General features: G+C 47.2%; 1 protein-coding gene and 1 pseudogene across 5 annotated transcripts; one reads left to right on the top strand and one right to left on the bottom strand.

Moving 5' to 3' along the window:
• Window positions 1-6608: 6608 nt before the first annotated feature.
• Window positions 6609-67014, bottom strand: LOC105492837 (N-myc downstream regulated 1). 5 transcript variants are annotated; one of them, XM_011760104.3, is made up of 16 exons: window positions 66873-67014; window positions 53359-53439; window positions 49331-49366; window positions 33724-33829; window positions 31263-31383; window positions 28406-28468; window positions 27605-27665; window positions 25668-25754; window positions 23478-23534; window positions 19821-19924; window positions 18122-18178; window positions 17289-17340; window positions 16024-16071; window positions 13783-13818; window positions 11439-11490; window positions 6609-8554 (listed from the first exon to the last, which is right to left on the bottom strand). In XM_011760104.3, the coding sequence occupies exons 2-16, from the start codon at window positions 53419-53421 to the stop codon at window positions 8313-8315; spliced, it is 1185 nt and encodes a 394-aa protein (XP_011758406.1). In that variant the 5' UTR covers window positions 53422-53439; window positions 66873-67014; the 3' UTR covers window positions 6609-8312. The 5 variants fall into 5 exon arrangements, with proteins under 5 accessions (XP_011758406.1, XP_070923905.1, XP_070923906.1 ...); XM_071067804.1 differs by lacking the exon at window positions 66873-67014 and adding an exon at window positions 66764-66783; XM_071067805.1 differs by lacking the exon at window positions 66873-67014 and adding an exon at window positions 66263-66282.
• A 20284-nt stretch (window positions 67015-87298) lies between these two features.
• On the top strand, window positions 87299-93247 carry LOC112428651 (large ribosomal subunit protein eL32-like; annotated as a pseudogene).
• Window positions 93248-122742: the final 29495 nt, after the last annotated feature.

The following is a 122742-nucleotide window of genomic DNA, read 5'->3' as shown; positions in this document are numbered from 1 at the left end:
ATATCCTTTTTTCCTTACTAGGCCCATCTGAGCCTCAGTTTCTCCAGCTGTGAGATGTAGAAAATGATTGTACCTACCCCTCAGTGGGATGCATATTTCATACAAAATTGTAAAATAGAGCTTAGAATACTAAGCACTTAATAAACTTAGAACATTAAGCACTTACTAAACACATCTATTATCAGCTGAGTTTCTTCATAAACTGGGGGTAATCAGCAAGGCTGCAGTAAGAATTAATGTCAATGTGTGTGTATATTTAATTTATTTAGTCCTTATTTAAAATAGCAAATGTAAAGAAAACTATCTATACTCCGTTATAGTGTCACTATCTATACTCAGTTGAATGCTCTTTTACCTCAGCCATAGACTGCTGAGCCCCTTAATTTTTTGCTTTTTATGTTTTCATGTTGTGCTGTCACTTGATTTAAAACCCAGCTTCTCTAAAGCAGGAAGGGTGTGTTACACTTCTCTGTGACTCCCAAGCCCGACACAGCACACAGCATATCTGAGCTGTATGGACCGATGTGCAGATGGCTGGGGCAGATGAAGTGAATGCCTCTTTTGATACCTCTTGGCCAAATCCCTCTCATCCATTTGCCCCCACAACACATGAAGAGAGTATAAAAAGTCAAGGGGAGGCTCCATTCCAATAAAAATATAATCATCACACGAATTCTTTCTAGGAACACTTCTATCCTGAAACATATCAGTTTCAAAATTGGAACTTAGATCATGGTGTCCTGTGGGTGCCTCAGATTGAGATGAATGTATAGATGTTAGGGCAATTTTTTAGGATATCAGGTGGCTGAATTGGGGGGAAAATGGGATTTAGGGGAAATGGCCAGAGCATTTTATTATGAAGCATTTTCTTTTCAAAAGCATATTGCAGAGATGCCAGTGTTCTCCATCACCCCTACTGACAAAATCGGAATGCGAAGGCATCCTCTGTATTCAGAGAACCAAATTCTAGTTGAATCTGGGTTCTTTCTAAATGTAGGAATGAGCAAAAATGACTTCTGAGGAGACAAACAAGCTGTCACGAAGCCCGTGCACTGTTTCATGTATTTTATTCTGTAACGAATGTCTCCAGATCTCCAGCCTAAACCTCACTGCTCTTGTTTTTCACTCAACCCTAACAATGTAGATTTCTTAGTCCATTCCATAAAATGGGAGAGGAAGCTGCCCAAAGCAGGCTTATTGATAGCAGAGGCCAGCCCGGCAGCAGAGGAAGAGGTGGAAAAATTAAAAGCCAGATGAAAGATATAAAAGCAGGTCATCTAAGTCCGAGTGGGACTATCTAATAATGGAAGGACAAACAGCCGCCACAGTCAGTAACAACCTTACGGGCATCCACAGTCTTAGTTAGTCCCAGGAATTTACTGATGTTCCACAATCCCAAGACATCAATAAGTGGGGGCATGAGTCACGTGCTCAGTGAACAGTTTTAAAAGACAACAAGACAACAAGGGATTTAATCCATTTTAGAAATGGCTGGGCAAGCGATTTAATCTCTCTGAGCCTTGGTTTTCTCATCTATATGAAGCAAGGAAAACTCCTCACAAATAAATAATAAAAAGGTGAAATAATCTATAAAGCACACTAAATATTATTAAAGGAAGTATGCATCTGTTAATTTAACAAAAGTCTCCTGTTATGTGCTTTGCTCTATGCTGGTCCTGTCGATACAGAAGAAATCTCACCAGCCTGGCCAACATGGCGAAACCCCGTCTCTACTGAAAATACAAAAAATTAGCCAGGCATGGTGGTGCACCTGTAGTCCCAGGTACTTGGGAGGCTAAGGTAGGAGAATCACTTGAACCCGGGAAGTGGAGGTTGCTGGGAGCCCAGATCACACCACTACACTCTAGCCTGGGTGACAGAGCAGGAGTCCATCTGAAAAAAAAAAAAAAGAAGAAGAAGAAAAAGAAAAAAAAACAATCCCTAGTTTGCGGGAGGAAGGACACCCACAGTGACATGTGTTACAAATGCTAGATGTCCCATCTCTGCATGGTGGTGCCTGCCTCCTGGCGAGGGCTGGGCATTCAGCAGACACTTCTCAAAGCAGGGATGAGAAAGGGCATGTTCTGCCACAGTGAGCTTTGCTGTCAATGGGCTTAATCATGCAACAGATATGCCCAATTCATCGCCACAACGACATCAGTTACTCAGACGCCCGCTGCATGCATGTGGGGGGAAGGGCGCAGGAGCAATGTGAGCCCAGTCACAGTTAATTAGACAGGGAGTGGCACCTGAGTAGAGCTGGACCAATGAGATTCTTCCCCTTAAGAGACAGAAAGACCTGATTAGTTTTGGATTCAAGAGCCAAAAGGTCAGGTAGCCCCTGGGTTAGGGCCACCATTTTATGCTTCAGAGTTACAGAAAAATCTGATCTTAGAAAGGAGACGGCTAACTCCTCCCCAATCCTGTCTCCCACCCCACAGGGCCAAGCCTCACCTTCTGCTCTTGGATTCCATATGGGACACTGGCGAAGGGTTTCCACGTAGCCTAAGAGGCCCAATATAAATACGTAAGCCGATGGATTTAGGCCAGATCTAGGGGTCAACCCAATGACTTTCTTAGGGAAACTGAAAAGGGCCAAGGACAGACCCTACACATGCTAATCTCAGCACACACTTGGCCTCCCAGGGGCTGCTGAAACCCAAGAATCGGAAGATTTGAAACCAAAATAAGCAGCTAGGAGACCAGAATCAGATCCCCAGCTGGCCAAACAGACTTTGGGTATGTATCTCTAAATAGCACGGATACATGTAAACACCTGCAACAGTTTCTTCCTCGCAGAAGCCAGACCACAGCAGGTCTCTGTGCCACACTGACTCCTCAAAGCTGGCACAACCCCCCTGCTGGGATGCTTCCTCACCATCCTCGCCCTTTCCTCCACCACCCACTTTATCTTAGTTCCCGTCTCACACAGGACACAAAGTAGGAAAGGCACTTCTTATGTTTGTTGAATAATCATGAGCCAACACGCTCCTTCCTCCCCTGACTTTAAACAGGGCTTCTTAACCTGGGGTCCCTGGGCCCTCCAAGAATCTATGTATAGAATCCAGAGGGTCCTGTTCCCAGATGGTGGAAAAAATGCATCTTTGTTGTTCCTAACCACTAATTGCAACTTAGCATTTCCTTCTATCTAAATGTAGGCGACAAACCCTAATAGTATCAGCAGCTGTAATCCAGATAATCCTCTTATTTCAATTGCAGCAGATAGCTCAAAGTACAGGACTTTGAAATTGCAGCGATGTTGAGGTCTGCTTCCATATTACTGCTGAAGAAGTGCATGTGATTAGGTCACACAATAGTCACATTTGGATAATTATACTTCTCTACAAGTGGCTTTTTTAGTCTTACGTATTTTATTTTATTTTATGCATTTAAAACTCTTCAGAGGAGGAGTCTGAAGTCTTCTCTAACTTATCAGTGGGACCATCCGTGGCACAAAGAAGCCCAAGGACCCTGCCTTCCCCTCAGCCCCTGCTGGGACAGGATGCAGTTGTAAAAACTATCACTCCAGGCTCACCTCCTGCCACGTACAGCTCACAAGGTCATCTGCCCAGGTCTACACTGCACGTTCCTCACAAAGACACATACCAGGCTGGATGCAGTGGCTCACTCCTGTAATCCCAGCACTTTGGAGGCTGAGGCAGGTGGATCACCTGAGATCAGGAGTTCAAGACCTGCCTGACCAACATGGTGAAATCTCGTCTCTACTAAAAGTACAAAAAATTAGCTGGGTGTAGTGGCACATGCTTGTAACCCCAGTTACTCCAGAGGCTGAGGCAGGAGAATCGCTTGAACCCAGGAGGTGGAGGTTGCAGTGAGCTGAGATCATGCCATTGCACTCCAGCCTGGATGACAAAGGCAAAACTCCATCTAAAAAAAAAAAAAAAAAAAAAAAAAAAAAAAGGACACATACCATCCACCCTCAGTGCTGGTGCCCAAACTGGCCCCTCTGCTGGGAATGCCCTCTCGCTCTTCTGTGCTGAGGTGATGTCCCCACCTTCTTCCAAGTCTAGATCCTAAACAGCAGGGCTGTGAACTATGGCACATCCACCTGTTGCACGATGGTGCAGACTTCGAAAGTGTTTACAGCTAAACATTTTACAAAGCCTAAGAAATTCTTCAAGGGAAGTGAAGAAAAACCAACATAGAGAACAGCATGAGAGCTGTTCTCAGTGGGGGCCTGTCCTTGAGTGGGGGCTGCACTTAGTGACTTGCTTCTGTGAAAGGAAAATCCTGGGGTCCCCAAAATCACTCAGCTAAAGGGGAAAGTCAAGTTGGAAATTGCTCAGGGCAAACCTGCCTCCCATTCTATTCAAAGTCATCCCTCTGCTCCCTGAGACAGATGCATGTTCTGATTGCCTCCTTCAGAAAGGCTTATCAGAAGCTCAAAAGAATACAACTATCCTGTGTCCAGGTGTTCTCATTGTTCAATTCCCACCTATGAGTGAGAACATGCGGTGTGCACATGTGCCCTAGAACTTAAAGTATAATACATACATACATACATACATAAAAAGAATACAACCGTCTGTCTCTCACCTACCTGTGACCTGGAATTCCTCTCCCTGCTTCTAGTTGTCCCTGCTTCTGGATGGAACCTTTGTATGGTTCCTACATGTATGGATTGATGTCTCGTGTCTCCCTAAAATGTATAAAACCAAACCGCGCCCCGACCACCTAGGTCACAGGTCGTCAGGACCTCCTGAAGCTGGGTCACAGGTGCACGTCCTCAGCTTTGGCAAAATAAACTTGCTAAATTAACGGAGAACTGTCTCAAATTCTGGGGGTTCGCGCTTCCAAGGAATGAATATGGAGAAGTAGAAAGGGTAACTTGACGATGGAGAAATCTGGCAAACACTACCCCAGCTAGGCCATCACCATTAATCCCATCGGCAATAAACGACAGTGATAGTGTGTGGCCTGGATATGATGTGAGAAGCAGGACAAACCACCTCTATGGGCTTCCCCGAAAAACCCACAGCCCCCAGTTGTACCATGAGAAGAACTACGTACAAACCTCAGTGGAGAGACCTGCAATAGAATGCCTGACTAGTGCTTCTCAACACTGTCAAGGAAAAAGGAAAATCTGGCCAGTCGAGGTGGCTCACACCTGTAACCCTAGCACTTTGGGAGGCCGAGGCAGGTGGATTGCCTGAGCTCAGAAGTTGTGAGACCAGCCTGGTCAACACGGTGAAAACCCATCTCTACGAAAATACAAAAAAATTAGCTGGGCATGGCAGCCTGTGCCCGTAATCCCAGTTACTTGGGAGGCTGAGGTAGGAGAATTGCTTGAACCTGGGAGGCGGAGTTGCAGTGAGCTGAGATCGCGCCACTGCACTCTGGTCTGGGCGACAGAGTGAAACTGTCTCAAGCAAAAAAAATAAAGGAAAATCTGAGAAACTGTTATAAGCCAGAGGAAGCTGAGCATGACAACAAAATGTAATGGGGTGTCCTGGATGGGATCCTGGACAGAGAGAGGACATTAGGGGAACCCCCGTGAATTCTCAATATGGTTCAGGGCTTAGTTAACAGCAACGTCCAACTCATCTCCTGGTTGTGACAAGTATGCAGTAACATCAGGTATTAATGACAGGGGTCACCGAGTACAGGCTATATGGCAACTCGCTGTATTCTTTGCAACTGTCTGTACATTTTAAACTAATCTTAAATAGTTAAAATAAGAGGTTATACTAAAATCTTTTAACTTTTTTTAAATGTAGAATAGAAAGCAAGCATTACAATGGTTGTCATTGGGCATGAGAAAAGGAATGGTCTTTCCACATCCTTTTGTAATCCAAACAAAACGTAGCCTGGGTACGGTGACTCACACCTGTAATCCCAGCACTCTGGGAGGCCTAGGTGGACGGATTCCTTGAGGTCAGGAGTTCAAGACCGGCCTGGCCACGGCAAAATCTCATCTCTACCAAAAAGAAAAAATAAAAATAAAAATAAATTATCTGGGCATGGTGGCGCATGCCTGTAATCCCAGCTACTCAGGAGGCTGAGGCAGCAGAACTGCTTGAACCTGGGAGGTGGAGGTTGCAGTGAACCAAGATCGCGCCACTTCACTTGAGTCTGGGTGACAAAGTGAGGCTATTGTCTCAAAAAATAAAAATAAATGTTAAAAATAGAAAAGCTGTTTTCCTCAAATTATAGGTTGAAAAGTTTTATCCTCTTATCACTGTGCTGTCTAAGCTATTGGTCACTTGAGGTGCGGCTGGTCTGAAAGGGCAGTGAGTGTGAAAGACACACTAGAGTTCCCAGAATGAAAAAGGAATGCAAAATACCTGCTCAATAGTTTTTATAGAAGTGGTAATATTTCAGACATCTTGAGATAAATGTATTATTAAAATTAATTTCATCCACTTCTTTCCACTTTTGAAAATGAGGCCACCAGGAAATTAGAAGTAACATATCGGCTGACTTAAATTTCTGCTGGACGTGCTGCTTTGAAGCAAAGAATTCCAGAGATGAGGGGCTGGGGCCCCCTAGGTGTCAAGGATGGACAACCCCCCAGTGAAACAGCCATCCCTGCACTGTAATGTTTCACACACACAATCTCTCAGGGACAGAAAAAAGACACAAGCCGCTGCAAAGTTACAAATTTATTGGTCTGGAAATAAATACAAATATCTCATTAAGAAACTCCTCTGGAAAGACTTGTGCACAATAGTTTCCCATCTGTACTCAGCCTCTCTTGCCCCGATCCCCGACTTTTCTGCGCAAGGCCAGGGAAGGCCTCCAAGGTGATGGGCGGCAGGTAACGAGTCATTGCCTCTCATGCCACCTGGAAGGCCGGACTACTCCCTTCTCCCAACCGCGGGGTCCCAGAAATCCTCGGGCCCCAGCGGCTGACTTACAATGTTCAATTCACTCTGACCAAACTTCCTATGAGAAAATCCACTGTGAGCCAAAATGAAAAGTACAAGGCAGTAGTACAGGAGCCTGGCAGCCGCGCTGGCTGCCCAGAAACGTCAGTGGTGCTGCCCCATTCGGCGAAAGGTTAGGGAGCAGGAAAAGAGGAAGCAGAGGAGGGAAGGAAAGTCCCATGGAATGCATATTCCAGAATCCTTACATTTTCTCAGCCACCGCTCCCCACATGAGTTCCCACCCCCACCCCCACAAGAGTAAAGAGTTCTGAGGATCCAAGAACGTGACTCGGTCAGGTAGGTTCAGCTACTGAGTTCACGTTCTAGCCCAGCTGTCGAAGATTGAAAACTGGATGTAACCCAATCACACAAAATTCCTGGAACCAAGCTGGGATCCACAGAAATCACAACTGCACTGGATCCCAACACAACCACAAGGAATCCCTTACATTGAGTAACCCCAATTCCGCCCCCACCCCAGTGCTTCTACCCCGGCCCCTGAAAGGACACTCATCACAGCCAGGGCAGCTGTGGAATGTTTCCCTCCATTCCAAGGAATGCAAAACAAATCTAAATGATCTTCTCCCTGAACAAGAATCATCACTCGCTCACGTACCAGGGGTGGGAAGTTGGGCTGTGGAGAAGAGGCAGAAAGCAGAACTAAAGCCTTCAAAAACCATGATGTGCAACGTTTGCTGAAACATTTTTGTCTGTAAAGCCAGGAGATTTTGTTGCCTGCTTTTGCTGCACATTAAGAGGATGTTAGAAAAATCAAGCTTGTTTGCTTCTGCATTCAAAGCTTTCTAGATGCACCAACTTTAAAAATCTGTTTCTTCAAGTTAACTACATAGATTGGTTGTTCCAAATGCCTCTAGCCTCAACATAAATCCCACCTTTTCCCCCTTCCTGTTTTGCCTGTTTAAAAGAGGTCCCTGCACGTCACTGTTACCCCCCTCCCGAAATGAGAAAAGGATTTTGTTTCCGGAAACTGGATCAGTTTCTCCTCAGTTAAAGAGGAAACGGGAAGTGGGCGGCTGGCCTTCTGACCAGGCACCTGTTTGAACCAGGATGCTCAGGGCAGCCTAGGCTTGGCTTTTGTGAAGTGTGCGCTGCTACGTGTCTTGTTTTTGGCAGTTTGGTGTCTCTGAGGGAGGGGAGGAGAGTGGCAACTCACCACTGGTTAATAGAAGAGGATGCGAATGCAGAGATGCTTGCTTCCTTCCTTTGGTCCACTGCCACCCCGCCTTTGGAGAGGGCACCCACGTAATAGACCCCATTTGTCTCCACCAGAGCTCACTCTTACAAAATAAGCTTTGGATTAATACCGAGTTAGGCGCAGTGTGGCAGGCAGGGGGCGTAAAGGGGCTGGGGAGGAGGGGGCCGCTACAGAGATCAGAGTCCGGGGGTGGCGGCTGGGCAGGCCGCCTAGCAGGAGACCTCCATGGACTTGGGCGCAGCGTTGTTACCGGCAGCACCCGAGTTGGGGGTGATGTCCAGGTGGGCCCCCTCGCTGGTGTGGGAGCGGCTGCGGGTGCCCTCGCTGGTGTGGGAGCGGCTGCGGGTGCCCTCGCTGGTATGGGAGCGGCTGCGGGTGCCATCCAGAGAAGTGACGCTGGAACCAGAGGCTGTGCGGGACCGCATCAGGCGGGTCATGCTAGCCGAGGGCACTAGGGGGAACAAGAAACAGCCAGTTAGAGGGCAGGAGACTGCCAGGTGAGGAGCCAGGCATGCCCATCCACCAGCCACATGCCCTTCTACATGCCAACCCCAGAGAAGCCTTGATCCCTGCAGCCATCCAGCTGCTGGGCCCCCATCCTCTCCATGTCCACTCACAGAGACAGACGGCGAGGCCCAGATGAGGGGAAGAACTGCTGCACTCACACCATGAGTGACTTGAACCCAGATCTGGGTCTGCACCCCAATTCTGCCACCTCTTAAAAGCTGTGTAATTTTGAGAGTATCCCCCTGAGCCTCCCTGTTCCCATCGGTAAAGGGATGTTAATACCAACCCCTGGGATCAGCACCTGTGTGTACGCCCATGACCCCATGCTGTCCATGATCACTGCAGCAGGGAGGACACCTGGGGTCAGCCGGGCTCAGCCCTGCACATCACAGGTGGGGAAAGGGAGAGGGGCCACACGGCAAGTTCCTGGCAGGGCTATTCGTTGTCATCTCTCTTTCCCAAAGAAGCCTGTCAGCCCAGGTGCTAACAAGGGCGCTGTCTATTCTTTGGGATCTTCTCCAAGACCATTCTTGCGCATGGCACGTGCTGATGGGGTGAAATGAGGAAGAACAATCCTGGCCACCTGTACTGGATGGGACAGTGTCCTGCAAGATTCACACCCACCTGAAACTTCAGAAAGGAACCTTATTTGGAAATAGGGTCTTTGCATCTGTAATTAGTTAAGGATCTCGAGATGAAACCACCCTGGGTTGACAGGGAACCCTAAACCCAATGACCGTAATGCCCTTATAGAAACAGCACACAGGGACACGCAGGGGAGAAGTCCACACAAAGACAGAGGCCGAGATTGGAGCGATGCAGCCACAAGCCACGTAAAGCCGAGGATTGCTGGGGCCATCAGCAGCCAGGAAGAGCCAGGGAAGGTTCTTCCACAGTGTTGTTGGAGGGAGCAAGGCCCTGCCCACAGCTTGATTTCGGACTTTAGGTCTCCTGAACTTTGAGAGAATGGATAGAATGGATTTCTACTGTTTTCAGCCACCCAGTTTGTGATTTGTTAGAGCAGCTTTACGAAACTACTATCCCGCCCACCTGAAGCATCATGGCTAGGAGGCCACAAGCAGTCACAGCCATCAGCAACAGGGGCAGCTGATCCACACCAAGCATGCAGGGCTTATGTTATCTCCCTGATAGGCACAGGCAGGGGCTTTTGATGGCAGGCACTCCCAAAGAGAATTAATCGCTGCTGAACTATCTTAAAGAGCTAGTTTTGAATTCAGAAAGAATTGGGGTCAATGCCACATCCGCAGCTCACATACTTCTCTGAGCCCCTACTTCTCACCCACAAATCTGGGATTTCTACTGAGGAGGATGAGAAGAATACAGTAAGCACTGATGTCAGGTGTGCAAAGGGTTCATTAAGCCAGCCCCCTGCAGTGTGCAGGAGGCCAGTGGCCAGTTCCTTTCCTTCTCTTTGGCTGACGCCTTTGAGACCATAGCTCTTCCTGTTTTATTCCCCCCAAGACCTGCAGGAGGCTTTGGGTTTCTGGAAATAGATGCTGATTTGGGGAGAAAGATGAGGTCTAGCGTTCACTTCCTTTCTCTCCAGAACACACTCTCAAAGCAGAAATCCAAACCCTGGCGGGGCCAAGACAAACAGGAGTCACAATTCACACTGTGCAGGGTAAAGCAGGGCTGCCCCACGGCTCTCTCCATGGCTATCTCCAGTGACAGCCTTTGCCTGCAACTTCCGTCGGGGAAAGCAGGCTAGAAAGGCAGGAGCCCCACTGGCAGATAGCTTCTGTTGGAAGAGGGCACCTAGGGATGTGGATCCCGCCTGAGCCTGAGGCATGGAAATCAAACCTGCCAGCCCTGCCTTGCTAGAGCTAATCATGGCTGAGGCCAATGCTAGGACCGCAGTCAGCTTACCAAGCATACTCTTACTATCTACATGGGCAAACAGTTTAAGGAAAGGATAAAAGGGATCAGAAGTTCAATACCTTCCTAGTAAGGAAGGACACACAAATTATAGTTCCAAAACAGTAGGGTCAGAAGAGCCACTAGTCATGTCAGGGCCGGACTATGGCTGACAAGCCCACAGCACCGACTGGCTGCTGTTCAGCTGAGTTACAACTCGCCAGGGTCTGTCCTAGTCCTGGGACAGCACTTCTGGAAAAACAGGCTGTATGTGCCTAACAAACTATAACTGCAAAGTAAGAATTAGCGAGTCCCTGAATGATGCTTCCAATGTATCCTCCACTTCCCAAAGCTCATGACTTGAATGTGGCATGCTCCACCTTGAATATAAGCAACTTTGTTAGCCACTTCTACAGAGCTTTGCGGTCTTCAAAGAACTTCCACAGATCCGCCTTCTACCCCCTGCTTAGATCCCCAAAGCCTCAGCTTCATCATTGATAAGATGGGCTAAGAATATGTCAAAGGAGTACTGTGATAGTTCAATGAGATAAAATCATGTGTTAGTAATCTTTCATCACTGACACCGTCTTCATCATCACTATAGGTGATGGTCTCTTAAAACTTGTGATCAAAATTTTAAAGACTGTTATTGTTTCACTGTTTGTCACTGTCTTGGTGCTTAAAGGGACAGACCTCATCCTAAACCTCCCAAAGCCCCTGGTGTGAAGCAACTTCTGTTCAACAAAGGAGGAAAAATGAGCCTCGCTGGTATAAATGAGAGGCTAGACCTTCCAGGCTGCCACGCGCCCTCCACACACCTAAATGTTTCTCCCCAGAAAGCCGAAGCTGGCCAGGGGGACACAGAATTGCTCATCCAAGCCTGGCTCAGGACAGAGCACTTCCAATTCCGACACGTGCCCTGACCCACTGCACACGAGGAATGCCATACTCACTGTATCCCATGCCCTGCACGAAGTACTTGAAGGCCTCAGCGAGCTTGGCTGGCTGCAAGAGACAAGGAGAGAAAATGCAGTCAGTTGCTGGGGACCCGATCACCCAAGGCCACGGGGTGTGTGCCTGTGGTTGCCTTCATTTGAGAGCTTGGCTCCAGACAAAAGCCATCACATGTTGACAGGACAAAACACAAAACTAAAAGGAAAACTATGGGATAATGATGGGACATTCACCCCACAGCTGTGGAACTTGGACAAGTTACATGATCTGTCTGAGCCAGTTTCTTCACCTCTAATACAGGGCAGAGTATCGCAGCTATTCCCATGTGTCTCCAGGGAGATTACATTCCACAAAGGAACGTGTCTAACCCAGCATGTGGAACACAACAGCATCGCCATCGTGAGCCACTCCCCGTGCAAGGGGCTTTGCTGCATTTGATCATTTACTCCTGATAACCCTTTATGAGGTCAGTGCTACCTTAGATACATTTCATAGCTGAACAGGTTTGGAGAGGTAAATCCACTCAGGGTCCCACAAGAAGTAAGTGGTGGGTCCCGTAGATTAACCCAGGGCTCTCCAAACTCAAAACACTCGTTCTTGAGGCAAGTCACTATCAACCTCAATAGCAGGCTGGCTGAAAGAAGGGATGATGGATAGATGGACGGGTGGAAAGGAAAGGATGGATGGGATGATGAAACGATGGTGAGGGGAGGGGAGGGGATAGGAGAGGAGGGAAGGGAAGGGAGGAAGGAAGGAAGGAAGGATAGATGGATTAAAAAAAGAATTGGTGGGCAGAAGGAAGGAAAAAAAGATAAATATGAACAAAAGAAGGACAAATAAAAGGAAGAAAGGATATGGAGAAGAATGAACGGATGATGGCTGGATGGTTCACCGGATGGGTAGACAAACCAATTAATTAACAACTCACTGGGTTACTTTAAGTGAACTGCGTATGGCACACTGAGACCACATCCAGTTCTACCAGTTCTCTCAGTTCATTTAATGTAAACTAGGAGGCGAATGCTCAAGTATCACGGGCATACATGCAAGGCATATCTGTTCTTCAGTTAATTCCAACTGTTCTATCCAGTGCCCTGGCTCCTACTCTCCTGAGGCAGTGAGAGGGCACTGGTAGAGGCTGGGCTGACCCCCTCCCTGCTCTCCACCAACTCCTGCCAGGACTCCACAAAGAGCCAAGTGACATTTAAAAGAGAGGCTACGCTCAAATTGCCCTCTGGAATTTGTGTGACAGCGGAAGAAAGAGACAAGAGAAGCAGGTCAGGGCTGCAGGGAACAGGGACGCCTGTGTTCAAGATGATGAAGAGAACCAAGAACACAGGCTTGGGAATGAGAATTCCTGGGCCCAGTTTTAGCTCCAGTAATCACAGGCAATCCCTCTCAACTTTTGGCCTCAGTTTCCTCTTCTGTGACACTGGAATAAAATGCTTGCTCTTCCCACCTCTGAGGACTATTGCAAGGACCTAATTTAATCGAGGATGGGAAAACGCTGTGTAAACATACACCCAACCCGCAAGGGCACAAGGACGACAGGAATTGCTCCTCCCTGCGCTGGTGTCCCCGAAGCCTGTGCTAGTTGAACTCTGAAGCTCTGAAAATTCTTTTAATTATGACCAGGGTTACATCTGTTCTCATTTTACGTAGAGAAAGGGAAAAAGGAGGAAGAAAGGAGGCAGGGCAGGTTTTGGACCAAAAAGATGACAGAAAACTCTACTTCATTTTAAGATAGAACACAAAACTATCAGGATATAAAATTATAAGACAACAGATTAGAAGTTTACTTGTCAGGTTCGTGAGATTCTTTATAGGAGAGGAAATTGAAGGGATCGGTTACGCAGCAAACACACTACGTTGATCAATGTGTTTATCTGTACATGTGCACACACATTTACACATGCACACAGACGTGTACACATGCACACCCACAAACACACATGCGCACACACACACACACACACACACACGCACAATTTGGCTTCATCTCCTCCATGTCCCTCTGCTCTGGGCTGGAGCTTCTCGGGGCCCTTCACTCCAGCAGAAGCCCGTGGTCTTTGGGGCAGACACACCTAGATTCTGATCCATGATGACTAAGGTGTGTCTACTTGGCAAATCCCCCAACCTCTGTGAACCGCAGTATCAGCCACTCCACAGGGGTTGGCTCCTAGGGGATCAGAGTCCTCCTATATAGCACCTTTTCCCAACAGTCCACAAACTGTCATCCGATGTCACAGCAAGCCAATGAGGGAACAGGTGTCACAGAGGCACATGCACTCCACCCAGGGGGAGGCGACAGCTGGGTAATGCAAAAGCCAAGGTGGCACTCACCTGGGAGATCTGTGGGAGACCGCCACAGTCCGCCATCTAGGAGACAGGGAAGCTGGTTAGTGCCAAACACCACAGCCAAGGCCATCTGCACTAAGTTTGTTCTGAAAGGATGCCCATCTGCCCGCTGCCCTGCCCTGCCTTGTCCTGCCTTACAAAGGAGGAACAGGGTGGACTGTGGGTAGGGAGCATTCCAGCCCCACCAAGCAAGGTTGCTGGTGTCCCCGTGGCAACTATCACTTGCAGCTTACTATATGCCAGGCACTACACTAGGCCCTATAGATAATTTCACTCCATTCCCCAAGAACCATGGAAGGTACAGCTGTCCCATTTTACAGGCAGAAACTGGGCCAGAAAGAGCTTAAGGAACTCGCAAGGTTCCAGGCCAGGATCTGTCTGACTCAAAAGGGTTTGATAAAAAAAGGCCCTTTTTATATATTCCCTTTGTTCCCTCAAAAGGAAGTGGTTGAATTTGGGTCTTCGGGCCGGATTCAGCTCCTGACTGGTACCCTTCCTAAATGCTGGATGTTCAAAGTCCCTGTGAAATCACTGAACCTCAAGAGGCCACTGCAGCCTGTGAGAGCGTGCAGCCAGACTGGACGTGAGCAGAGCTGACGGCAAGGGAGCAGGGGGAGGCTGTGGGGAGGGTGGCCTGGGGTGAAATGGGGCTGGAGGAGTTCGTGGGAGTGGTGAGGCTTTGGGCATCCTACAGCCCAGGGCGCCTCAAGTCTGGACACCCAACACTAGCCACAAAGCGACATGCCCTGGGGCAGCCCTCAGCTCACCCAGCACGCAGGGACAGGATGCCCAAACGTTCCCTCCAGGCGGGGCACTCAGCGCATTAGGCTGGTGCTGTGGAAGTCTCCAGAATCAGGCCTGAGTGAGTTCTGTTTCTGGATCTACCATCAAATCGGCCACCGGACCTCAGTCAGGCCACCCACCCTTTGCTGTAGGTTGTGGTTGAATTGTATCCCCCAGATAGACATATCTAAGTCCTAACCCCAGTACCTATCCATGTGGCCATACTTGGAAATAGGGTATTTGCAGGTACAATCAAGTTAAGATGAGGTCACATTGGTTTAGAGTGGACCCTAGATCTAATGGCTGAGGTTATTAAAAGAAGAAGGAAGTTTGGACACAGACGCAGTGATACAATAGGGAGTGCTGAGTGAGGACGGAGGCAGAGACTAGAGCAATGCATCTACCAGCTAAGGTGCACCACGTGTGGCCAGCTGCCACCAGAAGCTGGAAGAGGCAGGCAGCATCCTCCCCCAGCGCGGAGGGAGCACGGCCTTGCCCACACCCTGATTTCAGACTTTCAGCTTCCAAAACTAAAAGGGAATAAGTATCTGTTGCTTTAAGCCACCCATTTTGCGATACTTGTGACAGCCGCCCTCAAAGTACGGCATTATGCAAGCTTGACGCCCAGCAGCTTCTAATCTTGCAATTTCCTTCTGAGGGAATCTTGAAAGAAAATCTATGTAAAGAGCCCAATACAGGAAAACAGCCTCCCACTCAATAAGTATCGGACACCCCCCACATGCCTTTCAAAGGCATTCTACTTCTATGGGGGAAGTTGAGGGCACGGTGACCTACAGATGCCACTTCCTTGTCCTTCCCCCAGTGCAAGGGAGCCACTTCATCTCCACCCAGGTCCCTCCTAGACACCTGCCCCTGCAGGGGTGCACTTGGGCTGAGAGACCCCTCTGAAAGGTTCCCACTCTTGTGCTGCAACTCCGGGCGAGGCTGCCACAAACAGCCGGTGGTTTGCATTGTGCAATCAGTCATAACTGGCAAGGGACTGGTGGAGGTTGCTACAGACCCTCAAATCCAGCTGCGAGCGAGCTAGCACACCATGTGCTCAGATGAACTTGCTGGAGAAAGTCCTGATCTTCCCCAGCCGTGGGAGACGTCTCCTCCTATTGTGACAAGCAGAGCCCCTCTTGGAGGACTGTCCCGGCCCCAGCCTATGGAGGGCCCCTGCCAAGTCATCCCTGGTCTCTCTATCCCCAAAACCCTCAGACCAGCAGCCTGTTGATTCCTGCAGTCCCACAGAAAGATCCCTCATCTTTGCAGCCTCAGATCGCCAGTCGGCACCCAACATGTTCATAAACAGATAGATTAAATCATTCACTCTATGGTTTCTGATCGTGTGCCTTGCCTTTTTCAAGCCTAACTCAATATTGCAGAAAACGTGAGTTTCTAAGAAATAACAAACACAAACCCCCGTTGTTTTGCCTGTACCTTGAGGAGAGTGGTCTTTGTGGGGTCCAATTTCGAGTTGCACTCCACCTGCACAAGAGGGAGGAAATCTGTTCATTCTTTACGTGAAGCCAAAGTCAAAACATCGCCCCCTTCCCTGCCACTCTGCCGCCGTCACCAGAAACTCCAGCATTTCTGCTGGCAAAGAAGAAAGTATGTGGGGTTTGGGATTCAGCAGATGTGGCTTTCAATCCAAGCCTTGCCATTACCAGCTGAGACAACTTGGATAAGTTATTTAACTTCTTTGGGCCTCAGTTTTCTCATCAATAAAATGGAGATAATATCTTTTTTCAAAGGGTTGTTATGAAGATTAGCTGAAATGTAAACAGTACTGCAGAAATATCTGCTAAATAAATATCCTTGTTTAACCAGCAGCTGCCAGAGATTCTACAGTTTTAACACTCCCAGATCTAACAACTATTCTTCATGTAAAACCACGCTGACCAAGCTGGTTTCTCTCTTCATTTTGTCAGTGACCCTCTCGAAAGGGGCATTCAGAATTGGGAAGAATATACACATGTAACCCATGATGTTCAAAATGCCTAAAGTAAAACTATCACCTCCCTTGATCTGAACAGTGTATCTCTATTGATGTATCCCATGATTATCTCCAGTTGGTCAGCCCGTAAGAAATTCATGGTTCGTTAAGGCATGCCAAGTATTTACTACATGAACATTTGCAAGTGTCACTCTGAAGATCTCTGCACAAGGTCTGGCAGTACTGCAGGACTCTGATCCATAGCCCCTAAGTCTTCCATCTCCCCAGCTGTGGGGTTGTCTGAAAGGTAGAGTCCTCTCTTTGCTGCCACAAAGTTTCAGGTGGGAGTTAAGGGGTGAAAGGAGTCAGGAAGCTTTGCTAAGCCCTGCCTCCCAGTGCCTCTCACCTGCCAGCTCATCAGGCACCAATCAGTTTGGAAAGATCCATCTGCTTCCCAAATAAGAGGCGAGTCTCCTGGCCAGGAAGCCAAGTGGCAAACATGCCCATATAAACAAGCCAATGGGACACAGATCAGAGGGTGAGGGGACCTGGGAGAGGAGACACTGCCAGGCAACTAGGGCTGGCAGCCACCAGGGAAACAGACTAGTGGCTGGGCCCTCTGCCCAAAGGGCCAACATGGCATTTCAGAGAAACATCACCTGCCCTGATGGGGCAGAGGAGAGAAGGGGCAGGCAGGGCCACTTCAACAAAGTCAACCAGACTTTGCCTGTTGAATTAAACACAGAAACCAGCTGTGATTTCTACATACCACGGCATCCACCGCAGGCGAGCTGTCCCCAACCACCAACAGAGCAGGGCACCTGGGGTCAGGGACAGAGCGGAGAATTAGCACAAGGTTCCTTTAAAGACTGTCCCACTCCCAGGCCTGTCAGGCCGGCGCCTACATTCTAAAACAATGTCATTTTGGTTTCCCCAACACCCTTTGCTCTTTTACTTCATTCTCCTTTGATCTTAGGATAAAATTGGTTACCAGTCCTTCACAACTTAGTATGAATTTCAGCCAGGGAACTTCTGTGCCCCAGTGCTTTTATTTTAAAGCATCTTCTCAAGTATGGATGAGCAGGACTTAGCTGGTATCAAGACCAAAACGAGAACAGCATGAAGGACAAAGGCAATGACGTGCCAGGTTCCCAAGTGTCACAGAACGCGGCACACTCAGCCACAAAAAGACACCATCATTACTGGTGGAAACCCAGTTAGTTCTGCCCACAACTGTCTTTTCCTCCTAGACATACAGAGCACTGTAAGACTGGGTCCTGTGCTATCCACCCCTAGGCTTCATGGAACAAAGCCTCACAGTTATTGATGTAGTAGGTGCTTAATAAATGTTGTCCCAAGCACAATCAACAATCTTTCTCCAAGATCAAAGGCCTATGTCGTGGAGACACCCTAGAAACTGATGCCACCAGCACAGGGAGAAGTCCAGGTCAGACTGTGTAACACCCAGTCTCTGGGTGGAATATACCCAGGTCTCACTGACACAACGTCCTGCCACACTCAGAAAGAAGGCCCTGCCAGCAAGGCCACCTTTACAGGCAGCAGCCCCGACTGCAAGTGCTGGGCGAGAGAAAAGCCACTCACTGCAGGGTGACTGTGTGGGTTCCCGGCATTGGTCGCTCAATCTCCAGGTCACGCCGGCTGCAGGAAACAAATGCATCATTAGCATGAGCGCTCTTCCCCTGGAGAAAGCTCCCACTCCCATCCAGCCAAGCCCAGGAGGTCCTGCCAGCGGCCATTCTGGCAAACCATCCACATCCCCAACTTGTGAGAGGCCCTGTGGCTTTCAGCACTCCACACCCTCTTGGTGTCCACAGACCTGGTTAGAGGGACAGCAGGACCCATGCAATTCAAGCAGAGTCCCCCTCATTTTGTCACAAATATTTGTGTGGCTTTTTTTTTCCAGGAGTAGATGTCAGGTCTTCCACCACAGAGGACCCCTGCCTTCCCTGTTCCCCTAGTCAGAGCCCCCACCTGACAGAGGGGCCACCTCCCAAATGTTCTCGCAGCCTCTTAAGTCCCAGCCTCACCAACTCTGAGTCCTCTATAAAGCACCCAAATGATCTCTTTAAAACTCAGGCCTCATCTTTCCATTCCCTGTCTCAAACCCTGGGGTGGTTTCCCACTGCACTAGTGTGAGACCCAGTGCGGGCCCGGCCCAGTGCCGACCACCCTCCCTGCACGCACTCACCCACCCTTTCTGCTATCTTGCAGCTCCCAACATGAGAAGCTCTTTCCCAGCTCACAGCCTGGAGTTAGACAAGCAGGATCCAAATCATGCTCTGCCACTTTCTAGCTGTGTGGCCTTGGGGAGAACACAGGACCTCTCTGCGCCTTTGCTTCCTCAACAGGAAATGACAATACTACCAGGACCTTCAGAGTGGGATTTTGAGAGGGGTCCGTTCATTACTGTGCTATCTGTGCAGGCAAGTTAAAAGTGTGGAGTCTGCAGGTTGTGCTGGTCTCCTGTGTCTCCAGCACCCAGACGAATGCCTGCCTCACTCCAGTTCTGAGGAAGTGTTTGCTAAGTGAACGCACAGCCTGGCTTCTGTTTCTTCAGTCACACAGTGAGATGAGGGCAGGATTGTAAAAGGAGGCAAATACTAAGCTCTGTTACAAATGTTCATGTCAAGAAGTCACGTTACTAACATTTGAGCAGAGATAAACACTATGAGGCTTATTTCTAGCTCCTGTTTTGGGAGCGTGGCAGAGCCAGCTCAGCAGGTTGAGTGAGCTCTCTGGAAGATTACAGAGTCTCTGGCTGACACCACTGGCCCTGAGCTCTCTCCTCCCCTAGCTGAGCTCCAGATAAGCACCTAGTGCTGGTGGAGGGGACCATGCCTTAGGCAAAGGCCGTGTTCAGGTCCTCCTTATCCTTGGAATGACAAACTCCCAGAAGCCTGCCTGGATTATTCCCAGCCTCCAAGAGTGCTTTGCTGCTCTCTCACTTAGCTCTTCTTACATTTGGCCTTTTGTGGACGTCAGCAGTGGGCACACACATTTACGTTCAACCCTCTGAGTGTGCGACTGCATCCCTCTCACGTCTGCACCCCCAGTGGTCTGGCATGTTTGTTCAGATCCCTGCAAGATGAGCTGAACTCCAGGAACCAGCTTACAGGCCAGGTGTCCTCCTGGGGACACCTGTCCTATGAATCTATTTGCTCAAACTCAGAGCCTACCTCTTCCACTCATTTTATACCCTCCCTCTCACCTGCCCCATATTTCGGAACTACAGAAGACACCTCATAAATAGCAATGATGTGGCTGAACAACATCCCGATACCTGTTGTAGGCGTTGATGAACAGGTGCAGGTTGCCAGGGTTCATGTCATTCACGATGTGCTGGCGGTAGGTGTGGACCACCTCCACGTTACTGTGCATTTCTTCCTGCATTTAGAGAGGTGAGAAGATGGTCCTCATTGCACTGTGGCCCTGGGCTGGTCACTACTCTCTCGTTCTCCAGGTTATTTGGATACAAAATAAAGATAATAATGCCTAATCCACAAGACAGCAACGGACCAAAAAAAAAAAAAAAAAAACCGTTTGGGAAAGCAGCACACCCACCAGGGTGCAGACAGTGCTTTCACTATCCGCTGGGAGCAGGAAAGACACCCCATCCTGGAAGGGCCACACCCCACCCTTCCAAACCCATTAATTAGGAAGTTTCAATCTGAAGTCAGACACCCTGGATCTAGAACTTAGCTTCATCACTGCCCTGTTCGTGGGCAAATCTTTTAACCTTTCTGAGCCTCACGTCTCTCTATAAAAATAAAGGGAAGAGAGAGTGTTGCCTACACTTCCCTAGGTTATAGGACTTAATGGAGGTTGTGTTCTCACCTCTACCAACAGTAACAATTGGATGCAAATGTTAGTAATTATTTTCCAATAGAAAGAGTTGAAAAGAAGTTTTTCATGCTCCAAAAGCAAAACCAACTCATGCAACAGGAAGTTGCTGAAAAGAAGGGCAACTGCAACTCCCACCATGGCCAACCAGAGCCTTGGGGAAGTCGGCCTCAGCCTCCCGTCTCTGGGTGCTTTTTGAATGTCATTTGTGACCAACAACTTGTTTGCTCTGTTTCTCATTTGTACGAGGGCAGACACTGGAGGTTTCACACAGGCGTCTGATGTGACCAGTGGCAACCCGATGAGAAGTTGGAGTTGGGGGTCAAAGAAAGCCAGTGTCAAGCTTGAGCTGCGTCCAACAGCCCAGGATCATTTAGAGAGCAAGGAGGTCAACTGGCCACTAAGAGCAAACTCTGGAAAAGATAGTCAGGAATGATGCTGGGATTTCAGATCAAAACCAACTGTAGTGATCTAGGGGCACCCTTAGACATTATGGCCAGACCAACCAGTCTCCAAATAACTTGGGGTACAATCAGATCAGATGCTCAACGCTATGTGTGACATCCCTTCTCCAGTGAAACAGAAACAGTGGCTGTGAATTTTTCCACAATTCCTATCAGTTTCAGATTACACACTCAGGACAGGGAAAATGTATCACACGCAGTGTGGAATGAATCGTAAAAGGGGAAAGAGGACTCTGGTGGGCTAAGCCGTGGCCCTCAGAAGATATGTCCATGTCAAATCTCTTGAACTTGGGAATGCAAACTTGCTGGGAAAATTTTTTGCAGGTATAATTAATTAAGGATCTTGATATGAGATCATCCTGGATTACATGAGCTGGGATGAAGTCCATTGGAAAGTATCCTTAAAAGAGAAAGGAGAGGGAGAATTGAAATAGACACAGAGAAGACCATGTGAAGACAGAGGCACAGAGCGGCCTGAGCAGCCACTAGCCAAGGAATGCTGACAACGACCTGGAGCAGTAAGAAGCCAGGACGAATTTCCCCTAGAGCCTGTGGCAGAGGGGCGGCCCTGACAGCACTTGATGCCAGAGTTCTAGACTCAGAGCTGTGAGAGAATACACTTTTGTTTTTCGTGTGTGTGTGTGTGTGTGTGTTTTGAGACAGAGTCTCCCTCTGTCTCACCCAGGCTGGAGTGCAATGGTGCAATCTCAGCTCACTGCAGCCTCTGCCTCCCAGGTTCAAGTGATTCTCCTATCTCAGCCTCCCGAGTAGCTGAGATTACAGGTGCCCACTACACCCTGTTAATTTTGTATTTTTAGTAGAGACAGGGTTTCACCATGTTGGCCAGGCTCATCTCGAACTCCTGACCTCAGGTGATCCACTCGCCTCGGCCTCCCAAAATGCTGGGATTATAGACGTGAGCCACCGCACTCAGCCCACTTTCATTGTTCTAAGCCATCCTGTTTGTGGTAATTTGTTACAGAAGCCACAGGAAACCAACACAACGGGCAAACCCAGCAGTTGTACCCGCCAACTCCAGAGTGCGGCCTCTGTTCCCCTCAAACACTCGCCAACTCCAGAGTGGGGACCTGTTTCCCCAGGACTCATGAGAGTGTCAGATGGTCACACGTTAGCTCAGAAGCAGCCACTGGTATATAAGCAAATCAGGTCACTGCAATTTCAGGCAACCAAGGGGTTTTCCAGACCCGGGGCTTGAAACCAAGCCCATGGCATACGCTTCCCGAGGACAGCTGGCCCCAGCTAGAGACACAAAACCAATGTCTGGGGCCAGGTAGGCTGGGCTGATAAGATGACAACCGCTCACTTCTAGCACGCTGCGAGGGGCTTGGCTCACTCCCCCTCAGTGGCATGACTCTGCAGAAGAGCAGCTCATCTAAGAGCCAGGCAGCAGCACAGGCAGCCGCCATCCTGCTGTGGTTGCCAGAATGAAGCCAGATTCATAGACACAAACACTGGCCCCACCTCTCCCCGGCAGAGACCCTACACAAGTCACTCAACCTCTCTGGTCTGTTTCCTCTTCCATAAACTGGGAATGAGAACAGAATTCATCACACAGGTCACAGAGCACCTGGGTGGAATCCTAGTCCTATAGCTAATACTTGTGAGGCTCTTAGGACTGAGTCCAGCACACAGCTAACTCCACGGACACGTTTGCTATAGACCAGATTTAGAACAGCCCAGAACTGGAAACAACCCAAAGGTCTATCAGCAGGTGAATGGAAAAACAAACTGTTGCACATACATAAAAGGGAGTATACTTCTCAGCACTAAAAAGGAATACACTGTTTTTTAAGAGACTGGGTCTCTCTGTCGCCTAGGCAGAATACAGGGGGCAATCATAGCTCACTGCTCACTGTAACCTCAAACTCCTGGGCTCAAGCGCTCCTCCTGTCTCAGCCTCCCAAGCAGCTAGGACTATAGGCATGCACCACCATGTCTGGCCAATTTTTAATTTTTTTGTAGAGACAAGGTGTCGCTATGTTGCCCAGGCTGGTCTTGAACTCCTGTGCTCAAGCAATCCTCCTGCCATGGCCTCCCAAAGTGCTGGGATGACAGGAATGAGCACTGCACCCAGACTAGGAATAAACTATTGATCCACTCGTTAACATGGACAAATCTCAAAATGGTTACGCTGAGTGAAAGAAGCCAGACCAAAAAAAAAGAGTACATACTACATAATGCCATTTATATAAAAATCTAGGAATTGCAAAGCAATCTATAAGGGCCAATGCAGAACCAAGTTGCCTGAGGAGGAGGGAGAAGAGGATTATCAATGGGCACAAGGAAACTCTTGGGGTGATGGAGACGTTATTCTGAGGACAGTGATGGTTTTACAAATGTATATACATGTCAAATTTAGCAAATTCTGCCCTTTAAATATGTGCAGTTAATGTACTTCAATCAGCCGTGTTTAAAAGACACATATAAAAAGAGAGAGAATGAATGACTTGTTGCTTATGAATGAATAATGTCACATTATCTCACGAGCACCAGCTCGGCGGCCCCCAGTCGATTGTGTCTTGTTCTCTCCACCCCCACATGGGGCCCGGTGCTGAGCACCACACAACACATTGCTCAGCAGGAACAGTAGAATGCCAGACCACACAACTCACCTTCCCAAAGAGGTGGGACACCACCATGTCTGGCAGGGCTTGGGTCCATCCGGAGATCTAGGGAGGAGTAAAGTGGGTGGATTAGAAACCAGGAGCTAACAGTAGTGAACAAAGTCAGCAAAACCCCACTTCCCCGGGGGGACAGTGGCATTGCCAGACTCCCCTCTGCATGCAGGCCTCAAGGACATCCCCGTGATAAAAACTCAGTTCCTGTCTCCAGTTCCCTCCTGGACCTGACCCCCCACATGCAGAGCCTGGGACTATATCCAATTCCTTATTTTCAGAGGCCCATGCACAAGAAATCCACAGCAAATGAGCGCTGAATAAAGATCCAGCTACTGCTAGCTTACCCTGCTCAAAACATTCACCAAGTCTTCAGCATAGAGGGCCATCCATTCACCTCTTCCAAAAACACACTGAACTCCCCCGTCTACACCCCCGGATATGCTTGGCTCCCAACTGTCCCTCTCTCTCATCTCCAAGCCAGTTTCCCCTTTCTAAGTATACTGACATTACCAAAGACACTGACAATCTTCTTTTTCCTACCTCTCCCCAGTGACTAGGTTTGCAGCAGGAGCTCTATAAATGGTAGGATACAGCAGGAGCTCCATAAATGTGTGCTGACCAAAGCATTGAGCAAAAATAAGCAGCAGAGAAGCTCTAGACCTAAGGGTCTTTGGCTGGCCCTTGCCTGCCACAGCCCAGCTGTGTGGCACTGGGCAGTGTGCATACCTCTGGGTCTCAGACTTCTAATCTGGAAATGGGAGTGCCAGGAACTTCAAGGCCACAAAGTCAAGGTGAGGAGTGCAAGAAGTAACTGCACATATCACAGTGTCTAATACCAATGCCTGGTACTCAGAAGGCTGGGGTTGAAAAGGAAGGGAATACTACAGCTATTAAAGCCCTGCAGACCTTCCCCAGGCTTCACATTAGCCAGTGGTCGACATCGCCAGACCTTCGAGTCTGGCTCAGAACAGGGATCATGAAGCACGGCGGGTGGACTGGAATGTCACTTCCTTTGCTGGAAAATCAAATGAAAAACAGAAGCGTGTTCCACTCCCGAATGTCATATAGGCAGGAGGGAAGGGCTCCTGCATTCTGGAGGAATGTTCAAAGAACAAACACAAAATCACAGTGGCTAGGACAGGGCGGGGGATGGAGCAAGAGGCACGGCCCCTTCAAACCCTCAGTCCCTGGCAGCCTCCCAAAATTTGGCAAAACTGCACTTGCAAAATGAAAAGCTGAGATCACCTCAGCTTTATCCTATTTCAACTGGAATGACCTGCCTATCTCCTCGGCAAACACTGAGGCCTTTACAGGGCAAAAAACCAAAAATAAACACCACAATGACAATTTTTAAAAGATAAACAAGGAACCTTAGGACACCAGCCAGGGCAGAGCTTCCCAAGACAGCACAGGCCCCTTTTCCTCCAGGCAGCCCAACCTGCTGGCCAGGCCTGCCTGTCTCCCACCCCGGACAGGAGCCCCAGGGGCAAGGATGGTCAGATCCACGAACCACGAAGTCAAAGCAAGCTGCATCCAGTCCCCATTCTACTGTCTAGCTTTATGTGGCCCTGGACAATCCCCTTAGCCACACCGAGTCCTCACTTCTGAAACGGTGATAAAAATTCTCACCTCCTAGAGTTACTATGAAGATTAACTGCGGTAATGCACACATAGCAATGTAGAATGAAACTAGCACATGGTAAACTCTCAATCTACGTTAGCTAATTATTATCGTAAAATTTTGTGGCACACTAAATATACATTTATTTTTCTTTAATAATATGTGAATGAATTCCTAAGATTAGAGGCTTTTGTCTTGTTCATCTCAAGAAGTTTTGTTCTTCAAGATGCTCAGCATCTTGACCAAAGCCTGGCACAAGTTAGGTACCCAGCTAATACTCATTAACCCAAGCAATGCTTATCCAAGCTGGCTCAGGGACCTGCATCCCAGTGCTTTCCCTGGCTTAGACAGCTTGGTGGTATTTAAGTCTTCTGAATGGCAAACGGCTGAGGTCATGTGTACTGTTCTAAGCAAAGCAGAGGGAACTGGAGTGGGCAGTAGAGGGTAGCGGAGGAGTGGGTAAAGAGAGAGCTCGTAGCTCCAGGGCTCCCCCAGCCAGAGGCTGTGTGCACCTGTCCCTCTGCCTGCAGGGACTCCGCCTGCCTGACAGGCCCCCACCTCACCTTGGAGGCGGCCCAGTCCATCCAGCCTTCCGCACAAGGGTTCACGTTGATAAGAACGAGGCCCTCCACCATCTCAGGGTTGTTTAGCTGCGATTCAAGACACAAAGTGAGACAGACATCCCAGCAATCTGAAACACTAGGAACTTTCCAAGGCAAACCGAAGCTTGAGAGAAGTGCCCAGAAAAAGGCAGTGTGGGCAGCAGAGCAGGCTGCTGCTCCCTGGCCCCACCCCATGCAAAACTGAGGTTCCAGCACAGCAGACACGGGATCGGGTCCTAGAGAGAGTGGGAAGGAGAAAGAGGAAGTGCAAAAGAAGTAGGAAGCCCACTGCGTTGCAGACCTGCCTTGGGCAAGTCACTTCAACCCATGGAGGCTCAGCTTCCCCACCTGTCAAATGCGTGTAATACACCATCAACCTCATCAATCAAACAGGGTACACAAATGCTCTCTAGCTGTGGCAGTAACAACTGTATTACTTCCAGAATATATAAACACACACACACACACACACACACACACACACACACACACACACACACACAGAGTTATGCATCGCTGAATAACAGGGATACTTTTGAGAAAATTCATCATTAGGAGATTTTGTCATCATGTGAAGATCTCAGAGTGTACTTACACACACTAGATGGTATAGTCTACAACTCACCAAGGCTGTACAGTACAGCCCATTGCTCCTAGGTTTGCTGTACAAACCTGTATGGCAAGTGACGCTACCGAATACTGCAGGGAATTGCATCATGATGCTAAATATTGATGTATCTAAGCAAATCTAAACATACAAATGGTACAGTAAAAATGGATCATTATAATCCTATGGACCCACTGTCAAATATGCAGTCTGTCATTGACCGAAATGTCATTATGTGACGCAGATACATATAGATATAGATATGTACACCTGGGGTTCAGTTGAGACATTTTTTAATTTGCTGAGAGTCTATATGGCCAGACCATTTTGTATTCATGTCAGCATTTCTTTCTTTTTTTTTTTTTTGTAAAATGGATGTTGTAGAATCATGTCAGTATTCCTAACCTCTAGCAAAGCCCAGCAAATCATAGGCAGTCAAAATACCTATGGATGAACAAAATGAGTATTGCTGCATTCTTACATAATTGCTTGGTGAGGATACAAAGGAACAGTGGCTTCTGACCTGAGCCCAGAGAAATAACAACGACAACTGTCATGAAAACTTCCTGTGTCTGATTCCAGTTTAGAATCAGTTACGAACCAGGAGTACCCTGACTGCAAAAACCTGTACAGCTGTTAAAAAGCAGTGTCGGCCGGGCGCGGTGGCTCAAGCCTGTAATCCCAGCACTTTGGGAGGCCGAGACGGGCGGATCACGAGGTCAGGAGATCGAGACCATCCTGGCTAACACGGTGAAACCCCGTCTCTACTAAAAAATACAAAAAACTAGCCGGGCGAGGTGGCGGGCCCCTGTAGTCCCAGCTACTCGGGAGGCTGAGGCAGGAGAATGGCGTGAACCCGGGAGGCGGAGCTTGCAGTGAGCTGAGATCCGGCCACTGCACTCCAGCCTGGGCGGCAGAGCGAGACTCCGTCTCAAAAAAAAAAAAAAAAAAAAAAAGCAGTGTCATAGCAGAGTACTCAGTGAGCACGGAGCGTCCTCACTAGATGGCTAAGCAGACAGAGTCAATGACAAAAGAATGTGTCCAGTACCACTCAAGAGTGGAGGAAGAGAAAAGGTTGAGTATATACATATATATACACACACACACACACATATGTGTATATATATGAGTACTCACGTGTCTCACACACACACACACACACACACACAACTGTGGAGCATACGGGTCATTTCTTTTTCCCTTTTGGGTTTCCAATGCTTTTTCCAAATGTCTTCCTTCATCTTAAAATGTTATTTAAAATGCGATTTTCAAAAAATGCCAAAGCACTCACAGCAAATCGAGTTAGGATGTAGGCGCCTGCTCCTGTTCCCATGCCAATAATGCTTTTCAGCCTGGAAACAGAAATACAAATGCATGTCACACAAGGAGAGAGTGACAGGAGCCCCCAAGGACCCACTTAGCACTTCCTGAGGGTGACCGCCTGGCTAGGCAATGCGGGAGCATGCTGCCGTGACTGCCTGCACAGCCCTGAGGTTACCGTGCTTTAGGACTGGACAGAGACCGCGCCCTTGGAGAGCCACGCCCCTTATCCTCACTTCCCTCCTGGCCGCCACCCAGGCTCTGAGAGACCGTCTGACATTTCGGGAAAGCCCGTTACGGCATCATTTCTTCCCACTCTTAAGCTTTATTTTGGATTCTAAAACTTGGAATGAAAACAAATTGAGCAAGAACCATGAAGTTATCATTATTTGAAGGGCTCAAGACAGAGATGAACACTGGAAAAATGAGGGTGTGGAGAGAAAAGCTAAGGTCTCAGGCGACTCCATTCCAGAACATTCCATGGGAAAGAGAAGGGAATGGAAGAACAGGAGGCAAGAGCAAATGGGTGGGGCGGCTGCCATCACACAACATAACATTCATGCAAGAGGAAAACTGAAGTTACAGGAGGCAGACTAGAGCTCAGAGACTGTGTGAAGAACAGTGTTCACAGAGTGACAAGCTAATTTCTTGCCTCATCTTTAAACTGCAAACTTAATTTTAGTGGTCAGTCCAGATCAAAGCCAAGGGGCAGGAAGATGCTAGAAGCCAGGCTTCTCTGCAAATGGAGGAGGAGCTGATCCCTCGCTCTTACCCAAACTGTTGAAGGACTCCAGGAAGCATTTCAGCCAGCTGATCCATGGAGGGGTACATGTACCTGGGGATGACACAGAGAGGCCATTAGTGAGCGCCCAGAGAGAAACGGGTAATGGAAACAGGGACACGCTTGAAGGGCGGGGCCATGCAACAGACTGCCCCATGCACATAGACGCCCCAGTCTAGTCCCTTCCCATCCTCCTTCCAAGACCCTTGCAGCACACCCTAACTATCAATTGCTTCCTATGCGCCAGGTCCCATGGATGCATTCTGGGGCATTATTAGCTCATTCAGTTCTCACAATAACTCTAGAAGGCTGCTAGGATTTTCCCCCCAGCAAGATTATAAATATCACTGAGGCTGAGAGATGAGCCACTTGGCCTCACGAGAACAGTAGATGGTTAGCCAGAAACATGTCCTCACTGGGTTTGTCTGGTTTTGGGTCTAGAGTGTTGCAGAAACTGACTAGAAGGCATTTCACAATTCCAACCTCAGGGAGAAGGAATTAGATCAGGCATGAATGAGTTCCATCCGCAAAGGAGTGACTGATGCTCACACATGCCGGGCTCTTGGTGAGGCAATGGCAGGGGCCTGTGAGCAAAGCAGAGGCAAACCAGGACAGGAGCCAGCCCTCAAGTCAACAGAAACAGGGGGGTGTGACTCATAACAAAGGCTATCGAAAGAGAACTGCCGTGATCAGGTGATCAGGGAGGGCTTCTTAGAAGAAGTGACGCTGAAAGGGTCATGGGAACCTGATGAGTAAAGCGTGTGGGCAGGGAAGCAGCGTGTTCAGATGCCCTGGGAAGAGCCAGGAAGAGCCCGTATGGTGTGGCTCCACATCAACAGAACCACTGAGTTAGAAGCCGTAGGGCAGAAGAGGGGCAAAGACACGAAGCTCCTCTGAAATGGCCACACCTCAATTTGGAGCCAGCAGCTCCTAAGGTGTGACACTGGAGAAGCCACTTAATTGCAGATCCCTGTTTCTTCCCTGTTGCCCAGGGCTGGTGTGAGGCAAGGAAGCAGCAGAATTCTACTCCCAAGGTCCCTCCTGTATAGATGGTGGAAGCCAGAGCCAGGAGGAGCCCAGCCAGGGATCCCCCACCCTGCTCTGCTGTCTCAGCTTCAGGATATAGGGGGCTCACCCTTAAAGGGCCTGGGAGACTCCCTCTCACCCCTCCCAAGCCCCACACTCTCCTCTGCCCTACTCCAGGAGGAAGAAACAAGTCAGGCCCCACTCTGACAGTGGGTCCCATGAGATGCACACAAAAACCACCTAGGAAACTAGGGGGAAAACACCCTGTAATATCTAGACCAACTGAATAAAAATTCCTGGGGGTGGGGCTCAGGCCTCAGAATATTTGTAAAACTTCTCCAGGGGGAACTAAGAGTCTCTGCTTTCCCCCCAAGTCTTTCACACAATTGGTCCAACTAAAGATAGATTTACTGACATACCTCTGGCTTTATCTGCTGGTTAACAATTAACCATGTCCCACTGTTTTAATACACTTTTAATTTTTGGTCCTGGTCCCATATGGTTGACTGTACCTTCTCTTCCTCTCTGATAAAGGTTAATTATTAAGGATAATTCTGAACACTAATAAAAAAGGATTTCTATTTATAAATGCCAAGAAGGCCCCTTCTGGAAGACTTTAAACCCAAGAACCCGCTCCTGCCCTGGTTTAATCAGAGCGTCAGGTGCGGGGACAAGAGGGATTATCTCTGAGGTCTGCCTCCCCAACGTGATGCTGATTGGGGGATCCAACAAGCTTGACCATAATTGCACAAGGGGAAATTGAAAGGCCATGCCCATACAGATCACGGGCTGACAAGGGCCAGGCAGTGTAAACACTCTCAACTAAGGCAGCCTGATGTTCCAAAGAGGATACACGTCTCAGTAGATAGGACCAAAGCCAACTCCCCGGTTCTCAGCTGTGCAACCTTTTTCTCTTTTTTGGAGACAGAGTCTTGCTCTGTCACCCAGGCTGGAGTGCAGTGATACGATCTTGGCTCACTGCAACCTCTGCCTCCCAGGTTCAAGGGATTCTCTGGCGTCAGCCTCCCGAGTGGTGGGGATTATAGTCACGTGCCAACACGCCTGGCTAATATTTGTATTTTTAGTGGAGACAGGGTTTCACCATGTTGGCCAGGCTGGTCTCGAACTCCTGACCTCAGGTGGTTCGCCCACCTCGGCCTCCCAAAGTGCTGGGATTACAGGCGTGAACCACCGTGCCCAGCCTCAGCTGTGCAACCCTGAGCAAGGCAGTTAATGCCTCCATGCCTCAATATGTTCATCTGGAAAATGCAGCTAACAATACCAACCACACAGAGCTAGCTGTAAGGATTAACCCCAATGTTAAACACGAATGATGAAGCCTAGCCCACAGGAAGTGATCCATCAACGTTACTTCTCTCCCTCTCTTTTTCTCCACAACCTTCTAGGTTTTTCACCACACTATTTGGTCATGTCAAGTCCTCCTCCACTTCAGTCCTGTCCAGGCTGAGCACACCTATGGTAACGCCAGCCTTGCAGGAAGGCTGGGGCAATGGGGAGGTAGCATCTGATGAGTATCCTGTTTCAGTTTAGGAAAAGTCAGATGAAAAAGTCCTAGAGACAGATGGTGGTGATGGCTGCACAACAATGTCTGAATGTCCTTAATGCCACTGAACTATATACTTAAAAGTGGTTAAAGTACTAACTTTTATGTTATGTATCTTCCCACAATTTAAAAAGTGGTTAAGACGATACATTTTATATTTTACCACAACTAAAAAGTATTTAAAAGAGCAAAGCAGCTGAACCCCTCCCCGACACCCAGTTTCCATGCTGTAGAGCTCATAGGGCAAGAGGCTCTCACCCTGCGGGGAAGGAGGCTGCGCCGTCCTGCTGGCCAGGGGCGTCCACGTGGCAGACGGCGAAGTGCTGGGTGATCTCCTGCATGTCCTCGTAGTTGAAGAGGGGATTGTAGCAGGTTTTGTCTGAAGAATAGCAGAGAGGGAGAGACGAGAAAGAACTAAGAGGAGAAAAAAAATTAGGTGTCTCGGTGGCAAAGCTCATTCATTTTGTTTCACTCCTATTCAGAAGAAGGAAGTGAACTTGGAAGAACACAGATGTTCGCTTTTTTGTTTTTTGGTTTTGTCCCCATGCCCACTTTCTTCCGGTGATAAAAAGCAAGAGTAAGTCATGGGGCAAAGGAGTGGGAGCTGGCAGATGAATCTTGCAGTTGGTGCTGGAAGGGGCTCCCAGGATGGCTCCTGCAGCTCCTCCAGTCCGTCAGGGTCAGGATGGCCCTGGCGTGAGATGGGTTTGCCCCCCGATCCTCTCTTTCCATCTGGGCCCACTATACCCTCCTATCTGGGGTACTGGCCCAGGACACACATAATTTTCAAACAAGGAGGAGCATGGGAGGTGAGATGTGCCTCCTCCTTTCATGTGGCCCGGATGAGTCTCCTCACTGCTGAAGAGAGTTGGGCTGCTCACCCTACCTCCTGTCCCTTTTCCTTCTGGGCACTCAGCTAGGCAGTACTTCCCAGGCTCCCTTGCAATGAGAAGCAGCCATGTGATCTGTTTCTGGCCAATAGCCTGTGACTGTCACCATTTCCTCACCATACCTGCCACCGAGATCCTCTAAGATCCTCTAAGCTTCTCTCTTCTCCCATCTACCTGCCAGAAGCACAGTTTCCAGCAGAAGGCTCTGCAGCCCCAGGGGATGGCAAACCCCCAAGCTAGAAGGAGCCTGGGTCCTTGAATTGCCAAATAGAACATGTCCCACTCAACACCCACTAAACTGTTACGTGAGGGAGAAATAAAACATACATTGTGTTAAGCCACAGAGGGCTTGGCATCTTTTGTTACAGTGGTAAGCCTATGATAGACCAACAATGAGCCTCTCTACATTGGGAGAGGCTGCCATATGCAATTCCAGTTCCTTGTCAGAGTCAATCAAATAAGATAGTGTAACTCAAAATACCTAGCACGGACCTGGTACAAAATGGATGTAAGGGAAACAGACAGGGGAAGAAGTGAGATAAAAGAAGGTGAGAATGAAGTAAAAAGTGGTTTTCAGTGGATTTCCGTGAAATCATCCCCAGCCTCAAGGTATTGATAAGCTTTATAGAAACTAATGAAAATCAGGCAGTCCATCATCAAAAATCAAGCAAGCTTGCAATACTCAAGTTCACAAAAATTACAGGACCAGTGAAACCTATGTGTCTTCTGATTCCTCACGGAAGAATTCACCTCTACTCCATGAAATTTCAGCATTTAGTAGATTCCATTCCATTTGCGTCTATGAAAAACGGGGAACCCACCTCTAAAAACCCTCCTGGTAATCTTGGAATTCACAGTCTAAACATTCATGGCGGTGTTACTCACACAGCCAAAAAGTGAAAATGCCCCAAATACCCATCAACTAAAGAATAGATGGCCGGGCCCAGTGACTCATGCCTATAATCCCAGCACTTTGGGAGGCGGAGGTGGGTGGATCACCTGAGGTCAGGAGTTCGAGGCCAGCCTGGCCAATATGGTGAAATCCCGCCTCTACTAAAAAAACAAAAATTAGCCAGGCGTGGTGGTGGGTGCCTGTAATCCCAGCTACTCGAGAGGCTGAGGCACAAGAATCGCTTGAACTCAGGAGGTGGATTACAGTGAACCAAGATCGCACCACTGCACTCCAGCCTGGGCAACAGCGCGAGACTCTGTCTCAAAAAAAAAAAAAAAAAAAAAAAAAGAAAGAATAAAGTGTGGTAAATTCATACAATGGAATATTATTATTCAATAAAGGAATAAAGGCAGTACAAATACTAATGCATGGCCTGGATAAACCTTGAAAGCATTATGAAAGAAGCCAGTTACAAAAAAATTACATGTTATTTGATTCGATGTATACAAAATTTCAGAACAGGCAAATTCACAGAAAAGGAAAGTCAATGAAGGGTCAGTCATCTGGGGGTGGGGTGACAGATAAAAGTACAGGATTTTTTGGAAGGATGAAAATGTTCCAAAACTGTGCTGATGGTTGCCCAGTTCTGTGAAAAGACTAAAAACCATATGTGTGCATTAATATAGAAGTCACTGTCACAGACAGCAAAGAACTCCCCGTGTTCCCAGCGCCTCTGGGCACACAGACAACTCCATGCCCACATGCAGCGCATTTCTGGCTTTTCCAGGCTGTGGCAAGAGTTCTTCCCAGAACAGCTCCAGGAAGTCCCAGGCAAAAAGAAACCACCGGCTCCCGGCCACCAGCCCTTCTCGGCTGCCTTTTTCCGCCACTCTCTTGGGAACCGGCTGACAGGGAACCAGAGCTCCTCAGAACTTACGGTTCATGCCGATGTCATGGTAGGTGAGGATGACAGGCCGGTTTCCCTTGGGAGTCCCACACAGCGTGACGTGAACGGAGCCATGTAAAGTCTCGATGTCCTGCTCCTGAGGAGACACAGCAGACAGTGGGCTGGTCATGTGGGGTTCGCGGCATCCGTGTGCCTGAAGACACCCAGCCTGTTTCCAACTGTGTTTTGAGGAAGCTCACTTCTCATCTGGCCATAAGATCCCTGGCTTCGGGCAGCAGCTCTCTCTGGCGAGAAGCCACTCCCAGGACCAGGGCTAGGAGGGGACTCCCAGGAAGCAGGGGACAGAGGCCTGGCTCAGACTGTGCTGTTAAATGCACAAAATGCCGGGGACAGGGCCTGCCTGTGACCATCTCTGCACCAGACTGTTTGCTCCGTCCGGAAAACAGGCCACCAAGCCTGCGCTTCCTTCCTTCCTTGCCCCCAGGCCCCACTGACCCCACAGGTTACTGTACCTGTAACTAACATCTGGTGGCTTGGGGTTACCCAGAATTCACTCCCCACTTCCAAGAACAGCCCCCAATTTCCTTCAGGAGCCCACCTAACCCTCACCCTCAGTCCTAAGAGTTCTGTTGACACTGACCCCCCTCCCCACGTTTCACAAGTCAAGGCCAGTTCATGCACTCCACCTCCCAGTTGCAAGGACTGGATCAGGTAAGAACACATAGGTTGGCTCAGGCCAACTAAAGCCAACTGCACTTATTTCTAGTAATTGGGGAACTGGACTGGACTTGATGGAGTAAGGCTGAGAGGGCTGGATCTGCAGCAGCTACATTGTCACCATGAGGCAAGGGCCTGCCTGAAAGTATGGCCAGCCCAGGGACAGAAAAGAGTGAAAGAAGGTTTGGGGATGGCATCCACCACCTGGGATTTTCAGTTACATGGGCCACCAACTTCCAATCCCATGTAAGCCATGTTGAGGTGACCAAAAAATTCTGAATGATACCACGCCCACTCTCCCTCCTGCCCTTCTTTCTCATTGGGCCAGGTGGTTCTTCTGGTCAAGGCCAACTCTCCAGCTTGGCCAGCGACCCCCAGCCAGCTTACTCCCAGTCATCCCCGTGCCTCTCTGCACCAAACCTTCCTAACAGTTGAAGACCTGCTCATCTTTCTTCCTCTGGAAAACCAAATAAAAAGGCACCCTGCCTTGGTTCCAAGCACCCCAGTTCACTCACGGACCAACCTTTCACCTGCCATGTTCATCTGAACTCCTGCAGAGGGTGGTCGTGAGTCTTTCTCAATTGTCACTTCCACTCGCCCTTCACCCCATGCCTACCCTGGGCTTCCGCCCTCCTCAAGGTCACCCAAAAGGTCCCGAGGACCCCGGTCACTCGTCTCCCTTGAGTGATGTCCACGTCTGCGAGCAGTGACCTCCCCTTTGAAGTGCCCCGCTCAGGGCTCTGCTCCCACAGGGCCGTTGGGAAGCAGGGAGGCAAGGCCATCAGGCTGCTGAGACCATCCAAGTGCCAAGGCAGTGCTGAGCCATGTCCCTCCACGTCCTCACCCTCACAGGAGCCCTGCCAGGGCCAAGTGACCCAGCTGGCTGAGGAAGTAAAGTCAGTGTCCCAGAGTCACATGGGCAGGCAGCACAGAGGCGGGTCCCCCAGACAATCAACCTCCGCGGGGCCTCAGGCTTCTCAGCACTTGGCCCGCCCGCGAGTGGCGCACACTCAGGCCTCACGAGGCCACTCAGCCCAGCACGCTGCATTGATTTTCCAAAGAGTAAATGAGGCAGTGAAGTGGAACACAGAACACTCCAGATGCTGCTGAACCTGCTTCCAGAAGCTGGCGGAAATGTGACCTATACAGGTCACTGCCGTGTGGCGGCAGAGGAGAGTCAATGTTCACAAACTCACGCTTGAGAAGAGGCGATGGGACAGATCACCACTCAGGTGCCCTGTGGGGGCAAGTCACCTCCTCCCCAGCTTGAATCTTTAAAACAGGAACAGCCTGGCCCTTCCTCCCTCCTAGGGGTGCTGAAAGTCCAGAGAATGCCGGCTGCTCCATCCGCGAGTGACCCGCTGTGACTCGCGGATGGCAGCCACCCACACGCCATCCACACCAGCGGGTGATCAGATTCCACCTCTGCTACTTCTTCACCCCTGATACTTAAGGCAGTTTGATTTCATCTGAGAAACATTCATTAGGCACCTATTGTATGCCAGGTCCCCTATGTCCCTGCAGGGATGAGTGGGTGACAACTCACAAGCTAGTAGGGGCAGTGGAGACGGTCCCAGGGGGCTGCAGGTCCTCTGGGTCCTCTGAGAAAAGCGGAGAAAGAGGATTTAACCCACTAGGGTGTTGCTGGGAATGGGACCAGGAAAGCCTCCTGAATCCCGTAAGATCAACGATTCTCAACCTGAGGAACAGGTTCAAAAATAAAGAAAAACGGCATCCAATTCCCAGGCTCCCCCGGAGGGTATGGAAGCTCCGTACTGAGTTTCCAACAAGAAATCACCACCTCCCCATCCCCAGTAGAGGAGTGCAGGGGTTCCCAACACTCACTTGGAGAACCCCGAAGCCAGCCAGCCCCAGGCCACCATCGTGCTTCTGCAGAAAGGAGACAAGCACTCCAGCTCACTCACGGACCAATCTCTCACCTGCCATGTTCATCTAAACTCCTGCAGAGGGTGGTCCTGACTCTTTCTCAATGGCCACTTCCACTCACCTGCCCTGGGTTTCCGCCCTCCTCAAGGTTACCTAGAAGTTCCTTGTTCCTGAATGGCCAGAGATGCGGCAGTGGTTACCAGGGGAGGGTGGTGACGTATAAAGAATGTACTGTACGGAGCTAGGCCCAGCCCCCTGGGAGCACCTGGGCCCGCCCAGCACGGGGTCATCCTGGCACCTGCATTAGCCCCCAACACCGTAAGTCCCCTGGCACAAAGAGCTCAGCCCCATCTCCCTTCCCCACTCTCTGCCCCTCAGGGCCCAACGCTTCTTTCCTGCACATAACAGGCACTGGAAAAATCCATAGATGAGGGAGCAGTGGCCCAGCTTCCAGTGGGGGCCAGAGATCATCTGCTGGGCCCAGCCTGGCCCTGGAGCCACTATGCGAACAAAGGTCTATTTGTTTGTGGGGGCACATTCTTCATTGTCTCCCCAGCTGGCCCACATGGCTCCCTCTAAAAGACAGGCCAGGGCAGGCGGTGTTCCCACCACCACGGACATCAGAGTTCAAATCCAAGTCCTACCACTCCCCAACCTCTGAGCCTCCAGGTCCTCACCCCTGAGCTGGGAGAGCCGCCTGCACCACAGGCTCCATAGCGGGAGAGGAGTCACCTGCACAGAGCCCAGAGCACAGCACTAGGCGGGAAGGGGACTCCCGGTACGGGCAGCAGAGGGTGCTAATGTGGTGGCAGGTATGGGACACGCCACCCCAGCTGGCATCAAAAATGTCCCTGGCAGCCCCGGGGTTGCAGGTGCGTAGCAGATTTCTGACTCATCTCTTTGAAGGTCTTAAAATATACAGCCATGGAACCAGAACTAAATTGGAGGATCTATCCTTCCAAGTCCAAGAAGGAAAGGCTACCTGGGTCTCATTTGCTGCTCTGTCCACAGACCTCTGCACAGCTGCCTGCTCTCAGTGGGCACCCAGTATCTGATGGGTAAGAGATCTGATCCTGGCACATAATGGTGAATCACTAGGAAGGAACTTTATCTTCTAAGGGCATTGATCCATGCTGGGCTCTTCCCCACTCTGCTCCTGGATTGGCCATGAGATGCTCAGCTCCCTCCTGATAAGACCCCCAGGGTTGGTGAGAGCCTAACAGGGCACCAATGCTTCACTCCAGCTCATGAGGAGTGTCAGGACCCTGGCTGCTGCCTCAACACTGCCCCAAACCTCAGCCTGAGCAGGACTCAAAAAAGACGCTTTCGACATTGCTTGCCTTGGTGGGAAGGACAAAGACCCCGTCTGAGAAAGTGGAAGTGAAGTGGTGGAAGTCACGCAGGGGCAGGGCTGCCTCCCAGGCACAGGTGAGCAGAGGTGAGGGAGAACATTTGCTAAGCGCCTACGAAGACTAAGGCAGGGTATCAGACCTCCATGCCACCGGGAGGCCTATCAATCCCATTTTACAGGTAAAGAAGTTGAGGGGACTCTCCCAAGGTCATAGGCTTGTGGTGGTAGAATCGGGATTTGAACTCTCTCCACTGGGCCCTTGCTCCTTTGTGCCAGGGTCTGCTGGCCCCCATCGGTCCTCCACTCAGTTCCTGGACCCCCGGCACACACAGAAGGAGGAGAAAAAAAGCAAGTGTTGTACCTGTACCCAAGTCCCATCCCCTAAGTCACACACATACACACACACACACACCCCCACACACCCCCAACAAACACACCCACCAACAAACGCACGTGCACGCACGCGGTTCTAAGCCAGTCAGAAAGACTGTCTGAGATTGAATGGGAGAATTACAACGCTCACAAACACAGGCCTTTGTCCTATTCAGTCCCAAAGGAATGTTCTGTCCTTCTGTCCCTGCCGGGATAAATCACTCAGTGTTCTGGAGAGAGGAACCCGTCCCGTGTCTTCCACGTTTTCCCAAAGAGAAAGCACAAGGAACCCAGAACATCAGAACTGCAAGGTGCACTGTTCATCCTCTTGCCTGAGAGAGCAAAGGGCCTGTCTCGGGGCTCATCAGGGATCCCCCAACTTCTGGCTGGGACAAGGCTGGCAACACAAACACAACTCCTCCACCATCCAGAGCCCCACACCCAGCTCTTCCACAGCTCAGGACCAGGCCACAGAAGACCCTGCTCACAGGGCCTGATTCAGACAAGACGACGAAAAGGCAAAAACCTGGCTGCACACACTTGCCTCTCACCTGCTCTGGAAGAGTCTAGAAAGCTGCTCTCTCAAATCTAGAGGTGATGGCAGGGATGGGGGCAGTAATAAACTGCCACTGCATCTTACCCCATGCCCGCTCTGAGTTTCTCACACGTGTTTTCTCATTAAATACATGCAACAACCACTGCAGAGATGAGAAAGCTGAGGCTGAGAGAGATTAAGGACTTCATCCAAGGCCACACAGCTGGAATAGTGGGGCAGGATCTGAACCAAGCTTGGATTAGGATGTCTGCATCCAAAGCCTGTACTCTTTATCATCCTGTTTCACATTCTGTGCCGGGCAGAAGAGGGGAAGGACACCTTTCTCTGCCATGTGCACTGTGACTCCCTAAAGGGTGATGCAGCGAGTCAGATTCCCCACACTTATTTGACTGCAGAACACTTGTACCTCCCCAGCGTCTCCAAGGACTGGCCATCCCTGCAGCACAGGCTGTTACACTACCAAACAGAATCAAGAAATAATATCTGCTGCTCCCATCCTCCTAAAACAGGCACCTGCCCCCAAACCGCAGGCATGTGTGTCTTTGTGAGGAAGTGTGCCAGCATTGGAAACACCTCAGCACAGACATCAGACATCACCTCCTTCCTGCTACCCACCATACACACGCCATGCAAACCCTGTTCTCTTCTTTGCAGCACAACCACAATTACAAATATACATGTAACAGCTGCCTCCCCAGCCAGACCGCCAATTCCCAGAGGGAAAGGCTGGCTCTCCAACAGACAGAGTCTGGCCCGGAGGGTGCACTTAGAGATTTACAGTCTACACTGCCTGTATGCTGGCAAGTAGCAAACATGGCACCTACCACTATGGTCTACACCGCCTGTAAGCTGTCAAGTGGGGAAATAGGACCTAACACTATGCCTTGAAGATTTCATCTCTTTGGCTGTCAGTCCTGGCTTGGGAGCTTTAAAACTATGGCAGACTCTGTTGGTTGGCATCCCAAACATCTGTTGTTCCCTTCTTTTTGAGGATAGAATTCCAACTGCTGTACTAAGAAGCCAAGTGCCTGATAAAGTGGTCCCCTTCCTTACTCAACTCCCTTGAAACCAAGGACGGTCAGGAGGTTCAGTTCTGGCCAATGAGATGCCAGCAGAAATTCCTGCAGCTTCAAGGAGTTTTTTAAAAAGGATCAAACTTGACCTTTTGATTCTTGTCCTTTCACCCTCCTGCCTGCATTCTACTTGGGACATGGATGAGATGCTCGGGGGTTTGGTGGCCATCCTACCAATCTAAGGACCAAAGCTGCATGCTCAGGTGACAGCAGGAAGTTGTTAAGGACTAACTCCAGCAGGGCTGGGTGACATTCATAGCCCCGGGTGTTAAGTTTTTTAGGCTGGTGAGAATAGCAAACATTTCCTTGTTACAGCACTGTTTTTTGAGCAATGTTATATATCCTAATGTTATAACCACCACATGCCCTTGGCCAAGTTATCAGCCTTCTCTGACAATCCCTGCCATCAGTTGTAAGCTGAGGTCAATGACAAGGCCTCCTGTTCCACTGAGATACTCCCAAGACTAAAACCATGGGACGGACCTGATCGTGTTTTGCAAACTGCGGCGTTTCCCTCCACGTCAGCTGTTATGGACAACCGCTCCAGAGTGATTAGCGTGAAGCTGCCAGGGCCAGCCCCGCTGGCTTAAGTCAACTCTCTGGATGATCCGGAGGGGCTCTGGAGGCCAGCTGTGACTGTCTCCCCACTGCCCCCGGTAATCCCCTCCTTCCCAGCAGGCCCTGGCCAGATGCCGACCGTGCTGGGCTCTAAGAGGACGACCGCGTACCCAGGCTCTAAGTCAGTTGGTGGGCTGGGCGACCCCTCCCTCAGTCTGACAAGCCTTGGGGTCCAAGCATGGCCTGACCAGTCAGGGTACCCTCTGGAAGAGCAGGCCAGGAAGCTGACTGTGGCTTATCAGCATAAAGTCAAGGCCCACGGCAGCAAGAAAGGCAAATCATGGGAACAGAGGCTCAAGTGAAAATGTCAGGGGCCTGCCCCCTCCCCACCATCTTTTCATAAAATGATACACTCCTCCCTCTATATTTTCCTGGTTCATCTCCTGTGCCCATGGAGGAGGAGGGGCAGCCACAGCAGTGCCATTCATCTCATCTCAATGATCCATTCCATTAAGTAACAAACACAGGCCAGGTGTGATGGCTCACGCCTGTAACTTTGAGTTTGAGACCAGCGTCTGCAACACAGTGAGACCTCCTTTCTACAAAAAATAAAATTAGCCAGGCATGGTGGCTCATGCCTATACTCCCAGCTACTAGGGAGGCTGAAGTGGGAGGATCACTTGAGCACGGGAGGTCACAGTTGCCGTGAGCCGAGATTGCACTACTACACTCCAGCCTGGACAACAAAGGGAGACTCTGTCTTTAAAAAAAAAAAAAAAAAAAAAAGAGTAAAGAACACATAAAGTACCAGAGATAACTGAGGGAAGTGTGTGTAGCCAGGAGGAACACGATAAAAAGACAGCCACCCACTTACTAAGCAAGTTCAATAAAGCCAGCTTTGTCTCCTGTGCTATATCATGACAGTCATTGAACAGATAGTCTCCGGGGCCGAAGTATAGGTGCCCAGCAAGATAACAGAGTTAAGATTCAAGATAGATAGGTCCTTGGGCTTCCAAAGCCATGACTCCCCTGCAAGTCACACACAATGGAAGACCTTCCAGAGGTCAAGCTGGGCCTGTCACTTCTCACTTCATTCCCCAGGCTTCTTTCATGTTGACATAAGGTCAAGAGAATTAAACAAAGTTACACGGAGTCAGGGAACAGGCTGCTATGGGCAGAGGGTGTCAGCCTGGGAACGCATGCAACTGGAACCCACACTGAAGACCTCAGTTCTCCAAGGAAACAAGAATTAGGAAGAGCGTCTTTGTTTGGATTAGGGTGAAGAGATGGAGCAGACCCCGTCATCCATGGAGCAGGGGAGGGTGACAAAGACCTGTGAGCTGAGCTGGCTGCTGTGTGCGTTCAGTATCTGCAGTGCACTCAGGGACAGCAATGCTCCCCACTGTTTCACAGATTAGGAAACTAAGCCCCAGGGAGGTCAAGCAAGTGGCCAAGGACACGCGAGTAGCAAATGACAGGGCTGGGTCTGCACTCGCTTCTGCTCACTGCACCCTTTCTGGGACGCCAAGAGATGAGTGAGGTCAGCCTGGCAGAGCCTAGCCTGGACAAACCTCAGAGGCCCTGGTATGAGCCCTACCTCTCCTGTTCTATTGGAGGGTGCTCCTAGGAAACCCACAGCAGAACTGCAGAAGCAGCACACTGTGTTTATTTTCCAAAGCCTCATTTTGCGCTGATCCAGATGAGTGTTCCTGCCATCTGTCACTCGAAGGGTTTGCTCTAAGTCCCAAGGGCTTTCCTAGGAAGTAGGGCTGGGGGAGGGCGAGGTTGGGAAATGGCGAGTTGAGGATTTCCAGGCTTCTGTCTGAGTTCTGCCCACCTTCAGTCACGGGGCATGAAAACAAGAAGCAACTGTGTGGAAAGAGAGAAATTAGCAAAAGGTCACCATTTCCATTTTCCCTGTGAGCTGGTCTGCTTCCAAAAAGAGGAGGGAAAACAGCCCCTGTGAATGGGATCGTACATCCCCAAGACCAGCTCAGCTCTGCCGAACAGGAGGCCCTGCAGCAGAACGGGAGCCAGACCTCCGGAGCCCCCGCCCAGCCCTGGTACTGCCCCAGCCCCTCCACCACTCCACACCGAGGCCCCGCGGGTAACATCAGCTCACTTCTCAGGGAGCCCTGGTGAGCACACAAACACAGATTCCCATGGAAACCAAATCAAATCTAACCGTCTGAATAACTCCAGATCCAGGTGGAGGGAATTAGAAGCAGCAAATCCAACAGAAAAAGCAATTTGAAGCCACAGAAAGTCACCCGGCCCACGAGATACAATTTATGGGTGATGAAGTCAACGCTGCTGTCCCTTCCTCAAAACTCGTTAAATTCACTTTGGCTCCAGACGTGCGGACTGAATCCGCTTTTGCCATCTATCTCATCGTGGCGTGACACTGAGCAAATCCCTTCAGATTTTCTGGGTCTTGTATCTTCAATATAAAACGAGGATGGCAAGGATACCTCCCTCAACACGGTTTCATGAGGATCACATGAGCAGATGCAGAAAAAGAGCCCAGCATGGTTTCTGACATACAGCAGAGCTCAAGAGAGGCCCGCCAGTACAACTTCCATGACTATAGCATTTTTCGGAAGCAGATGGATCTAAATCTAGGAGTATCTCAACAGTACCCTCTGGCAAGTTCCCTAACATCTTCAAATGGGTCTCTCATCTGCAAAAGAGGCCAATACCCCTCACCTTGGCAGGGAAGCCCTGAGACAATGAGTACGCAAATATTCATTCTTCCTCCTCTTCTCTCCCTCAGGTGGCCTTCCACAAATCTCCCCGTCTGGAGCAGAAGTCTTAGACTCTAGAATTATAGCCAAAGAAAAGAAGCTGGAACCCAAAACACTCCCACCCTCCCTACTCCTCAAATTTGCAAACACAATTGCCTAAAACCTGATGCCGGAGGCCTCTCAGCAGAGCCAGATCAGACCTTGTCCTTCCTGCAACCCCGACACCTAGGCCAGCAGCCCGCCCACCCCGTGCTCTGAGGGTTCCAGAATCTTCCCAGGAACGGGAGCCAGGCGGGGGCCTGACAGCGCTGGCAGAACCTCATACGCAAATCACCAATCACTTTGCCCGAACATCACCCAGGACAAAACACAGAGATCACCTAAAGGTGATGCCAGTGACGGAGAGATAAGGCCTGATGCCATCTGCTCTGGCAGGCGAGCTGTCTCCTGAGACAGGCCACCCAGCAGCTCAACACAGACTCCACCAGCAGCTCCTCAGTGCCAAGCTCTGGGCTCAGTGTGTGTGTTTTGATTCATTTCAAAAACAAACAAACAAAAAGCCTAAATTATTGACTACATTGGGAAAGGAAGTAGGAATCTGCCTTAGTCAAAGTGCGGAAGCAGTAATTCTTTTTCAAGGAATAACATCGACTGCTTTCAGATACACAAAACAAAGCCACTCAAGACTCCTTAGACTGAGCCAAGGGGAAGCTATGCCCGGGGGAAGAACTGCCCAGGAGGGAGCCCTATTTTAACAAGCAGGTAAGAAACCAACTAAATGAATAGATAAAATCCATTTGCCATTAAGGCACATCAACTCTTGAGTCCTACAACAAATCTTCCTCAGTAGGCCAAACATAAGCCCAATGAAGTGTTGTTTAGATTATCTGCTTGGCTAGATCTTTTGACAAGCAGACGTGGCAAAGGTGAACCAGAATCTAGTCCAAAATGGCTTGATTAGCCTTTGCAGGAACAGGGCTGTACTCAAGCAACACGGTTGAGAGAACTGTCTGCATCAGACAGCCCTGGGCTCAATGTGGCCCACTTCACAGCTGCCGCCCCTGGGAAAGTCTCAGTTTCCTTATCTGTAAAGGATGATGGTACAGGTCCCCAAAGGTTCAGCAAGAGAGCGTGGGAGGCCTTCAGTGCTGGCCTGGCTCATCAGAGGACACCGAAGTGCATGGCGGGCAGGTGCTGTCCTGTCACTTTGCTGGAGCTCCTGTGTGAATCTGAGGTCAGAGCATGCTGGCCAGTCCCCGGGCTGATAAGCCCTGTAGGTCCCCTTGACCAAAGCTCTGTCCTTCTCAGTTCCTAGCCCTGTAACCCATCGTGCCCCAGAGAGCTTCCGTCGTCATACTGCACCGCATCTTCTGAAGGAAATTCTACAGCAACCCGACACCCAAGATTTTGGAGACTGCTGAAAATCTGGGGGATGCTTTCATCAATCTCATGAGTCCCTAACACCTTCAAATCTAAGAAGCCAAATCTAAATGAATACGGTTTTATACAAAGATTTTCTTTTGGTAACAACCTTGAAAAAGTGTCATTCAACACTCAGATTTCAGCTCAAATATTGTGACTTACTGGGAACACTGAGTCTGTTAACAGCTTACAGGAATAACACATTTTTGCCCTTGGAAATTTCAGAATCCAGATCAGAAAGGCCTTTGCTCCGCCTGGAATGATCTATCCCCAGTCTTCTCTTTGTCACGTGACTGGCTCCATCTATCTTTTAGGTTCAGAGCAATGTCATGACTTAAAAAAGCCTCAACCTAAGACAGCACCCCAGCCATGCCCTCTCCCATCACCTGGCTCCGTATCACCCTTCACTATTCTCTTCAAAGCACCTACAGAAGCTGGAATTCTCACATATGCTTGTTTGTATGTTTGTTTGCCTCTTTCTTCTAAGGAATCTGGATTGGTTTCAAATATGCGCCCTGGAAGCACATAGCTTGAGGTCCCCTTTCCAGCTCTGCGATCTCAGGCAAGTTCCCTAACCTCTCTGTGCTTCAGGTCCTCTCTCTCCATAGGATGGGAACAGGATCGCTGTAAGCACCCATGGGGCACATTTGGCATGCTGCCAGGCACGCATTCTGTGCTCAGCTGTACTGAGCTATTATTCCAGAATGTAGGTTCCTGAAAACACGGGTCACTGCCTGTCATGCTCATCACTGCATCCCCAGCACCTAAACTAAGGCCAGGCACAAAGTGGGCATTTGTTAAAGAAACAAAGGAAGGCACAACAGGGAAAAACGCCCCAACCTCATAGGACAGCTCGGGGGATTAACTCAGAGGGCTCAGCCCAGGCTGGTGCAGGATGCTGGGAGACCTCCTCCTGACCTCTGCTCTGTCCTTCCAAAGGCTTCTCTGTGTGGTCCCCACTTTAATGATGTCCTAAGGGGCAGCTCCTTAACGGACCCCAGCCTGAGCCACATAGGTTGACCTTCCCTGAGAGTAGGGGCGAGAGCTCCTATTCTCTGTTCTCTCAGTTGCCTGTGTCCTGAGATGGGAGAATGCAAAAGTGTTTTTGCAGACTTTCCAGAGAAACACAAATGTGAGGAATTATCTTCACAGGGAACAGATAAACTATGCTTTCTAGGTTTCTCAGAATTGACAACCAAGATTTTAAAATCCAAAATAACCATATGATCCAGTGATAGGGTTTGGCTGTGTCCCCACCCAAATCTTATCCTGAATCGTAGCTCCCATAATCCCCACATGTCGTGGGAGGCAACCAATGGGAGGTAATTGAATCATGGGGGCAGGTTTTGCCTGTGCTGTTCTCGTGATAGTGAACGAGTCTCAAGAGATCTCATGGTTTTATAAAGGGCAGTTCCCCTGCACAAATGCTCTTGCCTGCCACCATGTAAGGCACGCCTTTGCTCCTCCTTCACCTTCCACCATGAATGCGAGGCCTCCCCAGTCATGTGAAACCTCTTTTTCTCTGTAAATTACCCAGTTTCTGATATGTCCTTATATCAGCTTGAGAACGGACTAAAACCTCCAGCAATTCCACTTATGGGTATATGCCCCCCAAAACTGAAAGCAGGATCTCAAAGAGATATCTGTACGTGCATGTTCACAGCAGGCTATTATTCACAATAGCCCAAAGTGCCCAAAGTGTCCACCAACGGACAAATGGATAAGCAAAATGTGGGTCATACATACAATAGAATATGATTCAGCCTTAAAAAGGAAGGAAATGCTCACACCTGCTACAACAGGGATGAACCGTGAGGACATGATGCTAACCTATATCAGCTAGACACTGGCAAAGAACAAATCAATGCAAACGAATACAGTTTTCTAATAATAATATAGTATATGATTGCACTTATATGAGGTACTTAGAATAATCAAAATCACAGAGACAGAAGATTGAAGGGTGACTGCCTGAAGCTAGAATGAGGAGTTGTTTAATGGGACAGAGTTTCAGCTCTGCAAGTTTTAAAGTTCTGGGGGTGTGGTGGCTCAAGCCTGTAATTCCAGCACTTTGGGAGGCTGAGGCAGGCAGATCACATGAGGTCCGGAGTTCGAGAACAGACTGGCCAACATGGAAAAACCCATCTCTACTAAAAATACAAAAATTAGCCCAGTGTGGTGGCGGCCACCTGTAATCCCAGCCACTCAGAAGACTGAGGCATGAGAATTGCTTGAACCCAGGAGGCAAAGGTTGCAGTGAGCCAAGATGGCACCACTACACTCTAGTCTGGATGACAGAGCAAGACTCTGTGTAAACAAAAAGAAAAATACATAAAGTTCTGAAGATGGATGATAGTGACAGTTGCACAGTAATATGAACATACTTAATATTACTGAACTGTACATTTAAAAGTAGTTAAGACGGTAAATTGGACGTTATGTGTATTTTTCCATAACAACAAAAATAATTAGGGAAAACACCCCATGATAGTTAGTGGATAGGGTATGTGATGCTTGGCCCAGCACTGATGCGGGAAGCACCACAACACTAGCCCTTGTTAGTGTCCTCTCTCCAATGCCACTTAACAAGGCTGAAGCGCTGTCTCCATTTCACAGATGGGGAAATGGAGGTGAAGCAACTTGTGCTAGGTCAATCACCAGGAAAGGGCATCCATGGGGCTTGCGGTTCACTCTTCCTGGCTCTGGAATGGGGCTTTCACCTGAGGAGGATGGACAATCACATCCCCACTGCAGGAAGATACAACCTCAGTGCCAGCAAGCCGCTGCCCTGGGGAACACAAGGAGCTGACATTTCAGCCACGGGGAAGGTTGGCAAGGGCAGCTTCGATCAGGCTGAGGGAGGCTGATGTGGCCCGGCCCATCCCTGAATGAGCAGATGTCCCCTGGGACTAACTTCCAGCAGTTCTCAGCTCAGAGAACCAAACAACCAAGGCCATGGTGCTGGTGCTGCAGCCACCGCATCTGTTGCAGCTCTGACTGCCCTGGGCGCATTTTTCCCCATTCTCAAGAGGGTGAAAAAGAGGATCCGCTACCATAACTCTTAGCTGCCCCACCATGCCACCCTGAAGGAGTGACTTCTCCTTTTCTCCGTCCCTCAGGTTCCCTAGCTGTAAAATGAAGGCTTGGACTTGATAAACCTCAAGACAGTGCATTCACCTCCCACCCTCCTGGAACACCTTCGCATGCCCAGCGTCCTGCAACACAGAGAGGAACGGGATGGAGCTCCGGCCAGGGCGTGGGAGAAGCCTGGACCTCAGCACACGAGTGGCGCAGGAAGAACATGGGCTTCCTTCCTGGTCAGGCAGACCTGAGTGTGGCTCCCGGTCCCTCCACTCTGGTCTCAGTCTACCCATCTGAAAAATAAGGCTAATGGTGCCTCTCATGTTACCATGAGATATTGAGGCATTACATGAGATATTAGCTGGGAAGCTCTCAGCACAGTGCCTGGCGGGTAGGAAGCCCTCACCAACATCACTAAAACCTACACAAGCAGCAAGGGAAGCTCTCAGGGCTGGAAGAGGCGAGGCCCAGAGTCTGGCACCACTTCCCCAATCACTGCTGAGTGACCTCAGGCAAGTCAGCTCCCAATGCTGTCTCTCTTCTTCTTCTTCTTCTATTTTTTTTTTTTTTTTTTTGAGATGGAGTTTCACTCTTGTTCCCCAGGCTGGAGTGCAGTGGCGCAATCTCGGCTCACTGCAACCTCTGCCTCCCAGGTTCAAGGGATTCTCCTGCCTCAGCCTCCCAAGTAGCTGGGATTATAGGCACTTACCACCACGCCTGGCTAATTTTTGTATTTTTAGTAGAGACAGGGTTTCTCCATGTTGGCCAGGCTGGCCTCGAGCTCCTGACCTCAGGTGATCTGCCTGCTTTGGCCTCCCAAAGTGCTGGGATTACAGGTGTGAGCCACTGTACCTGGCCCTTTCTTCTTCTTCAACACTGAGGTCAGGGTGGATCTCCAGGAACAGCCTGACACAACCAGGATGAGGAGAAAATACACACCTTGGGGGCAGTATCGAAAGCCTGGATGATCTACTAGCCAACGCTTCCAGCCCCCTCCCCTCCTTTCCGTTCCTTCCAAAGACAGTGCAAGATTCCTCACCTCGGGATGGATGGGGGCGCATTCATGAAATAAGAGATTCAAGAGGAAAAGTGGAGTTGTTTTGAGGTACGGAGGTAGAACAGAGGAGTGAGATGCAGAGCACAGAATGGGTCCCAAACTGGGGACACCTGTGCAACACACAGGTAGATGTTCAGGTGAGCACATCTCAGCCGCCTTTGGCTGGTCCAGGAGCGCGCCTGTCCTTCTTCAGGGAGACCACGAGCTCGCCAAATGCTCAGGCTTTCTGCCCCGCCCTCTAGAGCCCAGCACAGCACCGGACCCACCCGAGCTTGGGGCTAACGAGTCTAGGACTTAAGAGTTCCTCAAGTTCTGACCCAGCCCTCAGCTGAGAGAGCCCAGTCTGTTCTCCTGAGAGCCTGTTCTTGGACACAGCTGAGCTGCACCCCCTGGCACGCCCTGCAATCCTGAGTGGGGATGGAGATGCTTCAGTTCTGGGCCAGTAAACCACAGAGAAGGCTGGTTTCAGTTTCCCAAGCAGAGCCAAGAACATCGAGCTTTTGCTTCTGTTCCCTCCCCTCACAGGGTCCCAAGCCAGCCCGGCGTCACACCATTCTCCCCACACACGTCCCACCGTTCTGGCCAACTCTTTGGGGCTGAAACAGGAGGGGAAGTGACTGGTTTCTACTTCTCTGGCCAGCACTCAAGTCAGCTTCTGTCTGGGAGCAGCAGCTGAGGGTGAGGACCTAGCTGAGACCACGGCCTTCTCCCCCCTTGCCCACAACGTTTGCGGAATGATCTACTTAAACCAATGGAAAGAAAGAGGAAAAAGAGAAGATGGGATGAGGAAGGGGAAGGAAAGCCACATCCTCTACTTGCCTGGACATCAAACTCTTGTAGGAGGCTGGTGATGGTCTGTGGAAAGATAAAAAAGATTGTCAATTTCATCTGTGTCCTCTGTAAGAGAAACAATGTTGGGACGTATGGGCCTTTCTACGCCCTGAATCTGTTAACTCTGCTCCCTCCTTTGTGGGGTCTCCCTAATTCCTCACAAAGGCAGGCTTTCCTTTCCCTTTTTTTTTTTTTTTTTGCTTTTTGAGACTGAGTCTCGCTCTGTCGCCCAGGCTGGAGTGCAGTGGTGCGATCTCGGCTCACTGCAAGCTCCGCCTGCCGTGTTCACGCCATTCTCCTGCCTCAGCCTCCCGAATAGCTGGAACTACAGGCGCCCGCCACCACACCTAGCTTTTTTTTTTTTTTTTTTGTATTTTTAATACAGACGGGGTTTCACCATGTTAGCCAGGATGGTCTCGACCTCCTGACCTCATGATCCACCTGCCTCCGCCTCCCAAAGTGCTGGGATTACAGGCATGAGCCACTGCGCCCAGCCCAGACTTTCCTTTTCATCGCAAAATAGAAGTCCAGCAGAAAAGCAGACACATTAACTGGATTCCTTTCTGACAACAGCCTTGACAGATAAAAATCTGAAGGTCTAAGCTGATGACAAGCTTGAGAGATACAGAAATTTGATATCTGACTATTAATTGGTCTCCCTGACTCCACCCGTGTGCTATACTTTTAAAACTCAAACCTGACCACATCATGGTCCTCCTTACATTTTTTCTATGGCTGCTGTCATCTGGACCTGGATCAAATTTCAATCTCTTGTGAGTAGAAACAGGCAGTGGAGACCTCTAAGCATTTCCCTCAACCTAAAAATTCTGAGTTTCAGGCTGGGTGCGGTGGCTCATACCTGTAATCTCAGCACTTTGGGAGGCCGAGGCGGGCGGATCACCTGAGGTCGGGAGCTCGAGACCAGCTTGACCAACATGGAGAAATCCTATCTCTACTAAAAATACAAAATTAGCCAGGCATGGTGGCACATGTCTGTAATCCCAGCTACTTGGGAGAATGAGGCAGGAGGATTCCTTGAACCCAGGAGGCAGAGGTTGCAGTGAGCCTAGATCACACCATTGCACTCTAGCCTGGGCAACAAGAGCGAAACTCCATCTCTCAAAAAAAAAAAAAAAAAAAATCTGAGTTTCAGCCCAAATTCTATCTTTTACCAGAGTTGTCCATGGCAGGACAGGCCCAGGAAGACAGAGAAAAGTCCCATGTCCCCTCTGGCCTGGTGAAAGTGTGACTCGGAGGACCAACTGGAGTCTTGGTTGGCCAACGTTCCTAACAGATGTTGCTGGCATGTTTTCCTCCTCCTGACACAGAGACGGAGTCCCAACACTGTGAAAACTGAGCCCCAGCCTCACCGATCACAAACCTCCAGAAAAGAAGACAGCTCAGCAGAGGAAAATGCAAAAGTGATGAGGGGAACAGGATGATGGAATGGAGCCCCCACTAGACGGCACGGATTGGAAGACTAGATGACAACACAGGCCCTTATGCTGGGGATTCAAATAGCTCCACATTCCCTGGGCTGTGGGCAAGAACATCAGGGACTCTGGGTAAATTCAAGTGGAAGCAAACGTGGCTGGCACCTATACCATTGCCCTGTGTGTTATATGTGCACGTGTGTGTGTACTGGTGGGAAAGAATGGAGAAAGCCATTCTGTACAACAAGCACCAAACTTCAAAATGTCAGCAGAGTGCAGTGGCAATCCGGATTGTGGACAGACACAAGGAAGAACTTCCCAATAGTTCAGTCTAACTCTAAACACTTTGCTGAGTCAATCTAAGGAAGCGAAAGGAATTTATTTCCATCTAAACCTTGAAAGAAAGGGTAAATATTCACTGAGAGATGCACTGGCATGTAACCCTGAGTGGATAAGCTCTTAGAGACATGTTTCATACATAAAATGTTGTAAGGATTCCAGTAGGCTGCCTGAAATAAATAAAAAATATTGTTTTAAATGCATTCACCCTTGGACCCAACGATGCCACTTCTGAGAACTTTTTTCTAGGGCTGTATCTGCACATGTATGGAATGAGACACATGAAAGATACAAGGGTGCGAATTTCCTGCAGCGCTGTTTGTAATAGCAAAAGGCTGGAAAGACATAGGTGTTCACATACTGGGCACTGGGCAAATACACGAGGTAGAATACTGTTTACCTAAAAAGAGAAAAGCAAGTGGATTGTGGACTGATGTTGAAAAGAGCTCCCAGAAATGTTAAGTGAATAAAGGAAAGTGTGGGATACTATTTTCACAGGGCTTTTTTAAAAGGTAGAAATAAGAATACGGTGATACGTATTTGTTCTACCCAGAAGTTTTTGTTTGATTGTTTCAGAAGACTATGTCACAGACCCAGAGTTAAGAGGACATGGATTTAGAACCTGCATAGTATACAGTAGCGGTTGGCACACTGCAATCTGCCTCACCAAATGTTTTAAATTTTTACTGGAACACAGCAAGTACATTCACTAACATACTGTCTATGGCTGCTTTCTTGCTATAATGGCAAAGTTGACTGGTTGCAACAGAGATCATGTGGCCTTCAGTGTCTAAGATATTTACTATCTGACCCTTTGCAGAAAAGATTTGCAGACCCCTAGGGTGGAATGATAAGCAAGTATTCTGTAGCTTCCCCAGGCTTGGTTCCGAATTCTAGTTGTACCAGCTATCTGAATGAACTTGGCCAATCCCCTTCCTGTCTAGGATCAGTTTTTTGTGTTGTTTTTTTTTTTAATCAGCAAAAGGTGAAAAGAGATAGTTGCCTCACACATTTTTAAAGAAAAGTCTATGAAATTATGAACCTAAAACAAATCAGTCACATGTAGAGTCATAAGGAAATTAAATGAACAGTCTTTTCACTAACGTCAGCTGGCCTGGGTTTGATACCATGTCCCACACTTTGTAACTATGCAAAGCAGACAAATTAACCTCCCTAAGACTCAACTTCCTCCTCTACAAAATGAGTACAATCACAGAACCTGGGACCTGCATGAACCAAAGCTGAAATACGGTTGGCAGAGAAGCAGGCATGCAGGATGTGGTTAGTGAATGGTAATTATCATTTTTAAAAGCATTTAGTTGGCTTTAGACTAACTTCACTTTTGGACCAAAGCTTCCACATTTTTAAAAAGACATATCATCAGAGGTAGTTATGAGGCTCAGTGAGAATTGGGATGTGAACATGTTTTGAAGCTATAATGTCAACTGTGCAAATGTAAAGGTTCATTCATCATCAGAACAATCAGCCCAGGATGGGCCCTGCCAGCCCAGCCTATAGGACAGGGGCCTCTGTTTCCAACAGGAAGGGCTCTGTTGACAGAAGAGGTTTGCCCAAAAAAATAATAGCAAGTGAAAAAGCGACTACGCATTGCCCATCTCCTCTATTGCAAAGTTCTAACTGCTCCCTATGAATTAGGTCACTCCATCCTCACTTGGCCCCAAGAGGTAAGTCCTAATGTCACCATTTTACAGATGAAGAACTAGAACATGAAGAGACTGAGAGGTTTGCAAGTAGACACCAAGCTGCAAAGTGTCACAGCTGGGATTTAAGCCCAGACGGTGTGGCCCCAGGGTATGCAGCTTTAATCAGAGCTGAGGCAGGCAGTCCTCATGGGCAACTGGGCCCCATGTTGCATGTTCTATAACCCCAGAATGTTAGAGACGGGAAAGCTGAGAGAACCTCTGGTTCGATGTCCTCACATTACAAATGACAGCAGAAAGGCCCAGAGAAGTGGGCAAGGGGCCCAGCCCCCAATCCTATGGGACTTGAACCAGAGCCTCTCACAACTGTGCATTTCAAGGAAGCAGTGGACACATGTGTTATGTGTGTATGCATGTGTGTGTATGCTGTGTACATGTGTGTGCAGCATGTTTGTATGTTGCATACATGTGTATTTCTGCAGTGTTTGCATGCCCATAAGTGCGAGTCTGAGCTCCGGTGTGCCTGTGTGTGTCTATGTGCACATGTGCCTGTGATGGGGTAGCCAGGAAGATCTCCACTCACCTCTCCTTTCTCCACCAAAGGCTTCACCTCAGCGAGGTCTACGTCCTGCATCTCCCGAGACATGTCCCTGCTGTCACCTGCCTGCAAAGAGACAAAGGCCAAAAGGTCAACACTTCCTGCAGAGAGGTTTCCTGAAGGAAGCAAATCCAAGACCAATGGCGAGAAGGCCAGGCCTGTGCTCGGCCCAGCGGCTTCACCTCTCTTGTGATGCACTGCAGGGGATGAGGAGGCCCCTTGTACACACGGCCCATGGACCCAACTCAGTCTTTCCAACTGGGCCTAGGGCAGTGGATTTCCTGGGAGAGGATACTGAGGCTCACAGACACTACCCTCCCAAAGAAATGGATGGATCAGGCTCACAAACAGGTCCCCATACCAAGTTCAGGCCCACCCACCATACCCAGGACACAGCTCACTGCATTCTAGACGGGGACCTGCATTGCTCATCCCAAAGTCAGGCAGCCCAAGTGACAATGAAACGGGAACACAAGCTCATACCATGCTTACCATGTACAGGCATAGTACAAGCTTCAGCCTCACAGTTAGCCCTAACAGAAGGCTGGTGACGCAGACGCAGAGACACACAGGCACACGCGTGCGCGCGCGCACACACACACACACACCCCCCACGGTGCAGGACTCTCAGCTACCTGCTAAAAGGGAAGAGGGCAGAGGAAAACCTTAATCCAAGGAGTTTGGCAGGCACTTGAACACACAGTACAATTTTGTAAGAAAAAGGACCTCCAAGGCAAAAAGCACTTCCTGGACCAAAGCAAGGAATGGGCCAGATGAGCACAGTTACCTGTGCTCTAACACAGGGCAGGTGCAGAACTGTGGGCTGCAAAACCAGACTGAAGCAGAGCCCAGGAACACTCAGAATGCTGCCATTGACTCCCTGGGGTGCATGGCTCGGGCAGGTGGTGATATCTATTAATCATACTTCCAAGAGCTGAATCTAGAAACCAGAAGTATAAGCATGTATTCCTATAGATCAGTAGTCAAGTTAGAAAAATTAAATGCCCACCAATCCCTGGGGTGAAGCATAAAAAATGCAGAATAAGGTCAAGTATTACAGACAGCATTAGAGGACTGGGGGTGAAGGAGTAAGTGACAAGGGGGAAGAGCCCAGGCCACCCACCCGGTTCACAGATCCGGACTTTCTGAATGGAAAAGGCCATGAGAACCAGCCTGACCAAAGCCCTCACACTGCCAGCTTCAGAGTGGGAACCTGGGCCCCGCACTGCCCAAGGCCCCTTGGATGCAATGGTAGAGAGAATGCAAGTCTCTGAAATTCCTGCCGAGGGCTCCTCTGAAGACCCAGGAATTCCCAAGAACCCGGTGAAACACCTCTTAGAGGTCAGCCGGCAAGTGTGGGCCACCCTGAATCCACCCCGGATCCATCCCTTGTGCCAACACATGGCATTCCATGGGCGGATCCCGCTCTCCACTGGGGTGCTCTGGTCTGGGGCCCCAGCATGATTTTCCCCAGTAGATAACCAGCCCCACAAGAATGCCTTTATACAGACTTTGGAGTCTATGCTCCAGAACATTCTGAAAACAAAGTCGGTTTTATATTTGTGAGCATTCCTGGGCAGCTGCCAGCTTGGAGGCAGGAGGCATGAAAGGCCCGGGTCTGTTAGCCTTGCTAATTCAGCAGGTTCGTGGTCCCAAGACCCTGGCCTGTGGGACACCTCGCCTACACAGCCTAGGGAGGCTTCCAGAAGCCCAGGGCCCTGCCAACGCCATCCCTCATTCTGAGACTGAAAGGACTTCTCATGTCACAGGAGCTTCTTAGCATACCCTGCTCAGCAAAGCACGCCAGGGTGAAGTCAGGGGGCTCTCACTGTCCCCCCAAGTGGGTTCAAGCAGTCCTATCTGTGAGCTTCATCAAGCAGGTAGCTTGTTCTTTTCTCTATCTCTAGCTCCCAGCATGAGAGACTCTCCTAGGCACAGTCAGGCTGCAACTCCCTCTCTCAATAAATGAGCAATGCAGCTCAACAGCCATGCTTTCAGTAAAATTCACTTTTAAATTGTCGCTAAACCCCAAGAGTGCAATGTCTGGAAAACAAATTCTACATTTAAAAGGACTCAACAAGCCGGGCGCGGTGGCTCAAGCCTGTAATCCCAGCACTTTGGGAGGCCGAGGCGGGTGGATCATGAGGTCAGGAGATCGAGACTATCCTGGCTAACATGGTGAAACCCCGTCTCTACTAAAAATACAAAAAAACTAGCCGGGCGTGGTGGCAGGCGCCTGTAGTCTCAGCTACTTGGGAGGCTGAGGCGGGAGAATGGCGTGAACCCGGGAGGCGGAGCTTGCAGTGAGCCGAGATCACGCCACTGCACTCCAGCCTGGGAGACACAGCGAGACTCCGTCTCAAAAAAAAAAATAAAATAAATAAATAAATAAATAAAAGGACTCAACAAACGCTGTGGTTCAGCCCAGTTTTGTCAGTTCTCTTTGGCTTCCAGAAACCATGATCACACTAGGATATGGTGTCAGCCTCCACCAGCTCTCTCCTTCTGCAGAACACACAAGAGAGAAATGTCCACCTTCCCCGTTTCCTCTATCTGGTGAAACCTATTCACGCTACCCGGCACCTTTTTCCTTCCTACAGCTTAGCTTCCCAGACCACAAGAGGCAATGGGTTGAAAAATCACTGTGTCTCCTAGAAATATCAAGTTCTTGAGCATCTGCTTTTTTGAGCTGGTGGGGCCTTCTCTGACCCAACCCCCTCAGTGCTAAAGGCCTTTGGGAAGTCTAGAGATAAAACTGTCGAGGATGATCACAGGACGTATCTAAACTAGGGGGGCTTTTATCTCCCAGGGGACATTTGGCAATGTCTGGTGACATTATTTATTGTCCCCCAAATGATTCCATTGATTTTGAACCATTTAGGAAGTGTCCTAGACTCTGAAGTCTGCGAGGAGACTGGATAAAGCTTTGCAGTAGTCTGGGGGGACTGTGGGAGCTGCAGACCTGAAGGCAGCCTGCATGTTGGCCGTGCCCTGCAATACCAAGGCCACATGAACCAAGGACTGCAGAAGGTGCTTTCTGCGGGGTGGCCCAGCCAGCTGCTGGCAGTCCACCATCAGGGCAGGAGGAGAGCGGCTCCCTCACCTCAGTTCTCCCAAACTGGGCCCGTCAAGCAGCCCTTACCTTGTCCCTGAAGCCTCAACCAAAAAACTTCTCAAACTTTATTTGCAGGAGCTTTTGTCCAAAGGAAATCATGTAAGGAAGTTCAACATTTAAAAATGTTAAAAAATAAATATTTAAATACTTAAAAAGCCAAGGTGCTTCGGCTGAAGCCAGGAAAACGGGCCTGAACCCCACTCCACCTGGGACTTGGCTCTCTACAATCTGCCCCCACCGGTCCCCATGCCACCAGGCTGGCCCTCAAACAATATCTGAGTTCTGGGAAGCAGGTTGGAAAACTCAGGATTTATTCAGAGGTTTCTTCCTACACTAGGTTCTATGTGCCCAACACGGAGCTCAGAACAAAACTAACACCAGCTCTGGTGATGAGATCGGCTATGGGACCCAGGTGGGGATCATGAGCTAACAGACCCAGCTCCCACCCCCACGGAGCTCACAGTCCTGAGGGGACAGGCGCTCCCTTGGGCTCACTCATCAGGCTGCGTCTGGGCTGTGTCCACTGTCCTGTCTGTCCCCCTGGAGGGCAGAGTGGACGCTGTCTGGACAGCATCCAGGACAGTATCTGTGCCTCCTGGACAGAGATCCTCAGCTCAGTACTGCTGACATTTGGGCCCCGCAAGCAGCCTCTGCCTTAGGGGCTGCCCTGAGCATGGGAAGAGGCTCAGCAGCATCCCTGGCCTCTGCCCACCACATGCCCACAGCATACACCCCAAGCTGTGACCAGCAAAAGAATCTGCAAACGTTGCTAAATGTCCCCTGGTGCGACATCCACCTTCCTTTGGAACAGTTGATTTTAGTAATTCCTAGTAGGTAACAGTATCCAGAAAATGTCAGTTGGATGCATTCTTATTTAATCTAGTGCGCGCGCACACACACACACACACACACACACACACTCAAACGCACTCACACATCCTCTCACCCTGACACACTTGCAAACTTTCCTTCTCACACTCATTCTCACACTCACACACTTATACTCACACATACATTCTCACACACTCTTTCTCACACACTCACACATTCTCACACACTGAGACACTCTCACTTTCATGGGTTCTCACATTCACAGTCATTTATACTCACGCGCACACACACGCACACGCGCACCCCCCACCACCTTCATTCACGGAGGAGGAGGCTGGGCCCAAGCGGCTGCCGCTGTCCTGAGCTCACCCCGCTGGCTGCAGCACAGGGGCTGGAGGGGAGCCAGATCCGATGTTCACAGCCTTCCTTCACTCCGCTCTCCCCAAAACACTTGTTCTGGGATTCAAAGTCACCACCTGAGAATCACGGAAGGACCCAGTTCTGGCAGAAGACGCTGACTTCTGGTGTCTGTGATCTCCTTCTACCAGCAGGAAATGGCAGGTGATACGTGACCTGGTTTGGGGGCTCGGGCTGGTGCCTCCACTCCTGCTCCCTCCCGCCGGGCACCTGAGGCCCTCATGGCTTAGCAGGTGTGGCAGGTGGAGCCTGTCTCTGGGCTTGAGGTCCTTGCTGGACTCCAGTCCCTACCCCTTCCCTCTGCCTCGTGCAAAGTCCTAATCACAGAACATTGGGGCCCACTAGAAAGCATCCAAGTGGTCCTCTAACAGGCGGGGTAGCAGGGCAGGGCCACATGCAGCACAGCGGGGGACCCAGGGCTGACTCCTAGCCCACCTGCCCTGCCTTTGGAGTGGCTTAGGACTGACAAACCGTGTCTCCATCTCCAAGGCCATCTTTGCTCCCTAAGAAGCACAGAGGACACTCCTCCAGCAGGTCTCCTTCAGCTAAAACCCAGCTTAGCGCCAAAAACAGGGCTCCAGGTCACAGCACCAGCTGCCAGCCTGACTTGTATCTCCACTTCTTCCTTTCCCATCCACCTGCTTGGGAGGAATTCCGAGAAGACCAGAGAAGTGAAAGGTAGCCAGGAGCTGGGGGAAGGCTTGCCGGTCAGATGCTGGTGTTATCATTTATTAGCTCTGTGATCCTGCATAATTTATCGAATCTCTTTTTAAAAATGTATTCTTCTTTTTGTCTTTTAGAGAGACAGGGTCTTGCTATGTTGCCCAGACTGGTCTCGAACTCCTGGGTTCAAGTGATCCTCCTACTTCGGCCTCCTGAGTAGCTGAGATTACAGGCATATGCCACCATGCCTGGCTATCTAACCTCTTTGCCTCAGTTTGCTTGTCTGTCCGTGGGTATGCTAACTCCTGCTCCCAAGGATCAGCAGTGCGGCTTAAATTCAAGAGTGGCGGGGAGAACCTGGCAAACAGCTGCTTAATTCATCAGCATACTTTCCTCTCAGGGCTGCCTTGGAGATGCCAGGACATCTGTGAGGACGCGACCTGGGTTTCAGTCCTAGAGTCCCAGTGAGGAGAGGGACACATGGAAAATGTTCAGCAAATTGCCACCAAGGTTGCTGATTATCAGGCCCAGTGCACCACCACTAGGGCCCTCCTCTCCACCAGCACTGTCTGTCAATGAGTAACGAGGGCCCAAGAGGGGCCACACAAATACCTTTCCGGTCCAGCAGACCCAGGAGAGTCAGTGGAGAGCTGGATCACAGGTTCCAGGCAAAGTCAAGGCTAGGATCTGCCTGAGGAACAAAAGAACATGACCCGTGACCCTGGGGCCTGGGGGGGCAGTGGGCACAGGCCTCTTGGGTAATCTGAAGCCACTTAAGAACTGTTCAATCGGCCGGGCGCGGTGGCTCAAGCCTGTAATCCCAGCACTTTGGGAGGCCGAGACGGGCGGATCACGAGGTCAGGAGATCGAGACCATCCTGGCTAACACGGTGAAACCCCATCTCTACTAAAAAATACAAAAAACTAGCCGGGCGAAGTGGCGGGCGCCTGTAGTCCCAGCTACTTGGGAGGCTGAGACAGGAGAATGGCGTAAACCTGGGAGGCGGAGCTTGCAGTGAGCTGAGAGATCCGGCCACTGCACTCCAGCCAGGGCGACAGAGCAAGACTCCATCTCAAAAAAAAAAAAAAAAAAAAAAAGAACTGTTCAATAGCTCCTGGGGGACTGAGGGGACACACAGAACCTGTGATTCCCAAAAACCTGAGTGGGGCAGCAGGAACGTTGGCCTAGGAATCAGGGCATGGGGACCCTGCCACCTTCCTATTCCATGACTCTGAGCAAGTCACTTCCTCTCTGGGCCTTGGTTTCTCCATCTGTAAAGTAGGCACAGTGTATGTCTATGGAGATCACGCTGTCCACAACAAACTTATAGGCAAACGGAAACCCAGGCAGGAAGGTGCTTCACAAAGACAAAAGGGCCACGGGGTCTTACCAAGGCCCTGCTGGGCTCAGTTCTGGCCAGATTAGCCCTGCACCTTGGACCAAGGCCCCCACTTCTGCCGGCCTCAGACTCCTGTCTGTTAAGACTAGAGCCTTGCCCCAGCTCTGCCACCCATCTGCACACCCTCTTGAGCAAACTCTCCTGGGCCCCCAGAACTCCCACAGGGTGGGGCTGAAGGGGTATCCAGCAGAGAAACATCCATGATCTGTTCTAGAAGTTCCAGGTTCCACCCGCCACGAAGAGCAGCCTCAGGAAGGCAACAACATCACCCTACACAGACACACCACAAAAACAGCACCAGGAACAGTATCTGCAGCACTAACTGGGTTCTAAACCCTGTACTTCCTTTAAGCCTCACAGAAACCCTAGGAGGGAGGTGCCAGCATGTCACCATTTAACAGATGAGGAAACTGAGGCACCAAGAGGTTAAGATCTGTGCCCCAAGCCAGCAAGCATCAAGCTGGCACAGGTTAAAGCAACCTTAAAGGGAACGCTGAAATGACCTCAACATTGTCCTAAATATATCCATAGTCCTTACCACCACCCATGGCCCAGATGCAACGTTGTAAGGTGGGCTGCCTGTGACCGTGAGGCTGTCAGCGTGTGGAGGTCAGCTGGGACAGTCACATGCCTCTCCTCCACTCTGCAGCCGCCACTGAGCCACCATGAGTAGGTTTGAGCTTTTGGCAAAACCAGCGTCTTGAACTTTTCTCCCTTCACAACACCCAGAAGGTTCTGTTTTCTGCTCCCCCATAGCACCTTCCTAAGTGGCCAACTCAATGCTTTGCAAAGCGTTCACTCAGCACACTGTTTCACTTGCTCCTCAAGACGGTTCCCCCAGGAGAGCTTGGGTATTATACCCAGTTCCCAGACGGGTAACCTGAGGCTCAAAAACAAACACAAAGGCCCACTTGACTTCCAAAGGCCACATGTCTAGATTCCTCCCTGCGGAGGGAAAGGTGAAAAACGCACTGGTTTGCTGTGGGTGCAGGTGTGGCGCTCGCTCTCCTCGGGGGAGGGCAGACAACAGTCCCCTGGAGGCCTTCAGTGAAGCAGATAAAGGGAGGACAGGCGGGAATTGTTGACAAGTGTAGCATCGATTGTCACCAACAGCAACTGGCCCAGATTCCACCCTCCATAGCATGCCTGGTTTCAAGGCCACGTGAAAGCCAGTGTTCTCTCCAGCACATTGGGCTCTTTACAGAACAGATTTTAAAAGCAGGGGAAAAAATCAATGTGTGCTATGACTGTTTGCTATAGCAGCTTCCCTAGAAAATTGCCCAGAACGGCACCATTTCTGCCTGAACCTCAAGGAAAACCACCTTAGACAGACCCTGGATGGCCCTGCCTTACTGTGAATACATTCCTTTGTCATTTCTCTGCCAAAACAGATTTTGAAGTCAAGCTACACGGGCAGTTCACGGGCTCTCTTGGTGTTTTCTGGACCTTTTGAAACTCAAGGCCCTGGGGAGGGTGAGGAAGTTGGCAGTCTTCAAGCACTGTCTTTCTTATCTAATCAACTCAGCAAACAATATGGGTGGATTCACCGGACCTTCAAGAAAGTTCCCTAGTTTAGAGGTTAGGGAAATGTATCAGAGCAATCAAAATCAAGGAAACAGTGCAAATGGCACACAGAGAACAAAACCACACTAGGAACTCCTCGAGGGCCCCTGTGCTTTGCAGTGGACCCTGAAACCCAGGATGCATCAGTGATGTTTGATATTCAAGGAATGAATAAGGGATCACTAAGAAGGTGAACCCCACTGCCTCCCTCTCAAGCAAGCCAAAGCTGCATTCACTCCCTGGGTGTGGGTCCAGAGGGGCTGGAGGCGACACTGAACTTGTGTGTGTTCAGCTTGAGCACAGCACCAGGGAGATCCGCCAGAGTGTCCCAAACACAACAGCAGGAAGAGGGAGGTGTCAGGAATCTCGTCAGGGCCCACCTCTTTTCTGCAATACAACCGAGATCTTCCTGGAGATTCTCAGTGGAGTTTTGGCAGTTCGAGTAATTTGTTTGGCAGAGAGAAGATGACCGTCTGAGGGGATGAGGTGAATAACTGGAAGTCCAAAGGAGGACACTGGTCTCCTTAGAGGATTACTCTGTGAAATCTGCGAGACAGGCATGAGCTGCGCTGGATGGTCTGAGATAATTTGTGGACATCACACAAACGGAGCCAGTGTTAGCAGAGGACGAGGAAATGGATCCCTCATACAGAACCCTTTGTCCCGAGATGGGATGCTGGCCACGCTAACAGAATCCTTTTCCAGAATGGTCTTGCAGTTTCCACCCTCCGGAATGGTCCTCCGATCTCGTCTACGCAAGGTGGTCCAAGTTACTTCCTTAATCAAAGGAGGTGTCCTTTCACCACCACTAACACAATACCTACTAAGGACAGGCTCTCAGGTTTCATGGGGAACATGAGCAGGTCCCAGGAGGGACCCAACCCAGCCTCCCCTCCAGTAGGGGACAGCCAAGGAGGCCTTTCTGGAGAAAGGAGGAGAGTCCCACAATTAAAAAGGAGGAGGGAGAGGTGGTAAGCATTCCCAGCTGAGAGAGGCCACAGACCCAACTCTAAAATGGCCCTCTCACATCCACGTTTGAAGAGGGCTACTCAGAACCTTCTTAGGTTCCATGGGGGTGGGGCTGAGGGTGAAGACAGGAGAACAGGATGGAGAGCTGGGCCCCCACCCACCTCTCTTTAAACAGAACTCTATCCATAGTTAAAATGTATAGCTGCAGAAAGGCCCCCGCGGATTTACAGAAAGGAAAGATTAAACTGCTGGGGAGGGCACTCAAGGCCCCCAGACTGTTAAGGAGCCTCACTTTCTACCATCTCAGTTCAGGAACACCGGCTGAACTCAAAAGGTCAGAGATGAAGCCCAGGCAGGCAGGGGGTAGGCAGGTCTGTAAACAATGTTAGGTAGGAAAGTCAAAGATCTGGGTCAAAAAGGGACCTGTTATGGCCCCAATTGTGTAATCCATTCCCATTCTGTAGTGCTGGGGCTGATACCCCACCCGAGGGGGCCCAGGTTTCTTTTCACATGGCCCCCACCCCAAGAACTTGGCTCCACGTTGGCACCTACTCATGGCCCTCTACTTCTGCAACCGCCTTCCTGTGGGGCCTCAGTGTCCCCAGCCCTTCTGCGCACCTGCCTGGGCCAAGTTCTCAGCCAAGACCGCTATCTAGCCTGCCTCTGCCTCCAAGTTGAAAGATAAAAAGCCAAGCGGACACGCAGGCCTTCCACCACACAGCCATCAAGAGAGGCAGGAAGAGCAGCCTGGGGTGGATCCAGGAAATCAAACTCATTCTCAAAACGTGGGCCCAGAGGGTGTGGGCAGCCTCCAAGGGCAATGTTGGAGTGTGGAAAAGGCTCAGGAGGCTCACCTTGGCCAGAACCCCACTCACTGGACTCTGGACACAAGAGTCACCAGCCTGAGCCTCAATGTTCTGACCTGAGAGGTGGAAAGAATGTCTTCTACCTCAGTTAGATGATGTGATGCATTGAACCTCCAAGGCACTGTAGCAAAGAAGAGCCATTTACTGAGCACTAATTCCCAGGCACTGCAGACACAGGGTGGCCTGAAGGTACAGTGGCATGCATGGCCACACCTTCCTTTCTTCTCTCCCCTGTCGTTCCAGAGCAGAAGTACTCAACTCTGGCTGACTGCAGGATACCCCACTCCCAACCCAGCCAAGGGAGCTTTGAAACAATAGGGTATCCCCTGATGGAGACAGAATCACAGGAGACTGGGCATGGAAATGTGCATTTCAGAAGAGGTTCTCACGACACTATTATGCAACCTACATAAGCTTAGCAAAAAGCAAAACCTAGGTCAAGCATTTGCATGCACTTTCACAGCCTTGGGTAGGTTTAGGACAAAGGGCCCCAGACTCTGCTTGCCAAGAAGATGCCTTGAGAATGTCTTCTGTGGGTGTTCCTAACAACAAACACCTACACACTGTTTTCCACATGCTGGGTGCTGTTCTCAGTTTACACAGATTAATAGTTACACATCCTGATGACACCATGTCTGTTACTCTCATTTTACAGAAAAGCAAACTGAGGCATGGAGCTCCTGATTGCCCTTTCATTCGATCCCGATTTCTTCAGGCGCCCCAACATGTTGCCATGGAAAAAAAACAAAGGCTCTGAAGTCCAACTGCCCGGGTTCAAACTCTGGCTCTCCCACCTGAGCCATATGGCTACAGGCAAATCCTGAAACTCTCCTGGCCTCAGTTGCCTCATCCACTCAGTGGAGCAATACGGTCCAGGCAGCGTTCTTGTGAGGATGAAGGCCGATGAAGGGAGACAGTGGCTGTTCTGGAGGGAGAGGGACGCCGTGTCCCTCCCTGGCCTTCCTTCCAGGCTGAGTCAAACCTGAACTCTGCTTGAGTCTTAGATGCTGAGTCATCACGCTTTCTCTCCCAGGACAGGGCCTTTGAGTCACGTCTGGAATGGGATTCTCTGGGGTTGGGTCCCAAGGAAGAACTGCAGCTTTGGGCCATCAGAAAAACACAGTGCCATCTTTCTTTCAGGGCCATGTGAAGGCAAGTTCAGGCCAGTGGGTTTCAATGTACCCCGGGGGGAGGGCCCTCAGCTCAGCTGAAATCTGTCTTCTGTCATGGGGGGGCAGCCCCCATTCAAAGGCCAACTCAGGGGGCTGCAGCCTCTACGCCCCTGCCCTTCAGGCTGGCTTTGCTAATCTCTCAAAAATACCTGATTTACACTTTTAAAAAAATCATCCCACTCTGCCCCTTTGGCCTCAAAAATTTCCTCGCCAGAAACTCAGTGAAGATGCAATTTCCTTTTGCCCCTCCATAGCAGGCAGGCAAAATCCTGTCAGGAACCCTTTCCACTGCCTTCAGTCCCACTCAGGAGCCTCCCACAAAGCTGAGCTCCAGCTCAGCTCGGCCTGGGCACATCCCTCCCCATCCCTGTGCCTCATTTTCCATCTGTAAAATGGGAAGAAGTTGGACTAGGTCCTGTGTGAGTTTTTTTACTCCATTCCAAATGATCAAACCTTGTTGCTCCAAAACAACTTCTTCAGGAGAAGAGACTCAAACAGACACTCCAGGGTCCCTCAAAAGCCAAACCCAACACCTCCACCCATGCACAGTCTATTACCTTGCCTGAAACTCAACCTGCTGGTTCACAGAGAATGGGGCAGAAGACCCAGAGCCATCCACTTCATCCCATGTGCATATTTCAACTCCTCCCACCTGCCAGGCACTGGGCCAGGGGCCAGCTTACAGGGCGAGGCAGGCAAATCCTTCCCCTTGCCCAGATACAGCTTACATTCTCGTGGGAGACACGGTCCCGCAAAGCTAAGAAGTCACGGGTCAGGAGAACACCCTGTTTTCCATCCACACGGAAACCCTCTCTCTCCCTTACACCTTCCTCCATCCCCCACTTTGTGCCACCCCAGCCTGGGGCTGGCTCTGCCGCCACACACACCACACAGAACCGGTCTGTGTCTCCAGCTGTGTGTCTTCCCCACCAAAAAGCAGCCCTTCCAAGACGGGCGCTGGGGTTTGCCCCCACTGCACCTCGCTTATTTCAATCACATTTGTGAAACTCAATAAGGACGCCAGAATTTCTAAACAGGAAGAGTCTAGACTGAAAAATTCACCTTGAAACTGCATTTCTGCAGCAAGCACAGGGGGTTTGTATTTAGATATGTTCATTTGATGCAGCTTAGGAGAAGGTCCCGTGCAGCTGATGGCTATTATAAGGATGTCTACCGCCCTCCTGCCTGGCCACTGGCTGACCTCTGAATCTTAGATATTTCCCAGTAGCTTAAAGAAACCAAGCAAACTGAAGTGTCCCCAGCGTCCGTGAGGAAGGGTTGTTCTTGGGTGGGCATAAGATAACCAAGGGCCCTGCCTCCCCCACCCGCTGCCAGGCATCTCCCACTTCCAAGCCACAAAGGCGTGCTGTTCAGGACCCCCAGGGACAGCAGGGACAACAGGCGGGGAGGTATGGGGGAGGGGTGGGAGTAAGGAACCGACCCACTAAATTCCAGCTCCAGCTACTAATTTGACAGAGGCGTGACAGCGTGTTTCCCCCAGAACCAGCCGCATTCCCCACGCCCAGCCCGAATCTCCTCCCGAGGCTGAATCAGAGACCGCGGCGGATCCCCCAAGAACGTCGGAGTAATTCCAGCTGTTCTCCCCCCCTGGAGAGCAGGAGCGGCCAGCACCGGAGGCAGGGGAGGGGAGGAAAGCGGGGAGGGTGGGCGGAGGCGAAAATGACGCCACTCCTAGCTCCAGCCAGCTCAGGGGCCGCCAAATGTCCGCGAGACCCCTCTCGCCCAGGCCACTTCTCCCACGCCGCCGCTGCTCCAATCGCGGGTTCCTCCGGGGGCGCACCCTGCCCAGCGGCGCTCGCAGACACTTGCTCCCACTCGCGTGCTGCACTGTGACACACCCTGGACCCTCCCCCCAACACACGTTTACACTCACACGCACACCGCCCTGTGTGTGCTACGGGACTGAAGCGCCACCAGCCTCTCGGATCCACGCCCGTTCCCGACCCAGTCTGTGAGCCAGACACACCCACGCCCCCTTCTCCAGCCTCCTCGCCAGCGCCGCTCACCTCTACCATCCCCATCCACACACTCGCGCTCAATCTCTCCGTTCCCAAACACACACACCCACACCCACACACACACTCCCCTAGTCCCTTCTGCACCCACGTCCAGCGCGCACCCCTGCCAACGGCGCCAGCTGGGATTCGGAGAGGAGGCCAGGAAACGCTATCCTGGCGTTTTCGGACCGTCTCATCACCCCTTCCGGACCTCCAAAACCCCATATCCGCAGCTAGCGGGGAGATGAATGGGAATCTGTCTTTTTTTCCTCCCTTTCCGTAATTGAACACCCCCAACTTCAGCGGTGTCTGCACCCACAGCCCCTTCGCGCCCGCGCCCCTGGGCGGCCGCACACTTGCAGCTCCGAGGCGCTTACTCCTGGGGTCCGAGGGGCTACAAAGGGCGGTCCCGGCGCTCGAGCGGCACCGCACGGGCGGCCTCTTTCTGCTCCGCGTCGCGCCCGGGAGAAGAGGGCGCGGGCTTACCTAACGCGAGGGAGAAAAGAAAGGACGGTGCTGAGGCTGGCGGTGCAGCGCCCCGCGGAAGCCGAGGGCGGAAGGTGAGCTGGCGAGCTTGAGCGCGAGCGGTGAGCCAGACGAGGTTTGTTTACGTCCCGGCGGAGGGCGACTTTATAGGCACCGCGGCCCCGCCCCCGCGCCTCGCCCCTCCCAGACCCTCGCGGTCCCCGCACGCAGCCGGGACACACCCCTTCCCCGCTCCCTCCTCCCGGGCGCGTAGGGCTGGGCTGGGGCAGCGGCGCGGCGGGCGCCCACTGGAGCCGCCGCCTGTTGCGCAAGCCTTCGTAGGGGCGCGGCCGGGAGGGGCCTCGGGGCCCGGGTTGTGGGTCGGCTCTGCAGTCCCCTCCGAGTCCGGGTCCTCGGCCTGTGCAGCGGGTGCGTATGCCCTGCCCGGAGGAGCTGTTTGTGTGCTTGTGCGTGTTCATGTGCGCGCTCGTGCGTGTGCATGTGGACTTCCTTGTGTCTCCGTGTGGGCGGAGGCCCCCCAGCTCTGCCTCAGAGTTTCTTCTGAGTCTCGTAGCGCCGCGCCCTGAGCGACTCCCTTCACTTCCTCCGGGTCTCACCCGCTCGGCTCCCCAGCCGGATTCAGCTGCCTGCCCAGCAGCTGCCTTCCCTTTCGCCAGATAGGTTCCCTCCCATTCTCACCCTTCCTTGTCGCGAAAGCTCTCGCTGAAATCCTCGCTGCGGTTTAATCCCGTCCATCTTGCCCACCGCCGCCCAGCACCCAGCGCCTCCCCTTCCCCTCATCTTCCCAGTTCTAAGCACACTCACTGTACCTTGCCCACTAGGCTCTTCTCTCCTGCCCCACAAACCCAGATGGGAGGGTTCTCACCCCTTCCTATTCTGATTTCCTGAACTTTCAAGACACACCCTTTCCAACCTTAGCACTGTCCTGCTCTGCTGCTCTGTTTGTAACTATTGCCTGCATGTTCTCATCTGGCCAAAGAAACCAGCAATTCTCAACCCCTACTGCACATGAGACGCCCCAGAGGAGCCGCCAAAATTAATCAATAAATAGATGATAAAAAGAGAGATGGACGCCAGAAAGGTTTAATCAGAATCTCAGGGGGTGCAAACCACCTGGGCATTTGGGGTTTTTACAAAGCTACCCAGGTGGCTCCTGACGTGCAGCCAGGTTGAGAAGCACTGCATGGAGGAACATGATTTTATGAATAAAGGAAGCCTGACTCATACCTGGCACCGTCATTGTCCTCAGGCTACCTGCCCAGCGTTGAATTTGCCACTGAGCCCAGGACCAGACCCAGGGCAAGCTCGGGTGACCCTCCCTGCCCCTCCACAGACACATACGCGCGTGCGCACACACACTTCCTGCTGAATTGTAAACCTCTTTTCTATGCCAACCCATGCTGTCTCCAAGGCAGGGGCCATGGCTCTCCTCTGCATCCCACATGCCTCCCTAGGCCCTTAAACTGATTTATTATGTCATTCCACAAGGAACAGAATTGAGCTGCTCTTATGAGCTGGGTCCTGTGCTCCGCCACTGGGAAAGGACTGAAAAGGCAAAGACATTTTCTACAGGTGCATAGCATATACAGCCCCAAGATGCAGTTTCTCCATCCATACAGCGTGGTTGAGCTGAGCTCATTCATTCCCTAACTATATTAAGGACCTACTATGCCCAGGCACCATTCTAGACCCTGGGGACATGATCATGAACAACAACAACAACAGCAACAACAAAAATGTGCATCTCTGGGAGCCATCACGTTGTTAAAGACCCTCCCAGATCAAGCAGTCTGTGTGCCTGTTTTCTTTTAGCCAGCTTACACATACCCATTCTCCCGTAGGCTCCCTCATTGTGGCGATTTATTGAGTGAACACCTTTGACTTTTTATCTGCTAAAGATACAAGAGTGTCAAGTTCAAAAGTGCGGAGTGTCAAGATAAGGAATGTCAAGTTCAAAAGCGCAGGGAAGGCGGCCCACTTCTTCAATAACAAATGGAACTCCTAGTGCATGGAAATGCAAGGGCATTTTGCCAGGGGAGGCCCTTGCCTGTCTGTTAGAAGAGGTCCTCAGGACAGAACGCTAAGAGCAGCCCAGACTTGCAGCTTGAAACCCCGAGGAGGATGCCTGGTGGGAGGCTGGGCTTGTGTGGGAAGCCTAACCTTCTGGAAGACCATTAGCATTGAACAAGTCAGAGGACAGAGGAGGGAGAGTGGAGTGAAGAGAAAAGAGCTGAGAGGGGAGGCAAGAATTTGAGCAGTGGAACACAATTTTCCAAATGATGGCATTCTAAAATCAGAGTCCACATCACCTTGGAGAAGGCCTGAGGAAGACACCATTTGGATTCCACACTCCCCTCCCTCAGCCCAACACAGCCAATTTTCCTTCCCCATTGAAAAGGATGTTTTCTTCCACTGAGCGCCAGATGAAGTAGTTTTCTCAAGTTTAGTTAAGTGTCACTCCGCAGGAGAAAGACTGTCTTTAGCACAGGTCTGGATGCACATAAAGCATAGAGGATGCCCACCCTATGCAGGGGCTCCTTTCTGGGACCTGGGAGCTGCATGCACCTCCACATCCCCCACCCCAGCCAGCTGAGGAGGCAGAAGCTCGCGGAGCTGAATGTGGGTGCAAACGCACTGACTGTTTACATTATTCCTCTTTCTCGCTGGTCAGCAGTAGAATCAGATTTGCTTAGTAAATGCACATGCGCTGCAAATCCGTCACAGGATGAGGTCGGATTTTCTGGACTGATGTCCACTGGAAATTTCTACTTAACAACACCTTAGATTTTATACTAGAATATTCTAACTAAATGTTCCAAAAATGACCATAGGAATCACCTATTCCCAAATGTCTTCCTTAAAACTCGTGGGTACTCGGGGTTGGGAGAGACCAAGATGCAGCGGGGATTCATGGGGAAGAACCCAGTGGTCTGTGGCCCCAACTCCAACTTCACCACTTATGAGCTGTAGTACCTGAGGCAAATTACTCCACCTCTCTGTGCATGGAGGAAACGAGTGAGAGAAACCGTCAGGCCTTTCAATCACAATTTATGGGCCTACTGCTGCAGACCATCATCTTTTCTGTCTGTCAAAATGAAAAAGTGTCCCTAAAAAGTGAGTATCTTCCCAGCTCCAGTCCTGGGCTCCCTCGGAACCCCCTCTCTCCTCCAGCATCCATCTCTCCCTTTCTTTTGGATCAAACTAATCAACAAGTAATGATTCACTGCAATCAATGATCCACCCTAAACCAATCCCCTCTTAATCCCAAGTCCCCATCTCCTGTACTGCAGCCCAATTCCTCTCACCCCGTCCTCTGTAAACTTTCCAAAACAGGCATTTGTACCTAAAGGCTCGCCTTATCTCCTCTTCCTTTTGCTTTGTAGTGTTTGTCAAGTTTTTCTTGAACCTGGTCAAATAAGTCTTCAAAACTTGTTAGGAAAGACAACAGCCTTTGTCCCCCCACTTTCCCACTTCTCTATCCCCAGAAGTCACCACTGTCCGCTCTTGGAGAATTATTTCTATCTTATCTTTGCCACTTGCAGACTCTATGCTCTTGGGCAAGTTATTTCATTTCCTGCCTCTGCCTCCTTGTGTATAAGATACACATAACAATATAGGGTCACTGTGATAAATAGATGTGTTAATATATGTAAAGTGCCTATAACAGTCCCTGGCACATAGAAAGCTCTCATTAAAGTGTTCACCATCATCCTCACTGTCATCATCACCATCAGCATCATCATCATCATCATCTCATCCCATCCCTCCTGGCATCTTGCACACCTGATCGTAGAGAAGTTCAGTAAATATTTGTTGAAGAACTGAGCAAATGCAGATGTTTCTCTCTGAACTCACCCCATCTTATTCGGTGTTACTGCTTGGACTCTGTTAGGAGGGAAAAGGGGATTCTACCTGCTTCATGATCCCAAGTGGAGGGACTGCCATCTGGGATTTTTACTTAAGTAAAAGTAAATTATCCCAGTTCTCTGCAAGCATGCCTGGCCTGTAATATCAAGTTGTGAGCAATGAAAATTTTTTTTAAAAAACTGTGAAAGGAATACAATTCCAAATGAGGGTGAAGGGTAGGCTATGTTCAGGATATGTAATAAATCCTTTACTTTGAACATATATGAAGAGTTGTGCAATGTTTGGCCCTTAGAAAATCAGTTTCTCCTCACTCTTGGCTTGGATGAGTTTCCTAGGACTGTCATAACAAATCACCATAAACTGGGTGGCTTAAAACAGCAGCCATGTATTCTCCCACCATTCTGGAGGCTAGAAGTAAAAACTCCAGATGTGGACAGGGACCTGCTCCCTCTGAAGTCTCAGGGAAGAATCCTTCCTCGCTCCTTCCTGGCTCCTGGTGGTTCCTGGCAATCCCTGCTGCTCCTCGGCTTATACATGCCTCACTTCAATCATGGTCTCCGTCAGCACATTCCTTCCTCTCTCGTCTCTCTGTGACTTCTCATCTTAACCTACCTAATTATATTCTGCAAACATCCTGTTTCCAAATACGGTAATTTTTGTTTGTTTGTTGTTTTAGAGATGGAATCTTGCTATGTAACCCAGGCTGGCCTCCAACTCCTGGGCTCAAGAGATCTTCCAATCTCAGCCTCCCAAGTAGCTGATACTACAGACATGCACCACCACACCAGGCTCTTTTGAAGTTTTGCATGGACGTGAATTTTCAGAGAGAAACTGTTCAACCCCATACATGGCTAACATGGATTTAGCAAGTATTTGTAGCATATTTGCTGAGAGATGTACTCAAGGGGCTGCTCAGAGCAGCCCTGACAACAGTGCACTCGTAGGATCCCGCGACAGCCCCCTTTTATTCTCTGTCCCTCCCATGTCCTTGATCACATGGCCGGTTCCATTGTCATCTTGATTAATCTAAATCATAGGTCCTGCCTCATTAGGCCTTTCACTGCTCCTGTTGCCTGCCAAGTTCACCATGCCAGCCCTGGTGTGGCCATAGGGATATTCCTCGGCGAGCCCAGGCTTGTGTCTGCCTCTCCACATTCTCCTCCAGCCAGAGTCACTCACTGCTTTTCCTGAAAATATTCATCTTCACCTACATCTCTGAACTTTTGACTAAGCTGCTTTCTCCTCCTAGAGAGCCTTCCCACCCCCTTCACCTGTGGTGACTTCACTCATTCACTCTTCCTGGAAACACAGCAGGGTTGATCACCACCCATTTCCTTTCCCCTTCTTCCTGCCGCTCCCTCCTTGAAGTCAGGCATGTCAGGGTGACTTGCACTGTCAATGGATGGTGAGTGGAAGTGACCTGTGTCACTGCTGGGTGGGAACTTTTGCAAGCACTGTGTGACTCAGCTGCTCTTCTGACTCCTGCCACTGTAACTAGCCAAACACCAAATGGTGGAGGCTCCATTCCCTGGGGCTGGGAGGAAGGAAACACGACGCAGAGCCTGCAACTGACCTAAAATGGACATGTAACATGGCAGTTGCTAAGGCAGGAATGTATGTGTCCCCACCGCCCCATAGATTTACATGATGAAAGCCAACCCTCAATGTGATGGTGTTAGGAGGTGGGGCCTCTAGAAGGATATCAGGTCATGAGGGTGAAGCCCTCCTGGATGGAACCAGTGCTCTTATCAAAGAGACCCCAGAGAGATGCTTTTACCCTTCTGCCTTGTGAATTATAGTCAAAACATGACTGTCTATGAGGAACAGGCCCTCACCAGGCAGCAGGGCCTTGATCTGGGACTTCCCAACCTTCAGAACTATGAGAAATAAATTTCTGCTATTTATAAGCTACTCTGTTTATAATATTTTGTAATAGTAGACAGGAAAGAAAGAAAACCTGTTTCCATGTGCTGCTAAGATTCTGAGGGAGGTTGTTACTGCAGCCTAACATAGCCCATCCTAACTGATACACCATCCTCCAGGGCCCATGCAAACTGCCAGCTCCCCTAGCAAACCTCTCATTCTCCTGCAACGAAATTCTTCTTTTTTTAGAAATTCAGTACAAATTTGTTGAGAATTCATGTCCCACTAGGCACTGTGTGCTATACTAAGAAAAAACAGATAAGCAACAAAAAAAGCATATTCCCTACCCTCATGAGAGCCACATCAGACCAAAACAAATGGCATAATTATATAATTGCAATTGTTGCAAGTGAAGATTATGTAAGCCAAGAATCTCCCCTACTCTGGAAAGTCAGGAAAAGCCCGCATGAATGAGCATGACCTTAACACCTTCAGACCTCCTGAGTATTTTGTATTTTTATTTTTATTAGTTAGAATTCTTTAATGTAGCCCATTGTGGTGGCTCACATCTGTAATTCCAGCACTTTGGGAGGCCGAGGCAGGGCAGGTCACTTGAGGTCAGGAGTTCGAGACCAGCCTGGCCAATATGGCAAAACCCCATCTCTACAAAAAGTACAAAACTGGCTGGGCTTGGTGACGCATGCCTATAATCCCAGCTACTCGGGAGGCTGAGGCAGGAGAATTGCTTGAACCCAGGAGGTGGAGGTTGCAGTTAGCCAAGATTGCACCACTGCACTCCAGCCTGGGTGACAGAGTGAGATTCCATCTCAAAAGAAAAAGAAAAGAAAAAAAGAACTCATTAATGTATACCTGGCATCAATATAATTTGGAATGCCTTCAGCAATAAAGGGGGGCAGGGAGTAGTTATGGGCTCATGCAGCAGTAAGGTCCAGAGGAGAAGCAGGTTCAGCATGGAGGATCCAGGGCTGATATCACCAGGACTCTGTCTCTAGATCTCAGCATCACCCAGGTTAGTCTTATTTGGTTTTGGCTTTGTTCTCTGACAGGTTCTTTCTAGATTAAATCACAAGGCTGTCAGGTCATATTAGGTCAATTAATTAGGGACCTCCTCTCTGAGGAAAGCAGATCCCTGAAATTTTTTCCTCATTTTTGGAGAGGTTTTGGGGAGCTTTGATACACCTTATATGCTTGTCAGCCACTTGTTCTGAAATTGCTGACCCTTCACACTCTACCCATGTTTTTTGCCTCACCTGATCATCTGCCTCCACCACCATCACCACCAACTGCACCTTCCAGCCAAACCTGCCTGCCTGCCTCATTCCATCAGGCCAGCCAGCTTCATGTCTTTGTGCCTTTGCTGTTGCCTCTGCAGGGTGGAACTTGTTGTTGGGGGGCAATGAGTCCTCTATCTTGGAAACACAATACCTTACATAGGATGGATAAGACTGAAGTGATCTTTGTTAACTAAAGGGAAGGAAAGGAGAGAGAGGAGGGAAGAAGAGAGAGAGAGAGATGGAAAGAAGGAAGGAAGGGAGCAGAGCAAGAAAGAAGGAAAAGAGAGGGATGAAGAGAGGAAGGGAGAGGAGGGGAAGGAAAGAGAAAGGGAGAAGGAGGGAGGGAGGGAGGGAAGGAAGGAAGGAAGGAAGGAAAAAAAGAAAGGAAGATAGAGTTCAGTCTAATATACAGACAATTGGCTTAAAACTACCCTCATTCATTGAGTATTAGACTATAGGATGGTTCTTTGGCATTTTCTAAGCTTTAACCTGCCTCCAAGGCTGCACTTACCTTATTAATAGAGGGACTCAGTGACTTTCTGAGAGAGAATGATTGTCTTTACTGAGAGAAAAGTTAGATTTAGCCTCACTGGATCTCCCACCTGGCTCTTGACTGATGATTCCCTGCCACCATCACCTGGGATCTCGTTTAAGAATTGCAAAAAGATTTTGTAGCAATCATTCAACTTATTCCCCAACCTGATTGCAGGATAATAACACCTGACTTTGCATTTTTTGTACACAGTTAAATTTCAAGTAGGACATTCCTTTGCTGGACCTGGAGGTACATTCCATCTTGGTCAATAAATTATCCTGCTCAATGTGATTAGAATTAGAAATGCAAGTGTAAGCCTTTTATTTGTTCACTTGCAATGCTTTCTGAAGCTGAGTCTAAATGGCTCATAGATTCATTCCTGATGAGTAGCCTACTAACCCACAACTCAGCAACAGCACTAATTGTGCAGGAGCCTATTGCTCCCTCTTTCTGGAAAGAGACTGAAACGTTCACCCCGTCCAGGTATTCCAGCAATGTGTAATTTTGGCTCCCACTAGGACAAGATGCAAGAAGAGAGGAGAAATTCACCCCAGTTCTAGACAACACAGGGAAGACTAGTCACCCTGCATGCTGCAAAAAAATCAGACACATGCACAGGGAATGATGGGCTGCAGCACAGAAGAGTTGATGTTATCTTCAAGTTACAAGACAGACCAAACTATCCCGGCCCGCGGGATAGTCAGAGCAGGCCCTGGAGGAGGGGGTGGGAATTTGGGGAACAAGAGACACGAGAAACGGAGACAAGACAGTGCTCTGATCAAGTCTCGTTTAATGGCGGTAATGCACTGCCTTATATACACTTGGAAGGGAAGGGATTGGGCCAAGGCGGAAATGATCTCATTGCCGAGGGCGTGGCCAGGTTAGTTTCGGTTTCTCCGGTCGGACGTCATGTTGCGCTTGCGCTATTAAGTAACAATTTTCCCGGGCGCGGGAAAAGTGAGTGAAGAAGAAGCAGGAAGAGCGCCATCTTTAATGAGGTATTAGTACGGGGGAAAAAAGGCAAAGATAGGGAGAAGGTGTGGGGTGGAAATGAACACAGCTCAGGTGTTTAATCTTTAATTATTATTCGCTATGGCCGGGGTGTGCAGCTCCGGACACCAAACCACAGCTGCCCTGTTCTTAAGCAAAAAGGGAGGTTATGCAGAGGAGAAACCAATAGACTTTTATGAAAATTGTCAGAATCAAAATGGAGTCAATTGTGTTTAAAAAAAAAATTAAAAATGGAGTGAGGGAAGGCCAAAAGGACAAGGTGCTCATGCAAAAATGTCGGATAATAAGAAGTATCACAAAAGACTACAAAAAGCACAACCTTACACAAAAGCTATTGCAACCTTACACACACACAAAAATACCTCTGCAAGGGTATCCTCCCAGCAAGTCCCTGCCCAACCTTGGACTGATGCCATCCTTGTTATTAATCCTTGTAGCCAAGGATATAATTATCAAAAACAATTATGTGGTCCTCCTCATTTTTCCTTTAAAAGTCTTTGGCTTTTTTTTTTTTTAACCTCCTTAAATATGCATATAGTTTAGTATTACACATGTATTCCCATTGCAATGTTCGTTCTCAAAGAAATATTATTTTCTTTAAGAGAGTCTCCCTCTCTATTATTCAGGATAACATAACTGGTGTCAGAAGTGGGATTTGAAGCACGATAATCTTTAGAGAAAGTGTGTGATTCTTGAGACTGGTGTGCAGTCAGCATATCTGAGTCCTTTGAACTCTTTTCTTCCATAGCTCGTCTTTTCATCCATGGTATTAGGCCAAGACCCCATTTTTCTGGTAAAAGCTCTTTGACTTCATTTGAGACCTGGACTTTGCATTCCTCCTGGGAAAATGAGACTTTTTTGTTTTTTTCTGACAAGTCCCTTCTAGTACAAAGTGATATTGTCTTTCTGATGGGTATACTTTTCTGGTTTCTATGGAACTCATGTTCTGTTAGTGAGGCGTGCCTTTACTGGTGCATTCACTATTGATTCCTTCTGCATACCTGGTTTAATATTTTCCTTGATCTGTGTGCCTGGCTTAAAATTTTTGTAAACATTTTTATTTTGGTTTATTTTAGTTTGGCTATGCATGTCTATATATAATTTGGATTATTTTCCCCCATGCTTGATGTGAGATGACAAATTAAAAGCCACTGGGGAGGTTGCCATCATCTAAAACACTGGTCTAAACTCTTGACATTCCCTGACAGGATTTATAGGATTTACTTTGCTCTCGGGAGAATAAGAAATGAAACGGAATTCTCAAATATTAAGGCATGCCAGGTTTTCTGGGACTCCATCCAGCTACATGGCTTATCCTCATGCACATTTTTAAATCAGTGGCCATCATAGGAATCACAAGAACTCCCCAAGCTTGTTTTCCTTGGTACCAATTTTTAAAACTGCAACTGCAAAGTTAAAATAAAATGCCAGCATGTAAAAGCTCCTAATTTATCTCCCTCACTTTATTTTCCTTTTTTTTACCTCCTCTCTGATTGCTTTAAATCTGCTCTCTTTTTCACTGTTATTAAGATAATCTACTGTTGTTAATTTCAAAAACACTAAAAGGTTTTTCTTAGGGCACTTCAGCCAAGACTTTTAAAAAAGAGAGAGTGCTTTCAAATTACAACAGCTTCATGATAACCAACAACCAAACCTCGCACACCTAAGAGTCATCCCTTTTGGAAATGTAAATTTAGGCTTACTATGCTATGATCACTTAGTGTGATGAAACAGTTAATTAAAAGATTGATAGTCTAAAAGAGAAAGAACAAGATAGCATGTTTATAAAAGTTACGTTCTCAGATCAAACAGGTCAAAGTCTTGAGACAGAGCAATAATATAAGGTTTCTCTATGCAGCATAAAAATGTTGCTTAGTCTGCCACACATACACCAGTAAAAGCCAAGGAAAAAACCCCGAAACTATAAACATCTTTTTCTAAAATGTTCCCTGCCCACATCAACTAATCAAGCAAACCAGACCTGTAAACAAAAAGATAAATTTGTTGCTAAAATTCAAGGCCACCTGGTATTGTTCCCGTGTACAATTTAACCAGTCATAACTAAAATACAAACATTTAAATATTTAACCCCTGAACTCATTTAAGCTAAAAAAAATGATAAAAAGAGGTTTTTAAAAATCAAACTGCAATAAAAACCTCTTTGCCTGAAGCTTTGATACACAGCCTTCATGAGATTACCTACTGGGTAAAGTAAAATGTAGCCGGAAAAACAGGTTCCATTTGATCAGAAATATCATTTGGATCCAACTGTCCTTATATAAATCAGTGAATTTATACTGCTATGTTTTACTGCTTGAGAATCTGCTTTTGTGTATGTATTTGTGTTGTCTGTCTGTTTTCATTTTGTTTGTATATTTTTCTACCAAAATATATTCAAAAGCCTTAATTAATTAATTAATTAATTGACTTAAAAGGAAACCTGGAGTACTTAAGTATTTCATAAAAATACTAACTCGGTTTTAAGTTCGTAAAACTTAGATAAATTTTTGGTAAATAAAATAATTTAAAAATTGTTGGTAAAATAAAAATAGAAATGTCTTCAGTATTGTCAACATATGTTTTTCCCTGGGTTTAGTTATCAGATCATTTAATATTTGTCTTTGTTAGATGTTTTAACGTGATAGGCAAGGTTTGACACTAAGGTCATAAAACTATAAACCCAGCCTAAAAACAGAATGATCTTTGTTTATGTAACTCTTTGGTAAGTAAAACTAATTTAATATTATTGATTTAATGAAAACAGCTGTAGTTTTGAAGTTATCCACAAAATACTCAAATATTTAACTTTAAGGTCCTTACTTGGGTGATAAACACCTGATAGTCACAGGCTATAAAAATGGTTAACAAAATAATAGTGTATGATAATGACTAGCCTTGTCTAATATCTCAGTTTTCATAAATAATCTAAGTATAGTTGTGAAAAATAAATAAATTAGGTAAACATAAATGGCACAAATGTTTATAAACTCTTCATAGTTTCAAAAAATCTTTTTGGTAACTTTAAATCTTAAAATTATATTAAATTAAGAAATAAGTACTCATTAAGCATCTGGGTCATTTTCAAATAAGATCAAACACTAAAACATACATTGCTAAACATGAATTTATTTGTTCCTGGCTTTTCAAATTTTATAAAAAGACTATATTTATGTCTATTAATACTCCTTGAAAATTATGTTATGGAGAAATATGTTCCTAACATTATAAAATGATTCTCATCTACAAAATATTGATATGTGACAAAAGTTCAAACTTTCTTACTTCCTATGTTTCACTAAAATTTAAGGTTACTAAGAGTTAAAATTCTACTAATTTATATATATTACTATATACAAAGTATACCAAAAAAGTAAAATATCTTTTAAATGAGAAAAATAATAAGGAAGACATAAAACATGTTCCTTATTGAAAAAAACCTTTTTTTCTAGTTCATAAGTTGTTTAAAGATTATTTCAAAATATGAATTTAAAAAGAAAATCAAACCAAGACATAAGGAAGCTTATAAGTAACACACAGAGAGAGATAAAAACAACAACAACAACAACAACAACAAAAGAAAACCACTGTTACAGATACAAAAATGTATTTTTGGTAAAAAAATTAAAAAGAAAAAAATAATTTTCAAAATAATTTAAAAATTTGTTCTATGGTAAAATGAGTGGCTATTTACAAAAGAAAAGTGGAACAAAACTAAAGACTTAAGCCTGTTGTCAAAGATCCGCACAGGTCATGAAGAGTCCCAAAGGATAAATTTAGTTTTAAAAATGTGTGTGTAATCCTCATGTTCTCTCTTATAAGTGGGAGCTGAACAATGAGAACACATGGACGCAGGGAGGGGAACATCACACACTGGGGCATGTTGCTGGATGAGGTTAAGGGGAGGGAGAGCATTAGGACAAATGCCTAATGTATCTGGGGCTTAAAACCTAGACGACAAGTTAATAGGTGCAGCAGATCACCATGGCACATGTGTACCTATGTAATAAACCTGCGCCTTCTGCGCATGTATCCCAGAACTTAAAGTAAAATAAAAATAAATAAATAAATAAACGTGTGTTTAATCAAGTTGAGTAAAAGTAAAATTATTTTTAAGTCTAAAGATTGAGACATACACACACACACACACAGATACAAGTTTTCTGTTATAACTACAAAGAGTTCTTACAATATTGATCTTCTCTAGTAATATTTACAAGAAGTTACAAGTTTTGACTTCTAATTCTGAACATTTTCAGCCATCATCTGAACCACAGCTTTTATTTGTTTTATAGTCTCCATTTAATGTCCCTGGTTTCAGGCTAACAATACTGTCTTCTTCACTTAAAAACGCAATTTCATTTCTAGAGGTAGAGTTTTTTTCTTAAAAGGTTTCAATTCAATTTTGCTGTATCTCACAACACAGAATTTACAGGTCATACATTACTGCCTTTTGTTCTTCCTTTTTCTCTCCTTAAACAGATACATCTCTTTGCTTGGCTGGGGCGATAACACTGTCTTTCAACTTTTTTTGTCTGCCCCAGTAACTTTTTCCTCTGGTCCTGACTCTGTTGGTGTGGCCCAGTGTGAAAATGTTTGTCTGAAAGGCCTAAAAAAGTAATATTTTCCTCCAGTATAACTTGATTCTCTACTCTTGACTTTTCTTGGTATGTTTTGATTGTTCCATTTAGCAGGAAATTTTACACACTTTTACTTTTTTTAAGAGCCATGTACTCCTCTGCTTAAGGTAGTAGTTTTCTTGTTTACTTCTTCTAAGATATGGTGTAAACTCTAACCTTAGACACATACTTTTCTTGTGCCTGATTAAAGTTAAGTACCTTTTCACCAGGTTTGACTTCCAGATTATCTAAGCAGGCTTTCCGTAATGCAAAACAATCACACTGGACGTTTTTTCTTTACCTTTTGGTAACTGGCCTATAAAATAAAGAATTTGTAATTTCTTGTGCTTCATGTTGCTTTTATTAGTTTTTCTGATTAGTTTAAAAAACTAAGCTTTATAAGGGTTATGTTTTCTGTCAGGCCTCTGAGCCCAAGCCAAGCCATCACATCCCCTGTGACTTGCACGTATATGCCCAGATGGCCTGAAGTAACTGAAGAATCACAAAAGTAGTGAAAATGTCCTGCCCCGCCTTAACTGATGACATTCCGCCACAAAAGAAGTGAAAATGGCCGGTGCTTGCCTTAAGCGATGACGTTACCTTGTGAAATTCCTTTTCCTGGCTCATCCTGGCTCAAAAAGCTCCCCCACTGAGCACCTTGTGACCCCCACTCCTGCCCGCCAGAGAACAACCCCCTTTTGACTGTAATTTTCCTTTACCTACCCAAATCCTATAAAACGGCCCCACCCTTATCTCCCTTGCTGACTCTCTTTTCGGACTCAGCCTGCCTGCACCCAGGTGAAATAAACAGCCATGTTGCTCACACAAAGCCTGTTTGGTGGTCTCTTCACACAGACGCGCATGACAGTTTCTTTTTAATATCCATGTAACTTTCTGTATTGCTTTTGAAGTCTTTGATTGTCACTCTGGTTAAATAAATGACTACTATTTCTGTGACCTGTTAACTTGTTTGATCAAATGTTTTGAAACTTTCAACCTCTCTGACAGGGTTTTCCAGGACCAAGTTCTAAATTAAGTCATTTTGACCTAAAATTAACTTTGAGATTTTCCAGTTGGGGCCCTGGAGAATCTGAAAGGATATATCTCTCATTTTGTAGAGATATTAAATAATTAGGTTTATTCTGTAAATTGTATGGGAAGAAACATTGCCAAATGATAAGTGATGCTAGATTTTCTTGTGATTGCATATATGGGTATGTTATTGACATAAACGTTCTAAAATTATAGAAAACTCTTAAAAATATTTTATCAGACTTGATTCTGGTTATTATGCTGTATGCCACAAAATAACCAAATTTCCTTGTCAATTTCTGGTTCTGATAAACTTTCATCAGGTTTTTAACCATGGTTATTCTAAGTTTTTGTTTTATACAGTTATTATTTAAAATACTTCTCTAAAGGCATCTGCAGTCAGATTCATGAAAAAACTCTAACGAGTACATTTAAATACAGGCTTCTAGAAACTTCAAGATCAATGGACTAAATAAAAAATTTTTTCAATTCTGACTTTTAAAAAACCTGATAAATTCATGAAACTGTTAACCAAGATCAAGTACAATAAAATAAATTATGTAAATATAACTGAACTAATGAAAAAAGTATGGTTTTTATAGACTCTGTTGACCAGGCTGGACTGCAGTGGTGTGATCTCACTGCAACCTCTGCCTCCCAGGTTCAAGAGATTCTCTCCTTCCTCAGTCTCCCGAGTAGCTGGGATTAAAGGCACCCACCACCACGCCTGGCTAATTTTTGTATTTTTAGTAGAGATGGGATTTCACCATGTTGGGCAGGCTGGTCTGGAACTCCTGGCCTCAAGTGATCCGCCGCCTTGGCCTCCCAAAGTGCTGGGATTACAGGAGTGAGCCACCACACCCGACCACAATGCTGATTCTTTATTTAAATATTTTGTCTTCCAAATTTAAGAAAACTTTCTGTCTTAAACTGCTTACAATTTACAGCAGGCTGGGCACAGTGGCTCACACCTGTAATCCCAGCACTTTAGGAGGCCAAAGTGGGCCAGTTGCTTGACACCAGGAGTTTGTTGGAGACCAGCCCTGGAAACATGCGGAAGCCCCAACTCTACGGAAAATACAAAAATTAGTCGAGCATGCTGACAACTGCCTGTAGTACTAGCTACTCTGGAACTGAGACAGGAGGATCCCTTGAGCCTGGGGGTTGGAGGCTTCAGTGAGCCTGGGCAACAGAGAGAGACTCTGTCGCAAAACAAACAAACAAACAAATAAATAAAAGAGTATGCAGCAATTTAGTAAAATATACCTTTGTAAACAAAAGTGAGAACATTTACTTTTTCTCTGCGCACTTGATTCTTCCAAAATTTGAAAACTATTCATAAGTCTTCTCATTTTTTATGAAAATATAACTGTTTACTTAAGTTCAGTAAGATTCAGCTCTTTTTATAACAGGATACAGTTGAAAATACTGGTTAAATTACCAATATTTGACTAAAATATCATATTTAAATTGTTTAGAGGTACTACAGGTCGAAATCTGCCTTGGTTTGGCTTCCTAGGGACAAAAGGGTTTGTTTGGTTTTTTTGTTGTTTTGTTTGTTTGTTTGTTTGTTTTTTGAGACAGAGTCTCGCTCTGCTGCCCAGGCTGGAGTGCAGTGGCAAGATCTCTGCTCACTGCAACCTCCGCCTCCCAGGTTCAAGTGATTCTCCTGCCTCAGCCTCCTGAGTAACTGGGACTACAGGTGTGTGCCGTCACGCCCAGCTAATTTTTATATTTTTTTAGTAGAGAAGGGGTTTCATCATGTTGGCCAGCCTGATCTCAAATTCCTGACTTTGGGTGATCCGACCTCCTCAGGCTCCCAAACTGCTGGGATTACCGGTGTGACCCACGGCGCCCAGCCCTCAAAAGGTTGTAATTGTTTTAATTTAATTTAATGTAACTTAATTTAGGAGAGCTAAGTAATTAAACATGAGGCCAAAGTACGTAAGAAAGTGGCAGTCTCTTATTGCAAATATGCACACACTCTCAGGTGATATTCTCCGGTCCACAAATGCAGGGGCCGAAGAAGTCACACCAGCGCTTACCAAACGCAGCGGAGTTTTATGCCTGGGAGCTGGAGGGGGAGGAGTTTAAGGCGTGTGTGTAGGAGTGACTTCTTGAATTTCGGTGTCCCCGGCTTGATGTCACTCTGCGCATGCTCAGTTGATTTAGTTCTTTCCCCGGGCACGGGAAAATCTGTGATGAAGAACCCGGAAACAACAGGGACTTCTCCATCTTGTTCACCTTCCTCCATCTTGTCCCTTCCCCCTCACCCAAACAGTAATCTGAGAATAATATGTGGTCAAATCACTATTCTCACAGACAAGATTTGCTAAAACTAAGCTTATCTAAAAAACAAATGTCTTACTCTGATTGATAAAAATCAGGATGTCTATAGAGAAAACAAGTTTGACTCCAAAGAAAAAACTAAGCCGGGGGTGGTGGCTCATGCCTGTAAGCCCAGCACTTTGGGAGGCTGAGGCAGGCAGATCACCTGAGGTCAGAAATTTGAGACTGGCCTGACTAACATGGAGGAACCCTGTCTCTACTAAAAATACAAAATTAGCCAGACATAGTGGTGTATGCCTGTAGTCCCAGCTACTCAGGAGGCTGAGGCGGGAGAATCTCTCGAACTCTGGAGGTGGAGGTTGCGGTGAGCTGAGATCATGCCATTGCACTCCAGCCTGGGCAACAAGAGTGAAACTTCATTTCAAAAAAAAAGAGAAAAAACTATGATACATCTGTTGGTAGATTGCAGCCCTGTACGTGGTTTCCACATTCTCGTTATTTACCTGTAGAGTGGACTTAGATCCTGAATTTTCATGATTGCCTCCAATATTCGGCCACAGTTCTCCAACTAAGAACAAAAATTGCTCTATTCTTAAAGTCCTAAATGCTAAAGCTGGTTAACTTAATATAAATTTCAAGGGACAAGTCTCATGCCTAGTATATGAGCCGCACAAGAAGCTCATCAAACCTGATGTCATAACCAGACACAAGCAGTTAATGACTTCATGCTGTGGATGACTTTCCCAATGCTCTCGTACTATATCAACTTTTTAATAACCTGCTTCTTTTTTCCCATAACCGTACATGATGAACATCTTTGCATTTTAAAAAATCTGACCACACTTTTTAAAAACTTTCTTATTTTAAAATACAACATGCATAAAACTGAAGTATACATTATAACAGAATAAATATAAAATGAACACTCAAGGATACAGCAGCTACCTGGGATAAGATGGAGAACATGGCCACTCCACAGGGACTCCCTCCAGGACTACCACCACCACCACTCATAAGGCCACATGATCTTTTCTAAGAACACATAATATTTGCTCCTTCACGTGGATGAACCACAGTTCATTTAATGTAATGTGTCAAATTGTTGGGCATTTTGAGTGTTTCTGGTTTCTGCTGGAGTGAATATCTCGCAGGTACTTCTGCATACTTACTTGTGTCTCTCAGTGATTTCTTTGGGTAAAGTCATAGAAGGGAAATATCTGGTTCAAAGGGTGTGCATATTTTTAAGGCTTTTGATACATTGTTGCAAATTGCCTTTTTATAGGCAGTAGGAGGGTTGGGTCTCAGCAGCCCTTCAGCCTGGTGGATGTTTACTCATCTGGTAGGTGAAAGTATCTCATTGTCTCAATGCATTTGCGTGTCTTTTCTGTTGATGAAATGACATCATTTATGTCATGTAATTATACTTGTCCTCCAAGAATTACCAGTGAGAGATCCTATTATTAAAACATATAATCTCAAGAGCGTGTCCTATCTCTATGTCCACCCATAAGTGATAAAAATCCCACCCCACCCTTTCTCTTTCCCACTCCACATCTGGAACCATTTATCAGCTCCCAGACTTGAAGCCAAACCTGACCTCATTGCAAAGTCCTTGGTTGTGCTAATAAGCAGCTACTGGAAACTGGGCTAAGGTCACTCCCCTCTCTGAGCCTCATGGTCCTCAGCTGACAAGGGCTTAGCAAATGAGAGAAACATGGAAGTGGAATAGAATTATGAACTCTAACTTTAATAAACTAATACATGTTGAACATCTATTATATGCTAGGTACTGTGCTAGATACTTCGTGCCTCACGCATCCATGTGAAGAGACCACCAAACAGGCTTTGTGTGAGCAACAAGGCTGTTTATTTCACCTGGGTGCAGGCGGGCTGAGTCAGAAAAGAGAGTCAACAAAGGGTGGTGGAATTATCATTAGTTCTTATAGGTTTGGGGATAGGCAGTGGCGTTAAGAGCAACGTTTTGCGAGCGGGGGGTGGATCTCATAAAGTACATTCTCAAGGGTGGGGAGAATTAGAAAGAACCTTCTTAAGGGTGGGGGAGATTATAAAGAACCTTTTTTTTTTTTTTTTTTTTTTTGAGACGGAGTCTCGCTCTGTCGCCCAGGCTGGAGTGCAGTGGCCGGATCTCAGCTCACTGCAAGCTCCGCCTCCCGGGTTCACGCCATTCTCCTGCCTCAGCCTCCTGAGTAGCTGGGACTACAGGCGCCCGCCACCTCGCCCGGCTAGTTTTTTGTATTTTTTTTTGTAGAGACGGGGTTTCACCGTGTTAGCCAGGATGGTCTCGATCTCCCGACCTCGTGATCCGCCCGTCTCGGCCTCCCAAAGTGCTGGGATTACAGGCTTGAGCCACCGCGCCCGGCCTATAAAGAACCTTTTTAAAGGTTGGGAAGATTACAAAGTACAGTGATCAGTTAGGGTGGGGCAGAAACACAAATCACAATGGTGGAATGTCATCAGTTAAGGCTATTTTCACTTCTTTTGTGGATCTTCAGTTGCCTCAGCCCATCTGGATGTATACGTGCAGGTCACAGGGGATATGATGGCTTAGCTTGGGCTCAGAGGCCTGACACTTTGCATGCTTCATTTCTGAGTTTTGCAACAACACTGTGAAGCAAGTATTATAATCTCTATTTTACACATGAGGAAACTGAGGCTCAGAGAGGTGAAGTGACTTGCCCATGGTCCCACTGCTGGGAAGACTAACAGGCCTGGCTGATTCCCAAGAATCTGCTCTTTCTGGGAGGACCCAGCACCATCAACATCTCTGGACAGGCATATGGAATGACTATCATTAAATGGTGTCTAGAGCATGTCTTATCAGAAATGTTCTTGGATAATCCCTTTTTTCCCGCTATGGTGGTCCCATTGCTGTTTGTCCCATGCACCCCTCCAGAATGTGGGGGGGGGACTGTTGCTTGCTGGAAGACCTCCCCAGGACTCAGAGCCCACTTTAGTTAAGCTCTGCAAGAATGATAGGAGGCTCATCCCTCCTTTGGCTCCGTTCTTTGTCTCGACCTCCTGTTACCACCACCTTCCCCACCTTCTCTTGGCTTCTCTGAGACTCACCTGTCCAGGAAGCCCTCCATGATGAAAACTCAGAGTTAACCTGAAGGACTTTCAGAAGAAAAGAACAAGAAGAGAGGGCTTGCCATGACTAAATGTCAATCCTATGCAGGGACTTCACCTACATCATTTCATGCAATTAGCACCCCAGCTGTAGGAATTATTATATCCCCATTTTGCCAATGGGGAAGCTGAGCTTCCGGCAGGTAAAGTTCTGAACTGAGAGTTCATGGCTAATGAGAAGAACTAATACTTATTTAGCATATAAGCACCAGGGATGGCTATAAACCACTTGCATGTAATTATCATATTCTACACATCTCCAAAAGGTAGGGTACTGTTTTTATCATCCCCACTGTATAAATGGAAATACCAAGGCAGAAAAAAAAAGTAATTTGCCAAAGATGTCCCAGCTAGTAAGTAGAGCTGGGATTAGAATCCAGGCAGTCGGCCAGGTTTGTCCCTAACCACCATGTCTGGATGACCCCAAACCTCCATGGTTTCTTTTTCCTAAGCAACGAAGTGCCTTCTAAATGCAAAGGTTGGTGGGGAAATGCTTGAAGTCAACATTCTCCCTGTGTAGTTTGAGGAACCTGACACCCAGAGAGAGTGTTTCTGGCTCTAGGTCCCAGGTCTTGTGACTGCAGATCCAGTCTTACCACAATCCAGCCCACACCGCCTCTACTCAGAGGTAGAAAGGGTGTTGCTGCTGATCTCACCTCCTCCCTGCCCCCTCGGTGGTGGTGGGCCAGGACTCTCTCTGAAAGAGGGATCGTGTGTTTAATTATTATGTGAGTAACCGTGGGAGGCTTCCTGGCTGATTATTAATAGAAGCTGGAGAAGGTGTGCGTGTTTAGCAGCAGGCCAGCAGTTTGGGATGCCAGGCTGGCTTGGTCTCTTGGTTTGTGGAGTCACCTGAATGATTTGACTCATCTCCTGACTGAGGGCTTGGCTTCTTACTTCGGAGACACCCCATTCCCAAGGCAAATTGCTGCCTTGCCTCTCTCCTTACACTCGTTTACATCATCTATTTCCAGGCTGCCTGCAGGAACTGAAGCCTCTAGGCAAAGAGACCTGGATTTATTCCTTGCAGATCTCAGCTACATTGTCTAACCTCTTGGGACCTCAGTTGCCTCATCTTTGAAATGGGCATGCCGACATCCAACTCGTCATGAGGACTTATGGAGATGATTGCACCTCAGGCACTCAGGAAGCTGCCACCATTGTGACTAGTATCATTCGGAGTCTGCCACGTTGGAACCTGCTGGCCACAGACCCTAACAAAACTGTTCCTTTGCTGCAAATGTCTTTTCCAGGTCTTTCCCCCTTTTCTCCACATGGGGAGTGATGGTCCTATGAGGAAGAATAATGTATTGCAGTATTAGACAGTGGGGTTCTTCTTTTTATTTTTTTCAGCAGGGCTCTTGGGAAGAAACCTGGCCATTTGAGCCCTCTTGACCTGGGGGTTAGGGTGACCGGGCCCAAAGCAAGACACAGTTTGACTTTTGTTTTGATACGACTTAAGGCATGAAAAGATTTGATCAAGAATCCCAGAAGGGAAGGAGAGAAACTTAAAGCTGGAGAAGAAAGAACACTTCGCCTGAGCTGGGGGCAGGGTCTGGGGTTCTGCTAGCAGCAGGGACCCTTGCTCCTGCCCTGGGGAGGTAGAGGGACTGCTATGTCCTCAACCCACCCTGTCTGGAGAGACTGGTGCCCAGGCAGCAACCCCTGCTCCGAAGAAACCCTGAGTTCCCCAATGCCTGCCCGCTCTGTGAAAGAACACGTGAAACTTTGCCTGACATTGGTGCAGGGGAGCTGGGTGCCCACTCACGACAGAGACCAAATTTCCCACTGAGCCAGCGGAATGAGGGCTGCAGGTTCCCACGGACTTAAAAAAAGTAAGAAAAATGGATATTTCTTGCACATCTGAACTTGTGGCCTCAGATCTCTGCCCCTGCCCCCCTCCCCGCCACCGTGTTGGGACCTCTGCACCACTGCAAGGGCGAGAGCAGCAGTGCATGAAGCTGCCATGTAGAAAACAGGTCTTGAGAAGAAATGTCCGTGATAATACAGCGGCTGCAGTTCTGCGAAGGGACAACCCCTGATGGCTAGACCTGCGCTGTCTAATACAACAGCCGGCAGCCACACGGGTGTGTGTTTAAATTCATTCAAAGGAAATGAAATTAAAAATTGGCCATGCTTCAGGTGCTCAATAACCCCTGTGACCAGTGGCTGCTGAGACTGGCCGCACACACTTCTATCATTGCAGAATGTTCTCTTGGTCTACTGGTTTATTTGTCTAGACAATTCTATCTAGAGTAAGTAACACGGAACAATTCCCCAAAAAGCACTGGGAGAAAACTTTCTTTATTCCTCTGCACAACAGGTGAAGACTACCTCTGTTTTCAGGGACAGTTTTAATGATTTCCAGCAGTCAATGTGGAGGAGGAGGCCTACAATTACGCATGGGGGTGGATACAATTTGTGTGGAGGAAGGACGTGTGTGCAAATAACTTCTACCTGGCAAGCACAGGAAGTTTGTGGACACTTGGTTCCTCGAAACACCTCTGTAGGGCCCTCCTTTGGAGACCTTCCAGGCTGGCCTCTCTGGCCAAGTCTCCACTGCCCACGTGTCCCAGCCCCTCACGATGATGACTCTGAAAAAAAGGTATTTTGGAAAAGCAGTGTCACGTGTGAGCCCCATTTTCTGTTTGCAGGCCTGTCTCTCCTCTGTGGGGGTTAGCTCTTCGAGAAACATCTCCAGTGTATCCCCAGCAGCCAGAGCCTGGCTACACACAGTAGAGGTTTAATAAGTGTTGATGAGATGAACGGGCACGTTGGCAGATGGGAGGCTGAATTGGGGTGGCTGCCTTTGGCCTCCAACAAAACTGGGTGTAAACTTCATCTTCTCCAGAATATCTTTGTGGACTCCAACCCCCAACTCTGGGCACAATGGTATTCCTAGATTCCGTGATTGCTTTCCTAGATTCCCAGAAGGGGTTGTGGTATAATAGGTGGAAGAGCTGAAGGATCCATAACCAGAAAACGGGGAAGGTTGGGAAGGGGAGGGTTCAGATAGAAACTCAGTAGACAAGGCGGAAGAAGAAAGCCTCATGGGGGACACTGGGGGTGGACAGGCCCTTCTGTCCAGGGGTTTCCCCAGCAGCAGGGGGAAGTAAGTACCAGGTGACACCTCTGTGTGTTGCTCAGAATCTTTTAAAATTTGTGCAGGGAGAATACAATGGAATATTTCACATGCATCTTATATCCAAGCAACGGAAATTCCATTGCAGATAGGTGCTGGAGAAGCCTTTTATAAAGTTCCCCAGGGCAGGGCAGGAGGAGAAGCCAGACCCAGGAGTCAATCCCAAGCCTGGAGGGTAGGCCCTGCTTTGGGTGACCCACCAGGCAACTGGGTGACCCCCTATCCGAGGGCCTTGCTCAACCCCCGTCAGCTCTGCTGGCGGCATTTGAGGGCTTCTCTGCAGGATGCCAGTGCAGAGCGCTGTTCTACCAGGCGGCCCATCCCTTCAGGTGTCTCCCTAGCTTCTCTGACAGCTTTGCCACCTTGCACCTGCTTGCCCGCGTGCTCAGTCACGTCCTCCTCGTCCGCCGCGTTCCCCAGGCAGCTGTGTCAGCCTCCCAAGATGCAGGTAAGCCTCTGGCCTGGGGCCAGGTGTCTCCGGTCTGGCTCACCTGCTGGGTAGGTGACTGTTAGCATCGCTGCCTCTCCCCTAAAAGAAATCCCCTATTTTCACCCTTAGGCACTCAGGTACCATACCGACTACAAACAGTTTTATCTGTGCCTTTAAGCATTTGCAATTGAGATATCCACCGGTATTGAGTGAAACGCCTGTTTCCAGTAAACATTTAAGGCTGCATTCATTCATTCATCATGCATTGAGTTAGCTCAGACCTGGTTTGTCCGGGAATGTTCCCTACTAGGAGCACAGCATCCAATTCCACTGAATGCTAGAGGGAGAAGCATAGACAGGAACCTCGGCCTTTGAGGTGTGGAGAGGAGGTGGGCGGGTACTCACCATCCATCGTAATTGTAGCTTATTCTTACTGACAGCAAATCCTGTGCCAGGCCCTGTTCTAAGGACTCTCCATATTGAAAGCCTCAGAACATTCGTATGAGGGAGATGTTACTATGCTACCAGTTTTGTAAATGAGGAAAGTGAACACAGACAGTTTAAGTGAAAAAAGTGTCACATCACAGAGCTTGTAGCAGTTTGCTAGGGCTGCCAAAATAAACAACTGCAGGCTGTGGGGTTCAAACAACAGAAATGGATTCCCTCACAGGTCTGGGGCCCGGAAGTCTGAGATCAAGATGTTGGCAGAGTTGGTTTCTTCTGAGGCCTCTCTGGCTTGTAGATGGTTGTCTTCTTTGTGTGTCTTCAGATGGTCTTCCCTCTGTGCCTATGGCATGTTTTCTCCTCTCCTAAGGACACCAGTCACATTGGATTAGGCCACCCTAGTAATCTTATTTTAACTTGAGGACCTCTGTAAAGACCTGTCTTCCAATACAGTCACATCCTAAGGTACTAGGGGTTAGGATATCATCCTACGAATTTGTGGGACACAATTTAGCCCATACTAGAAGCTAGTAGGTGACAGAGTCAGGATTTAAATTCAGGCTGACGGGCTCCAGAATCCATGTGCTGCCTCTCAGAGAGACTTCCCACGCTGGGTAAAAAGTCTGCAGTGATCCTCTACCCTAGGGTTGGAGAAAATTTTCCAGAGTCAGGGTACTGTGGGGAATGAATGGGAGACTGTTGGTACCCTCCAGCCTCCCCTGACAGCTTCCAAGCCCTGAGCACCCCATACGCCCTGGATGTCCTGAAGCTCCAAATGCATTCTCCTTACATGGCCAGGGAATTTCCTTCTTCCTTAGAAGAGACAGGGAGACATAAATAAAAGACCCCCTTCTCTGCCAGGCACCTTTCTGGGCACTGCCCCACGGGACCCACCCAATTTAAACAATAACCCAGCAAGTTAGTGATTGTTATCCCCAGGGAGTAAATGGAAGCCAGCTTCTTTATCATCCGACCTTTCTCCTAAATCTCAGAGACACCTCATCAGGGAATATTCTAGCTAGAAGGTCCTTATCAGTTACAGGATCCAACAATCCTGTAGATAAAAAAACCAACGCTCAGAGAAGGATGTGGTATATTGGAGTCACAAAGCCCATTCAAGTCAGAGGCATGACTCTAACTGTATGGCTATGAACTGTGAGACCACGGCAGCAGAGACTGTGTCTGTCTTAGTTACCCTGGGTCCCCAGGATGGAGAATCAGATGAGCACAGAGGAAACCCTTTCTACATATTGAAGAATTAATAAATTATTCAACAATGAATACATTATTCAACAATGAATACATTAATTCCCAGCCCAAGCCCTTGTTTTGGTCTCAAATAAAGAAATAATAGGTTGTATTCAATCTCCTCTTCATCTTTCATAATAGAACACCAAATTTTAACAGATATCCAGCCCAAATAAATATTTCCCGGTTTCTCTTGTATGTGACTGTGTTTTGGCCAACGCAATCTAATTAGAAGTGGTTGAAACCTAGAAAATACGCTTCAAGAAAAAGCATGCACAAGTTAATTTGTTTCTTCCTTTATGCTGGCAAGAGTGAAATGCAATGGCTGGAGCTCCAGCAGTTACTGTGGACCACGAGGTGACCTTAGGCATGAAACCAATGCAACACAGAACAACGGAGAGAAGGAAGCTGATTAATCAACACTCTGGGGCTCCATACCAGCCCAGACAGCTCCTCGGGTTGCCTTGGACACAACAGAGAAGTAAACGCCTATGTTGCTTAAACGGCTGTTATTTGGGGTTTTTTTCTATTACTCATAATTAGACGTAATCTCACTACTCTAATGACGGAGCCCATTAGAGGCAACATAGATTAGTCAAGAGCTCAGAATGTAAATCCAGATGCACTTGCTAAGGGCATGACCTTATACAAGCTACTTCACTCTCTGGAGTCTCAGTTTCCTCATCCGTACAATGGGTTTAATAACAGCATTTATTCTCTTTCTCAGTACTGCCTACGAGGTGGCAGCCATCTCCTCAGCATCATGGCCACCCTTAGACCCCTTGTGAAGCCCAAGATCATCAAAAAGAGAACCAAGAAGTTCATCCATCACCAGTCAGACTGATACGTCAAAATTAAGTGTAACTGACAGGAACCCAGAGGTATTGACAACAGGGTTCACAGAAGGTTCAAAGGCCAGATCTTGATGCCCAACATTGGGAGCAACCAAAAAACAAAGCACATACTGCCCAGAGGCTTCTGGAAGTTCCTGATCCACAACGTCAAGGAGCTGGAAGTGCTGCTGATTTGCAACAAATCTCCCCGTGCTGACATCGCTCACAATGTTTCCTCCAAGAACCACAAAGCCATCATGAAAAGAGCTGCCCAGCTAGCCATCACAGCCACCAACCCTAATGCCAGGCAGCGCAGCAAAGAAAATGAGTAGACAGCTCATGTGCACATTTTGTGTTTAAATAAAACTGTAAAAACTGCCAAAAAAAAAAAATAGCATTTATCCCATGAGATTGGCATAATCCATGGTGTAGATAAACGGTGATACATCATATGAAGTACAAGCGCATAGCTCACTGTGAGGCCCAGGCAGTGGCGTGCTCAGCAGAGTTCTTGCCTTTAGCAGCCAGACCCCAGCATGGGGGTGTGGGATCAGTTTTTGTCAGATGAGGAGGATGATGATGATAATGATGATGAGGATGAGGATGCTTTACTTACTTTCACAAGTGACCATGAGCTAGCTTGGTCTTGACTGAGGGGCAGCCCAGGACTCCTGGCTGAACCTTCATCAGTGGAGCAGAGGGGTGCCAGGAAGAATAAGGCACAGTGGGGGACTTCCTGGACAATCCAGCCTTTACCAGCTTGGAGGAGTTTTTGGAAAGGTGGGTGGTTCCATAGGGATGTGGGCTGACCATTCCACAGTGCTGCAGAAATCAGAACAAAACAAAACGAGCTATAATAGTGAAACCATGTGCCCTGTGCATCCAAATTAAACAGCTCTACCACTCTGTGGCCCCAAATATGTTCCAACACTTCAAGTTAAGGAACAAACAGAAATCAGATCCAGACAAGTTTCGTTTGGGAGGATTTGTTCTGCCTCATAACTGTTGTTTAAACAGGCAGGAAATTTACTCAGCCAGCTTACTAGCTCTGAGACCTTGGGAAGAAGCCATTTAAACTCTCTAAGCCTTAATTTTACTACTGTACAATGGGGGTAGTAACATCTACCTCAAAAGATGACTGAAGAGATTAAATAGATTGTCTAGCAAACAGTCAGTACTTAATAAATATCTTCCGTCCGTTTCCTTTCCCACAGGGCCACCACAGCAGAGCCTAGAGAACTAGTGCCGAGTGAACTGGATACACAGCGTTTATTTCAAGTGTGTAACTGTAGGCTGGGTGCAGTGGCTCATGTCTATAATCCCAGCGCTTTGAGAAGCCAAAGTGGGAGGATAACTTGAGGCCAGGAGTTTGAGACCAGCCTGTGAGACCCCATCTCCACAAAAAATACAAAAAAATTAGCTGGATGTGGTGGTGCATGCCTGTAGTCCCAGCTACTCAGGAGGCTGAGGAGGGAGGATCGCTTGAACCTGTGAGTTTGAGGCTGCAGTAAGCTGTGACTGTGCCACTACCCTCCAGCCTAGGTGACACAGCAAGATCTTGTCTCCAAAATAAAGAAACAAAATAAAAAGTGCGAATGCAGAAGAACATGTGTTGGTCCTACAGAATCTCCTGAAGAAAGGTGAGCCAGGCAGGGGTTGAGTTCATGCCAAATGCCAGTCCCTCAAGGTAGAGCAGGACCTTGCAAAAAAGCTCTGTCCATGACCCAGTCCACATCACATCAAAGAGAAATGTTTTGATGTTAATTAAATGATGTGAAAGTGGTAATCTATTTTAATGTTCTTTAAGTATTAAAAGTGCTTTCTATTGTCATTTTTGATAGAATCTGAGAAATCAGAGGAAGCAAGATTGTGATGGGGCTTTAGATATCTATCTAGAATTACTAAGTGGATTTCACCTCTCCTGCACGTCAGTCAATGGACAATGGCTGTCTGGAACATGGCATTGAGAAGAATTCTCCATGTCATAGGGTAGACTAGCTATGTCTAGGGTAGACTAGCAATCTCTACCCTAGACGTAGCATAGAAATGTGACATGTACACATGGTCAGGGTATTTGCCATTCCTGACCTAGTCCCTTTGCCCCATCTGGCTAAACCTAGACTATGTGAACATAACCAATTATCTAGTGAGGCTAGATAATAGCTAGGTAGTTGCTCAGAGATCTCTCCCTGGTGAAAGTCTCCACTAGGCAGAGCTGGAAGTGAAAGATATGTTAACACATGGATCCCATGTGGTTACCCTGAACTGAGCACAAAATACCAAGCACTTTACATGCATTATTTCTAATCCTCCCAAGAATTCTGTAAGTTGGTCACAAGTGTACCCATTCCGTAGATTAGGAAACTGAGTTCTCACGAGCTTAAGCGACTTGCCCAGAGTTACCCTTAACTGTTGAGCATCAGAGCTGGAAGCTGCTCCCCTATCTAACACAGAAACCCACACTGTCTTTCCTTGGGCTACACTGTGCTTTCAGGAAGGAAAGGGAGCGGATAGTCTGACTAGGTGATGGCTGACGGAAGCTTTCTTGTTCCTCTGCCATTGCTGGGTTGCCTGGACAACCTCCTCGGGCCTCTACTTGGCTTTGACTGTGGGACACAACCTTGGCTTTCGCCAGACAGCTGGGTGCGTCCTCCAGTTGGGAAAGGTTGGTAAAGCCTGCGTTTTGCCCCAGACAGGTCAACTCAGGCCAGAAGCACGTTCTTCATGGACTCACCTTGAGAAAGCCACTTCTCTGCATGCAGAGGCAGGGCCGGATGCTGACTCAGGGCTGCCTGGATGGTCTGGGGTTGCTCATTCTTGCACAACTGGGAGTGTTACGACCTGCGGTCTGTCGGCCAGCCCCTTGCCTGTGAGCAGAGACTCTGAGGGGCCTATCCAGGCTCCTCCTTGGAACACAGGAGCCATTCCTCACCTCTGCCTTGTACCCCTCCATCTCCACGTGACTTTGTGCTAACTTTGCAAAGGTTTCAATGCTTATCAAGTATCTTTGAATAGGAAATACATTTCAATAGCTTACAAAATAAGCAGTTTCGAAAGGCACACAGGAAAAGTTCTTATCCCCATTTTTGCCCGCCATCCATTGAGTTCCCCACCCCTACCATAATAACCACCTTTATTACCTTCCTGAGATTCCTACAGAAAACAAACATGTATAAAGGTATATGCTTATCACCACGTACTTCCGTCACACAAAGTAGCATACCATAAACACCTCTGGCATCCTATTTCAAGTACCAATATATCCCGTATCTCTCATAACATATAAAAATCTTTTTATTCTTTTCAGCACCTGCATATATGCCATTTAATGGATATAGTAAGATTATTTAATTAGTCTCCTCTTGATGGACGTTATGTATGTTTCCAATGTTTTACTACAAGCAATACTGCAATAATTTGTCACTTAGTAACTGAGCAAGCTTATCAGTTGGATAAATTCCCAGAAATGAGAGTGATGGCTCAAAGGGTGTATATGCTTTCATGGCTTTGCTAGTATTTCAAAATTGCCCTCCATAGAGTTTGTACCAATTTACGCTCTCACCAGCAATTTACCAGTTTCCACCCAACCTCACAAACACAATGTATGGTCAATATTTAGTTTTTTTTACCAACCTGATAGATGAAAAATGGTATCTCAGTATTGTTTTAATTTGATTATCTCTTATGTTGTGTCTTTCTGTATTTTAAAAACTGTTTATGTTTTTTACTGTGAACTTTCTATTCATATCTTTGGCCCATTTTTCTTTTTGTTACTACTCTTTTTAGTATTTCTGAGAGCACTTTACATATTATGAAGATTAAAAGCTTGATCTGTAATATGACTTGCAAATATTTTGCCTAGCTTGATTTTGTCTTTTGATTTTGCTAATGGTTTTATTATTCTAGGTAGAAATTTTTAAAAATTGTATATCGTATAATTTGTCAATCAATTCTTTTATGAATATTGGATTCTGAACTGTAATTAAATAAGCCTTCTTACTCCATATTTTCCTGTAATATTTTTATAGTTTGAAATTTTATATTTAACTATTTTATCTATTTGGAATTTATTCTAGTGTATGAAATGAGCTACGTTTAGACTGATATTCAGTGGACCTACTATTCTTTATTGAATCTTTTCTCTGCTGACTTAAGATACCACTTTTATCTTACTTTATACTACATTACAGAATGTATCTTATTGTATTAATCAACTTTCTCTCCTGTTACATTGGACTATTTATGTAACAGTGCAATACTAATTTAATTAATGGTTAATCAAATTCACTAATTATTGAGCTCCATGACATATTTTAATATCTGATATGACTGGACCCCTAGTCATTGTTCGTTTTGTTCAGATTTGTCCTTGTTTTCAATATAGACTTTAGAATCATCTAGTTTACTTTGTTTGTTTGTTTGTTTGTTTTTCTGAGATAGTCTTGCTCTGTCACCCAGGCTGGAGCACAATGATGCGATCTTGGCTCACTGCAACCTCCGCCTCCTAGGTTCAAGCAATTCTCCTGCCTCAGCCTCCCCAGTAGCTGGGATTACAGGCACCCGCAACCACGTCCAACTAATTTTTTTTGTATTTTTAGTACAGACAGGGTTTTACCATGTTGGTCAGGTTGGTCTCAAACTCCTGACCTTAGGTGATCCCTCAGTCTCAGCCTCCCAAAGGCGTGAGCCACCACACCTGGCCTGTCTAGTCTACTTCTAAAACCAAAACTAAAACTTGATATTTTTGTTAGGATTACATTAAATTTAGAAACCAACTTAGAGAGATTTGGCATTGTTACACAATTGAATTTCCCTCACCAAGAACAGATTACATCATTTCCTTTGTTCAAGTATACCTTTGTATTTTATGTAATTATAATAAATTATGTTAACAGATTTTATAATATGGAACACATTCTTGAATTCTTGCACAAATTCTACCGGGTCATAATGTTTAATTCTCTTAGTGTCATACTAGATTTTATTTGTTAATATATTATTTAAAATTTTTGTTTTAACATCTATTTGGGAGACATTTTTTTGTGTGAAATCTTTCTCAATATTTGGTGCTGATGTGTTTTTCACTTCATGAAAGAATTACAAAATTTCCCTTTTCTCTATGTACTAGATTAATATAAATCATGCTGGAACTGTTTACCTTCTAAGGATTTGGCAGACGTCCTCTGTGAAAACATCTTTTCCCTTTTGCTCAGAGGTGGGGAAGAAGAGATGGTTAACTTTCTGGCAACTTTTTATATTTATTCTCTGGTAATTACAAAGTTTGAATTTTTGTTATTTTCTGGGGTCAAATTTCATAAATTTTTTGTCTGGAAAGATTTTTATTTCACCTGGGTTCCAAACATTTTTTCAAGTTTATTTGCATTATGAAAAATTTTAGACATATATAAGGTTAGGAAAGAATAGTATACTGAGCTCCAGCTACCCAGGACCCAGCAACTATCATTTCACAGTCACTCCTATTGCATGTGGAATCCCACGCTGCTTCCCCCCACCCTCCTCCTGAGTCTGGAGTATTTTGAAGCAATGCTGGGATATTGTATTCTTTTGCTTGCAGAACTTTCAGGCTGTGTCACTAAAACATAAGTATTATTTTTTAAACAGGAAGTCATTCAGTTATTTGTTGAAATCAGGGTCCAAATAAGCTCTAGGCAATTACGCCTGCTGGGTATGTGTCTTAAATCTCTTCATGTATAGGTTTTTCTGTAAATCTCACCTCCTCCTCTCCCAGATATCTTTCCTCAGAATTTATTTGTTGAATAAACAAAGTCATTTTCCTGGTAGACCTTTTTTTTTTTTTTTGAGATGAAGTCTCACTCTCACCTAGGCTGGAGTGCAGTGGCATGATCTCGGCTCACTGCAGCCTTCACCTCCCAGGTTCAAGCGATTCTTCTGCCTCAGCCTTTTGAGTAGCTGGGACTACAAGCACATGCCACCACACCTAGCTAATATTTGTATTTTTAATAGAGATGGGGGTTTCACCATATGTGCCAGGCTGGTCTTGAACTCCTGACCTCAAGTGGTTCATGTGCCTGAGCCTCCCAAAGTGCTGGGATTATAGGCGTCAGCCACCAAACCTGGCCTTCCTGGTAGACTATCTATAATCTGAAACATGCTGATTTTCTCTCTAGGTATCATTTAGTATGTTCTTATTTCCCCTGCATTCTTCCATCTGGAGGCTAGATCAAATTCAGGTTCTTTTTTTGGCTAAGAGTACGTTATAAGCAGTAGTGTGTCAAATTTATTTGAAAGTTGAGCAATGTGGTCTCATGATTCTTTTAATTTTCTCTCTTTTCATGATTCTTTCCTACTTACCATTTCTTATTTATTGAATCTTTTTTCCTTTTTTTCTTAAGCAGGTTGGATTATAGTTCATCTATTTTGTCTTATTTTTTTTCAAATGAATACATGTCAGTTTCACTTATTAGTTTGCTTTCTGCTTTTATCCTTAAAGTGACTTCTCTCTAGTCATATATTTCAATGTTCTTTTTCTAACCTTTGTGTCTAATGCATACTTTATTTTATTTAATTTTACATAATTATTTAAGTCTGTGAATTTTTCTATGAGCACTTTTTATCTCTATCCATATGTTCGGCTGCATTATTCCTTAGACATTCTGCAGTTTGGGTTTGTATTTCCTTTTTGACCAAAGAGTTATTTAGAAGATAACACTTTTCAGAGTTTCCAAGTAAAAGAGCCTATAGTTTTATTATTAATTTCTAGTCTTACTGAATTATAGTCAGAAAATGGTTTGTACTGTTTTGACATTTTGGAATTTATTAAGGTTTTCTTTTTGGCCTAGTATGTTCAGTTGAAGATGTTTTAAAAACATTTGAAAAGGGAGGATGAGGCAGGAGAATTACTTGAACCTGGGAGGCGAAGGTTTCAGTCAAAGTGAGCTGAGATCGTGCCACTGCACTCCAGGCTGGGCAACAAGAGCAAAACTCTGTCTCAAAAAAAAAAAAAAAAAAAACCTAAAAAATTTAAAAAGGAATATATTCTAGTTTCAGGGTATGGCATTTGAAATATATGCCAAATATAGTTTATACATTATATTTTTAATTCTGTATTTGAATTTTTGGATCTATCAGGGACTTAAACGAAAATGAATTAAATTCTCCTAATAACCAGTGTTTTTGTTTCTTCCTCCTTTTAGCTCCTATAATTTGTACTTTATGGCTATTACTACTATTATATTTAGTTACAATATTTATAACTTTAATTTTTATCATGAGTTATACCCTTTAGTTTATAAGTTTTCAATTTTGTCTTATTTAATGCTTTTTTTGGAAGAATTCCGCTTTGTCTGATATTAAGATTGTGACCACTGCTTTCTCTTGGTTGTTTTTGCCTGCAAGTGTTGCACATCTTTGCATTTTCAATTTGTATGAACCACTTTATTTGATATGTCTAAATGTGATACATTATACATTGAGTTTTTCTCTGTAGTTCAATCTGGGAACTTTTTTCTTTAATAGGCAAGCTAAACTCATTTACGGTGACTGATATGACAAATAACATTTAGTCTTTTTTTGTCATATGATTTTGTGTATTGTTTTCTATTTTAAGAGTTTAAAAATTTAACAGGTGATCTCTGTGTGTGTGTGAGTGATTCTTAAAATTTGGAAAGTTAATATTTTTATTATAATACCTGTCTGCATAATTATATCTTGGTCTATTTCTTTAGTTTCTTTTAGTTCACTCCCATAAGTAATAATAAAATTCACACTCCCTGATTGGATTTCAGTTAAGGCTATTATTTTTCTTAGCAGTATCTTTTTTTTTTTTTTTGAGACGGAGTCTCGCTCTGTCGCCCAGGCTGGAGTGCAGTGGCCGGATCTCAGCTCACTGCAAGCTCCGCCTCCCGGGTTTACGCCATTCTCCTGCCTCAGCCTCCCGAGTAGCTGGGACTACAGGCGCCTGCCACCTCACCCGGCTATTTTTTTGTATTTTTTAGTAGAGACGGGGTTTCACCATGTTAGCCAGGATGGTCTCGATCTCCTGACCTTGCGATCCGCCCGTCTCGGCCTCCCAAAGTGCTGGGATTACAGGCTTGAGCCACCGTGCCCGGCCTTTAGCAGTATCTTTTAATTATTAACTATGCTTAGAACTCCACTATTTGATGTGTCAAATGTAAGCAATTCTTACACTTCCAACTATTGCAGATGAAGATATCAGCAAAATTACAATACTTCTCATCCCACTTTTCGTTAGCTGTATTTGTATTCAGCTCTGTCACCCAAACTCCATCTTTGTTTTAGCCTCAATTTACCAGTTAAATATATTTAAATATATCCATGCTCACAATCAACCTTTTGTCAAAGTTCTCCATGACATTGTGGTGAGCAGAAATTAGGTTCATCTTTCAGTACTTCTTTCCCTCAAAAAGGACTCATGAGAACGTTTCCTGAGTTCTTGCATAGTTAAACCTATTTGTCTTTAAGACCAGCCTTACTGGGTATAAATCTTTGTCTCACACATTCTTTTCTTGAAGGTATTGTTGTGTTGTGTCGTTCCACTTTACGTTCTGATATTGAATCTTCTGATATTGGGTTGCTGCGGCCTGTAGAAAATCAGCCTGATTTTTAACCCCTTATTATATGTGACTTGAGCTTTTTGCCTGGCTGGCCAAATAATTGTTTCTTTACCTTAAGTTCAATAACTTTATAGGCGTATATTATCAGTGTTGACTACTTTGGATCAGTTTTCTCTGACATAGAGTATCCTTTGAATATATAGATTCAAGTCTTCTTTTATTTGAGGAAAATAAGTATGTTAGTCTCAATATTCACAAATTATGTTTAATAGTTTCTACCACATAGGGCGGTTGTGAGGATTCCTGAGCTAATGCATGGGAATCACATGTTTCAGTGTCTAATTTCATCTTCAGAAATAAAATTATCATTATTATTATTACTATTTTAAAAGTATTGAATGAGTGCCTTCTCTTGGTTAAGCACAAAGTAATGCCAAAAATAGGTAAGTCACACACATTATCCTTAAGTACCCATGTGTGGTCATCATGTGGTATGTGCTTTCATCATGTAAACACGTAATACCAAAGTGCCCCAAGGAAGGACGCAGGAACCAAGGAGGATCAAAGACGTATTCATGGAAGCAGAGACCAATTAAGTTGAATGTTGGCTGTTATTAAATTTTATATGGTAGTGAGATGATGAAATCAAGTGAAAAGTTGTAGGCAGGGGCATTTTGGGCAAAAAGAACTGCATGAACCAAGGCTTGGAGGTGAGAGAGAGCATGGTATGTTTGAGAAACTGCATATGGCTATAGAAAGAAAGAATGATGGGTGGAGAAGTGGGAGAAGCAGATGAAGGCCATGTCTTGCAAAGTCCTGGGAGCCAGGGAGGAGCTGGGCTCCATGATACAGGATGTGAGGGGCTTCTGCAAGACTATAAACAGAGTGTTCTAGTTAGATGGGGGCTTTATATTGGTAACTCTGACTACAGGATGGACAATGGATTGAGGAGAGTGGCAAGACCAGGAAGGACAGGGAGGGGACAGTTCCACTCATCTAGGTAAGATGTGCTGGTTTTCTGGCCCTCAATTACATCTGTATTAGTTAGTTCTCACATTGCTATAAATACCTGAGACTGAGTAATTTATGAAGAAAAGAAATTTAATTTGTTCATAGTTCTGCAGGAACCTGTACAGGAAACATAGCAACTTCTGCTTCTGGGGAGGCCTCAGGAAGCTTAACAAGCATGGTGGAAGGGGCAGGGGAAGCAGTCACAGCTTACATGGCCATAGCAGAAGCAAGAGAGAGGGGTGAGGTGCCACACACTTTTAAACCACTAGATCTCACAATAATTCACTATGATGAGGACAGGACCAAGGGAGAAATCTGCCCTTGTGATTCAGTCACCTCCCACCAGGTAACATCTCCAACATTAAGGACTACAATTTGACTTGAGATTTAGGCAGGGAAACAGATCTAATCCATATTATTCCACCCCTGATCCCTTCAAATCTCATGTCCTTCTCACATTGCAAAATACAATCATGCCTCCCTAATGAGTTCCTCAAAGTCTTAACTCATTCTAGCATTAACTCCAAAGTCTCATTTGAGACAAGGCAAGTCCATTCCACCTATCAGCCTGTAAAATCAAAAACAGGTAGGTTACTTCCAAGATACAATGAAGGTATAGGCATTAGGTAAATACTTCCATTCCACATGGTAGAAATTGGCCAAAAGAAAGGAGCTACAGGCCCCATGGAAGTATGAAACCCAGCAGGATAGTCATTAAACCTTAAAGCACCAAAATAATATCCTTTGACTCTATGTCCCACATCCAGGACACTGGTGAGGGGTGACCTCTCAAGGCTTTGGGTAGCTCTGCTCTGGTGGCTTTGCAGGATTTAGCCTCTGTGGATGCTCTCACAGACTGATGCTGAATGCCTGTGTCTTTTGCAGCTGCAGGGTGCAAGCTGCCTGTGGATCTGCTATTCTGGTGAATGGTAGCCCCCTTCTCACAGCTCCACTAGGCAGTGCTCCAATGGGGACTCTGTGTGGGGGCTCCAACCCCACATTTCCCCTCTGACTGACCTAGTAGAGGTTCTCTGTGAGGGCTCCATCCCTGCAGCAGACTTCTGCCTAGACATCCAGGCTTTTCCATACATCCTCTGAAATCTAGGCAGAGGCTTCCAAGCCTCAACTCTTGCATTCTGTGCACCCATGGGCTTAACACCATGTAGAAGTTGGCAAGGTTTACAGCTTGTACCCTCTGAAGCAGTGGCCTGAGCAGTATCTGGGGCCTTTTGAGCTGAGGCCTCCCAGGATGCAGGGAGCATTGTCCAGAGGCTGTGGAGGGCAGCAGGGCCCTGGGCCTGGCCCACAAAACCATTCTTCACTTCTAGGCCTCCAGACCTGTGATGGAAGGGGCTGCCATGAAGGTCTCTGAAATGCCTTCGAAGCCTTCTCCCCATTGTCTTGGCTAATAGCACTGGGCTCCTTTTTACTCATGTAAATTTCTGCAGCCTGCTTGAATTTCTCCTCTGTAAATGGGCTTTTTTTTGTACCACATGGCCAGGCTGCAAGTTTTTCAAACTTTTATGCTCTGCTTCTTCTTTAAATATAAGTTCCAATTTCAGGTCACTTCTTTGTTCATCCATCTGAACATAAGCTGTTAGAAGCAGCCAGTCCACATCTTAAACACTTTATTGGTTAGACATTTCTTCCCTATACCCTAAATCATCACTCTCAAGTTCAACATTCCACAGATATGTAAAGCAGGGGCACCATGCAGCCAGACTCTTTGCTAAGGTACAGCAAAAGTGCCCTTTACTCTAGTTTCCAATAAGTTCCTCATCTCCATCTGAGATCTTATCAGTCTGGCCATCTCTGTGCATGTTACTATCAGCATTCAGATTGCAACCATTAAACAAGTTTCTAGGATGTTCCCTCATCTTCCTGTCTTCTTCTGAGCCTTCCAAACTCTTCCAACCTCTGTCCATTACTGAGTTTCAAGCCACTTCAATGTATTCAGGTATCTTTTTAGTAATGCCTTACTCCTTGGTACCAATTATCTCTATTAGTTCTTGCACTGTTATAAAGAAATACCTGAGACTAGGTAATTTACAAAGAAAAGGTTTAATTGGCTCACAGTTTTGCAGACTGCATAGGAAGCATAGTGGCTTCTGCTTCTTGGGGCTTCAGACAACTTACAATCATGGTTGTAGCAGGTTAAAGGGAAGGAGGTGAATCTTACATGGCCAGAGCCATAGCAAGAGAGACCAAGGGAGGTGCCACATACTTTTTTTGTTTGTTTGTTTGCTTTTGTTTTTGAGATGGAGTTTCACTCTTGTTCCCCAGGTTGGAGTGCAATGGCATGATCTCAGCTCACTGCAACCTCTGCCTCCCAGGTTGAAGTGATTCTTCTGTCTCAGCCTCCCAAGTAGCTGGTATTACAGGCATGTGCCACCACACCTGGCTAATTTTGTATTTTTAGTAGAGATGGGGTTTCTCCATGTTGGTCAGGCTGGTCTTGAACTCTCGGTCTCAGGTGATCCACCCACCTCGGCCTCCCAAAGTGCTGGGATTGCAGATGTGAGCCACTGCTCTTGGTCATGCCACATACTTTTAAACAACCAGAACTCATGAGAACTCACCATCACAAGGACAGTACCAAGCAGGATACCCACCTCCATGATCCAAACACCTCCCGCCAGGCCCCACCTCCAACACTGGGGATTACAATTCAACTTGTAATTTGGGCAAGGACACAGATCTAAACCATATCAGCATCTATGTGGATTAGGGCTCCTGCCAGCCCCTCTGCCCCTAGGCTAAGTGCCCTTTGCTGGCTACCTTGTACTTAACTGAACCCTTGGTCCCAGTGGAATGGAGAGTGAACAGCTCTAAGACAAAGGATAACATGACTCAGTTGGTTGACTGAGATAGATGAGGAAGAGGAAGAAGTTAAGATGACTCCCTGGGTTTCTGGTTTGAGCAAGTATGAGCCTGGAGAAGCCATTCACAGAGACCAGAAACACCAGGGGAGATGAGGGCCTGGTGTCAGATGAGTTCAGATGTCTTGGGGACATGGCAACGGAAACACCTTGGAAATATCCAACAGATGATTGGTTACATATTTCTGGAGCAGGAAAATATCTGATCTGGAGTGATCAGCATATTGTAGGTGGCATCTGAAAGCAGGGCACATATTTTACCTTCCGTAGATTAGAAATGTATTTCCTAAGATATAGTCATAAAAGTTCTGGACCGGTGGTTCTTAACCAAGATGATTTTGCCCCTACGGAATATTTGGCAATATCTGGAGACTTTTTTGGTTAACGTAATTGATGAGAGGGGCTATTGGCGTCTGGTAGGTAGGGACCAAAGATGCTGCTAAATATTTCACAGTACATAGGGCAGCCCCCTTAACAAAGAACTATGTTCACATTATCAGTAAAGTGATCTGATACATGAAGCAACAGTGAGATCTTAATGATTAAGCACTCAGTGTGTTACCTTGACAACTGAGATCATATCTCAAATCCCATTTCCCACCTGGGTGACCAGCTAAGAAATTTACTTGCTCACCCAGGCTCCAGTTTTCTTATCTTTAAAAACAGGCATAAATCAGGCCAGGCATGGTGGCTCACAGCTGTAATCCCAGCACTTTTGGAGGTCGAGGCAGGCAGATTACTTGAGGACAGGAGTTCGAGACCAATCTGGTCAAAATGGTGAAATTCCGTCTCTACTAAAAATACAAAAATTAGCCAGGTGTGGTGGAGGGCACCTATAGTCTCAGCTACTCGGGAGGCTGAGGCAAGAGAATCACTTGAACCTGGGAGGCAGATGTTGCAGTGAGCTGAGATTGCACCACTGCACTCAAGCCTGAGTGATAACAGCAAAACTCTATCTCAAAAAAATGTTTTTAAAAAGGCATAATTCATCCTTACCTCATTAATTTTGTAGGATACTTAATTACACATTAAAATGTGTATATAATAAGTACTCAGCCAATGTTAGTTTGTTTTTGTTTTTTTTTATCTTACCCTACAAATCTCCTACCTTAGAAATTTAATTTCCATGGGAAGCTTGGGTGTTCCAACCCTCCTCAACCAGGACCCAGGTGGCAGGTGGTGGCAGACACAGTGGCCTTCAGACCTCATGTCAACTTTTGACTGTACAGCAGGGCTCTCCAACACCTCTATTCAAAGATGTCTACCCCCCATCCTCCCTCTATTGCATAAATCTGTCTCATGCTCACCACGGCACTCACCATGATGGTGTTTCTGTCTTTACTAGCTGGCCTGTTGCTTGCTTTCCCTGCAAAGTGTAAGACCAGGAGGAAAGGAGGCCTGTTTGTCCTAGAATCCTTTGTGCATAAAACACTGCCTAGAATATCACGGACACACGATACATATTTTGCACACGAAATGAATAAATACACAAATAATTCTGCCCCAGTTTAAAAACAAAACAAACAAAAACCTGTCAGAGCAAAGTTATAGTCATAGCCCTCTGTGACTTAGGGCTGAGGGTCTTCAAAGACAGAGATGGAGGTGGGGGAGGTGGCCCACTGGCCACAAAGACCCTGCTGGGGGAGCACACACTTAGAGCAGGTCTAGATACAAGGCCAAGCTCCTGGAGCTCAGAGCCCTGGAGGGAGCTGAGAAGAAACTGCAGGAGGGAAGATGCACATAGCTTCACAAACCTCCGAAGGTGCTGTTGGTCTGGCCTTCTTAATATAGAAGAATTTGGAGCTCGGCTCCTGCTTGGTGGAAACTGAAAGAGCACCCACAGATAAGTAAGCCCATTTCCTTGCTGCTCAGGAAAATACCCAGGTCTGCAGACGAGCAAGACCTGCCCAAGCCACAAGGAGAGGTAAGGAGAGGGAGGTACCAGGATTGCAGAGAAGGTTTAAAATCACATTTATTTGTTAGAAGGTCATTCCTACTGGCCTTTTCATTCACACCCCTGTTACTAAAATTGCAGCATTGTCTTTCAAAACAGTCCCTTGAATGCAGCATCCTTCACTCTGTGGTGGCTCAAAGCTGTTTCTGAGTCTACCCAGGTTGCTCCAGTGTTGGCTATCAGGAAGCATTCTCCTCTGCCCAACTCTCAACAAGAACTCATTCATTCAAAAACAATTTCCTGAGCATCCCTCCTGTCTGAAAGATGTGGACACAGAGGAGTAAGATGCTGTCCCTGACCTTGAGGAGTTCACAGTCCACCAATGGAGGCAAACATGGGGGACAGCTTCACGGTGATGGCAGTAGGTGGAAAGACATTTGTGGGGTTTCTAACAACCACAGAAATCTTTATAGAGTTAGAGAAATGGAGGCAGTTGGTCTAAAGAAGCTTGTCCGGAATGCTCAAGTCAAAATGAGAAAGCTGAGAAAACACAGAGTGGCCTCTTAGGTGACTTGAGACTCTCTCATTATGTCGCCCATACAGTTTTCCCTTCTGCTCCAAGGCCCCAGGTAGAATTTTCCCTTCTCCTCCAAGGCCCCAGGTAGACGGGCCCCCTGAAGCCATGTCACGTGACTAGGCATGGAGAGCAGTAGTGACTGGTGGCACCTGCCGTTGGCATCTCCAGTGTCCACTCTGCAGGCTCCCCTTTCCTGCTGCAACAGTGAGCAGTAATGCTCCTGATGGTGGCGCCCCCACCAGCTTGGGCCCTACAGGTAGGATAAGTATGTGAGCCCTCACCTGCTCCATGACAGTTACATAGGGAAAGTAAGAAACAAACCTTTATTGGTTAAAGTCACAGAGATTTTGGTTTTTCTTGAAGCATAGTAGAGTGTGTCCTGACTGATACCACCCAACCCCAAATGACCTTACTCACAAAGTCTACAATTTAATCCCTAGAAATTTCTTTTCTCAGGGTAAAGATTGATACATTTTATTGTATTAGTCAGGCTTAGCTAGTTTAGGCAACAACAAAAATTCCCTAATCTAAGATGGATTTATTTGGTGCTCAGATCAGAGTCAGATTTGAGTCATGCGGCTCTATTCCATACTGTACCTCTGCCATCAGGACACGTAGCCTGCAAGGTTGCTGTAACAGGAGAAAAGGGAGGCAGCAGATTGACTTGCAACTGACAAAAGCCACTCTGCTCACAGTCCATTGGCCAGAAATAAACATATGGCCCCAAACTGGATCTGGGATGGTCAGTCTTACGTGTCAACTTGAATGGGCCATGAGATGCCCAGATTAAACATTCTTTTGGAGTTTGTCTGTGAGGGTATTTTAGGATGAGATTAGCATTTGAATCAGCAGACTCAGTGAAGTAGATGGCCCTCCCCAGTGTGGGTAGTCACCATCCAGTCCATCAACAGCCTGCATAGAGCAAGTCAGAGGAATGGGGAATTTCCCTCCATTTTTACAGCATTACTGCTTGAGCTGTAACATCACCTCTCACCTTCTCCTGCCCTTAGAATAGGATTGACATCATTGGCTCCCCTGGTTCCAGGCCTTTGGACTGATCTTCAGCTTGCACATGGCAGATCATGGGAGTTCTCAGCCTCCGTAATCACATGAGCCAATTCCTCATAATAAACCTCTCTTCTCTCTCTCTCTCCATATATATGCGTGTGTGTGTGTGTGTGTGTGTGTGTGTGTGTGTGTGTGTGTGTGTATGTATTAGGTCCCTCTCCTGTGGTCTCAGAACATGATCAATTTCCATACTGCACCTGCAGATAGCAGGTAGGAGGTATTCTTGGGCATCTGTCATGCTGAACTAAATGCCTTTTACCTGTGTAAGCTCAAGAAAGTCCTATAACCTCTCCATGTCTCCGTTCCTATATCTGTAAAATGAGAATAATACTGCAATCAATCTAATAGGATTGTTGCGAGGAATCAATAAATTAATATATAGGAAGCATTTACAAGTCCCTGACACAGCCGGGCGTGGTGGCTCACGCCTGTAATCCTAGCACTTTGGAAGGCCAAGTCAGGTGGATCACGAGGTCAGGAGTTCAAGACCAGCCTGGCCAAGGTGGTGAAACCTCGCCTCTACTAAAAACACAAAAATTAACCAGGAGTGGTGGCAGGCACCTGTAATCCCAGCTACTCAGGAGGCTGAGGCAGATGAGGCAGAGAATTGTTTGAACCCGGGAGGCGGAGGTTGCAGTGAGCCGAGATCAGACCACTGCACTCCAGCCTGGGCAACACAGTGAGACTTCGTCTCAAAAAAAAAAAAAAAAAGAAAAGAAAAAAAGTTCCTGGCACAAATTATACAACTGCTAGCTATTATTTTTATTATCGTTACTTACTATTATCTACCCGTCTCCTGCCAAACCCTGTATGAACCACAGTCTGGCTAGTGTGAGTTACATAGGTGTGCCACCCTACCCTGCATCCATCATTTGTTTACTGTACAAAAAAATTTACTTCATATCCCACCCCACTTAAAAATGTGCTACTGAAGTCAAGCTAAGGGTATGAAAAAAAAATGTGCCAATGGACATTCATGCAAGAAAAACAGTTGTTTATGATGACCTAAGCTCAGAACCTAGCTAGATGTTATATAGGCAGTCAGAAGGGCTTTTGTGCACACTGTTAATATTTCCTAAATGTTCTAGGAAGCATCTACAGTGTAAACTGAGAGAAGCTTGTGCTTTGTTTGGTCTGGAGTTCTTTCAAGAGTTTCTTGCTATTTGGGAAAATTATAACACTCACAGCAATTCTACTCATAGTTTTTGAATCACCAGCAAAACACACCCAAGTTGGTCTGTGTTTATAAGTGTGCATTCACAGTGGTTTCTTATTTATACATGTTGGGAATCTGATTGTTTCATCATGTCTTCCAGTATGGTCATGCCCAAGCACCTGCATATTTAGAAATGTACTACAAATCATTTTTATTCCATTTCTCCTTTATATGTAAAAGTGCATAAAATCTATTGTCTTAAGATTATATATGTAAGGAGATCATAGGATCTATAATTTGGATTTTAGATAGTAAAGAATATCTACTTTACAAAGGGGAATGGAGTCATCAATTTATTTATTTTCTAGGAAATAAATGGGTCAGAAAGAGGAAGCTTGCACTGGCAGAGGGTGTGGTGGAATTCCAGGTATGTAAACAGCGTTTAGAGAAGTTAACCTATGCTCCTCTATCATTCTTCCCTAGCCTTCTGAACTGTATTTTCTTCCAGCTTCTAAGACACAGGCAGTATCCTTGCATCTTTCTCTTTTAAATTATCTAGAAATAATTATGTTTCTTGGTCCTCATATCCCAGTGGGTTTGGGTTTTTTTGTTCTTGTTTGTTTGTTTTGTTTTGTTTTAGAAGAAACAGCACTGGGTGAGGAGACAGAGGACCTCAGTTTGAGTCTTCGGCTTATGACCTCGGGACACTGCATTTGTCTGCGCCTCTGTTTCTTCATCTGCAAAAGTGAGAGCACTCGTCTCATTTCTGAGCGGGGAGTGTTTTGAGCTCTGTAAGGGGCCACAGGAAAACAAGGCAGCAGGCCCAGGAGGGCCAAGACCACAGCCCCTGGAAAGAATAAATCATGTCTCCTGGAGAGCAAGGCTTGTTGGGAGGAGCTCAGACTGGTTCTGCCCCGCAGCAGGCCCTGGGACTCAAGTCTGCTCTCTGAGCCTCAGTTTCCCCATCTGCAAAGCAGGCACAGAGGCAGAACTAACTAGATGAACTCTAAGCTTCCTTTGCTCACAGAAGCCCTGTAAAATTAATTTAAAGGTAGATTTGCCCACGGAAACGAGAAATATATTTATTCAGAAGAGATAGTTTCTGTGTGATGGTTTAATTTTGTGTCAGCTTGACTGGGCCAAGGCGTTAATGCCCTGATTCACCATTTTTTTCTGAGTATATCTGTGCAGATGTTTCTGGATAAGACTAGCATTTAAGTGGGGGGACTTAGTAAAGCAGATGGCCCTTCCCAATATGGGTGGGAACCATCTAATCCATCGAGGGCCTGAATAGAACAAAAAGGTAGAGGAAGGAGGGAAAGATTCGTCCCTTTTGCTTCCTGCATGCCTGGTTGAGCTGGAGCATCTCATCTTCTCTTGCCCTTGGACTGGGACTTACAGCATCAAATTCCCTGGTTCTCAGGCCTTCGGACTCAGGCTGGAATTACAGCACTCACTTTTCTGGGTCTCTAGCTGGTGGATAGAAGATGGTGAGAATTCTCAGCCTCCACAACCACATTAGTCAATTCCTCACAATCTTTTCATTAATTATATCTATATCTATATCTATATGTCTTTCCTATTGGGTCTGTTTTTTTGGAAAGCCATAATACATTCTAATCTAATGATGGAAAGAAGTTAAGCCCCAATTGTTCCACATGTCTGGGAATTGCGTTGGAAGAAATAGTCTCCTAGTGGAAGGTGACGGTGGTCATTTCCACATACTGTGGAAGCTCCCAGACAAGGCACATTGTATCTGAAACACAGGCAAAGGGCTGTCACTCATACCCTGGGTTAGTACCAGGGACATGCATTCTCTCATTTGATTAACATATTCTCTCTCTAACCAGGCTCCGTGCTGGGTGCACCACTTAGGCCACACTAGGTCATCAGAGGAAGCAGATACAGAGAAGAGCTGAGCCCAGGCTCTGTGCTAATTGTGATGACCGAGGTAGCTCAGACAACTGTGGCAGGGAGTATAGAGCAGGGTCACCTCACCCAGCCAGGGCACATAGATGTCAGGAGAAGTGCCAAGGAGGCATAATACTTCTAGATAAAGAGAAGGTTTGGAAAGCATGGTAGTTCCAGGCAGTGGGAACAGCCTGTGAAAAAGCATGGAAGCATGAGAAAATGTGGTGGGTTTTAGGAATGATTAATAATCATATCTATTGCGCATAACATATGGGGTTTGGAAAACCTAGAATTGAGGCTGATTGAGTAGATAGGGGCTGGCCAGGAGGGCCCTTGTATACTCTCATGAGGAGTCATGATTGGCCTTTGGGCAATTGGGAGCCATTGAGGAATTAGAAACAGGAGGCTGACATAGTCCGATCTGTGTTTTCAAAAGACCTTGATGTCTTCCATTATGTGCGGAAGCACCAAGTCAGGGAGATAATGCGAGAGAGAATGAAAATTGAACCACGACGGTGGCTATGGGAGTCAATGCAAGACTGATCTGAACGACACTCTAGGTGGAAGAAGAGAAAAGGGAAATCAGAGGGTAGCCTGGGTGGCTGCTGTCAACAAGTCCTTGGGTAGGGAATATTTCCCAGACATGTAGGGGATAAATGTAAGGCATCTGAAATATAAGATGATGATGGGCAACTGATATAGGACACTGTCACCTTAGTCTTTGTGCCAATCCTGAAAGTTGGTTGCTTTGGGATGTTGGATTTTCAGAGAGAAAGTGACTTGCCCAAGTTCACACCTCCAGGAATCCAGCTATGATTACAACTGCCCTATATTAACTAGGACCTGGAAGGACAGAAGTTTGAGAAGCCCTACCAGAAGCTCTCAGTGGCCTGCTGCTGTGCCATTGAAATGTATTTCAGCATCTAAGAGAGACTGCATTGTCCTCCCGGCAGCCCTGGACCGGACCCTGTAGCATGATGAGCTACTCTGGAAGAGAAGAGACAAAGTTCACTCCTCTGAGCAGCAGGGTCCTTGGTTGCCATGTGACTGAAGATGGGTAGAGATTTTTGTTTTGTAAACATAATAAAAATAAAAAATAATAAAACGAGGTATGATTTCTTCCATGAAAAACCAAAAAATCTCTCTCATAGTCTCCTAGTCTGAATGCCTCCTTCCTTCTCTCTTCCCTTTGGCTCGTAAATTCCTCATTCCTGCCAAATAGGTTGGTTGAGTTGGAAACATTAATTGTTTGCTCTGGTGGATGCCAAGGTTCCTGCCTGGCCTTCCTTATCTGACCCAAGTTCATGTGCCTTTCAAAGCCCAGCTTAGATGACCCCTTTTCTTGGACCCTCCCTGCTGCCCAGCCATGCCCCCACTGCACACATGCAGCTAGCTGAGGTCAGTCACTGTCTCTTGAGCCCTCCTCAGCTCTGGGGTGACCCTCCTCCTCTCAGCACCTGCTCCCATGGGCTTCCCCCTTAGACTCTGAGAATCCTTTCCTGGAAGTGGGGGCCTTGTCTTCTCTGCCTTCATATCTTCCTTCCTAAAATGACTGCCACCAAAATACTGAATCAGTGGACAAATGGATGAATAAATGAGTGGATTTAAAAGATGCTAGTGAGGTGAACTGTCATGAACACACTACCTCTGAGACATTAAAAATGTTCTATTAAGTTATTTTGATAAAACACATGCACCAAGCCCAAAATATCCTTACAGTGCCCAAGTTTCTAAAGTGAAAAGTGAGTCTTCTTTCCAGCTCCCAGATCACTCTCCAGATGCTGTTGCCCACAGGCGTCTTCTCCTGTTTTGAGACATTTCCCTTTTACGTTGTTGACACAATAGGAGGCATGCTGCACAAACTGTTCAAATAAAAGAAATAAAATAAAAAGAAATATTTGCATTTCTTTTAACAATATCATGGAGATCGTTCCACATCATTTTCCATTCAGAGTTATGGAGTTCCTTTTTACATATATATAATAGTTTATTTGGCCAAGCTTCTATTGGAAGACAAGGATGACATGCCAATTAATATTCTCAACTCCTGGGCTTGTTATCCTTCATCCACACTAGAACTAGGTACTCTTTTATTCATTTTGGACCTTGCTGGTGACTTCTGGTTGAAAGAGATGGTGGTGTCAATGTGCATTCAACTGTTCTATTTTCATTGTATTTACTTAATAATTAATGTTTTTAAATACTTTTGCCAAACACTGTGAAAATACTTCAGAGGCAGGGACAATATCATACACAATAACTGCTCTCATGTGGCACTAAATACATGTCTGAAATTAATGGGTAAATGAATATTTGGGTGCTCGAATCTCGATGATATGAGTTGGAAAGGGTTGGCGAATATTTTCTGAAGCAAAGTCAGTGGCTTAAAAGCCCAGTTGATTAAGATATTTCCTGCATTATATTCCACCAAATCAATGAAGCAATTCATTTAATCTACTTTCTATTAATGGCTGGTTAAGCTCCTTCCAATCCTTTACTATTGTAAACAATGTTGTGCACTTTTCTGAGTATTTTCTTATGAAATAGCTCTAGAAAGTCCTAAATGACAAATGACTGAATCAAAACGTTCACTGTTTTTAGAAGTTTCTGATATATATATATATGAACATATATATATATGAACATATATATATATGAACATATATATATATATGATCGATTTTTTTTCCTCTAGAGGATTTGCAGAAATTTTCACTCCAACAGGGGCCTCTGAATCTTTGTCATACCTTGTTCCATCCTTGGGCAGGGACAAATCATGTGAAATGTAGACATGTGTTTCTTCAATTATTAGTTCTGTTGAGCATACCTTTTTTTTTTTTTTTTTTTTTTTTTTTTTTTTTTTTTTGAGACGGAGTCTCGCTCTGTCGCCCAGGCTGGAGTGCAGTGGCCGGATCTCAGCTCACTGCAAGCTCCGCCTCCCGGGTTCACGCCATTCTCCTGCCTCAGCCTCCCGAGTAGCTGGGACTACAGGCGCCCGCCACCTCACCGGGCTAGTTTTTTGTATTTTTTTTTTAGTAGAGACGGGGTTTCACCGTGTTAGCCAGGATGGTCTCGATCTCCTGACCTCGTGATCCGCCCGTCTCGGCCTCCCAAAGTGCTGGGATTACAGGCTTGAGCCACCGCGCCCGGCGAGCATACCTTTACATGCGTGTTGGCCATTTGTATTTCTTGTGTGAATTATTTGTTCATTTCCATGGTCCGTTTTTCCACTGGGATTTTGCTTTAGTTCTTTCCCAGCAGAATGTCACTGTGGGGTTTCCAGTGAACCATGTCCCCTGGTGTGTGTGCCCTTGTTCCCTTCCCCCTTGAATTTGGCCAGGCTGCTTGGGTGACTCACTCTAACTGATACCATGTGGCAGATGTAACATTGGGACAGTTATAGGGCTAAGCCTTCAGAAAGCCTGGCAGCATCTGCCTTTGCTCTGTTGGAAGCCAGCAGCCATGTACCAAGTCCAGCTACCTTCACACCCCCAGACTGTGAGAAGTCCGAAGCAGCCACATGGAGAAACCACAAGGAGGACTGCTGAGGCCCAAGTCCACAGCCTTGCCTGAACTCCTTGCAGCCAGCCGCGTGTGTGAGCCATCTCAGAGGAGGGTCCCCCAGCCTCCCCTAGCCACCTGAGTTGCCATCCCCTGTCCAAATTGTAGAATCAAGAGCAAATAAGTAAAACAACTGTCGTTTCAAGCCACTAGTTTGGGGTAGTTTGTTACACACCGAACTACCATTAAAAACCCAAAACACTTACATTATGTAAGAATTCTACAGATGAAGATTTACGTATTGAAGGTATTAACTGTCAGAAGTTAACTATCATGGTTAGATATCAAGGTAAGATCTAACCACGATTCATACAGTATATTGTGTGTGTGATGCTCTTTAAGTCTCTTTTAACCTGGAGACATGTCTCCAGCCTGCACCTTGATTATTTTGTATTTTTGTACTGGTGGAGAGAAGCCAGATGTCTTGAAGATTGTCTCCTCTAGAATTGTCTGCTGCCTCCTCATCCACTTGCAGTTGGTTTCCAGCTGGGCTTGGACATGGTCATTTTCAGAGCCAGATTTGGTCTGTGGTATGTCTTTATCAGCAGCCCATCTGCAAGCCACGATGAGAGGACTCAGAAGAAAGTAACCCTGCCAAAGACTTAATTTCAAAGTCCAGCCCCCAGAATTGTGAGAAAATAATTAAATTTCTGTTGGTTAGTTCTGTGGTACTTTTTTACGGCAGCACAAGCAAACTAATATAGCAGATAATCCTTAACATACCCCCAGCATGCAGGAATTCCTTGTCATTATATATTATAGGTGAAAGAGGTGAGGTTAGAACAGATTAACTCACCTGTCCAAGGTCATCTGATATGGTTTGGCTGTGTCCCCACCCAAACCTCATCTTGAATTCCCATGTGTTGTGGGAGGGACCTGGTGGGAGGTAATTGAATCATGGGGGTGAGTTTTTCCTGTGCTGTTCTCATGACAGTGAATAAATCTCATGAGACCTCATGGTTTTAAAAAGGGGAGTTTGCCTGAACAAGCTCTCTTTTCCTGTCACCATCCATGTAAGATGTGACTTGCTCCTCCTTGCCTTCCGCCATGATTGTGAGGCATCCCCAGCCACGTGGAACTATAAATCCATTAAACTTCTTTCTTTTGTAAATTGCCCAGTCTCAGGTGTGTCTTTATCAGCAGCCTCTGCCAGCCACGATGAGAGGCCTCAGAAGAAAGTCACCCTGCCAAAGCTTTCATTTTGGACTTCCAGCCTCCAGAATTGTGAGAAAATAAATAAATTTCTGTTGTTTAGGTCTGTGTTATGTCTTACGGCAGCACAAGCAAACTAATATAGCAGTTAATCTGTGACATACTCCCAGCATTTATGAATCCTTATCATTAAACATTATAGGTGAAGTTGAGGTTAGAACAGATTCAGTCACCTGCCCAAGGTCATCCTATTAGCAAATGGCAGAGCACATGCTCAGACCAAAAACTATCTTATTCCAAACCCCACACCAAAACCTCCTCCAAAAAATGTCAACAGAAATACCAACATACTCAGAATGTCATATGGACTGGGAATGGTATAAGATTCCTGCCCTCTGCCCCATTTTCTTGTGAAATTTTCTCTGGACCTGAGAGAATCAATAAATGACCCCTCCCTCACTCAACACTTCTGTCCTGTCTGGGCCACATATGTCGGGGTTAAGAACATGGAATTTGGAGTTAAACTGGTCAGGATCTGAGCTCCTGGCGACTTGGCTGTGGGTTTGCTGTGTGAAGATGGGTGTTATTTAACCTCTCCGAGCCTCATTTTCTTCATGGAGAAGACTTATTTGCTCTCAACCTTGTGAGGTAACTGTGGGAATTCAGGAGACAAAAGCTGTAGCTCATGGCCCCGAACTTGGCCCCGAGGGGTACCCAGTAACTCAGAAGCCTCAGGACAGGAGTCCTCAGGGCAGTTCTGCTCTCTGGGCCGGTCTCAGCAGCATCCCCTTCTCCCCCAAGAGGTCTCTTGGCCACCAAGGGACTGGGTCTCACTGGGCCTCACTGGGCTGTGTATCTTCAGATCACAGCCCAATGCCTGGCTCCTAGTAGGCCCTTGGGAAATATGGGTTGAACAAATTAAAGTGGAAACAGTAAATAGAAAAACAAATCTGTTTGGAAACTTCTGTGATGCTGTTTGTGCTTTTAGATATAATCTCCCAGAATCCTCTTATTATTTTAATAATTTAGAATTTTATTAAGCTCCTTAAGAAGATGCCAATCGACCTTGTGGTACTACAGGGTGCTGGCCCATTCCAGAGCTGAGCTTCAAAGTGGGTCGGTGGCTGCATCCCCCTGGCCTAGGTATAGTATTCTTCTTCATGGGATCTGAACTCTAGGTCTTGTGATTCATACAAACATATGCAGGGTGGCCCTCAGATGTAATTTAAGGACCCTCTCCAAGGGACAGGGCCAACTCTGAGTGGAAGTGCTGTAAGCCCACTAGTGGGGTGGGCAGAAAGATAAGACATGTGTGGGTGTGAAAAGACACGTGTGTGTGTGATGTTCCTCTCCCACAGCGGGAAGCATCCAGGGTGCCAAGGCTGGCCCACACCACCTCTGTGACCTCCCTTCCCTACCCTGCCAGCATCTGGTCCACGCAACACTGTATTGTGCATTTGAAGCTCAGCGATCGTTTTCTAGGGCACGACTTAGAAACTGGGACACAGATCACTATTGATTGGTGAAGACCAAGAGCGTTTCCTCACAGGGCTGAAAAGGTCATTGGCAATTCATTTATTCATTCACCCGTGCATTCACTCACTCAAGAAACTGGCTCTGATCAAGTGCTTGCTGACCTGGGGGTTGGAAGATAAATGAGACCTGGTCTCTGCCCTCTAGACACTTCTGGCCAAACACAAACAAGCATGACACTAAATACCTACAGTGATGTGTGCTTTGCAGAGCCAGGTATGGTACTGGGGAATAAGAGGTCAGCATCTTAACCAACCTAGTGTGAGGGAAGGGAAGAAAGGGGGTAGGGGGACAGGATGGTCTAATTAATAGAAGTGCTGGTCTTTAGGTTCCTGCTCATGAAAATACAACACGTGCACCATCATCTTTATTCTCCTAAGAACCCCAAGAAGATCTGATTCTCAGCCCTCATTTTATAGACAGAGTATCAAGGTTGACAGAGGTGGGGTAATTTTTCCTAACAAGAAAATGATGCAGATGGGATCTGAACCCAGATGTCTGACCCTGAACCCAGATGTCCGACCCTGAGTCCGGCCACTACCATCAGGCAATCAGGAAGGGGCAGATGCAACTAAGACAGAAACTCAAAAGCTGAGAAGGGAAAGAGCAGCCCATCAGAGCTGCAGTGAGCGTGGCAGGGCAGGGGAAATGGTGAGTAGTGGTGGGGCGGAGAGGGAGGATTGAGACCTAAGGGGCTCTTGCCTGGAGCCTCCATTAGCTCAGGGTGGGGCAATGCCCAGAGAGGTGAAGGGAATTGTCAAAGATACACGACCCCAGTGGCAGAACAAGAATTTTGACCCAGCATTCTCTGCATGAGAACCTGCTGTTCTTGGCTGGGCGTGCCGGCTCATGCCTGAAATCCCAGCACTTTGGGAGGCTGAGACAGGTGGATAACTTAAGGCCAGGAGTTCGAGACCAGCCTGACCAACATGGTGAAACCCCGTCTCTACTAAAAATGCAAAAAATTAATTGGGTGTGGTGTGGTGGCACACGCCTGACACATGGAAGGCTGAGGCATGAGAATCATTTAAACCTGGGAGGCAGAGGTTGCAGTGAGCTGAGGTCGTGCTGCTGCACCCCAGCCTGGGTGACAAAGCAAGACTCTGTATCAAAAAAACAAACAACAAACAAACAAAAAACCTGCTGCTCTTTCCTCTGCAAGGGCTGCCTGGCCAGCCCTGGTCAGCCTTGGGCCTGAGAGGAGCCAAGGTCGGCTGGGCAGTGAGGTGGGGGATATGGGAGGGAGAGAACCAGTTATCTGCTTTTTTTCTCTTCTAGTTAAATAAAAACTCAAATAACAAAAGTGCTGCCTAAGCCCTAAGCCTTCGTGCACACAAGGCCATATCCAGATGGATTTGCTAGGCTGGTTGGTCGAACTCCTCTGGAGATGGGGCCAAAGCTGGCAAATATTTAACCAGGGAGGGGACGGGAAGGTCCCACGCTTCCCCAGACCTGCACGACTCAGCCCCAGCGATGACCCCAGGTACTTGGAAGAAGTGCTGTGTGAGATTTCTGCCTGCATCTGTCTCCCTATCCCCCACCACTGTGGTCTGGGGGTGTCTTCAGGCAGCTGCAAGCCTGAAAGGTGCAGGATCCATCTTTTGCTGGAAAGAAAACTTCTCCAGACCCTCAGCACTGAACAGCTGAGGTGAAGGAATCTTCTACAATCAGGGCATAAACGCTTAGAGGGAAGGTTTATTGTCTCTTCTTTACAGATGGGGAAACTGGGGCCCAGAGAAGGGAAACCCTTACCTAGTGTCACCACAGCAGAATAGGGATATAAACTCAGTGTCCTGACAGCCAGTTGTGGGCTTTATCCTCCCCAGCTTAGTCTGCCCGGGCTGCCATAAACAAACATCACAGACTAGGGAGCTTAAAGAACATACTCATTTCTCACAAGTTTGGGGGCTGGGAAGTCCAAGATCAAGGCGCTGGCAGATCTGGTGTCTGATGAGGGCTCACTTCCCAGTTTGCAGGTGGCCACTGTCTTGCTGTGTCCTCACATGGAGGAGACAGATATTTCATGTCTCTTCCTCTTTTTATAAGGGCAGTTACATCACAAGGCTCCCAGCCTCATGACCTCCTCTAATCCTAATTGCCTCCCAAACACCTCGCCTCCAAACACCATCACACTGAGATTCAGGCTTTAACTATGAATCTGGAGGAGGCACAAACATTCAGTCCATTGCACTCCCCAAGACTGGGATATACCTTGTGCCTCTTTGGTTCTTCACCCAACTGCAAAATCTCTATCCCACCCCTCCTACCCCTATTGTCAAAATCAGTCTGTCTCCTCCCGGGGTCCTGAGCACCCTCCTCAGGGGCTCAGGAACCTCTTCATCTCTCTCTGCAATTCTGGAGCTGGCTCAGTGCCTGGCCCAGGGCGAGTGCTAAGGGAATATTTATTAAATCCATTTAACTTGCTCTCTTAATGCATTCCACATCCTGCTTCCAGAGTTATCTTTCTGTTTGTGTACAGGAGGGCAAGGCAGGCAGAGGGTTCAGCCCATGCAAAGGCCTCATGGCAGGAGTGTTCATAGTCAGTACTAGGAACTTGGAGGAGGCCAGTGTGTGGCTGGAGCACAGAGCAAAGGGAAAGTCTCAGGGCAGTGCGTTAGTCCACTCAGGTTGCTATAAAAAAGTACCACAGACTAGGGGCTTAAGCAACAGACACTTATTTTCTTACAATCCTGGAGGCTGGAAATCTGAGTCCAGGGTGTCAGCAGGACTGGTTTCTTCTGAGACCTACCTCTTTGGCTTGTTTGCCATATTCTCCCTGTGCCTTCGTGGGGTCTTCCCTCTGTTTGTATGTGTCCCAGTCTCTTCTTATAAGGACAACAGTCATATTGAATTAGGCCCCACACTAGCAGCCTCATTTTATCTTAATTACTTCTTTAAAGACCCTCTCTCTAAATGCGGTCACATTCTGAGGTCCTGGGGTTTAGGACTTCAACATAGGAGTTTCTGGGAGACACAGTTTATCCATAACAGGCAGGGCCTTGGAAGGCTTTGCAGAGCCTCAGAGGGAGTTTGGACCTTATTCTAAGTTGCTGTGAGACCAGCAGAAGCCTTTCAGCCAAAAGAAAAAGCACTTTTGCTTTTGAAAAAGATCCCCATGGCTGCTGTGTGGTAACTCAACTTCCACGGGGTTAAGGGTTGAAACAAAAAAGAGGCCCTTGGAGTGGCCCAGTGGACAGATGATGGTGGCCGGACCAGGGCAGGATGGGGAAGGTGGGGAGAAGTGGCTGGGGCGGGGTATGTTTAGAGACAGAAATGACAGTCATGCTGACAAATGGATGGATGGAGGATTTGAGAGACAGAAGATATAAAGGAAAACTGGATTCAAGTCTTGCTCAGCCTCACAGTGGTGAGGTGACTTTGGGAAGGTGATTTCATGTCTCTGGGCTCCTGCTAAGAAGTCTGTAAAATCTGAATCAGGAGGCACAGCTCACCGGCAGACGGGGAAGTAATGTGTGGAAAGTGTCCCATGGAGGCGCATTCATGGGTACTGATGCTGAGCATCCAATATATGTCCCCCAGGCCAGGCACTGGGCCCGACATCCATGGTGGGGGTGATCCAGTCCCTGTAGGGGTATCTCCCGTGCCTCCCAGGGAGTCCATTCCAACACCCAGATGCTCTGTTCAATTTTTAGCAATGTCTACCCTTATTTCTCAGTTTTATCTCTCTAAGTTACCAAAGCAAGTCCATGTCACACTTGTCCCTTCAGGTATGGGAGTCCCCTGTTCCATTCCCATTCTGTGGCAGGTTACCATGGAGTCAGAGATTTGGAGATTTGTGTTAGCTTTTTTTTTTTTTTTCTTGAGACAGGGTCTTGCTCTGTTGTCCAGGCTACAGCACTAACCTCCAGGAGTCAAGTGATCCTCTCAACTTAGGCTCTCAAGTAGCTGGGACTACAGGCGTGCACCAGTGAATCCAGCTAATTTTTCTATTTTATGTAGAGACAGGGTTTCTCCATGCTGCCCAGGCTGGTCTCGACCTCCTGGGCTTAAGCAATTCTCCCACCTCAGCTTCCCAAAGTGTTGGGATTATAGGGGTGAACCACCACACTTGGCCTGGAGGTTTGAATCCCAGCCCTGGCTCTTAGAGACTGTGATCCTGGCTGGTCACATCACCTCCTGGGGTCTTTCTTGCTTTCTTCAGACATAAGGTAAGAATAATCATAATCGAATCACAGGCTGCCGTGAAGAGCAAACAAGATGAGCTCATACAACGGTCAGGACCCAAAAAAGGGCAGCAATTTTAACATCAAAATACATCTGTGACAAAATAAAAGTTACTTAAACTTTGTGTGGGAGGCTTCTTGCAAGCTTTAGGACGGGAAAAAACAGATTTGGTGGATCTCCCAGTTTTATTTCCTAGACCATGCCTATGCCACCAGTGAAGCCATTGTCTGGATCATTAGTTGTGGTTATTTTCTCTGTTAGGGTCCCAGTCGTCTTCTCCTCCCTGAGCACATGCTTCATGTGACCAGCATCTCAGTATTTCTGTCCCGCTCTTGTTACTGTGAGTTATGGCTGTCATTTACACCACCCTACAGCCCTTCAGAAAGACTTCCGCCTGACGCCCACTCACTTCCTGCTGCCCTCAGCCAAGCATCATGGCCGCCCAGAACAGACGTGATGGGGATCAGGCTGTGCTTGGCCCACGGGCTTCTGCTGAGAGGAAACTCTTTGTCAGCTGGGACGTACTAAAGAACGGGCTGAACTCTAGGTGGTCCCTACCCCACCTTACCAACCACACATCCGTTATGTCGTCCATTCCACTCTGCCTTCCCCTTTCCCCCACCCCATAGGAGTACC

Source organism: Macaca nemestrina, chromosome 8, assembly GCF_043159975.1.
Source record: "Macaca nemestrina isolate mMacNem1 chromosome 8, mMacNem.hap1, whole genome shotgun sequence".
Taxonomy (NCBI): Eukaryota; Metazoa; Chordata; class Mammalia; order Primates; family Cercopithecidae; genus Macaca; species Macaca nemestrina.
This window is presented reverse-complemented; position numbering and strand designations above follow the sequence as displayed.

Bases quoted from the DNA above. Each gene is read 5' to 3' on its own strand.
- LOC105492837 (XM_011760104.3), bottom strand. From the start codon at position 53,421: ATGTCTCGGGAGATGCAGGACGTAGACCTCGCTGAGGTGAAGCCTTTG. The intron at 49,367-53,358 runs GTGAGTGGAGAT...ATCTTTCCACAG, and splicing joins CTTTGGTGGAGAAAGGAGAG to ACCATCACCAGCCTCCTACA. The intron at 19,925-23,477 runs GTGAGTTGTGTG...CTCTAAATGCAG, and splicing joins TGTCCCACCTCTTTGGGAAG to GAAGAAATGCACAGTAACGT.